This window comes from Chrysemys picta, chromosome 9 (assembly GCF_011386835.1).
Source record: "Chrysemys picta bellii isolate R12L10 chromosome 9, ASM1138683v2, whole genome shotgun sequence".
Classification (NCBI taxonomy): Eukaryota; Metazoa; Chordata; order Testudines; family Emydidae; genus Chrysemys; species Chrysemys picta.
This window is the reverse complement of record NC_088799.1, coordinates 51,082,852-51,225,298: the sequence shown is the minus strand read 5'-3', so window position 1 is coordinate 51,225,298 and position 142,447 is coordinate 51,082,852. Positions and strand designations below refer to the sequence as shown.

At 49.9% G+C, this 142,447-nt stretch overlaps 3 protein-coding genes across 17 annotated transcripts; 1 reads left to right on the top strand and 2 right to left on the bottom strand.

Moving 5' to 3' along the window:
* Nucleotides 1-40,115: 40,115 nt before the first annotated feature.
* On the bottom strand, nt 40,116-77,706 carry TBCCD1 (TBCC domain containing 1). Of its 14 annotated transcripts, none has more exons than XM_042853439.2 (9): nt 77,325-77,706; nt 76,238-76,628; nt 73,938-74,093; nt 71,811-72,177; nt 70,411-70,597; nt 70,071-70,252; nt 69,755-69,876; nt 44,793-45,035; nt 40,116-40,455 (listed from the first exon to the last, which is right to left on the bottom strand). In XM_042853439.2, exons 2-9 carry the CDS (start codon nt 76,571-76,573, stop codon nt 40,183-40,185), a joined length of 1,866 nt encoding a protein of 621 aa, XP_042709373.1. In that variant the 5' UTR covers nt 76,574-76,628; nt 77,325-77,706; the 3' UTR covers nt 40,116-40,182. The 14 variants fall into 14 exon arrangements, with proteins under 14 accessions (XP_042709373.1, XP_065412285.1, XP_065412286.1 ...); XM_065556213.1 differs by having other exon boundaries at nt 77,455-77,706; XM_065556214.1 differs by having other exon boundaries at nt 77,472-77,706.
* A 266-nt stretch (nt 77,707-77,972) lies between these two features.
* DNAJB11 (DnaJ heat shock protein family (Hsp40) member B11) lies at nt 77,973-101,786 on the top strand. The gene is made up of 10 exons (XM_005303663.5): nt 77,973-78,284; nt 79,498-79,654; nt 85,932-86,029; nt 87,396-87,528; nt 90,172-90,314; nt 90,904-90,986; nt 92,849-92,906; nt 94,487-94,598; nt 94,996-95,155; nt 101,407-101,786. Exons 1-10 carry the CDS (start codon nt 78,217-78,219, stop codon nt 101,469-101,471), a joined length of 1,077 nt encoding a protein of 358 aa, XP_005303720.1. The 5' UTR covers nt 77,973-78,216; the 3' UTR covers nt 101,472-101,786.
* Nucleotides 97,738-116,193, bottom strand: PROCR (protein C receptor). Of its 2 annotated transcripts, XM_005303664.4 has the most exons (5): nt 115,972-116,193; nt 115,167-115,418; nt 114,202-114,441; nt 112,312-112,593; nt 97,738-112,016 (listed from the first exon to the last, which is right to left on the bottom strand). In XM_005303664.4, exons 2-5 carry the CDS (start codon nt 115,219-115,221, stop codon nt 111,856-111,858), a joined length of 738 nt encoding a protein of 245 aa, XP_005303721.2. In that variant the 5' UTR covers nt 115,222-115,418; nt 115,972-116,193; the 3' UTR covers nt 97,738-111,855. The 2 variants fall into 2 exon arrangements, with proteins under 2 accessions (XP_005303721.2, XP_042709378.2); XM_042853444.2 differs by lacking the exon at nt 115,972-116,193 and having other exon boundaries at nt 115,167-115,444.
* Between the last annotated feature and the right edge of the window lie 26,254 nt (nt 116,194-142,447).

Below are 142,447 nucleotides of genomic sequence, written 5' to 3'. Positions count from 1 at the left end.
GGGGGCGGGTCCTGAGAATCGATGGCTAGGAAAGGTGCAGTGAAAGACACACAGACAGCCAGAAATTAACTGCCAGCTGAACGCACTGGGAATCCTGCACACTGGCCCCTGGCATTTGCAGTAAGCATGGCTGGGTGGGGGCAGTTAAGGGGGCATTCCAGCCTCTGCGTACACATCGGGGCTGCACTGCTAGCTGTGTGCTTTGCGAGACGGGTAAATTGGTGTGTCAGTTTGTTAGCGTGTTTTGACTTACTTCGCCATCCAGCTGCTCAGTTGCACTGTGTCCAGCCCTCCCTCTGCTTGCAACAGGTGGGTCTGGACACATTACTTATCTCCACAAGCATGTTCCTATGCTAAGGGTCACCACACCGCATGCCCTGCCAGTACCAATGTACACCAACCCACCTTCTTCCCAGCCAAACTCCTGGTTCGTGGAAATCCATCTGGCTTTGAGACATGTTGATTTTAAGCTACAGCTAGCAGAAAGGAGCAAGAGAGAACTCCTGGGAAGTCTCCAACAGGAAGCAGCTAGTATTTGGTGTTTCCAGTAGAAAATAAAGGTGCAGTTTGTCTCTAGGGAAGGTGCGCAGAGATATGGAGTGTCGGGAGCTGGCTGTAGGAAAGAGTAAAGAAGAGGATTAGAGCCCAGAGATAGCAGGGTGGTAATGTTGACGGGGGTGGCTCTTACAGGGATGCCCTCTGGGCCCAGATCCCCAGCTGCTGGAAATCTGGAGATCCATGAACTTCAGCAGAGATGGTCTCTGTGGTTTCAGTGCAGAACTGCTGATCTCTGCCAACTGGAACTGGGCCCAGGGCTGGAGGTAAGGGTGGGGGTCCAAGTCTGGCTCTGAGAACTGGCTGTGGGGACTTTGGATAGGACTTTTCCTGATGTTAGTCAGCATTAAATGGGAGCACCCATCCCCTGTACCCCCATGTATGCATCCCTGCTCTTCCTCTGCAGTCTGTCTACACCTCCCTCATACTCCCCATGTGCCACCCCTGAGCCTCCTCCATACTCCATACACGCCCTTCCATACTCTGGACTCCATCCTGGTCACCACCACCTTGTCCCAGTCAGTGCTTACCCTCTGTGCCACGTCCACTCCTCTCCATCCCCTGGTTGTCGTTTCTAAGGAGGTAGCAGTGTTTGATAGGAGAGCAACGGGCCAGGGGACTATGGAATAAAGGAGCCAGCATGGGCAACAGGGCTGAGGAGTACAAGGGTCAGGACACCACAGAGATCTGGTCTCTAGAGAACCTGCTACGCCCACGAGGCAGGATATCAAAGGCCTAGGAGGCAGGTGGACTCATTGTAGGTCCTTAAATGTCCCACTAGCCCTCTGACCCCGCCCCCCCACCACTCGCCTCCTTCCCATTCAACATGTAAAGCCAGATACATCTCCTTACACTGGCTGAGAATGGATCTCCTTTAACTTCAGTGGGGTCAGGCTCATCTATCTCTATGTATACTTATTAGATACTACCACTTTTACACATATTCAGTGAATGGATTCTACAACTTAATGGATTCTAAAACGACAGCATCAACTCAGGAAAGAGACCTGAGCTCCTCGGTGAAAACTTCTGTGTAATGCAACAAACAAAGAAAGGAGGCTGCATAAAGCATGGGCTAGACAATAGCCCTGACATTATAGAAATAAATGGTACTCCCTTGCCTGGAATTCTAGTTGCCTCCCTTTCCAAATGGGTCTAGCAGAAAGAGTAGAGGTCCTGAAACAGTCCAATAAAATGATCCAAGGCATGGGAAGACCCCCTTCCAGAAGGAGAGATGAAGATTAGGACCCTTCAGTTTATACAGGAGATGTATAAAATAAAGAATGGTGTAGAGAACATAACTGTTTACCTTTCTCAGAAAACCAAAAGGAGACAATCAATGAAACTGAAAGGTGATGCCATTGAAACTGATAGAAGGAAATAGTTCTTCCACAATGCTTAGCTAGCCAGAGGAACTCATTGCCACATGATATTACTGCCACCAAGAGCTTGTTTGGATTTGACATTTATATAGATCACTGACCATTACATTAGATGAGATAAAACATTTATAAAGGATGTAAACCTTCATGCTTCAGGGCATAAGTCAACTAACAACTGCCTGGGCTTAGGAGAAACCTTCCCCACCAGGTGGGTTATTCTAGCATTGTCCTCTACTGAGTTTCTTTCATCTCCTTCGGATGCATCCACTATTAGCCACTGTCTGAGCTACGTTACTGCACTAGAGGGACCTCAAGGCTAACCCTGTCTGCAATCCCTGTGCATTTCCTGATGGAAAAATCACACAAATTGCTGTAATGAACAACTCTGTTAGTGAAATGATGTTCCAAGAGAAAGAATGGAAAAATAACAACAATTAAAAGGATATTTTGGTATAGATTCCATAGGAAATAGTGTTCTTAAAAAACAACAGAGATGATTGTAATGATATAAAGTGTGCCCACCCCCCAAAAAAATGGAAAAAGTACACACACATCTAATTGCAGAAAAAGCTGTATTTATTTTCCCCTCTGCTGCTTGGACTTGGAGAAGGATCTGTGGGAATATCTAAGGCCTTGTCTTCTCTGGGGCTTTCAGACACTGATGCTCTGCCACTGGTGTGGCTAAACCAGCGCTACCACCTAGTATAGACAGGAAAAGGTACCAGTAGCACTTAGCCTTACTTGACCCCAAGCCATATTGCATAAGTGCTAATCATAGCTCATGTCAGATTTACCTGTCTACTCTGGGGGTGTCCCCAGGCACAGGTAGTCCAAAGACTGGCTGCCAGCGGCTGCACCAGAGCATCTCTCCCGTGTAAAGCTGCTAGGTATGACTCAGGTGTGGAGAACCAGGTAGGTGGAGAGGGTGACCCAGGCGACCGAATGCTCTATGGAGATCTGCCACATGAGTCAGGAATTCAATTGCCAGATGTCAATGCAACATCTCACTACCACCTACCTGCCAAACTTCACTGGAAACCCACACTACAGTTGGTCCTCATGCCCACCCTGGCACTATCTCCACCAGCATGCCCAGGCTTTGCCAATCCAGGCAAGAGGAGGGCTTTAAATCTAAGTGATTCAATATTATTCAAACTAATGTTCACACAAATTTAATTATTGCCCATAATTTAGCTTTACTGTTCTCCTAACATATGACCTGTTCTGGCTGCATCTTTGCCGGGGGAGGAGAAGGGCAGCAGTGCCACCAAGTGGAGCCCTGCTGAATAACACGATGACATACAACTACAGCCCGTCAGAATGCAAAAGCAGCCAAAAAATGGCTTTTCTGTAGAGCTGCAACAAAACCAAAGTGCCTGGCTGGTCCTTCCTTCTGACTTTCCCTCACTGCTTCCTGGTTCACCCCAGACTGATTTATTACAGGATAGTTTCCCAAGTTGCTCCATCACCTCTTCTTTTGGTAATTGCCTGATAACACCTCAGTGTTACTCCTTGTAAAGGTTGACTCTGGAGAAATATATCTCTATCATCTTCTAGGCTGGTGAGCAATTCCATGGCCCAGAGCTCACCATGGAAAAGCAGGCAGGCTGTGGGAACCTGAGGAGATGAATTTAAAAGAAAATGGTGATTCACAGATCCTGCCGTGGAAATCTTCAAAAGCCAAAGGCCTTTTCAATTATTTTAAGCCATTCAGAATTCTATGCAAAGATAGAATAAGAGCTTGCCTGGAATTTATTTGGATTCCTGGACTGAAATTCAATCACTGATCAGTGTTGAATTGTTTGATTAAAATCCCATCAAACTCCCCCCTCCCCACCGTAAATAATTGTCCCTCTGAGCTCACCATGTTCCCTGTTCTTTAATTGGTCTCCTAAGTCACATGGTTTCATTTCTGATTGATCACCCACCCCTTATAAAAAGGAGTTATGCCTGAACAAAATTCATTGGGGCTTTGAGTCTCCTGGGAGGAGGCCAGTGTTCCCTCTATTTTTTTACATCCATGTGCGGAATGAATTTTGTTATGTGCACCAATATGGAGGTGATGTGTGGTGGGGGTGGGGCCAAGGGGTTCGGAGTGTGGGAGGGGGCTCAGGCTGGAGCAGAGGGTTGGGGTGCAGGGGAGTGAGGGCTCCAGCTAGAGGTGAAGGCTCTGGAATGGGGCTAGGGATGAGGTGTTCAGGGTGTGGCAGTGGGCTCAGGGCTGGGGCTGAGGGTTGGAGTGCTGGAGGTGCAAGCTTTGGGGTGGGGTTGGGGATAAGGGGTTTGGGGATGCAATCTGTCCCAGGGCTGTTGAGGGGAGAGAGGACTCCTCCCAGCCCTCTCTCACCGCAGGAGCTCGGGGCAGGGGGAGAGGCGCCTCTCCCCAGCTGCAGCAGTTCCAGCAGCCCTGGGCCAGGCCGAGGGAGGAGCTCCTCTCTCCCAGCCGCAGCAAGTCCAGGGCAGGTCCATGTTGGGGCCTGGAGAGGGGTGCCTCTTCCCCAGCTGTGGTAAGTCCAAGTGGATCAGGTCCGCACTGGGGCCAATGGGGAGGAGTGCCTCTCCCTTGGCCATGACAAATCTGCCTGGGGCTGGCGGGGAGGGGCACCTCTCCCTCAGCCATGGCACATCCGTGCTGGGGGAGAGGCATCGCTCCCCGCTGCAGCCCTAAGCCCCTGCATGGGGCTTAATAGGCAGCTTTACGGCCATGTGGCCACACAGCTTACAGGGAACCTGGGTGGGGACTCAGATCTGTAGCCATTGCTCACAGACTTACATTGGGCTACAAGGAAACCCCAGAAGCTGCAAGTCTCAGAAAACCCCAAGACTCATCCAACCAATTGCAGATTAACCACAGATCACACAGAAATCTTCATCTGAGTCCTGACTGGAGGGGGCCAGGTGTCCATAAGAACCTGGACCCACAGATTCAATGGTGGATAGAACAGCAATTGGAGGAGGAGGAGGACCAGGAGAGGCAGGAATAGCAATTGAAATAGGAGTTGGTGCCCAGCCAACCTAGCTGCCCACTGAGTCTCATCTTTGAATGGAGCATACTACTGTGCTAGGCTTTATGAAGCGGGCTGAGCCAGTGTGGCATAGGGCTACTCACAAACCCTAGTCGAATGTGGTGGCAAATGTGATAAAAGGTAGCGGGACATGTGAAATGCAGTCACTACGAGCAGTTTCAACCACCCAAGCTGGGTCTTCCTTTGCAAGCTTTTCTTAAAAATAACAGTCGTGAAAGAATGAATGGAACAGAAACACACATCCAGCTCACTTGCCACTTCCCCAATTCACTGCCAGGCGAGGAGAGAGACTCTTCCTTCACTGCTGCACAAAAGGACAGCAAGCAAAGAGTAACCACCTGCGGAACAGCCCACTTTCTGCTAGAGAAGGTAGAAAGGTTTGCTGTGGTGTATTGAAAACTGTTTTGTCACTTTAAACTTCAGGTAGCCTTCCTGGTTCTGTCTGCAGGCTGAGCACTTTGTAGGGAAGTGTGCAATAACTAGGGTTGCCAAGCCTCCAGGATTGTCCTGGAGTCTCCAGGAATGAAAGATTAATCATTAATTAAAGATTGTGTCATGTAATGAAACCTCCAGGAGTACGTCCAAGCAAAATGGGCAAAACTTGTAATAAGGGCCTGCCAGCAGTCTGCAGAGAGCCAGCCTACAGTCAGGTGGAGTGAGTGGTACCTCTGCCTTAGGGAGCAGCTTGCTTTGTCTCCCTCAGTTTGTGGGTTCTTATGTGTTATCATTCTGAATTCTAGAAATGAGAGTAGTGTTACAGTGCAACCTTTTAGCTAGAATATTTGTGTTTTTATCTATCTCCCCTGTGTGTACTCCCGGAAACATAACATTTACCAAAGCACAATCTTAAACCCTCTTCACCCTAATGCTCCCCCTAATGTAGCTACTTCAGCAATTCTGGGCAAGCAGCAACATTCTTGAAGGGACAGTTGGATTTTGCCTGCTGTCCCCTGCTTGCATACATCACCCTTTACACCCTATTCCTGTCTTAGCTCTTTCTCTGAGTAGAAACGGTTCAAGCAAGATATGTGTTTTAATACAGTTATATGTAAATGAGTACATCTAGGAAAAAAATTATTTACAGGATGGGGGACTATCTTGGGAAGCAGTGACTCTGACAAAGATTTGGAGGTTGTGGTGGATTGTGACAGGGTGGCACTCACCTTAAGTGCCTCCTAGCAGCTGGGTGCAGTATTGCAATCTTTTTCCTGCTCCTGGCACCTCCTGTAGGTTGCCAGACTCACTAGGCAAGCCTTCACTAGCTCAGCCCTCCAGCCGGGTCACACAGTGAATATGGACCCCTACCACAGTAACAAAGAGATCATCAAACTGCCCTCACCAGCGTCTTCAGCCCCAGCTCTGGGTCCTTTAAATCCAGCCCTTCTCTTGGACTTCTAAAGGAGCCTTGTTGCCTTCTCAGGACTAAGGACACTGCACTGCATCTTCTCCCCTTAGCTCAGGATTAGAGCTCTCAGAGCCTCTCTCCGAGGGCCAGTAAACCCAGCCAAGCCTCCTTCCTTACCCCTCTGATCCCAGCCAGAGACTGACCTGCTCAGCCCCTGCAGCTCCTTTTATCTGAGCCTGCTGGGCTCTGATTGGCTGATTCCACAAGAGCTCTCTAGGCAGGCCTGGAGGACCCACCTCTTCTGCTCCTCTCCCGGGGTAAGTTTAGTAGGACCGCAGGCCCTCCAGCAATGGGGCCATGAAGGGCCAGGTGAATCCTGTCACATGGATAATCAGCTGAACATGATCGCCCAGTGTGGCATTGTGGGCAAAAGGCTAATGCAATCCTGGGATGAATAAACAGGGGAAACTCGAGTAGGAGCAGAGAAGTTAGTGTACTTCTGCATTTGGCACTGGGGTGACCACTGCTGGAATCCTGTGTCCAGTTCTAGTGTCCACAGTTCAAGAAGGATGTTGATAAATTGGAAAGGGGTTCAGAGAAGAGCCACGAGAATGATTAAAGGAATAGAAAACCTGCCTGACAGCGATAGACTCAAGGAGTTCAGTCTATTTAGGGTTCCCCTATGTCCACGTTTTCCCAGACAGTGCCTCTTTTTTGATCCTCTGCCCTCTGTCCAGGCAGATTTTCAAATAACAGGCAACGTCCGGGATTTTTGTGGAGCAGAAATTGCAGCTCAGAAAGAGCCCCAATTAGCCCACTTCCCAACTGGTCCCTTCCCTGCAGCCACAGCTGCTGGATCCCACCCACCCAAGCCCCTGCTCCCAGCCCTGGGGAGGGGGAGAGGCCAGCAGGGAGGTGCTGCATCCTATGTCCGCACCAGCCACACTGACAGGGAGCAATATTGCCCCCCACCTCGAGAGTGAGGCCGCAGGTACCCCTGCCAGGACCCCCAAATACTCCCACCAGCAGAGATGACCCCAGCCTGCCAATAGTGGGGGAACAGAGTGAGGGCAATCGGCTTCAGAGGTATTACTGAGCATTCTCAGTCCGTGTGCATGGCCTTTGCATTCCTAGCTCAGCGCCCCTCAGCACCGGAGCTGTGTGGCGTGGCTCTAGGCAGGGACCGAGGCCATACATCCAGCTCTGACTCTCCATTCCTTTCTGACTGTGGGCTTTCAGAGGGGCCACGCTGGAGTCTGTGTTTCGGCTGGAGAATTCACCCCCTCCCCCATTGCTCACCGCCTACAGAGGTGGGGCAGGATGCTTCCAGCCACTTGCCCTCCTCTCATCTCCCAAGGCCTGCACCTGCCTCCTCAGCACCAAGAATCGTGCTCTGACATCGTATGTGTAGGGGTCGATCCTCTCTTTGCAGGCTCCCGGCTCTACAGCAGCAGACCAAGGGGGTTGCTTGAGCTCTTCTCTGGCCATTTAGAGGGAAAGGAAATGACACCGGCCTTTGAGGCAAAGACCAGCATTAACCCCGTGATGGCACAAGGCCTGGGGTGGTGACTCAAGATCCATGGACTGTGTGCACAGGGTATTTCCTTCCTTGTTCTTTTGCTGTTGGCTGTTTTGTCCCATTCATCTCCTGGGATAACACCTCATCTGTTCCAGGACCCACAGAAGCCAGGGGCACGCTGGCCTTGGGGCGTGATGGTAATTTGGCATGTGATATGATTACTAATGCTAACAAGTGCTTGCATTGGCCGCACTAGTATGAGTGTCTTCTAAAGTTTGAGGCCCAGATTTTTAAAGGTACTTAGGTGTTGCCTAACTCAGTGCCTAGCTGATTTAGGAGCCTAAATCGCCTTTTCAAAATGGATTTAGGCACTTGGGAGACAATGGGACTTAGCCTAAGTGCCTAAATCCCTTTTGAAAATGAAACTTAGGCAGCAGCGTCTTAATACCTTTAAAAATCTGGGGCTGAGGTACTAGTTCATGGGGACTGACACATTGCTTTTTAGGGGTCCCAAGAAGCAGTCAGCTTGTTGGTTTTAGCATAGGGTTGCCAGGTGTCTGGTTTTCAACCGGAAAGTCTGGTCAAAAGGGGACCTGTGCAGTGTCCAGTCAGATGTACTGACCGGACACCAAATGTCCAGTTACCGTGGGTGAGGGTAGGGGGAGGTGCCAGGTCATCAACCCATGCCACAGCCCCTGCTCAGCTGGGGCCACCTCCTATCTGCATCTCCTGGACAGGCAGGCAGCAGGCTCCACATCAGGGGGTGCAGCTCCCATCCCAGGCCTGGAGCAGAGGGAGCCCAGCTGGGGCAGGGAGGGAGGTGGAGAGGATCAAGTGATGAAGAAGGGGGAGAGGAGAGAGCAAGCAATGGGGGAGGGGTGGAGAGGAGCAAGTGAGGGGTGGGGCTTTGGGGGAAGAGATGCAGCAGAGGGTGGGGCCTCAGGGGAACAGGCAGGGCAGGATCCCCTGGGAGGTGAATATGAGGGGGAAAGGAGTCCAGGATCGCTGGCTGTATTTTAAAGAAGTTTTATTGACGGTGCAGGAACAAACCATCCTGATGTGCAGAAAAAATAGCAAATATGGCAGGTGACCAGCTAGGCTTAACAGAGAAATCTTCGGTGAGCTTACAAGAAGTGGAAACTTGGACAGATGACTAGGAAGGAGTATAAAAAATATTGCTCAAGCATGCAGGGGTGTAATCAGAAAGGCCAAAGAACAATTGGAGTTGCAGCTAGCAAGGGATGTGACGGGTAACAAGAAGTATTTCTACGGGTATGTTAACAACAAGAAGACAGTCAGGGAAAGTGTGGGACCCTTACTGAATGGGGGAGACAACCTAGTGACAGATGATGTGGAAAAAGCTGAAGTACTCAATGCTTTTTTTGCCTCAGTCTTCACAGACAAGGTCAGCTCCCAGACTGCTGCATTGGGGAGCACAGTATGGGGAGGAGGTGAGCAGCCCTCAGTGGTGAAAGAACAGATAAGGACTATTTAGAAAATCTGGACATGCACAAGTCATGGGTCTGGATCTAATGCATTCGAGGGCGCTGAGGGAGTTGGCTGATGTGACTGTAGAGCCATTGGCCATTATCTTTGAAAACTTGTGGCAATCGGGGGAGGTCCCAGACGATTGGAAAAAGGCAAATAGAGTGCCCATCTTTAAAAAAAGGAAGAAGGAGAATGCAGGGAACTAAAGACCGGTCAACCTCACCTCAGTCCCCTGAAAAATCATGGAGCAGGTCTTCAAGGAATCCATTTTGAAGCACTTGGAGAAGAGGAAGGTGATCAGGAACAGTCAACATGGATTCACCAAGAGCAAATCATGCCTGACCAATCTATATTACCTTCTCTGATGAGATAACTGGCTTTGTGGATATGGGGAAAGCAGTGGTCTTTAGCAAAGCTTTTGATACAGTCTCCCACAGTATTCTTGCCAGCAAGTTAAAGAAGTATGGATTGGATGAATGGACTATCAGGGGTCAGCAACCTTTCAGAAGTGGTGTGCCAAGTCTTCATTTATTCACTCTAATTTAAGGTTTTGCATGCCAGTAATACATTTTAACATTTTTAGAAGGTCTCTTTCTATAAGTCTATAATATATAACTAAACTATTGTTGTATGTAAAGTAAATAAGGCTTTTAAAATGTTTAAGAAGCTTAATTTAAAATTAAATTAAAATGCAGAGCCCCTCAGACCCATGGCCAGGATCCGGGCAGAGTGAGTGCCACTGAAAATCAGCTTGTGTGCCATCTTTGGCACGTGTGCCATAGGTTGCCTACCCCTGGACTGTAAGATGGATAGAAAGCTGGCTAGGTCATTGGGCTCAACGGGTAGTGATCAACGGCTCGATGTCTAGTTGGCAGCAGGTATCAAGCGGAGTGCCCAAGGCTTGGTCCTGGGGCCAGTTTTGTTCAACATCTTAATTTATGATCTGGATGATGGGATGGATTGCACCCTTAGCAAGTTCGCAGATGACACTAAGCTGAGGAGAGAGAGAGATAGGGTGGAAGGTAGAGATAGGGTCCAGAGTGACCTAGACAAATTGGAGGATTGGGCCAAAAGAAATCTGATGAGGTTCAACATGAACAAGTGCCGAGTCCTGCACTTAGGACGGAAGACTCCCATGCACCGCTACAGGCTGGGGACCGACTAGCTAAGCGGCAGTCCTGCAGAAAAGCACCTGGGGATTACAGTGGATGAGAATCTGGATCTGAGTCAACAGTGTGCCCTTGTTGCCAAGAAGGCTAACGTTATATTGGGCTGCATTAGTAGGAGCATTGCTAGCAGATTGAGGGAAGTGATTATTCCCCTCTATTCATCACTGGTGAGGCCATATCTGGAGTATTGCGTCCAGTTTTGGGCCCCCCACTACAGAAAGGATGTGGACAAATTGGAGAGAGTCCAGCGGAGGGCAACGAAAATGATCAGGAAGCTGGTGCATATGACTTATGAGGAGAGGCTGAGGGAACTGGGCTTATTTAGTCTGCAGAAGAGAAGAGTGAGGGGGGATTTGATAGCAGCCTTCCACTACCTGAAGGGGGGTTCCAAAGAGGATGGAGCTAGACTGTTCTCAGTGGTGGCAGATGACAGAACAAGGAGCAATGGTCTCAAGTTGCAGTGGGGAAGGTCTAGATTGGATATTAGGAAACACTATTTCACTAGGAGAGTGGTGAAGCACTGGAATGGGTTACCTAGGGAGGTGGTGGAATCTCCATCCTTAGCGGTTTTTAAGGCCCGGCTTGACAAAGCCCTGGCTGGGATGATTAGCCTGGGTTGGTCCTGCTTTGAGCAGGGGGTTGGACTAGATGACCTCCTGAGGTCCCTTCCAACCCTGATATTCTATGATTCTATGAAGAGGCAGAACAGGGGCAGGGCTTTGGGGGAAGAGGCAGAGCAGGGGGAGCTTCCAGCGCTCCTGCTATAGTGTCTGGTTTTCAGAAATTAGAAAGTTGGCAACCCTCTTTTAGCGTAATGCTCTGGCTTTCTCTGTCAGAAGTACCCAGGCAACTGTTGTGAATGTTTCAGTCCTGTGAAGGGGCCGTAACTTTCACTGCAGTACCCCAAAGGTTCCTTAGGATTTGCCCTGGCTGTAGGAAAGAGACTCTGACTTCAGGCCATCAAACTGTGAGATGTGAAGCATCTCCCTCTCTCTCTCTCTCTCTCCTGGCTGGGACTTTGTCACTTCTTAGACAGAAAGCATTGACTCAGCAATGACATGGTACCGTAAGTGCCCTTTTAGCTCTTGTATACATCTAAATACATACATGGTGTAAATCTCAAGGTAATGCCGGGCACTCACAACAGCAGCCTCCCCCAGACACCTCAGCCCCAAACTGGTGCCCAACTGACTGGTCACCAGGGTCTCCCCCACCCAATAACTGCCACTCTCTTTGCCAGCTGAGTGGCTTGGTGCTGCAGTGGCAGGGTGAGGTCCCTGCAGAGGTAGAGAAGCATCTCCTTTCTGCTTCTGGACTGAACAATTGACGTCAAGCTCTCACCAAGTGCGGTTCATCAGCGGATCTCACCATGCTTTGCAAAGGAGGGCAACACTGTTAGTCTCAGTTCACACGTGCACAGAAAGAGACGTGACTTGCCCAAGGTGACCCAGTAGCCTGGAGAATGATTCGGTCCCACCACCGTGGGATCACAGGTCTGGGCCCAATGCAGCTCTCCACCTAGTGAGCCAGGTGCCGAAGTACAGCATGGATCTGGCACTCCTGGGGCTGCAAAGGCATTTGACCATTGTGACAAGAAACCTCTCTGCTCTCAGTCTCTGGCTCCTCATTGGCTCTGCCAAAATACCCTCCTCTGCTCCCTGCATTAGCATCAGATGCAACTGCTTTTCCAAAGCACCAGCAGTAACCGTGCCAACAGAACGAGAGTTGAACAGTCCCCCTGGCCTCCATGTTGAGCAAAGGACTGAGAAATGATGCCCCATCCCACCCAGGGTTTTATGGGAATTTTGACCTCTTCTCCCAAAAGCCCCCCGGGCTCCCAGAAGGCCTTTTGAAATGTTCCCAAGACGTGGCTTCAGGGAGGAGTGCCACGTACCATGGGCTAATTACTTAGAGGGTAGTGAAATGGCAGCTGTGCCATACAGCACAAGTGTGGCCCTGGGACAAAAGTGCCTGGCTAGTAGTGATGCACTGCACCTTCGGCACTCCCATGAGGTCCACTACCAGCATCTCAGAGCCCTCATGTAGACAAGGCAGAGCATTATCGTAGGGGTTATAGAGAGCTGTGCTCCTCTATGGTGTAGATAGCATTGATGGTTGGAGGTTTGGAAGTAAGGCTGTTTGTTTGGGTTGGTTGGTTGTCATTATGTAATGCAATCTGCCTCCTTTGGACTTTCAAAATATCAGGAATATCAAATCTGGTCTCCTTGGGTTTTGCTGGAAGGCTTGTTGGAGGCCTCAGATAAGATCTAGACAGGCCCGTCACTGCTGCATTGAAAGTACTGAATGTTTAACAAAGACTTCCTTTCTCCCATGTATTTATTAAGCATTGGAGTTAAATAGTGTAGCATTGGCGAATCCGAGTGGGGGAAGTGATACAATATTGTCCTCAATCCAAACAGCTTTTAATCCAATCTGCAAAGCTGCCAAGCTTTGCATCATTTCTGGTACTGTCTGCTTAACAACACAGGCCACAGTTCTCCCGGGCTCTGCACTGGCTTCCACTGAAAAGAGAGTCATAGTCAAGGTCTCATTCTCCATGGGACTGGCCCAAGCTGCTGGAGAGATCATCCCCTCCCGCTCCAGCAGCTAGGACCTTCCACACTGAGGCTACACAGGAACAATTAACCTGTTGGCCAGCAGGGGGAGATTCTTGCACATTGGAGACAGAACTTTATCAGCCACTTGGCATTCCCACCAAAGTGTAGGTGGATTTCATAGCAAAGCACTGAACTTCCCCTGACAAAGGCAGGGGGCAGAGAGAGACTCTGTCAGTTTGTCCGTCCCACCATTTTGCCATTTTGTTGCCCAGTCACCCAGTTTTGTGAGATCCTTTTGTAGTTCTTCGCAGTCTGCGTGGGACTTAACTACCTTGAGTAGTTTTGTATCATCTGCAAATTTTGCCATCTCACTGTTTACCCCTTTTTCCAGATTGTTTATGACTATGTTAAACTATCTATGACTATGTTGTACTGGGCCCAGTACAGATCCCTGGGGGACACCACTATTTACCTCTCTCCATTCTGAAAACTGACTATTTATTCCTACTTAGGGTGACCAGATGTCTTGATTTTATAGGGACAGTCCCGATTTTTGGGTCTTTTTCTTATATAGGATCCTATTACCCCCCCTCCCCCACCCCCGTCCCGATTTTTCACACTTACTGTCTGGTCATCCTATTCCTACCCTTTGTTTCCTCTCTTTTAACCGGTTACCAATCCATGAGAGGACCTTCCCTCTTATCCCATGACTGCTTATTTTGCTTAAGAGCCTTTAGTGAAGGACCTTGTCAAAGGCTTTCTGAAAATCTAAATACGCTATATCCACTGGATCTCCTTTGTCCGCATGCTTGTTGACACCCTCAAAGAATTCTACTAGATTGGTGAGGCATAATTTCCCTTTACAAAAACCACGTTAAGTATTTCCCAACAAATTATGTTCATCTATGTGTCTGACAATTTTGTTCTTTATGATAGTTTCAACCAATTTGCCCGGTCCTGAAGTGAGGCTTACTGGCCTATAGTTGCCAGGGTCATCTCTGGAGCCCTTTTTAAAAATTGGCGTCACATTAGCTATGTGGTACAGAAGCTGATTTAAATGATTTAAATGATAGGTTACAGATGATAGTTAGTAGTCCTGCAATTTCACATTTGAGTTCCTTCAGAGCTCACACACACACACGGAGGTACATCTGCCAGAGGAGAATAATAAAGATACATTTGCCTTCAGTGCCCTCTGCTGAGAACTTTAAAAGTATGGGGTGATTATTCTAGAGCTCTTCTAGAGGACAAGCAAGGGGACTTTTTGCATGAGTTTGGAGGATAGGATTAAAATTCAATATGATCTGGACAAACTGGAGAAATGGTCTGAAGTAAATAGGATGAAATTCAATAAGGACAAATGCAAAGTAATCTACTTAGGATGGAACAATCAGTTGCACACATACAAAATGGGAAATGACTGCCTAGGAAGGAGTATGTCAGAAAGGGATCTGGGGGTCATAGTGGACCACAAACTAAATATGAGTCAACAGTGTAACATTGCTGGAAAAAAAGCAAACATCATTCTGGACTGTTGTAAGCAAGACATGAGAAGTAATTCTTCTGCTCTACTCCGTGTTGATTAGGCCTCAACTGTGTCGAGTACTGGGCACCACATTTCAGGAAAGATGTGGACAAATTGGATTAAGTCCAGAGAAGAGCAACAAAAATGATGAAAGGTCTAGAAAAACATGACCTATGAGGGAAGATTGAAAAAATTGGGTTTGTTTAGTCTGGGAAAGAGAAATCTGAGAGGGGACATGATAACAGTTGTCAAGTACTTAAAAGGTTGTTACATGGTTGTAATCTTTGGCCAAGGACCCTGGATACCAGCTAGAGGAGTTCAGTTAAATTATCTCTTCTTCTTCTCCTCTTTCTTCTCCTAAACTGTAGCACCAAAACAAAACAAAAACAAATAAACCCATAATCAAAGACTATTTGCCCAGCATCCCATTCCCTGATTCCCTTCAAATGTAGTAGAAAAATTCTACTCTGACCCCATGCCTGGCCTCCAAGTTTTGAGACTGCTCTGAATCCCATTACTACCAGAACAGGGCACTTAATGTCAGCACTATAGTTCTTTCCAAACAAGTGTCACTCTTGTTCCAAGGGTTTGGGAGTGTAGCAAAGTGGGCTGGGATCAAACTGAGTGCTGGAAGCTACTGGGTCTACACAGCCACAAAGACTGGAGCGGAACACAGTCCCCAGTAGGGTGTGTGGGTAGCCCATCTGTTCACACTGGCTCTAGCAGAACTTTGTGGGTGGTTGTGTATGATAACTGATGTTTAGGAATCAGGGGCTGTTTGACAGAATACTAGGGGACTGATCTAGAAGAAAGAAGAGTATCATTTTGCAATCAATGGTTGTTAGGGTTGCCAACTTTCTAACTGCACAAAACTGAACACCCTTGCCCTACCCCTGTGCCCCCCTTCCCCAAGGCCCTGCCCTCCTCCGAGGCCCCGCCCCCAGCTCACTCCATCCCACCTCCCTCTGTTGCTTGCTCTCCACCACCCTCACTCATTTTCACTGGCTGGGGCCAGGGATGAGGGGTTTGGGATGCAGGAGGGGGCTCCGGGCTGAGGTAGGGGATTGGGATGTGGAAGGGGGTTAAGGCTCTGGGTTGGAGGTGCGGGCTCTGGGGTGGGGCCAGGGATGAGGGGGATCTGGGCTGGAGCAAGGGGTTGGGGTGCAGGGGGGGTGAGGGCTCCAGCTGTGGGTGTGGGCTCTGGGGTGGGGCCAGGGATGAGGGATTTGGGGCACAGGAGGGAGCTCCAAGCTGGGGATGAGGGGTTTGGAGTACAGGACAGGGTTCCAAGCTGGGGCAGAGGGTTGGGGTGCAGGAGGAGATGTGGGGTGCGGGATCTGGGAGGGAATTTGGGTGTGGTAGGGGGCTCAGGGCTGGGGATTGGGGCACTGCAGAGGGTGGGGGTGAAGGCTTCAGGCAGCACTCACCTTGGTCAGCTCCCTGGAAGAGGCAACATGTCCCTCGGCTCCTAGGTGGAGGCGTGGCCAGGTGGCTCTGCACATTGACTCCACCCGCAGGTGTCGCCCCCATGGCTCCCATTGGCCATGATTCCTGGCCAATGGAAGCTGTGGAGCCAGCACTCGGGGCGGGGCAGGGACAGCACACGGAGCCCCTGTGGCCAATCCTCTGCCTAGAAGCCAAGGGACATGTTGCCACTTCCGGGGAACTGTGCAGAGCCGGATAGGGAGCCTGCCAGCCCAGCGCCAACCAGACTTTTAATGGCCTGATCAGCGGTGCTGACTGGAGCCACCAGAGTCCTTTTTCTACCGGGCGTTCCACTCAAAAATCAGGCACCGGCAAGCCTAATGGTTGTATCAGTAATGGGGATGAGAAACAGCTTTTTTTGAACTGTGCTGTGAGTGTGCTATAGAAGAAAGTATAATCCCGGAAATTATGAATTCTCCAGGCACCTGTTAGCCCTAATTATTAAGTTCTTGAATATTTCCAGATCTTTAGCTTGTGCTTGGCCCTGGCACCCTCCTTGCACTGAGGCCATGGGACAAATACTTGGATTCTCTCACCCTCCCCATGATGATCTGAGGAGCCCTGCTGGAGCTGGGGGCTCCCTTCACATTAGAAGATGGGTGGGGGCATGGAATAGGACAGTTACCTGTTCCGTAACTGGCGTTCTTTGAGATGTGTTGCTCAGGTGTTTAAACTAGAGGTGTGCGTGCTCGCCACGTGCACCGGTGCCGGAAGTTTTTCCCTTAGCAGTATCCGTAGTGGGGGAGCCCTGCTGCAACCCCTGGAGTGGTGCCTGTATATCGCGCCATAAAAGGGGCTGCGTGCTCCCCCCACCCTCAGTTCCTTCTTGCCAGACAACTCCGACAGAGGGGAAGGAGGGCGGGATGTGGAATACACCTGAGCAACACATCTCAAAGAACGCCAGTTATGGAACAGGTAACTGTCCTTTCTTCTTCGAGTGATTGCTCATGTGTATTCCACTAGAGGTGACTCCAAGCTACACCTGATGGAGGTGGGTAGGAGTTTTAAGGGTTACCCGGGCAGAGTACCGCCCTACCAAACCCTGCGTCATCCCGTGTTTGGGAGACGATCGCATAGGGCGATGAGAAGGTGTGGACAGAGCATATGTCCTGAATAGGGACGTGAGCCACATAGGCAGCCGACGAGGCCTGAGCTCTCGTCGAATGAGCCTTCACTATAGGAGGCGGGGGAACCCCTGCCAGGTTGTAACAAGTGCGTATGCACGAGGTGATCCAGCGGGAGATCTGCTGGGTGGAAACCGGTCGCCCCCTCCTGCGCTCAGCCGATGCAATAAACAGCTGGGGGAATTTCCTAAATGGCCTGGTTCTGTCTAGGTAAAACGCCAGATCTAACATGTGCAGGCATCGTTCCTTGTTGGAGGAATGAAGCTTAGGACAGAGGACCGGGAGGAAAATGTCCTGATCTAAGACAACCTTCAGCAGAAAAGCCGGGTGTGGGCAGAGCTGGACCTTATCCCTATGAAAGACCGTGTATGGGGGCTCGGAGGTCAGGGCCCTGAGCTCCGAGACCCGGCGGGCTGAGGTGATGGCCACCAGGAACGCCACTTTCCATGACAAGTGGGACCAAGAACACATGGCCAAGGGCTCGAAGGGGGGCCCTGTGAGGTGGGAGAGCACAAGGTTCAGGTCCCAGAGCGGGCCCAGGGGTCTAGCATACGGGAAGGTCCGATCCAGCCCTTTTAGGAACCGGGCCATCATGAGGTGTGAAAACACCGAGTGGCCCTGCACCAGGGGGTGGAAGGCCGAGATGGCCGCCAGGTGCACCCTGACTGAGGAGGGCGCCAGTCCTTGGGTCCTAAGGGACAGGAGGTAATCAAGGATGAGTTGGAGAGGAGCGGAGGAGGGGGAAGCACCCTTCTCCGTCGGCCACCTGGAGAACCGATACCATTTTGCCAAGTAGGTTCAACGTGTGGACGGTTTCCTGCTTTCTAGGAGGACCTGTCGAACACCCTCCGAACACCTCCCCTCCTCCTCATTCAACCATGGAGCAGCCACGCTGTCAGGTGTGCCGTGGCCAGGTTGGGATGGGGTAGGCGTCCTCCCTCCTGGGAGAGGAGGTCCGGTCGAAGTGGCAGCCTGTACAGGGGGGCCACTGAAAGCTGCAGGAGGGTCCCGTACCAATGCTGACAGGCCCAATCCGGGGCTATGAGGATAATACGTGCCCCGTCCACCTTCACCTTCTGTAGGACCTGCCTATCAGAGGAAAGAGTGGGAAGGTGTAGAACAGGTGGCCTGACCATGGAATCAGAAATGCATCCAATATCGCCCCGTCGCCCTCCCTCGCCCTGGAGCAGAATCGTGGGCAGAGGCGATTCTGAGCGGTGTGCCCAGCGTAGGAAGAGCCGTCTGGCTACCTCCCTGTATGGAGACCATTTGTGTTGTTGGGAGAAAAACCTGCTCAGGTGGTTCGTGAGCATATTGCGCTTGCCAGGCAGGTGAAAGGCTCTCAGGAGGATATCTTGGGCTATACAGAACTCCCACAGGAGTTAGGCTTCCTGGCACAAGGCCGCTGAACATGTGCCCCCTTGCCTGTTGATGTAATACATTGAGGTCGTATTGTCCGTGAGGACTCTGACCACCTTCCCTCCCAAGTGCTGGCGGAAGGCCACACACGCCAGGCATACCGCCCTGAGTTCCCTGATATTTATGTGCAGGATAGTTCTGAGGGCGACCATTTGCCCTGGGTCCTGAAGTTCCCCACATGGGCTCCCCATCCCAGGTCTGAAGTGTCCGATACCAGATCTAGTGAGGGAGGGGGCTTCCGGAAGGGGATACCCCGCAGCATGTTGCTCGGGAGGGACCACCATTGCAGGTCGGCCACCACATTGGGTGGCAGCGTGATGACCTTGTCCAGGCCGTCCCTGGGAGGCCAGCCAGAGTTGGAGGGGCCTCATCCTGAGCCTGGCGTTTCACACCACGAAAGTGCATGCTGCCATATGGCCTAGGATTTGAAGGCACATTCGTGCCGTCGTCAGCGGGAAGGCTGTGACCGAGGCGATGAGACCTTTGAGCGTCTCGAACCTGTCCCAGGGAAGGGAGACCGTGGCCACCAGTGTGTCTAACTGCACCCCTATGAAATGTATGCGCTGAACCGGGACTAACGTTGATTTCTCCTTGTTTACCACTAGGCCTAGACTCGTGCAGGTGTCTAGCAGGAATTCCATCTGCGCCTGCACCTGGGACCAAGACTTGCCCTTGAGCAGCCAGTTGTCCAGAAAAGGGAAGATCTGCAGCCCGTTCCTCTTGAGGTGGGCTGCGACCACCGCCATGCATTTGGTGAAAACCCTGGGGGCCGTAGAAAGACCAAAGGGGAGGATCGTGAACTGGTAGTGGTCTGTCCCCACCAGGAAGCGAAGAAAGCGCCTGTGGCCCTTGAAAATATGGATATGGAAATAGGCATCCTGGAGGTCCAGGGCTGCAAACCAATCTCCCGGGTCCAGGGTCGAGACAATAGAGGTCAGGGACACTATACGGAATTTGCAGCGAACCAGAAACTGGTTGAGATTCCGCAGGTCGAGGATGGGCCTGAGCCCACCTTTGGTCTTCGGGATCAGGAAGTACCGGGAATAGAACCCTTTGCCTTGGAATTCCTGAGGTACCCTCTCCACCGCACCTAGGGTGAGGAGGCATGTCACCTCCTGGTTTAGGAGGAGGGCGTGCTCCGGGTCCCCTGGGACATCCCGGGACGGAGGGTGGTGCGGTGGGGGTGAAACGAACTGCAGCCTGTACCCCTCGGAGACGGTACTGAGGACCCACCTGTCCGACATTATACGGGACCAATGTACTCGGAAGGCTGATAAACAGTTGCCAAAAACCAACTTTATTAACTGGGGGAGGGGGTTCCCTGGCAACAGGCCGGGTGACCCCACAAATAGTCAAAAACGCCTCTTGCCCTGCCTCTTGCCCTTCAGGGGTCCGGGTCGTGGGGCCGAGCGGGATTGACATTGTGATCTGCGCCTCTGGTCCCTAGGCCTTTTCGGCGGGGGCTTGTACCTGCCCCGTGCAGGGCGAACCAAGGGCTGTGGTCTGGGCTTGTCCTTAGCCGGCAGGACATACAGACCAAGTGTCTGCAGGGTGGTGCGGGAGTCCTACATCCCGTACAGACGGGTGTCTGTCTGGTCTGCAAATAATGTTTTGCCATCGAATGGCAGGTCCTGCATTAGAGACTGGGACTCTACCGACAGCCCCGACAGGGAAAGCCACGACGCCTGCCTCATGGAGATAGCCGTGGCCATCAAACAAGCCGCCATGTCAGCTGCGTCCGAGGCAGCCTGGAGAGCTGCTTTCGCTACTGCTGCACCCTCGTCAAGCAGCGCCCTAAACTCCTTCCTGTCCTGCTCTTGCAGGGATGGCTCGAACTTTGGCAAAGAGCCCCACAAGTTAAAGTCAAACCTTCTCAGGAGTGCTTGGTGGTTTGCCACCCTGAGCTGGAAACTGGCAGAGGAATAAACCTTTTTTCCAAAAGTGTCCAGTCTCCTGGCCTTCTTGTCCTTAGGGGTTGGGGCGGGCTGACCGTGCCGTTCCCGGTGGTTAACTGACTCTACCACCACCAAGTTCGGGGTAGGGTGAGTATAAAGGTACTCGTGCCCCTTTGTTGGCACGAAGTACTTCCTTTCCGCCTTTTTAGAGATGGGCAGTAGTGAGGACGGGGTTTGCCATAGACCAGTTGAGATGTTGGCCACCCCTTGGTGAAGCGGCAGTGCCACCTGGCCCGGTGCCAAGGAGGAGAGGACGTTAAACAGATTGTCCGATGGCTCCTCCATCTCCTCCGCCTGCAGCTGGAGATTGTCAGCTACACGCCGGAGGCGCTCCTGATGCGCCTTGAAATCCTCCTGAGGAGGGGGCGGTGCCGCTATGGACTCATCCGGTGCCGACCGGACGACCGGGAAGGCCAGAGCATCGGGCGGTGCCAGCAGGTCACACTCCGCGTCCGGGTCCGGGTGCGGTGCCGGTGGTGCGGCATCCGAGGACTGTTGTCAGTGCCAAGGCGGGGAAGCCAAGGGCACTTGGGATGCCCCAGCTACGGAGTGGGGCCTCGTCGGAGCGGATGCCTGGGGCCACGGTGCCCACTGGCACCACTGTCCTTGCCATGGCACCCCTTGCCACTGAGCTGCCTGGGGTCCTACCAGGGTTATCTGCTCCTGGGGAATGGTGCGGCCCGGGGAAGGATGGCTGGGGGCCGAGGCAGAGGTGGCCGAGGAGCGCACGGTGCCGTAGGAACGGCTTGACCGGTGCCGTCCAAGTCGGGTCCTGCCCTGGGATTTCGACCTCGACGACGATGAAAAGTAGACGTCGGAGGTCGTATCCCCGGAGTCCCGTCGGTGACTCTGGGCATGACACCGCGGTGCCTGTAACTGCCGGGATGCACTCCGAGCATGGCGCACATTGTGATATGACCATCGGTGCAGGCGACGTCGAGACCTGCTATCACTAGATGCAGAGCATTGACACTTTCCGTCCCGGCGCCTGCGGCCTCTATGAGTCAAGGAAGACTCAGGAGACTCGCTCCCAGGTGACCCGACAACGGAGTGGATGTCTGTCAGAGGCTGCGGGAGGGCCTGGCGGATTGAATGGAGGCATCGATAACCAACCTGTCCAGTGAGGGCTGGTGAGCGCCCAACGGCGGCTTCCCTTGGGACCGGGGCCCCAGTTCTGGCGGCCCGCTCGGTATAGGCATGGCAAGGACGTCACATGCTGCCTGGGCTGCCGCCGGCGTGGAAGGAACCCTTATCAGCGAGGATATACGCGCGGACGGGGCCGGACTATTCCGCTCCGCACGAATTGGAGGTCTGGGCCCTGAGGGGGATCGCGGCCTGGCCAACTCAGGTCCAGCCTCACCCCTGTCCTTAACTCGACGTCGCTGGGACTTGCCCTGCTTCTTGGCCGGGGAGTGGTGCCGGCTGGTGGATGGGGCATCGCTCTGCACCGAGAACGTGGTGCCCGGCACCACGTCGGGTCGGCGCGCCGGTGCCGGGGCCAATGTTGACTCCATAAGTAGGGCCCAGAGTCGGATCTCACGTTTGCGTTTAGTCCGGGGTTTAAAGGACTTGCTGATTTTACACCGCTCACTTATGTAAGCCTCACCCAGACAGCGAAGACACTTGGAGGGTGGATCGCTTCTGGGCATGGAATTGCGACAGGAGTTGCATGACTTGAAGCCTGGGGCTCGGAGCATGCCCCAGGCCAGGCTACTGACTACAGAACTAGTAACGATCGAGGTACTACCAAGGATAGAAGCTACAGCAATTGCTGAAGCAGAAGTTCCAACTACCTTCACTGGCGGCAAGAAGGAACTGAGGGTGTGGGGAGCACGCAGCCTCCTTGATGGCGCGATATACAGGCGCCACTCCAGGGGTCGCAGCAGGGCTCCCCCACTACAGGTACTGCTAAGGGAAAAACTTCTGGCACCGGTGCACGTGGCAAGCACGCACACCTCTAGTGGAATACACCTGAGCAATAACTCGAAGAACCTGAAATGCTCAGCACTAGCAAAGCCCAGGAAATATGCACACTACTATCCCAAATCTTTAACCAATCCCGCCCTAATCTACCTCTCTGCCCGATCTCTCCACATCTGTTCAGACTCGCATCTGGCAAGCACCCGCTTTCTAGGACATTTTCTCTGGCTTTTCAGTCACCTGCCTCACAACTTTCCAGTCTGTCCAAAATGCAGCCCACATGGAAAAACTTACCTTCCGTGCCTGCTACTCTGACCACATCACAACCCTTTCCAAGTCCCTTCACTAACTCTGGATCCGAATCTGCATTGACTACACAGCAGAGAAAACCCCCATGGCAGGCCCGTGCCAACAGACTCGGGCTCGCAGGGCTCGGGCTGAAGGGTTGTTTCACTGCTGTGTAGACTTCCGGGTTCGGGGTGGAGCCCGGGCTCTGGGACCCTAGGGGGAGCTGTGGCAAGCAGCCAGGGAGCTTGCTATCTGCCTTAATCTCTCTAATTAGAGTCAGTTCTCAAGGCAGTGTGTGAGTGGAGATGTCAGGGACAGAGGCTTACCTGCATGCTGCTTGTGACCACCTCTGTTCAAGGACTGGTGTGTACAGTGACAAATATACAAGTTGCACAAAGTAAATACCCAGATTCCACATCAATGATTTCTTCTCCAACGAGACACCGACCAGCAAGGCCCCGACATCTGCAACTGCCCGGTAGAGGGAGACAATAGAACAACAACAAACCTGACTATGCTATTGCTAACAGCATGCAACCCGAAAGGGTGAGGAGAAGGGAAAATGGGCTGAGAAAGGCCTCTGCTTGCTGGTGTCACAAAGGAACTGAGCGGTCCTGTCCAGCCAGGGGAAAGTTGGGGACAGACCCCAAAAAGAGAGAGTTCTGTACCTCATCCCCCTAACCAAGCCTTAGCTGTGGAAATATTCCCCCTCGCTGGAGATTTCAGAGGAGTCTAATTAATAGGGCAACCAATTCCAGGGGTCAGAGAGCTGTCCAGGGAGCAGACAATCCAGCCACTTACCCCCATGAGCATGCCCATGTTCTGGCACTGTTGGCCATGTGCTCACCTGTACCACGCAGTTTAGGCCAGGCGTTCAGACCATTCTCACGAGCACTATGCTACTGACCGGTGCCATCTGGTAGCTGCCCCATTGGTGCAGGCAGGCAGCTAGGACCTGATAGCTGTTTAAAGGTTCTTAAGGAAAAAGAAATTGTGAATGTCCCACTGGGGCCACGAAGCAATATCTAACAATCCAGGCAGAAACCCAGAGCTATGATGCTCTGGCTCAGAGATAACCATGCCCCTTGCTGAGCTGCCACCAGCCATGAGAAGTAACAAATTGACAACATTCAGAGGAATATTCTTCATTTCCAACCGTATCACTCATACCCTCTGGCATAAAGCGCCTGCTGTCTTATTAACGTCTTTTACAGTTTTTTAGTGCTGAATCCAAGGTGAGACAGGGGAGGGGGAAGAAGAGTGAGTGGAGACCAGTTTCTTTTAGGAACTGGGAGAACACAATGGCAGCAATATATTGTAGTCTCAGAAACAGGATTTCTTTGTTTCATTATTTTTATTTTACGCAGGTAATCACAAGCGCTGATCATACCTATTTACCATCCCACTCCCTCCTGCATGGGCCCCACATAATACAGGAAAACCCATTTACAAATTCTAACAAAAATAGGCTGGGACAATGTTTGGGATCCACTTTTGGCCCCGATCCTACAAGCTGTTCTGCATAGGCAGAACCCTGTGGTGGCACGGAGGCCCCTGGATGTCAGTGAGGCTCTGCATGGTACAGGGTTCTGCTCACAGGGAGTAGCTTGTAGGATCGGGGCCTGACTTACCATGAGTCCAACTGCACAGGGCTTAGAAGGAGCCATAAAAACCACTACAGCTGACGTCCAAGAGCGCTTATATGCATAACAACGCCACAGTATAAATGGGAATAGCAGGACGTTACGTGGGTCCCATCAGGAAGCTGGGACTCTCCCCAGCCCAGCGCCATGCAGCTGACATTTCTAAACCTGACAGGGCGCCAGTGAGATTCATAGGTGTTAAGGCTAGAACCACTCCCGTGGCCTAGTTTGACCTCCTGCCGACCACAAATCTGTCCCTGGTCCAGGACTGAATATTGCCCATGCTGGGACTCAGAGCAATGTGTGGTTTATAGGGAAATTCCAGATTTGGGAGCAAAAAGGAACTGTTTTGTAAGATTACTTTGTTTAAACGGCAGCTCTTTGTGGCTGTTGAGATGTTTAGTAGGTGATCCGTAGTCCCGGTGGAGGCAGATTAGCGGGCAGGGCAGATGAGGTGGCCAGAAGTCCAAATGTTCATTTATCCCACGGTGCTGCAGTTTGACACATGAATGCCACTCTGTATTTATAACTACAAGAAGGGGAGGTGCGGGACAAGCTCTTTGTCCTGAGTCTGGGATTAGCCATGTTCTCAGTTATGCTAATTGTCCCAAATGAGAATCCATCACACTTCTACTCTAGTCTCCCAACACCCTATATGCTGTATGTACTGCCTGTGGTGCACAAAAAAATTCACAGGGTTTCAGAGTTTTTAAAAGTGTTATTAAGACTATTTTTTGTGTCCCACCACCTGTATGTCAGGCTTCTTTCGTTACAATGAGTCCAACTGCACAGGGCTCAGATGGAGCCATAACAATGTCTGAGAATGATATAAAATAGCTTTTCTCTGTTCTGAAAATGTCACAATTCTAAGGGCTGCTGTCTCCAACCTTTCAGAGCTAGAATCAATGCTATGTGTTCCAGGGGGAGATGGGAATCTGCTCTTTATGGCAGTATAAATTTCACACACACACTACTTTGGCCTAAGATTTAGGACAGGCAATAGTCAGTCCTGGAGCAGTGACAGGTTTCAAGGCTGGGATCTCACAATCAGGACTAGAAATGGGAGCTGGGAAGGCAGGAGCCCCCTGCATCCCTTTTAATGGTAAAAACATGTTTGTAGCCCTACTCAATTAAAAGACGTCACAGTGTTCTTAGGACCATAGGATTGCCATAATGGACCAGACCTGAGGTTTATCTAACCCAGTCTCCCATCTCTGAGAGTGGGCCAGGACCAGATGGTCCGAGGAAGGTGTAGGAACCCTGCGATGGCAGAAGTCTGCCTCCCACATTAGGTCCCATCCTGATCTCGAATAGCCAGAGATTGGCTTAAGCCATGAAGCCGAGGGTTAGGCATAGAACAGCTTGTGTACACAACAGCTATGTCAGGCCATTTGCAATGTAATTATAGTTGGTCCTTTTGGAGAACAGAGCAGTTAGACTCCAGGTATTAAGGTAATCTGACCTTACAAATGAAGAGATGAGAAGTATCAGTATGCTATCCCATGTGAAGGTCATAAGGGCCCATTATGACCATCCAGCCTCACTTCCTGCATAGCACACGCAGAGAACTTCACCCAGAGGAGGCTGCAATGGTGGGAGTTAATTCTTCTTTGCCATGTAAGTGAAGCAGTTTTAGAAAGAGGGCCAGTCTCAATTTAAGAATCCCCGTCATGTCAAACATACTGTAAAATGCCTGGCCTGGACAGAATGGCAGGGTGATGGGGTGGGGTGGGAAGGTTTTACTAACACTTATTTCACAAGATTTGATTGTGTGACTTTTGTCACTCGTACAGAGGTATTGCAATTAATCCTGATATGCCATGAAAACCTTCCCCGCCGCCCAGGGTATGGCATATTAGCGGCAGACAGACATGTTCTTGACAAGTCTGGTATTGTTCTCCTAAATATCAGAGGGCCAGGTTCAGGTTGTGCTTTGTTGTGTGCTGCTGAGAAATTGAAGGTGTGCATTGTGCTGAATTGTCCAGTGGACTGACTACCTTTGCTTTCATAAAGGTTAGGCAGCTATCAAAATAACCAAATTAGTCACTGACCGGGGCACACCTACACTGCAATGTAAGCCCAGGGTTTGAACTCAGGTTCAAGCCTAACCTACGTTCCATCTACACACAAATCACTCTAACACAGGGCTTGGACCCAGGGTCCCAGGACCCCACAAAGGTCTGAGCCTGAGTCAAGTCAGGACCCAGGGTTCAAGGCCTATTGCTTTGCAGTGTAGACGCAGCCCCACTGGACTCATGCTCTGGGAGTCCACCAAAAGTATCCCACAATCCAACTTTCTTTGTCCGCTGGACAGTCCAGTTTGGTGGTTAGTCAAGCTTTCCCACACTGCACCATGAACAAAGGGCTAGAGTGGCCACTTTTTGGGAGGGCAGTAGGAAATCTGGGATATGGGTAGTTGGACTCGAGCCCACATAATGCAGTGTAGACGCTGGAGCCCCAGGTTGGGACCCAGGGTTCAACAATTCCTACTCAGCTGAGTGATGGAAACAAAGTCTACTCTCACTTCTCAAAGTTCTTTGCCCTCCAAGGGGATATTGAGTGACAACCCACTCAGCTAATGGCACGCAAGATCAAACCATCAGAACAATTTTCACTGGCTGATCAGTGATCTTGAAAACAAGATGTTGTTTCCTAGCAACTCCTGAGATCAACTTAACCCTTTATTGATGTGATGGTGTAGCTGAAGATCATCAGCATTCTAGTGTGAATTTTAGCTGTGGTAATGTGCACACTGCACGTACACACACACACGCTGCATGGAGACTCCATGAAACAGCTTGGTTTGTTCTAGTATCTGGCTATTGCTCATATGTATAGCCCGGAGGGTGGGGGGGACATTCCAGCTGTGTTCCAAGGGGAGAAGAATTGATGCCTGTGGCTGACATATACATGACCTAAGCCAATGAGAATTATCATTTAAGAACACACAGGAACAATAACAATTTAGACCAAACAGAGGCAGCAAAGATGTGTTATGATTTCTGCCAGGCTATCAGAATGTCTCACATGCCCAGTGGATTAAGGATGATGGAAGAGAGAAATGCCTCATGCCAATTAATTCCGGAAGTGTAATTAACATGTGGGCCAGTTCTGGATGATCCCAAGCTGTTAATGAACCATGGCACCACTTTAATTTCTGCAATGCCCCACCATCTTATTATTAAAGCCAAGAGTGGGTTCTGTCAAAAATATCCCTTAAAGGGAAAAAAGGAAAGAGAGAGAGAAACAGGGAAGGATTCATCTCAATGAAATATGCTAGATTAGAGTTTGCAGGATAAAGAAAGTAGGAGAGGGGAGAGGGTATGAAATATGAAATGTATATATATGTGTGTGAGTGTGAGCATGCATATATATATATATTCTCTTTTGAAATGACCTCCTTATGCCCCATCCATCAGCCTGGGGTTGGCTTATTCTAACTAGCAGATTCCTTTCTTCTGTATAACAGGCCCATCAGACACAATCTGCATGCCAATTATTGGAACAGACCCCCTGATACTGAAAAATGGAAATTAGCTGTCAAGTGAAGGCATCAGCAGCCCAGGTTTGGATTGCCTGCTCGCTTTCTTTCCCTCGGTCTGTGGCTCATATACATATGCACTCTGTTCTGTGGGCAGCCTTGACAAGGGAGCCCCCTGTGGAAAAAGTAATCTAAAATAAAATAATAACAAAAAAACCCTGAGCACATTTTATTGTTCTTGGTATGAGTTGCCAACATTTGGGGCACAATGCAAAATTCACCAGAGGGCAAGAGACGTTCAGGGGAGGAGGGGAGGAAAGGCATTCTGATAATTGCATTTTGGTGGTGGGCAGACCAAGCGCTCCAATAAAAGGACATGCAAAGGAAATGTTAACGTAAGGGCAAATGGATCAGGCAAGCAAATGGTTTGCACACTGGAATCAGAGTCACCACATTCCCACTCAGCCATGCGAGAATCTCAGATCGTTCGGTGTGCATGGCGGGGAGCAGCTCTTGGGTGTTACAGGGGTGGCTTGTTACAGGCTGGCACTAGCCTGTTGGAACAGATTGCCATGGTCCTGGCTGCTCTGCCCCAATCAGCAGAACCATAGAGTGGCTCAAGCTGACTTGTTCGCAGTGTAGAGCAACGCCCTTGGAACGTTCTCTCTCCTGAGCGTGGGGTTCCGTCTAGGGGCATTTAACATCCACATCTCTGCTCCCAGACTCTCGGAAGGGCTCCCAAACATGGAGAAAAGATGAGACATCCCCCTAGATTTGTATCAAGCCCTTCCCCCTCCCCTGCCTCCAGTTGCAGCAATCCTCCAGCACAAGAAGGCTGCCAACAGCTACTGTGTTGATTCCTATCTTGGCCAGAAGGGGGTGCTCCTTCAAGTGATTGGGCGTCCACCCCCCACTGGCAGAGAAGGGGTTAATAGAGCCCTAGGGAGTCTGTGCAGAAAGCAGCCAATAGGAGAGGGGCTGTGAGGAGCAGCCAATCAGGACCCAGCAGGCCCATATAAAAAGAGCTGCAGGGCCAGAAGCAGTCAGTCACTGTCTGGAGATCAAGAAGTGAGGACTGTGTCTTCAGTAGGCCGAGAGACCTGCAGCATCTTGGACAGAGCTATTGCAGGCAGAGACCAGGGGAGTGAGAGGAGTTCCTGGCTGGCTGTTGGGAACGGGTAGTTGCAGGCCCTGAGGAAGGGTGAAGAAGGTGCTGGAGCCATGGGAAAGTGGCCCAGGAAGACATAGCAATGGTCAGAGGAATTTGAGGTGAAGCAGAAGGCTGCAATCCTCAGGGTCCCTGGGCAGGGACCTGGAGTATTGGATGGGCCTGGATCCCCACACACTCACCACTGGGCAAGTGGCAAGATAACTGATTACAGTCACCACTGGGAAGCGGCAGGACTACCCCCGGAAGTGGGGACACGGACAGTGACATGGTTCCTGAGGCTGCGAGAGGGGCTGCAGGTGGATGGCAGAGATGCAGTGATGGTGTGCAAGCTGTGGACAGGGGGTGTCGGCCTCTAGCTAATCCCCAGAATGAGCAGGAAGAGGTGCCAGTCCGGCAGTGAGAGACACGACTGTGACACTTCCCCTGCACAACCCCCACAGCACTCCTTACTGTCCTGAGAGCAGCACAGTAGCACACTTACAATGGCATCGTGGGGCCAGGCCCACACTCAGAAGGGGCCCTGGCGCCTGGATCCTGGCCCTGCCCCTGCTCGGCCTCTTCCCACTGAGGCCCTGCCTGTCACTCACTACTCTCTGCTCCCTCCTTGCCTTGCACGCTGCTCACGACTCTCTGCCCTCTTCCTCCCCACCCACCTGCGGCTTGCTCCTCTCTGCCCCCTCCCAATCCATGCAAACTGCAGGCAGGGCCTTAGGGGGAAGAGGCTGAGCGGGGGCAGGGTCTCGGGGTGGAGCCGTGGGCGGGGCCACAGTCCATGCACCAGGGCAAGGTTAATCTGGCCCAGGAGAAGAAGTCGGGCAAACAACCAAAACTTAGACTCAGACACATGAGAACACATTGGTCTGTCCCTCTTGTGCTCTGAGCAAGGTCACAGTGAAGGAGCAGGGAAGTCAAACAGAATCCCCCCCATCCCCACTGGAGGAGCTGGAGTCTATCATTGATCAACCTGATAAACCAAATTCCAGCTTGGATTTGCACCGATTTTTAATGCTGTAAATCCATGGCTCTTTTATGATGTCTTAAACATATTGTGTTAGTGTCAGGTAGGACAATGAGCTGCCATCATCATATCAACCAATGGGACAGATGCCCGCATCTGGAATACTGTGATCAGCTCTTCTCAAAAAGGATATGACACAAAAGGGGGTGAAAAGACAGGAGCCAAAACTGAGAGCTCTGGAATAATTCCCATATGAAGAAAGTAGGAAGATTGGGACTGGCTAATTTAGAGAGGAGAATATGGCCTTGTGCTCCAGGCAACTGCTACCGCTGAGGGGAGGGACACCCTCAATCTCTCCTGTTGGTGCTCATCCACTTTGGATAGATAATTACATCTTGGAGAAAGAAGTTGACCCCGGTTCTCTCCCATCTCAGCTGAGTGCCCTGAAAGTTGCTCTCTCTCTCTCTCGGGCCCAGTCTCCCTCTGGCCCAATGTATAGCAGCAGTTGTGCAGGATGTGCGCTGGGCGAGGGGAGGGGTCATCCTGAGCTTACAGGAAACGGACTTTGGCTGGCTAACAAAGTTTGGCCTCAGTGAAGGAAAAGGGCTTTGACTTGGGGTCAAGGAGCTGCTTCTTGCTTCCCCAACTGAAAATCCTGCACTATGCATGATATGAAGATCTCTACGGTGAAGTTCAACTGGACGAGAGCTGCCGTCATACAGGCCTAGTGGGGCTGGCAGGATGGAGCAGACCTGGCCGCTGCGATACTGAGCCAGCTTTCCAGTGCTTTGGACTGCTGAATGCAGACCTGAAATCCCTGAACTGGCCCAACCAGCTGCACCTCAGAATAGACCCTAGCGGAGCCATTCTGTCAGGACCAGGGCAGACCCAAGATGCCTCTTGCCTACCTGGGCAGACTGACTGTGTCAGTGGTTGGGGATTTTGATTGGGGTGGGGGGAAGTTTGTGATGAGACAGCATTCTGGACAGTTTGCCACCTGTCTCAAATGCTATGACCAAACCCCTCCTGGAGGGATCTGGGTTGCTCAATTTCATACCTATATATAAAGGGTTTCCCCCACAGTTCTTTGGAGTGTTCACCTTTGTCCCTAAACAAAGAATATTCCGGTGCCCCATGTGCCCAAAGGACTTTGAATGCTTGCAAGGTGTGTGGGGGAGGGAACTGCCGGCAGAGGTAACCAGGAAAGTTGTATTTTTATTCCGCAAAGCCAGTGTGAGATTGGGGCTGTCAAGTGATTTAAAAAATTAATTGCGATTAATCGCACTGTTAAACAATAATAGAATACCATTTATTTAGATAATTTTGGATGTTTTCTACATTTTCAAATATACTGATTTCAATTACACAGAATACAAAGTGTACAGTGCTCACTTTATTTTTGATTACAAGGAAAAAAAACAAGAAATAGTATTTTTCAATTTACCTCATACAAGTACTGTAGTGCAATCTCTGTCATGACAGTTGAACTTACAAATGAAGAATTATGTACAGAAAAATAACTGTATTCAAAAATAAAACAATGCAAAACTTTAGAACCTACAAGTCCACTCAGTCCTACTTTTTGTTCAGCCAATCGCTAAGACAAACAAGTTTGATTACAATTTGCAAGAGATAATGCTGCCCACTTCTTGTTTACAATGTCACCTGAAAGTGAGAACAGCCATTCATATGGCACTGTTGTAGCCGGCATCACAAGATATTTATGTGCCACATGCACTAAAGATTTGTATGTCCCTGCATGCTTTAACCATCATTCGAAAGGAGATGTGTCCATGCTCATGGGGGAGGGATAGCTCAGTGGTTTGAGCATTGGCCTGCTAACACCAGGGTTGTGAGTTCAATCCTTGAGGGGGCCACTTAGGGATCTGGGGCAAAATCAGTACTTGGTCCTGCTAGTGAAGGCAGGGGGCTGGACTCAATGACCTTGCAAGGTCCCTTCCAGTTCTAGAAGATAGGAGAGTTTTTTCTTTTTTTTTTTTTATAATGGGTTCTGATCGATAACCATCCAAAGCAGTGTGGACCAACGCATGTTCATTTTCATCATCTGTGTCAGTCAGATGCCACCAGCAGAAGGTTGATTTTGGCGGTTCGGTTTCTGTAGTTTCCATATCAGAGTGTTGTTCTTTTAAGACTTCTGAAAGCATGCTCCACACCTCGTCCCTCTCAGATTTTGGAAGGCACTTCAGATTCTTAAACCTTGGGTCAAGTGCTGTAGCTATCTTTAGAAATCTCACATTGGTGTTAAGTTTTCTTAAAACAAACATGTGCTGGGTCATCATCCAAGACTGCTATAACATGAAATATATGGCAGAATGCAGGTAAAACACAGTAGGAGACATACAATTCTCCCCCAAGGAGTTTAATCACAAATTTAATTAATGCATTAAATAACGAGCATCATCAGCATGGAAGTATGTCCTCTGGAATGGTGGCTGAAGTGTGAAGGGGCATACAAATGTTTAGCATATCTGGCATGTAAAGACCTTGTAATGCTGGCTACAAAAGCACCATGCTAACATTTGTTCTTGTTTTCAGGTGACATTGTAATCAAGAAGCAGGCAGCATTATCTCCCGTAAATGTAAACAAACTTGTTTGTCTGAGCAATTGGCTGAACAAGAAGTAGGACTGAGTGGAGTTGTAGGCTCTAAAGTTTTACTACTGTTTTGTTTTTGAGTGCAGTTATGTAACAAAAAAAATCTACATTTGTAAGTTGCACTTTCATGATAAAGAGATTGCACTACAGTACTTGTATGAGGTGAATTGAAAAATACTATTTCTTTTGTTTGCCATTTTTACAGTGCAAATATTTGTAATCAAAAACAACAATATAAAGTGAGCGTTGTCTACTTTGTATACTGTGTTGTAATTGAAATCACTATATTTGAAAATGGAGAAAAACATCCAAAAATAATTAATACATTTCAGTTGGTATTCTATTGTTTAACAGTGCGATTAAAACTGCGATTAACCATGATGAATTTTTTTAAATCACGATTATTTTTTTTAGTTCATTGCATGAGTTAACTGCGATTAATTGACAGGCCTACGTGAGATGTTTTATTTATTTTTCAGGAATGTCCCCTACACATTTCAAACCGTCCCTTGTGGCTGGCCTTAGTACCTGGCAGAAGAATTACACTCAAATCCACCCAGCCACCACTCTCAGCTCTCCTGGTTCCCAGTTCTCTATCTGTGAAATGGGCTTAAGCGTGCTACTTTGCACTTGTTCATTTGTACATGCTCCAATGCTCTACAGAGGAGAGAATGGCTGGCTGGCCTCTTTTCAGACACAGGGTGACTGAGGCCCAGGAAGAATAAGCCACTTGCACAGAGCTAAGTGTGACACTCCCATGTATAGGGCTGCCAACCCCCAGGATTGCAATGGAGTCTCCAGGAATTAAGATGTTGTCATGTGACTAAGCCTCCAGGAATATGTCCAACCAAAACTGGCAACCTTATCAATTTGCCCTGCACAGCATTCAGCACCATCACCATGAACACTAGTCAGAGATGCTAAAAAAAAATAAAAATAAAACCACACCAAATATGGGACAGATCTGAGAGCTGATCACAGGTCTGTAGATTAAACAGCCAGTGCTTAATCTACTAGATAACACTGTCTCTAAGCCAGTTCATTGAACTTTTCTTTAGTTGCTCCATATGAAAAATGTGCCTAATAATGCTCTGTTACTGATTATGGTCACTGGATTAGGCCTGCTGTTTTAAACAGGGAGGAGGATTGAAATTTTGTTTTCCTTTTCAATTTTGAAATGGGACATTTCAAATCAAAATGTTGACCAGCTCAGCAACCGGTGGAAAAATGAAAGGGGAGGGGGAAATCTGTGCAAACTTTGCCAAAGTCTTTTTTCTTTTTTTCCAATTTCAAAATTTCAGTGCAGCTTTCTGATTCCAAAATCTTTTGCCGAGCTCTATTTGAATGGTGCCCCCCAAGCATGGTAGGCGATTGACAAATCTAAAAAGATAGGTCTTTCCCTCAGGAATCAAAGGTGGGAAAGGAGAGGACACACCACTTTTAAAAATATATATTTCTGTTGATTTGCAAACTCAAAAGGTCTCTGCCTGTGGTGCACATGTTAGTCTCCTGAGGATTGAAATGCTTTAGTCAAAGTAGGTGTGTGTGGCCATCCCTCCCTGTCAGTCTCTAAGGGAGGCCACACCTCTTCGCTGTCACACACTCAGAACGGTAATCTGTAAAAGGGGAAAACTAGCTGTTTTTAGAGCTCAGGGCCAAGCATTAATCTGCCATCGGGGCCCAGGCCTTCAGGCAGGGTAGAGTACCAGAGAAGTCTGAGGCTCCTGCCCTCAGGCAGGGCAGAGCAGTGACTGGTCTAGCAACCTAGTTCTGGTAGAAGGTAGACTAACACAGGCCTCCTGGCCTATGGTGGGGAGGTAAAGGTTAGGGGGACCCGGGCCCACCTGACTCCACCGGGTCCCAGCCAAAGGCAGAAAGTTCCACCACTGGGTCAGCAGGGAATCCAGCCACAACATGCTGACCTGTGTTCAGGCAGCAACACAGCCAGACTAGAGTCAGCCATCCCTGAGCTACTTCCTCCCCTCCCCTCAGGGTGTACCTGAGTCCCAGGGTCATCCTCCATCTCCTTGGGGTACATCACCATTGGCAATCCCAGCAGCTCCTCAGCATCAGGCATGTCTGGCAGCTCTAGTAAGTCCTCAGGACAGCAGAGGTCTTCTGCAGGCTCCTGCTCCAGCAGCAGGTTGGAAGCATCTGTCTCCCTCAGCAGCTCCAGCTCAACTGAGTTGCAGGGACCACCTTTTGTATTTCCTGTTCCTGTCCTGCCCCTCTGCATTCGGAGGGGCGGACAAGGCCTTACAGGTTCCACCCATCAGGGGGCGTCCGGCCGTTCCTAGCTCTCAATCTCCAAGGGAGGCCACACCTTCTTGCCACAATCGAACTCAATCATTGGGCTCAACCCAGGGGTGTTTGGGGTGGAATGCAATGGCCTGTGATGTGAAGGAGGTCAGACTAGATCAAGGGTGGGCAAACTTTTTGGCCCTAGGGCCACATCTGGGTGGGGAAATTGCATGCAGGGCTACGAATGTAGGGCTGGGCAGGAGGTTGGGGTGCAGGAGGAAGTGTGGGGTGTGGGAGGGGGTATGGTGTGCAGGAAGGGGCTCAGGGCAAGGGTTGGGGTGCAGGGTGTATGAGGGGGCTCAGGGCAGGGAGCTGGGGTGCAGAAGGAGTGCAGGGTGCAGCAGGGGGCTCAGGGCAGGGGGTTGGGGGCTCAGGGCAGAGGGTTGAGATGCAGGAGGGGTGCAGAGGGCTCAAGGCAGCAGGTTGAATGTGGGGTGCAGGAGGTGTTCGGGGTGCAGGCTCCTGCCCAGTGCCACTTACCTTGAGCGCCTCCGGGGTGGCAGCGGTGCACAGCAGGGCTAAGACAGGCTCCCTCCCTGCCTTGGCCCCACGCCGCTCCTGGAAGCAGCCGGCACCATGTCCCTGCAGCCCCTGGGAGAGTGGGGGCAAAGGGCTCCACGCGCTGCCCTTGCCTGTGGTTACCTCCCCCAAAGCTCCCATTGGCCAATGGGAGCTGCGGAGGGCAGTGCCTGCGGGCGAGGGCAGCGCATGGAGCCCTCTGCCTCCCCCAGGGGCCGCAGGGACATGGTGCTGGCCGCTTCTGGGAGTGGCGAGGGCCAGGGCAGGCAGGGAGCCTGCCTTAGCTGCGCTGCGCCATGGGGCTGGTAATCCCGCAGGCCGGATCCAAAGCCCTGACAGGCTGGATCCAGCCCGTGGGCCATAGTTTGCCCACCCCTGGACTAGATGATCTAATCATCCCTAAAATATCCTCAAATCTGCCTCAGTGGTTGCTGTTGTACCAGGGTGAGGGGCATCAGGTTGTGGGAACACACAGTGGGGGGGAGCCCCAACAAAGGTATTGAAAGCTGCCATCTGTGTGCACAGGAAGTGAGCTGCACTATGTGTGTGTTGAGGAGACAGCATATGTACAGGCCGGACCCTGCTGAGTGCATGGGAAGGGGATCACACTGTGTGCATGGCAGGGCATCCTGTGCCTAGAGGCGAGTGTGCATGGAATGGACAGCACAGTGCTCCACTGCAGGGCCACGCTGCCTTTCTGGACCCACAAGCCCATCTTGTCCTGGGGTGTTGGTGAAGAGGAATGTGTGCTCCACCCCATGCACACAATGGTCCCCTTTCTGCACAAGGCAGAGCTCCACCACCACCTGCAAAGAGCCATGAGAGTGGCTGGGCAGAGAAGCCAAGGGACCAGGGCTGCTCTAGCTGCGTTTCTTGTCCTGTGAGAGAGATTACCAGCCCCAAGGGAAGTATGCGCACTGCCTATGCCATAGCAGTGACCCAGGGAGGCCTGTGGGCAGGCAGTGGTGACAGAGGAGGGTGAGAGCAAAGGAGTACAGGATAGGAAGAGAATGAAAGGGGAGAGAAGAGGGGGGTTGATGGGGAAGAGTGGACTGAAGGGCCGATGGCATGGAAGGAGGAGACAACACAGGGGGAGAAGGGGACAGAGAAATGGAGAGAGGAGGAGAAATGAGACTGAATAGGAACACACTGGAAAAGCCGAGTGCAAAGGAGGAAAGCAGCAAAGGACTGTGCCAGAGGGACGGGGAATGTGTCACCCTTCCCTGGGAGCAACCCGCAGGAATTGTCCATGCAGCTGGTGAGGAGCAGCCCACAGAGCTCAGCAACCACTGGGCTCCCTCTGCATCCAGCACTCTGGGTTAAGGCTAAAGGCAGTGGACTGCGTGGCTTGGGCCTAGCTGGGCAGGGTGTGTGAGCCGAAGGAAGCCCTGTACACTCCTGCTCCAGGACAGGGAGGAGGGGTTTCTTTGGCTCCCTTGCTGTTCAGGTGGGGGAAGAGGCTGTAGCTGCTTTGGGCAGCCGATTACTTTTCCAGCTGCAGCAGCTTCTCCCCACAGCCGCCTCTCTAAACACATTGTGCCCACGGCCGGGGCCATGCCACAGGCCTCCTTCCTCAGTTAAACTTGCCCACCAGGCCCTTCCCCTTACATCCAGCCCCTTACAACCAGGGCATGCAGCCTCCCGCCCCTCCCCTCCCCCCCCCCTTCCCTGTCTGTGCTGCAGCAGAGCCCCTCTCCTCTGGAGCAGGACCCTTTCCCACACGCCCCACCCCCAATTACTAATGTACTCACAGGGGGCCATATCCCTGCAGCGCCTGACAAGCATCACTTAACCTGCCTCACTGCCATGTAATAACCTCATCTATCAACCTGGACGAGACTGCAGGGCCATTGCAGGGAGGGGCTCTCTTTAAGCAGCAAATGTCATTATCCAAAGTCCCTGGTCCCCTTGCTTGATATGCAAAAAACTCGCTGGCTCCCCAGAGTCCCGTGCAGAGAAAATGCCCCGCAAAATGGACATTTGTCATGTTCTGCACGCTGATGCATTGCCCAGGAAATGGGAATGATTACACCAGCGGTGGTGGGCCCAGCAGAGCCAGCCTGACACCTGGTGGCACAGCGAGAAAACACACCTCTTCAGGAGAGAGGCCCAGACCAGGAACCACGGAAAGCTTGACCCTCTGGCTGGGGAAAACCTGCTGCATCTGACAATTGTCCCTCGGGGGCTATTGGGTTTATTTACCTTCCAAGGAACAGTTCACTCTTCCCCCGTGGAGGCATTCATTGGGGTCGGCCTTACCTGCACGGCTGCTCTAGGCCGAGAATATTTCTATGCCACCCCCAAAGGGTGGAAAGGCAAAATGCTGACAAGCGAATGCGAGTGTCGCCGGCAACTCTGGCTGCACAGGCTGCAATGTAAGTACATGGCCCCAGGCCTACAGAGGTGGAGGGCATGTGCTCAACTTTAAGGACGCGAGCAGGCCCATTTGGTCCGGGCACCCCTGGAGATCAGAGATAGGCGCTCCAGCCGTCGGCAGAGGCAGGGCCTAATGCTTATTGGGGGCGAGACTCTCTCAGTGCGTGTACGTGCAGCGCCCAGCACGATGGGGCCCTGATTTCGTTTGGGGCCTTTTGACACCATTGGAACACGGACCATTAACCATGAGCCATACGAATGATTTCCCACCACAGGCTCTGCATGGGCAGGACCTTGCTTCCACCTGAGCTATGTCCTTTTCCTGCCATCCCCCCATTTCTTCCTTCCTTCCTCTTCCCAGATTGTTCGTTTCTCTCTCCCGTGTGCTCTCTCGCCTTTATCTCCCTTTTCTTCCTCTCCCCCCAGCCCCTGTGCCTGTTTCCCCAATCCCACCTCTGTCTGGCTCTCCCTGGAGCCTGTCTCTCAGCTGAGTCTCCCTTCCTCCCGCCCTGGTGAGCAACAGCCACGTCTGCACGGAGCTGGGGGTGTTCTGAAAAGCAGGCACAAGGCGTCTCTTGGTCACAAAGAGGCTGAGCTACCAAAACTCCCTGGCTGCCCCTGCAGAAAGTGGGGCGGCAGTTCTCTATCCCTTATTGGGATCCTTCCCCTCTTGCTCTCCCTTTCTCGGGTTCACCTTGACTTCCCTCTCCTAGTTCCTCCACACTTCTCTGTCCCCTGCGGGCAGCTCTCTGCTTTAGCATGGCTGGCGCTGTAGTGAGGTTCCAATCACAGCAGGTACCTGCTGGCGGGACGGGTGCACAGCGCTGGGGGAGGCTGGCACGACAGGCACAAGGCCCCACATGCTATCACCTTTGGTAGGTGGCCAGTCACCACTCTTTGGAAGCAGGGCAGGTGACTGAGGCCAGGAACTGAATACACAGGCCCCCAAAGGCCACCCCAAGGTGCATGGCCATGGAGAATCCGTCCTGGGGCACTGGGGGCCAGGGCTCCCAGCAGGGCTAGCCAGGCAGGGGCTGGGAAAGGCAGGGACTGGCACAGGGCAGGGAGGGGAGCACTGGTGCCATGGGGAGAGGAGGGGCTGGCACAGGGCAGGGAGGGGAGCACTGGTGCCATGGGGAGGGGAGGGGCTGGCACAGAGCAGGGAGGGGAGCACTGGTGCCATGGGGAGGGGAGGGGCTGGCACAGGGCATAGGGTTGCCAACTTTCTAATTGCACAAAACCGAACACCCTTGCCCCGCCCCCTGCCCTGCCCCTTCTCTGAGGCCCCACTCCTACCCACTTCAGCCCCTTCCCTCCGTCGCTTGCTCTCCCCCCCCCCCAATCACTTTCACTGGGCTGGGGCAGGGGGTGGGGGTGCAGGCTCTGGGATGGGACCAGGGATAAGAGATTTGGGGTGCAGGAGGGGGCTCCAGGCTGGGGCCAAGGGGGTTGGAGTGCAGGAGAGGGAGTCAGGGGGTTGGGGTGCAGGAGGGGGGTCAGGGCTGGGGCAGGGAGTTGGGGTGCAGGAGGGGGCTTGATGTGCAGGCTCTGGGAGTGGGGGCAAGGTGCAGGCTCCAGAAGGGAGTTTGGGTGCGACCTGGGGCAGGGGGTTGGGTTGCAGGTGGAGGTGCAGGGTCTGGGAGGGAGTTAGAGTGCAGGAGAGGGTTCCAATCTGAGGCAAGGAGGTTGGGGTGCAGGCTCTGGCAAGGCGGCACTTACCTCAGGCGGCTCCCGGTTGGCAGTGCAGCGGGGCTAAGGCAGGCTACCTGCCTGCCCTAGCCCTACACTGCTCCCAGAAGCGTCCAGCATATCTGGCTCCTAGGCAGAGGCGCAGCCAGTCGGCCCTGTGCAGCTGCAATTCCCGGACAATGGGAGCTATGGAGCTGGCGCTTGAGGCAGGGGCAGCACACTGAGCTTCCCTGGCTGTGCCTCTGCCTAGGGGTCCTAGGGACATGCCGGCTGCTTCCAGGAGCTGCATGAAGCCAGGGCAGGCAGGGAGCCTGCCTTAGCCCCGCTGCATCAGCGACCGGACTTTTAACAGTCTGGTCAGCAGTGCTGACTGGAGCTGCCAGGGTCCCTTTTAGACCGGGCATTCCGTTCGAAAGCCGGACATGTGGCAACCCTAACAGGGTGAGGAGGGGAGCACTGGTGCCAGGGGAAGGGCTGGCACAGGGCAGGGAGGGGTGAATGGTAGCAAAGGTCTAGCCCCTAGCATGAGTGAGGGGTGGCTGCGGGGTGCAGCCAGCCAGGGCCCGACCACCAGAGCAGAAATAAGCAGGACAGGCAACATTGCATCAGCCACTTGCTTTATTCACAGACTCCACGCGGTTTCCCTGGCAAAGGGGGAGCTGCCCCACCCCTCACTCTACAATGCAGCGGAAGGACTGGACAGTGGGGGACACAGCCCCCCAATCAACGGGCTTACGGTACTCCCCCTTCTCCAAGAGGTACTGCCTGCCACGGAAGTTGGGGTGCTCATAGAATACCCAGGCCCCCTCCAGCACTTTGCAGGCATGGATTTCCCGGATGTGGAACTCGTCCATGACCGAAGGGCAGTCCTCCGTAGATTCGTACATCTGGCCACCAAAGTCCCCCTTCTCAAAGATCTGAATGCGGTGCTGGTCTCCACTGGACTGGAACAGGAGACAGAGAATCACATGTTGCTGGGCACAGCAGCACAGTTCTGGCTCATTCTCTCACTATACACAGGGAACATAGGAACTTCCGGGTTGGATCAGACCTGAGTCCAGCTCATCCAGGATCCTGCCTCTGGCAATTGCCAGACGCTCCAGAGGAAGGTAAAGGACCCCACAACAGGCAGATGTATGGTAATCTACCTCCCCAGGTTTCATCCTAACCCCTGGTAGCTAGGGATTGATTTTCACGTGGAGCAGGAGGTTCTGTTTCCCTCCCAGAACTCCGAGTAGCATCAGCTGTTATGCCACAAAACCCCTCGCTCATTGCACTCCTGTGCAAGCCCCTTCATGTCCCAGTGGCTTTGGATGGAGGCTGCAGGAGGCCGCTGGCCATGGAGACCTGGGTTTGCATAGGACTGTGCTGTTTCTGAGCATCACAGGTGGACAATTAAAGGGGCCTCATTACTCTTGAGAGGCAAGAAACCTCCCCTTTCCCCCACCCCCAACCCTGGGGAATGCACTGATGATGGGAACATAGTGACTAGGAGAGGTGGCGGGGAAGAGGTAGCTCCCAGGCGTATAAAAGGACAGGCCTGACCAAAACAATCGGCTGGCTTTCCAGTTCACCTGGGTTAGTTTGTTGCACCTCAAGGTGCCCTTAGGCTCCCCCAGCCCGTCTGGATTTTTTTTTTTTTGCTGTACCAGTATTGGCTCCTCCACTGCCCAGAGGCTTTAACACTTGAGCACACCCTGCAGGCTCAGAGGTCTGATTCTCCCCTGCTTTACACCTCATGTAGTCACTGGCCCATCTCCAGATGCTGCCATCCTGCTATGCCAGCGTTAGGATCCCTGGGTGGAAAAGACGGATGAGCGGCCAGGTAGGGCAAACCCAGGCTCAAGAGGGGAGAGGCCAGGGCACTGCTGGTGACGGATAAGAGATGCACTGTGGCTGGCTGCACTTCAGTGTTTTAAACTGATTCCCATTGCTTTAACCCTTCGGTTGCTGCAGGTTTCAGAACTGGAGCCGCAGTGTGCCCCAGAGCAGTAAGGGGTCAATGAGATGGTGACAGCCTGTACTCACATTTCACATGTGCAAGACATTATATCTGCTGAGATTTCAAGCACTGAATAGCCATAAGCGCTGCAAGGGTGTTAATCTGCAGCTTCCTGTGCAGCCTGGCCCACCTCATCCCTACCTCCCTGGTCTGTTACCACCACCAGCTCCAAGCTGAATGCCACCGTTTCCCTTCCTCAGGGCAGCTTGTTCCTCTTGCCCTCCCCACCAGAAAGGAAAGCTTCACTGCTGCCTTGGATGAGCTGGAGGCCCATGCCCACGGGGGAAGGTTCCCACAGCTCACGTTCATCTAATGACCCGCTAGCTGAGTGCCCCCAGCCGTTGGCTCTTTCAAGCACTGAGCACAGCTGAAGGCAGTCACATACCACTACGAGGCCTTGGCATTGGTGAAGGCAGCACGGGAGGCAAAAGACTCTAAACCAGGCACCAGCTGACTGGGCTAATAGTCAAAATTACAAGTTAAATACTTCCACCCACTGTTTCATTATAGAATATCAGCAGGGCTCCACCACTGTTAAAGCAAGCGGAAGGGGCAGCTCTTTGAGACCAGTGGAAGGGGAGGTGGTGTCCTCTGGGGCCCACCCGCTGTTCCAGAGGAAAGTCCTGCTGTTCCAGAGCCCCCTATGGGAACGTATGCTCTGGCTGGAGGATGCTGGAGCAGCTGCTCATGCCTCAGGCCTGCCTCTGGAATATGGAGGCCTGCAGGATTTAATGCGTTGGATTTCCCTCCTCTGGCAGGGGTAATGCTCTGGGCACTAGCTGGCTGGACACTGGTTTATCACCTCTTAGTTTACACTCCTTGGTTGCCACAGGCATCACTGTTAAGCACATTGATTGCCTCCAGCATTACACTGAGACTTGCCCTCCTCCCCTCCTTCCACGTGCCCTGCATTTTTAGGGATGTTCTTTATTCCATACTTAATAGTTCATGGGCAGCTGCACTACAGCGCTACAAAAGCATTTGATCAGATAAAAACATTTCCAACCAACACATGAAGGACGATGCACAGGGTGCTGTATACCATCAGTGAAACTCTGCTGAGCTGCGGCCCTTTCAAAATCAGCTTTGGCCTGTACTTTTGATGCACCTGGCTTTTATTCCCTGCCAGCGGAGAGGGTCACATGAATGCCAGCAGCGGATGAAAGCTTCCCTGCTCTTCACAGCCTAGTCATGGCAACGGGTTCCTCACGCTGGCAGGCTGAGCACAAGCAGCAAAGCCTTCCTTTGAAAGAAGGGCAAAGAAAGCCAGCCAAGCACTGTGTTCTCCTTTGATAGCTACGGGAACTCCCAGCGTAGACTAAGGAAGGGGGATGCCCTGGGAAAACTGCCTGCACTTCGCTCAGGGTCCCATTTCCCTGTACTCAGGGATACACGCCTTGGTTACCCTGTCACACCCTGCCAGCCTCAACGCCAGGCTGCCCTACATTCCCTTCCTCTAAACTTTTGGAAGGAAACCAGCCTTCCCATCCACCTTATGCATCAGCTGTTTCTTTCACACCACTATTGAGCATTCGCTGCCCCTTGCTCACTCAGCAGGTTGCCCATGGCGTGAGCTGGTTGCCAGCACAAGCTGCAGGACAGAGCTCAGATCCACTCCTGTGTAAGAGCAGGTCAGCATGGATTCCTCAGTGAAGCAGGTACACAGCCAGTCTTTCCAAAGGCCAGGCCCTGCACTCTGCGAGTGCTGGCAGGAGCTACTGAAATGCTTGAACGGAGCGATTTGCGACCATGGCAGAATGAGAAACCTTATATCCAATGTTCCTGCACTTGGAGCAGGTGCCTGAGGTGATACGGGGCTTAAAATTCCCCTTTTGTGCTCTCTAGTCTTGGGCAGTTGAGGGATCTATCTGGCTCAGGGCTGCTCCCCCTTACGCTGCTCCCCGTACTCTACTAATGATCCTGAGAAACAAGAACAGCCCTCCATGAGTTGGGGTTGTTCTCACCCACTTCGCTGCCAGCATGTGGCAAAGAGGACTCTGCCCTCTACTAAAAGTCTTGTATCAAAACGCCATTGGCTTTACTTAACATCCTCACTGTCCTTCCCAGCCCCTGCTGCAGACAGCGAGCTCCTTCCACGCAGGCCGCACACGTACAGTGAAGCAGCTGGAAGTTTGACTGACAAAGGGATGGAGCCTGTGGCCAGTTGAGTTAATGGGAAAAGCAGGCAGCACGCTGTCTCGCATCGCCAACCATCCCTGGGATTCCAAGTAAGAGGGGGCAAGTGGTTTTGTTTTTAATTAACTTTAACTAGGCAAATGGGGTGTGGGATTTGTGCACAGGCAGACACCTGCAAGTCCTCACCAGCGGAGTGCTCCTAGGGGAACCATCCCCCTACCTACACCCCATGTCTGGGGGTTGGGGGCTGAGCTACTGCCTGGCAGCCATCTCCTCTCTCTAGTGCCAGTTGCACTGAAACTGAATGACCGGGAGATCGGTTCTAGCAGGAAGCAGAGTGGGAAATAAGCTACAGAGGTTCAGACAAACCCAGGCTGGCACAGGCCGTGCAGGGAAGATTCTCCAAAGCAACTGAATGGGGAGTACAAATCCCAGGGATGGAAATTCCCAGGGGGCTTGTGCCCCTAACTGACATAGGTGCTTAGGGAATGTCACCATGTGTACACACCAGCTGCTGCAAACTGCGTCTGCCAGGAAGAGGAGCAAGGAAAGTAGATGAGCAAACTAAGGAAAACAGGGTACAGAGTAACCACCTCCCCTGTATAAATTCCAAACCCCAGCTTCCTAGAAGCAAACTGCAGCAATGTTATTTCCAAACAAAACTACACTGACACCCCAATTGTGAGAGGTACCCACTGAAACTTACCTACAACCTGCCCAAAGCAAACTGCTTTTCGCACTGAAATCAGTGGGGGAGTTTCTCTTTATCTGTTGACATCACATTTCTTTGCACCACTTCAGCGGGTCATGGGGAAGCTCAGAGCATTTCCCTCTGTTGTGGGTTAGACTGAGCTGCAGCAGCGTTTCAATAGAACTACAGCTGCGTTCTACATGAAAACACTGAAGCTTTCCTGGGAAGATTTTCTTACTCTCTCTGCCTTCCCAGGGTTGTGGTTTGTTCACTTGCCCCTTAGATTGCAACCTTCTGATGATGCAGAAATTGTCCCATGTGACCTGTTGGGATTCTCTTAACCTCGTTCTCAAGTATATCTGGGAATATCCCATCTGTTGTGTTATGGAGGAGAAGCAGCAACATGTGTGCTTTGGGGGAGACTGGGGAAAGGAAGGGAAAGTCAGACTTACTAAGTGAATGGCTTTGCATGAGCTGAGGCGGTCATTAAGGCCCATCCAGCGCTGGTACTCGGGGTACTCGCCGTGGGTCAGAACGTACATGTTCCCTGCAAAGTTAGGCCGCTCATAGACAACCCAGGCACCCCCCTCCACTCGGATGGAGTTGCAGCGGCTTAGGTAGGTGTGAAAATCAGGGCAGTCACTGTCACACTCATAGCGACGGCCCTGGAAATGCTTGTCTTCGTAGAAAGTGATCTGAAACACAAGCAAAGCAGAGAGAGGGGAGGTTCCTTCTTCCAAACAGATGGTGACGGCTCAGTCGATGACTCTTGGGCAAAAGCAGCGAAGAGTCAGGCTGAGGGGGTGAGAACTGCAAGTGCTGTCACTGAAGTAAGCATGCGTTAGTTAAAACCGTACCATTTGAGTAAGGCTGACTCCTTAGCTACTGCCTTTAACATAAAGGCACATCATTAACCGTGAGCAGTTAAAGGGACTGCCCTGGGAAGAAATGACAAAACCTAATATTATTAGAATGGTCTGAATGACATTCAAAGAAAAATGCAATAAAAAAAAATTGGGGTGGGGGAGAGGGTTGCTTTGGTTTAAATTACTTGCAGTGGGCCCAATCCTGTGAAGCCTCATACTCACCAATAGTCCCTAGAAGAGCGAGTAGCCTGAGGGAAAGCCAGTTTTGTAACAAGAACGGCAGGGTTGGCACCGCTGTTTGCAACCCAAACACCACAGTTCTGTTCTAATTTTGAAGAATGAAACTGTCTGTTTTCATTGGCCACGCTAAGGGAAATGCAAAAAGTAAACAAACCATCGAGAGGGAAAAGGCTAGTTTGGTTCACATCTCTTGTCATTTTAATTATTTCAGGGATGGTTTGTAACAGAGGTAAAGACATTTAGGCTCCAGTCCTCCAAATACTGTGTGAGAGAGCTACTCGCGTGCTTTAAAATGAAGCATGTGAATGTTTGCATGATCGGGCCTTATCTATTAACTGCATGATTTTCCCTTTCATAGTTCTCGGAGTCTCTATGTATAACATACATCAGCCTGTTTCCACTTCCTAAGCTATGATGCCTTAACATGACCATTTTGTTTTACCACTGAAAAAAAGTTTCAAAAGTGAAATTTGTAAAATACATTTGATTTCCCTCCCCCATCCTCAATTTGCTTTAACCAAGCAAATCAAAGTTTTGTAGTCACAGAGAACAATTCGCTGCTCCTATTTTCAGGCTGCTTCCTGTCCCCCTTCAAACATGACCACAAAGAGAACGGAGAACCCCTGAAGTTTATGTCCACAGAGCAAAGAATGGACTAACAATAAAGATCAGTATGTCTAGCCTTAGTGAGAAGAGCTCATGGGAATGTGTAAGGAACACACTCCTCCCCACCAGCCCTCCACTAAGCTCCTTTCACACACACAGACTTCACTGCAGGTGGGCACAGAACCTTAGTTCAAGTGAGATGGCTCAGCTCTAACCTACAGGGAAGTGACAGGTGAATTCTGGATTGCAGTTCTAAACTCCCGGCCCATCTCTGCAATGGCCTGACAACACACACAGTGCTTGGAGCTCAGCAGCCTGAAATAGCCGTCACATGTGACATTCCAACCCCTCAGTCAAACAATCAACCTCCTAGTATAACTCTACCCTGTTAACTGCCAGAACGCCAAGGTAGGGGCTCCACAGCGCATAATGCATTTGGGGTAATAGGTGCTTGTGTGGGCCCCATTACCATAGCATCTGAGCTCCTTACAATCAGTAACAACAGCCCATGAGGCAGGGCAGTGCTGGCGTCACTATTATACAGGTGCCAAGCTGAGGCAGAGAGAGGCTAAGTGACTTGCCCAAGGTCACACAGCAAGTCTGTGGCACAGCAAGTCTCCCGAGTCCTAGGCTAGTGCCCTAACCACTGACCATCCTGCCTCTCGGAGGACACTGGAGCCTCCTGCTCCCCACAATTTAAGTTATATCAGCAACAAGAAAAGAAGTTAGTGAAGCAGCGAGTGAACCTTTGTCCTTGATCTTTAGTCAGTTCTGTCCTCCAGCAGGCTCAGCTCCAACACCACCAGCTGTCGGACAAAGCACCTTTCCCCCTGCTTAGAAGATCTTAGGTCCCAGTAGTGAAGTAAGTTCTACATGAGCAGACCCTTGTGCCCACCTGATACTGGGGCAGGTCCCTGCCTGCCTGCAGCGCCCTGTTCTCATGCTGCGATGGGACTCGGAGACAGGAGCGGATGACAAGAATATTTTGCACGGCATGCCTGTGCAGTGTCATTGTGCCCATTTTACATACGGGCACACAGAGCAATGAAGGGTCACTCCAGTGTGTCCCCCAGTGGGAGTAGGAAGTTCAGAATTTGGCTGTATCTGCCCAGGGCCACTCAGCGAAGCAGCACCCGACTGGGAACCAGCACCTAGGCTCTCAGTCTCATGCACTTTGATCCATAGGCAGACTATAGGGTTGTGAGCTACATCCCTGTCTGCTTTAAACCTGCTAGGAGTCCAAAGTGTAGGGCCTGCTCCCACCTCCACTGAAGTCAGTGGGAAAGCTGCTCTCAACACCCCTGGGTACAGCACTGGAGTCTGAGGGTATGTCTACCCGGCGTTTTGGAGCACCAGACTTGGGCTTGCGGGGCTCATGTTGGTGCTCTAGAAATAGTGGTGTAGACAGCACTTTGAAGCCGCAGCTTGGGCTCTGAAGGCTAGGGAAGGGTGTGGGCTTCAGAGCCCTAGCTCCAGCCCAAGCAGCACCTTCAAAGCGCTGTCTGCACAGGTATTTTTAGAGTGCTGGCACAAGCCCTGCTAGCCCAAGTCTGTCACCCCAGGCTGGGAGGCTCACTCCAAAACGCTGGGGTAAACATGTCCTGAAGCAGCTCAGGTGTCTGGGCAGTGCCCTCTTTGGCAGTATGATACACTTCACACAACTGGTCTCCCCCCACCTGTGATCAGAGAGTCAGGCATCAGCATCCCAGCAGTCACGCTGTACTTTCTCCTCGACAGCCTAACTATGGAGCATACACTGGTGCTGGCTGCTAGCTTTGGAACTCAGATGCTTTGCAGACAGACTGCGCATCTTCCCGCAAGCTTGCCACGCTCTCCATGGCACAGCAGTCCTCCCCAGTAAGACACCGAGGAGAGAAAGAGGCACTAGGCACATTTGAAAGTCTCCCCAACAGCCACAGCATTCGCCTCCCACCTCCGCTTTCCTGATGTACTGTAGCAGAAAGAGAAATATCCAGTATGAAGAAAAAGGGAGGAGAGACCATGTTTGTCACTCACAATACAGCCCTGTATTTTAAATAGTCATTTTATCTGCCTGAGCGAGCTTTCAGTTTGAAAAGCTCCTGTCCCCAGTGGAAAAGCCACGTACATTTTTGAAACACTTGCTTTTTATTCACTGATCTTCTTTCAGAGAAATAGACTCTACTACCACTGTGCTAAATTCTGCTCCATTACCCTAAGCTCTTTCTGCACTTCTGCCATGTTTGTAAACAAGAGCAGCTTCCTAAGTTGCATCTCTTCCCCTCGGAAAGATACACACACACACACTTACCCTGGTTCCTGTTTTGGACATTTTCCGTTCTAGGCACTACACCCTAGCTGCTGCAGGAATTCCAGGAGCACCTGCAAAGACCCAGAAGCTGGGGGCCCCTTTTTATAAGGCTCCTTTTGTACCAGACATTCGCTTTGTCATGAGAATGGGATCCAAGAATTGAGTCAGTGATTCTAGGGCTAGGGATTGTTTCTAGAAAAGCAAACAGGATTAGGGAATAAAGGGAGGCTTCGCTATGCTCTTTATTTTTTTGCTGTTGCATCATCAGAGCTGAATGGTCTGCTGAGTCAGAACACCAAAACATTCCAACTAAGAAGCCCCCTGCCTGGGGGGATGACACAGTTTGGTTGCTCTCTCTGCTTTGAACATGCTAAAAAAGATTGATCACTGACTAGAATCCAAGAATCTTAGGCCCTACACCCCTCTGTAAAAAGGGACCAAGCCTTGTGAGAGGACATTTTCCAACTGTTGCAAGGTGCTGTGGTGACAGGTTTCATAAACACATGCTCAGCAGAGGGTGGGAAGAGAGCTGGAGAGAATGGCCTCTGCTTAGAGGAATGTTTGTGCAGCAGTGATAACACTGAACAGGGCAATGTAGCCTAGTGGATAGTGCATTGGACTGGGACTCAGTAGACCTGCATTCTATACCTGGCTCTGCCAGTAGTCTGCTGGGTGACCTTGGGCCAGTCACTTCTCTGTGCCTCAGTTTCTCCATCTATAAAATGGGGATCGCAATATTAACCTATGTAGAGTGCTTTGAGATCTAGGGATCTCTAGATAAGACCTAGTTATTTCTATAGCACCCTCCATCTGAGGGGCTCAAACTGCTGTTAAGAACATTAACAGACATACCCAGGGGAGGGATTTTTATCCCCATTTTACGATGAGGAACGTGAAGCACAGAGGGATTAAGTAAGGTGTCCACGGTCCCACAGGAAGTCCATGTCAGAGTCAGGGACAGAACTAAGATCACCTGTGATTTAACCACAAGACCATCTTTCTTAGGAACACCCTTATACTGACTCGATGCACTGGGCTAGGTAAATACTTAACACAATCAAAGCAGGGCACAAAACAAGGAACACAGGGGTGTAGATGTCCGTGCCCCAGAAGTCACTCTGTTATAAACACCTCTCCAGCTATTGCCGGCACCACTCCAAAGGCTTAGAGAGACAAAGACAGCAGATGAATTTGGCAAGCAGCGCCTGAACCACTCAGCTGTTATTTCAAGTCTGTCAGAACGGATCCATTTCATCCCAATGATTCCGCATGCTTCTGTCTACACCAGCACACCTTTAAACCCTGCCAACTCCAGAGGCACCCTGAGGCCAATAGGTTGATCTAGATATCTGCCCAATGGCATCCCATTCTCCTTCCTGCCTAATCCTTTAAGTATCAGGGTCTGTGGTTTACACACACTGGTTTTCTGCTAGATGTGAGGCCACTCACCACCATTAATCCAAGAGCTGTTTATGAAGATCTCAGCATCCAGCCTAGGACCCAGCTCCCACTGAAGGGTGCTACAGTGGCTCGGTATATTAATCCCAGAACTGGATTCCCTTTTGCTATCCCACATCCCCATTTAAATGCTGGGTAGGTGCACATCAGAGCCAACACCTCCATTTGTTCCCTGGGCCTAGGACAGACAGCCACTTGTGGAGGTCCAGGGGGGGCAGGGAATGGGGGAAGAGGAGTTTGCATGAGTAAGTTGTCCTGTGGGGGGTAAAATTGTGACATTGCAAAGCTATGAGGGTGTGTTGCCAAATTAGATTTTTATCATCATCCTGCAAATGTGTAAGACAGATTCATCATCATCCACTGTGGATTGGGTAGTAACCCGAGGGTGTAGCTGGGTTTGTCCCACACCTTTAAGAGCCACGTCCAAGTCTTATCTTCACTTGTTACTCAGGCAAAACAAACACCCACTGTAACTTCAAAGTTACAAAAAGAGGAATAAACCTCCCTCTTAGCATAGGGAACATTCACAAGCTAAAACAAAAGAATCTAATGCATTTCCTTGCTATTATTTACAATTTCTGTAATTTTTAGATGCATCAGTTCAGGATCTTTTTAGGAGCTGGGTTACCTGCTTGGTCTCTCTCTTTGTCCTAAGAGGGAACCAACAAAGAGAACAAACCCAACCTCCCCAGATTTGAAAGTATCTTCTTTCCCCATTGGTCCTTCTGGTCAGGTGCCAACTAGATTAATTGAACTGATTAACCCCTTACAGGGAGTGATTCTGTACCTCTGGCCAGGAGGGATTTCTGTTACTGCATACATAAAGGTTATTACCCTTCCCTTTATATTTATGACACCCACTGATGGCTAGGAGAGTTTTGGCTGAACACCAGAAGACTAGGGGTACATCTACACTACAGGGGGGAGTCGATTTAAGATACGCAAATTCAGCTACGTGAATAGCGTAGCTGAATTCGACGTATCGCAGCCGACTTACCCCGCTGTGAGGACGGCGGCAAAATCGACTTCTGCGGCTTTCTGTCGACGGCGCTTACTCCCACCTCCGCTGGTGGAGTAAGAGCGTCGATTCGGGGACGGGACGCGACAATCGATCCCCGAGAGGTCGATTTCTACCCGCCGATTCAGGCGGGTAGTGTAGACCTAGCCTAGATCACCCGCTGCTGTCAATCAGATGTCACTCCTCCACTGAAGTGAATGGAGCTATACCAATTTGCACTAGCTGAGCATGTGGGCCCACTGTCTCTCCTCAGATCATACCTCAACCCCCTTCTCCCTCCCACTTACTGGCTCCAGGAGCCTGCTGGAAATGCTGACTCATGCATGCATAGGTCCAGAAGATGTTGAGACTAGAGCATCTGATCCCGTTATTTTCCTTGTGCTCCACACGTTTGGTTTCTCTGTTTCACATTTGCCAGTTGGGTGGTTCAAATAAACATCTCACTATGTTGTATGTAATCAACCACGCAGCAGCTTGCCTCGTTTGCCTCACTAATTGTGAACTGGTCAATCAGATGTACCCCACGAGCCCCGCTCATGCCCTGGGTCAGCTGGCTCGAACTTGAGGAGCTAAAAATTGCTGCGGACATTCAAGCTCAAGCTGGAGCCCAGGTTTTGGGACCCTCCACCCTTGCAGGGTCCCAGAGCTCAGGCTTCAGCCCAAGCCCAAATGCCAAGCTGACTCAGGCCAGCTGTGGTTAGTTTTTATCTCAATGTGGACATACGCTTGGAGACTGGTTGTCTTGAGAGCAGATATTGAAGGTGAGACCCACTCCCGTTGATTTTCAACTGTGGGAAGCTGAAATATTGATGACAGGAAACACTGCTCAGATCAAACTACTGTTGTGACAGGGATGCCACAGCTGATACTAACTCACTGACCTCCAGGACTGAGAAGTCTCACCCACTGTTGCTAAGGGAAGTAATGTTCCCCCCACATGGAATATGACCACATTTACATGTCAGAGCACCGCAGGAGCTAGAACCGTAGGTGGCTGGTGAAAATATTCTTTGTGGTGGGAAGAAATGAGTCAAAACAGTCAGACACTGCTCTCCAGTGCACGTGTGCGGGTTGCTCTCTCCATCCCAGCCTGTGTGCAGGGGAGGGCTGGGGGGGGGGGGGGGAGGGGGGCGGGCAATAGGAGAGTGAGCCCACCTCACCCACACAGGGCTGAGCCTAACTCTCCACTCTGGCCTGTTGACTCTCAGAATTCAGAGATTTAGTGTGGCCGGCTCTTCTAAATGTGAGGGGGATGAGTGAGGAGCTGTAACAGGAGATGGTTTTGTGAGGCTTGGGTTTATTTGGGGCAGGAGGACGACATTGGGTGAGGGGTTATTTGGGAGCTGGATGGCGATGTCTGGCTCCTTTCTCTGCAGCCCACTCCCTCCCCATGTGGCACCAACCCCAGAGCCAGATCTGCTCCCAAGCAACAGCAGAGAAGGCCTTGCCCCCACCACACCAGCACGGGGCATGGCTGCACTCAGGAGGGACTCCGCACCATGCGGGGGCCTGGCACACCCCTCTTGCTGCCGCCTCTGGCGACTCTCCCTGCTTGTCCTGCTACTTGGCAGCCAGGCAGGTCTGTGCCAAGCCAGCCTTGGAACTGCCAGAGGCAGAGCTTCACCCACTGAGCTGGGCTAAGGTTGCTCAGATCTGGGGGGCTGAGCCCCCCAGTCCTTGGCCACCTCATTACTGAGAATTTTTTTCCTAGGAAACATGCTTGACTTGGCTTAAAATTCCATTTATTGACATTTCACAGAAGCAAGGAAGAGGCAAAGACCTAGGCAATTTCATGAAACTTCATCCTTTAAGTGCTAACGCCATCTCCACATAGAAAAATACCTGAAGTTCATTTTACACACTGGAGAGAGGGGGGAAAAAATAAATCAAACATTTTCTTTTCATTTATGAAAGGGAGCAACAAGCTCTTCCCCAGACAGGTACACAACAGCCCCATGACCCTGCAGCTAGTGTCACACCAGCGTGACTGCCTTCGCAGGATACGTACATGTCCAGAATTTTAACTAAGCACCCACCCTGCCTAAGAGGCCCACAGCAAGGCGCAGGCTTGTCTTTGCAACACCTTTCCTTACCACGTAATCCCTCATCTGGTTTCCACCTGAAGCCAGCTGGAGAGTTGATGTACCCCAAGTCCTGGAAAGGAGCAAGGTGATGCAGTGATGTCTTGAACAGGACAAAAAAAAAAAAAAAAAAGAGTCCAGCTCATGCTGATGCCGAGGTCCAGATATCCTAATTAATTTGCAACACCGCAGGAGTGTCTAACCAGCATGACCCCAAAGTATTCACTGGAAACCACCGTCAGTTTGTCACCATCCATCTTCACAACGCTGTAACAAAACACAACTTCACTCCAACCATGCAATCACCAACAATTCAGTGACTTCCCCTCCCCAGGCCAACAGCTTGCTGGAGAAAAACCCAGAGCATGATCAGTTTGAGTTAGCAAACTATTCCTCACCCTTTGAAATGTGTGGTGATTGTACCCATACCAGGGGCAAGTGTCTGGCTCCTTGTGCACCACCACTAGAAAATTCAAAAGATTATATGGGAAAGAATTCTTTGAGGCATCAAGGAAGTGGCCACTGAGGGCTTGTCTATAGAGGGATTAATCCGCAGAATTAACGCACAATACACCTCTACCCTGATATAATGCGTCCTTGGGAGCCAAAAAAAAAAAAAAAAAAATCTTACCATGTTATAGGTGAAACCACGTTATATCGAACTTGCTTTGATCTGCTGGAGTGCACAGCCCCCCCCCCAGCACTGCTTTACCGCGTTATATCCAAATTAGTGTTATATCGGGGTAGAGGTGTATTAACTGAATAATTAACCCAAGCTGCACCAATAGTGTACACAGGCTGGCTGTGCCTTCTTTCAGTTTGCATCTCTGTGTCCACGCGGCAGGGGCTTGCTGTGCACTAAGTGCATGGCATTCTCGGAGGGTATCCCATGGTCCTTTGCTTCAATGCTACACAGTGTGCATGATGGGGTGGTTCTCGCTGCATGCGGTGGGATGCAATGAAGAAGCCAGTGGAATTCCGGGACTTGGAGTAAATTCAAAAACATCCCATGCTTCAGCTCTCTCCAGCCCATCATTCCTCTCTTTCTGGAGAGGCAAGTGCCGTTTGCAAATTGCTGTCAGCCAGCATGGACCCAGCAATGCTCCATACCACTATGCTGGCAACTGCACCTAGATAGAGACTGTTTGGGATGTAGTTCAGCTCTCGAAGCTGAGCGACTTGGCTCTATCTTTGGAGTTCGCCCACCGCATTACCAAGCAGATATGGCGACTCCAGCAGCAGCTCCTTCAGCAGCAGGTTGGGCAGTGGTGGAGGAACGATAAGGATGAGGAAGACAAGGACGACACAGAGCAACTGCTACTACCGGAGCTGTTCCTGAAGCAGGGTCACACTGTGCAACACCTTTTAAGGGCTTGGGAAACACCCCAGTGGGGATTGGTGGGAAAAGATTGTTCCATAGACCTGGGACGACCAGCAGTGATGAGAGAATTTCAGGATGGCAAGCCCCAGAGCGGCAGTGGCAGCATACCAAACATGCGGTGCCCAAACCCAGAAAGACGCTGGTCGCCAATGCCACATGTTAGCTGGTCACCTCCTAATGCTACTGGTTCATAACCAGCCAATTCGTAATATTCAGGAGAAAGTTGATGGCTTTGCACGTGTGGGGTTCCCAAATAGCATTGGGGCAACTGATGGGACCCACATGCCAACTGCTTGTCCCCCGCACCATGGCTCAGAGTGTATAAGAGGGATATTTCTCCATGGTGTTCCAAGGGCTGGTTGACCACCGTGGCAAGTTCACAAACATAGGGTGGTCTGGAAAGACCCACAATGCTAGGCTCTTTCAACACTCAGCTCTAATTATCTGAATAAATAAAGGAGAATTTGCCCCCAGCATCGTTCTGGACATTAATGATGTGGCAATTGCTCCAGTTATCAAGCGAGACTGCTGCTGCTGCCCTGGTTCATGATCCCATCGCCTCAGTAGTTGCAGAATGACAGCAGAGTGTGCATTTGGCCATCTGCAAGGAAGGTGGTACTGTTTGTGGAATAGGTTAGAAGCTGGAGAAAAAAACCCCCATGCTGCAGGTTATATTTTGCACAATATTTGAGATAGTAAGTGAGAAAGCCTTTCCGATGGGTGGGAGGCTGTGGTGCAGAGACTTGCTCAGGGGTTTGAGCAGCCAGCAAAATGTCCAATGGAAACAGCCAGTGCAGTATTGTCAGGGATGTCTATGGCTCCTGGAGTTTCAGGCCTGAAAATGCGCAGCTATACATCCAGCTGTTATCCCAACTGGGAATGGATTGTGAGCTGTGCAGTCTCTTTGATAGGTGGTAGATGTAGCAATCCTTATTTTATCTTGTCTGTGCCTTTACCCTTTTGTAAAAACCTCTGACTTAGTCAAAATGAATGGACTGCCTGTATAAAGTGCATCGCTGACTCTTTCTGAATAGATTTTTAAACCAGCAGAAATGAAGCTTTAATTAAACAATGAAGCAAAGCTTTAAAGTGACAGTGCAGTGGACGGCAGACTACAAGGGGTGAGTACACGCCTCGTTGTTGCCTCTTGTTCTTGGGGCGTCTGGTATTGAGTGGCAGGGCTCGAAGTTATCAGGTGCACTGGATGGCTCAAAAGCGCTGCTTTCCCAGGTACAATTGCTCTCGCTGCCCTGAGCTTGGGCCAGGGAATGGCCTCTGAGAGCATGACTGCAGGGGTACAGCGGGGAACATATGCTGGTGTTCCCAGTACCCTGTGTTGTCCAGGGGCTGCAGAAAAAACAGTTACTCACCTCTCGTAACTGTTGTTCTTCGAGATGCGTTGCTCATATCCATTCCAATTAGGTGTGCACGCACCATGTGCGGTCATTGGAAAGTTTTTCCCCTAGCAGCACCGTCGGGTCGGCTGTGGAGCCCCCTGGAGTGGTGCCTTCATGGAGCTCAATATATGACCCTGCCGATGCCTCCTCAGTTCCTTCTTGCCGGTTACTCTGGCAGAGGGGAAGGCCGGCGGGTTTGGAATGGATATGAGCAACACATTTCGAACAACAATTATGAGAGGTGAGTAACCGATTTTTCTTCTTCAAGTGATTGCTCATATCGATTCCAATTAGGTGACTGCCAAACCTTACCTAGGCGGTGGGGTCAGAGTTAAGGAATGCTGATTGGAGCACCGCTCTGCTGAACGCCGCATTGTCTCTGGCGTACTGGACGATGGCGTAGTGAAAGGTGAAGGTATGCACCGAGAACCAAGTCGCTGCCCTGCAGATTTCTTGGATCAGGACCCGGGCCAGGAATGCTGCTGACCAGGCCTGGGCCTTAGTGGAGTACGCCGTGAGAGCCGGGATCGGCACTCTGGCCAGTTCATAGCACGTGCGGATGCAGGACGTGATCCAGGAGGATATTCTTTGAGATGAGACCGGGAGGCCTTTCATCCGGTCCGCCACCGCTATGAACTGGTTTTCCAGTTTTCCATTTTCTGAACAACTTAGTGCGCTTGATGTAGAAAGCTAGTGCTCTTCGAATACCACGGGAGTGCAGCCGCTGCTCGCGGTTACTGGCATGAGGCTTAGGGTAAAAGACAGGCAGGAAAATGTCCTGGTTGGTGTGGAAGTGCAACACCACCTTGGGGAGAAAGGCCAGGTGTGACCTGAGTTGCACCTTATCCCTGTGGAAAACTGTGTAAGGTGGTTCAGAGGTGAGGGCCTTTAGAGCTCAGACACCCTCCTCGCAGAAGTAATGGCAACCAGAAAAGCTACCTTCCATGATACAGGAGGGAGCAGGTCGCCAGTGGTTCGAATGGAGGCCCCATGAGCCTGAAGAGGACCAGGTTAAGGTCCCACGCAGGGACAGACTGCCTGATCTGGGGATGTAGGCAGTCCAGACCTTTGAGGAAGCGACCAACCATAGGATTGGTGAAGACGTATCAACCAGATGCTCCAAGGTGGAAGGCCGAGATAACAGCGAGGTGTACCCTTATGGAGGGCACTACCAGGCCTTGCTGTTTCAGGTGTAGGAGGTACTCCAAGATGAGAGGTACCAGCGCCTCTAGACGGGGTGTATGACACTGGTCACACCAGCACAAGAACCTCTTCCACTTCGCCAGACACGTGGCTCTAGTGGAAGGCTTTCTGCGGCCGAGGAGGCCCTTCCTTACTTGTTCTGAGTACAGAAGTTCCATGGGGTTCAGCCATGAAGCTTCCAAGTCGTGAGGTAGAGGGACCGTAGGTCAGGGTGACAGAGGCGACTGTAGCCCTGAGTGAGTAAGTCGGGGAGGAGAGGTAACGTGACCAGTGCGTCCACTGACTGCTCCAGTAGAGTAGTGCACTAGTGTTGTCGAGGCCACGCTGGAGCTATTAGAATTACCTCTGTCCCCTCCCTGCAGACCTTGAGCAGGACCTTGTGCATGAGAGGGAACAGGGGAAAGGCACAGAGCAGGTGACGTCTCCAGGGTAGCAGGAATATGTCCGTGAGGGAGCCTGGGCTGTGACCCTGGAAGGAGCAGAAGGGTAGGCACTTCCTGTTGCGTCGAGTGGCAAACAAGTTGATCTGGGAAACCTGCACCTTTGGAAAATGAGGTGTATGACATCCGGTCGGAGAGACCACTCATGGGCGCGGAAGGACCTATTGAGGCGGTCCGCCAGCGTGTTCTGAACTCCTAGTTAAAAGGATGCTTCCAGGTGAATGGAGTGGGCTATGCAGAACTCCCACAGCCGAAGGGCCTCCTGGCATAGGGGAGAGGAACAGGCTTCCCCTTGCTTGTTGATGTAAAACATGGTGGTGGTGTTCTCTGTTAGAACTGCTACGCACTGGCCTTGTAGTCGGGCCCGAAAGGCCTGGCAGGCTAGGCACACCGCTCTCAGTTCCTTGATCTTGCTATGTAGGGACAGCTTGTCCTGGGACCACAGGCCCTGTGTCTGAAGATCTCCCAGATGCGCATCCCATCCCAGAGCTGACGTTTCTGTGACCAGGGACAAGGAAGGTTGAGGGATGTGGAAGGGGACTCCTTCGCACACAGCTTGAGGATTGAGCCACCAGTGGAGGGATATAAGGACCTCCCTGGCATCGTGACCACTGAATTCAAGCTGTTGCATCCCAGGCAGTAGGCCGAAGCGAGCCATGCCTGCAAAAGTCTGAGCCGGATCACGCAAGTACAAGCAGCCATGTGGCTAAGGAGACTCAGGCACCCCCTTGCTGTTGTGGTTGGGAATTGCTGGAGGCTTTGAATTATGTCCGTGATGGCTTGGAATCAGGTCTCCAGCAGAAGGGCTCGCGCATGAACTGAGTAACATTGCCCCAATGAATTCTATTCTCTGGGTCGGTTCCAAGGTCGACTTCCCCATGTTGAGGAGAAGATCCAGTTGCTCAAACGTGTACCTGACCAAACGGATTTGGGACTGCAACTGTCCCTTGGTGTGGCCCCTGAGCAGCCATTCGTCGAGGTAGGGGTATACCTGCACCTGCTGTCGACAGAGGAAAGCAGCCACGACCAGCATGCACTTGGTGAACACTTGGGGGACTGTTGAGAGGCCTAATGGTAGGGCAGGCAGTGAATTAGTAATACTTGTGGTTGACCACGAAGCGTAGGATGTGCCGATGTGCGGGACGAACCGCTATATGGAAATACGCATCCTTCATCTCAAGGGCTGGAGAGCAGTGCCACGACCTGGAGCAGTGCCCCGATCTGGAGCTGCGCGGGGTCACTAAGCGGCATTGGGACCAGAACCTGCTGCGTAATGGGGAGCGACACGAGGACTGACGTCGCGAGCAGGAGCGCTGGCGCAATCTAGAGCAGCACCGGGACTTTATCAGCTGTGCCGAGGGCTGGAGCATAGCTGGTTTGCCTCGAAACGGTGCCATACGATGTGGTACTGGAGGCTTGGTGCAAGGAGTGAGTGACCTGGGCACTGTCATGGCAGTGAGGTCCCTCACGGTCTCAAAGGTGTCCAGGGTGGATAGTAGCTCCACCTCCTTGATGACCTGGGCCAGGGAGTCCAACGGCACCAGACTCAACGGTCCCCTTGCGGGAGGAAAGTCGACGGTGCCATCTCTACATACTTCGGCATTGGGTGCTTCTCTTGAGGATGCACCCCATTGGCCGGCCCCATTGGCGGACCTCTGGAACAGAGAGCTGCTCCTCTCTTGCTTCTGGTGCCGCTTCTGCACTGGGGAATGGGAGCAGTGCTGGGTCAATCCCACCGGTTTCGGAGCCAGGGAGCGGCGGTGCTGCAGGTCTCTGGCAGAGTCCATCCAGGGTGCTGCTTCCACCACTGCCGCCGGGGCGCTATGCACCATATGAACTCAGCGCCAGGTCCCGCCGCGCTGGCAGAGGCTGAGGTCTAAGCGCCGCCTCCATAAGGAGCTGCTTGAGGCGAAAGTCTCGCTCCTTTTTGGTTCTGAGGCAAAACCCCTTGCAAATCCTGCACCAACTGGCTTGGTGAGCCTCCCCCAGACACTTTAGACAAGCGTTGTGGGGGTCACCCATTGGCATGGGCTTGCTACAGGACTTGAACCCCTGGGACTTGGGCATGTAAGCCCTCCCAAGAAAAAGTGGTCAGGACAGAGGATAAACGCCCCCATTCCAACTGCTAACTACTAATACTAACTAACAATTAAACTAACTAATACATATAGAGAACAAACAAAACAAGCAAAGGTAGGAAAACGTGGTAGAACTTGCTGAGCAAGATGCCACAGTTCCAACAACCATCACTGGCCGTAAGAAAGAACTGAGGAGGTGCCGGGTCAGCAGGGTCATATATTGAGCGCCATGAAGGCATCGCTCCAGGGGGCTCCACAGCCGACCCGATGGGTCCTCCTAAGAGAAAAACTTTCCGACAATTGCACACACCTAATTGGAATCAATATGAGCAATCACTCGAAGAAGAACATGGCTGGGTCCTGGCTGAGGGCACTGGATTGTCTGTATGCCCATTTGCAGCATGCGTTGCAGCAGAGCATTCTGAGCTTGTACAACCTCCTTGAGTCACCTACGCATGTGTCTTTCTTCCTCCACAGTGCCTTTTGCCATGGCAACGCTGTCCCTAGCCACTGTGACACTGTTTCTAGCCACTTCAACTCTCTTGTTCAATAGCTCCCTGTCTTCCTCCATCTCTGACCTCAAATACAACTACCAGCTCTTCACCCGTTTCTTTTTATTTGGGGGGAGGGGGTCTACAATGAAAGCTGGGTATTTCATCCCAAATTCTCTGTTTATTCCCTTATCCCCTCAGCCATGGATAAAGCCCCTGTCCTTGAAGGTCTGGCCACTGCAGGTGCCATTGCTGAGGGAGTAGGGAAAATAACCTAGCCAAGCAGATGTTAGTGGTATTCCAGACAGGCTAGGATATCCTTTTTAATGTGTCTCTCATTCCCACCCCACCACCCCCGAGATTCTTGGCTCTTAGTGTGCCCACACAGCCAGTAGGCGGTGTGTGCTCAGGAGGGCTAGATTGGCTTGAGTTGCAGTGGGCCTCGGAGGCTGGGGGTGGGATTGGAAATTATATTCCCGCTCTGGCTTTGCAATTTGGCTGTGCCTTGGAGTTGTTTCTATGGTGTCAGAGGAGTTAGTGGGGAGCATATGGAATGAGCGGGATAGTAATCCGTGTCCTGACTCTCAGTGAAGTTACATTGAGGCAGGTGACTAGGCGACAGAGAATGGCCTTATTAACCATGGCAAAGGGCAGACCAGTGAAATACACGGTGAAGAACTTCACCAAGCCGGTCCCCCAGAAGTGTGGCAGGAGTGGAGGGCATGCCAGAGCAATGACTGTGCACCTATCCCCACTCCTACAGATGGTGGGTGGGGGCAGAGGGGGAAAAAGAAAAAAGAAAAAAAAAAAAAAAACCAAGCAATTTCTCTGCTTCTACTTTATCTCCCCTGCAGACATGCTGAAAAGTGCAGAGAAAAAGAGATCAGGTTCTGCACTGACTGTCCGAAGCACGAACTGCTCCAACCCTCTCTCTATGCAAGTCCGTGGAAAGACATTAAAAGCTGTATGCTATCCATAAGGTTGATCTCTTTCTGTGTATGAATGCATGTTTATACCTCAGCAGGGAGCTGTAGGCTTAGTGCTTTACAGGCATGCAATGCCCATGTCATCTGAGACTACTAACCAAACCACTTTTCCCAGAGCCACTGTCCCAAATGGCTCAAAGTTGCACAACTGAGTGTTTTCATTATTCAAATATGCTGCGGGAGGGGAGCGAGGGAATGAGAGACGGAGTTGCAGGGGTCGGCAACCTTTCAGAAGTGGTGTGCCGAGTTTTCATTTATTCACTCTAATTTAAGGTTTTGCATGCCAGTAATACATTTTAACATTTTTAGAAGGTCTTTTTCTGTAAGTCTATATATACTATTGTTGTATGTAAAGTAAATAAGATTTTTAAAATGTTTAAGAAGCTTCATTTAAAATTAAATTAAAATGCAGAGCCCCCCGGACTGGTGGCCAGGACCCGGGCAGTGTGAGTGCCACTGAAAATCAGCTCACGTGCTGCCTTCAGCATGTGTGCCATAGGTTGCTTACCCCTGGAGTAGAGATTGCAGCTGTGCCATGCTGCCAGCCACTATTTTGAGCAGATGGACAGGGGTTTTGGAGGCAAAGGGGGAGCTCGCATTTGCCAGACAGGACAGATGCAGAAAAGAGAAAAGAAAATAAGGTAGATGGATACATGTCTTCCGTGGCATATGCTTGTAAAGAGTTGATGGTCGAGGTTTTCGCCTGAGACAGAAGCCAATTGCTCGGCTGGAGTAGACACCATTTTGAAAATGTGGGCTAATAAAGGGAGGCAGGTGCTGGAGACTCGGAAAGGCTCCCCGCTCTCACCCGCCAAAAAACGGCTGTAGCCATGGGGCACTTGGCTCAGAAGCTAGCACAGTGGTGTCATATAACAAATTAAAATTTTATTAAGATGATGTTAAAAAAAAAAAAATTGTGAACAGAGTTTGAGCATAGAAGTTTCTGGTTATCAGGGAATAACATACAGATTATCGAGGGTGCAAAGTTTGTCTTAAGATCAGGTGGCATGAGGAATCCATAATCTGCAATATCCCCAATTGGGGGTAAAAGGTTGATGGGTCAAAGTACAGACATTGAGATATGAGGGTATGAAGTTCATAGAGTGGTTGTGTTCAGGTGTGGAGTATAATGAGTGGATATGATGATGAGGATGGATTGACTCTCATTTGGTGAGATTTAAATGTTTAGGGAGTTTATGGTTCCAGTTCATATGATCCATTGGAGAAGGTCACTTGGTCCCTTTCTCGTAGTGGGAGAACGATGTCACTCTGGCTCACGCCTCCTGGTACTGTTGGTGGCCGGTGATGTGCTCGATGTAGATGTCCCTGGACCATCGGATGGCGTCTGAGACCATGAGGCGCCGCATGAGACGTGCGTAGCGTCGACCGATCCCACAGGTCCGCAGCACACGCTCGTTGCAGGGGTCCCAGGCGCCCAGGGCTCCGACAATCAGGGCGTCCATCTGCACCTCATAGCCCTTCGCTCTCAGGGTGTCAGCCAGGGGGGCGTACTTTTCCAGCTTACGAGCTCGGGCTTCACAAAATGCTGGAGTCCTGTTCTCAAAGGAGACCGTGACGTCGACGAGGATGATCTTTTTCTGGGCCTCGTCGGTGACGACCATGTCAGGTCGTAGCTGGCTGTCGGTACCGGGGATGGTGCAGTTCACAGAGATCTCCCCCAGGCGTGGCACGATGGCTTTCACCAGGCGGTTCTGGATGGCTTTGTGGCGCAGCTGCCAGGCTCTGGAGTGGGGTTTGCAGCTGCACAGGACGTGGGGCAGGGTTTCGTTGGGGTAGCCACACTTCCTGCAACGTTGTCTCGGTTCCCGTGGCGGACGGCTCCATTGAGCGGGACGCAGTTAAGCTGGGCACGGTGGATGAACCGCCAGCCGGCGAAACAGGTGAAGCCGCCCCCAGCGAGGAACTGGTTGCTGGCATCCCACTTGCTGGTCAACTCAAAGGCTTTACCCTGGTCCGGTTTACGCTTCAGGGTTTCCACGTACAGCGAGCGGATGGTGGCCTTCAGAGTCCTCTCCAGCAAGCCCCTGGCCATCGGGGTGATGATGGTGTTGTCGTCCAACCTGATCTGCGGCACCCGGACTCCCAGCTCCTGGCACTCCTCGCACCACTCCCAGCGGCAGCTGATGTGCTTCCCCAGGCGACGCGTGGCGTTGCGAGTGCGGGACCACAGTGAAGCGATGTCGCGCCCGTCCCATCCGAATTCCCCATCCAGGGAGCCACTCAGGAAGGTGGCGATGTCTTGGTTTGAGGGGGCTCTGCCAATCCGCTTCTCTGTCGCATCACACAGGGCGTTCGCTGCAATGTTCCTCACCGTGGCGTCGGGACATGTCAGCAGGCATGGGTAATCACCGCGACGTCGCACAGGTCACCCATGTGGGGGACATTGGCACCGCCGTGCCTGTGGGCGATGTAGATCAGCTAGTTGCTGGCTCTCTGGGGAAGGAACAACCCACTTCTTCACCAGCTTCCGGATGATCTTGTCTGCCTTGTTGAGGGGCACCTTCGCCATGGCGGATCCTCTTAGGGCGAACGAGATGCGTGGGATCAGGAAGGTGTTCAGGGCGTTTATCTTCTGCCACGGTGCCAGCAGGGAGGCATCAATCGTGGCGGCATCCTGCAAGATCTCCTGGATGGTGTCCTTGGGTGTCTGCCGGACATGGAACCCTGTTGGCGTGCCCAGGTGCTGGTGTGCCTGCCCCTCTGCCAGGGGGATGACGGGCTCACCCTGGATCTGGAACCCCGTTGTCTGCACCGAGTCCCTTTTGCTGCCGTCAATGTGCAGAGTTGCGCACTTCTTCGCATTGAAGCGGAGCCCCATCCAGTCAGTAGCTCAGCTGGTGGCATTTAGCATACCTTGGAGGCTCTCTGGGTTGTCCGCGGTCAGGACCAGATCGTCCGCGTAGGCCAGAATGCTGAGTTTCTTGCCATGCAGGTCGAAGCCGGTCGGGCCACTGGAGATGGCTCGGATGAGCGGTTCCATGGCCAGGTTGAAGTTGATGGGGCTAAGGGGGCATCCTTGTTTCACGCCGCGGCGGATGGGGATGGCGTCTGTCTCTCCGTCCGTGGCGTGGATGGTGGTGGTGCAGTCCTTGTAGAGGTACCGGAGGATCTGGATGAAGGTTTCTGGCATCCCGAACTCTCCCAGGGTGGCAAAGATGTGATGGTGGGGTATGGACCCAAAGGCGTTGGTCAGGTCAAGCCATGCTACTGCGCACTGCCTCTTGGACCTCCTGGATGGCTGTCTGGAGGAGGAAGTTGTGCTCGTAGCATCCCTCGCAGGACATGAAACCCTTCTGCACTGCGCTGACGGCGCCTCCGCACACTGACCAGTCTGTGATCCTTGCCGCGAGGCAGCTGGCATACAGCTTGTAGATGGTGGAGCAGAGGGAGATGGGCCTCCAGTTGCCGGGGTCGTCTCGATCGCCTTTTTTGTGGATGAGCATGGTCATGGACTTTTTCCAGGAGTGGGGAACGCGATGGAACTGCTTGCATTTGTTGAAGATGGCAGCGAGCACCAAGCAGCCGGGGTCTCGCTTCTTCAGCAGGAGGTAGCGGATGCCATCTTTTCCAGGGGCGGTGTTTTTGGTCCTCGACAGCCTCGCCTGCACCTCCTGCGGGGAAAAAAATCTCACTCCAAGTCCTCCGTGAGGTCGATCCGGGGTAGCGGGGAAAGGCACTCTGGGCATTGCAAGTTGGTCTGGGCCTCGTGATCGAGCACATCCTTGAAGTAGTAGAGCCTCTTGGGCTGGATGGCACAGTAGGAGGATGTCCCGTCGAGGATCTCCCTCATGGCTTTCGTCCGGTTCATCCTGTATAGTTTCTGAATACGGGATGCAGCCGCTGGATCGTATCAGCGGCTGACGTCCCCTCTCCTGCCTTCTCTGGCGGTGTTATAAAGATAAATCCTATATGAAGGGCATGTAATCTGCCCCAGTCTCAGCCTGGTTTCTGGCTCACCCACATAGCCAGAATCAAGGTCCTGATTCCTGATGAGATCCTGACTTTCTGGGGAGAGCCCCTCACTGCCCTCCTCATGTTCCTCCTCTGATGACTCTTGCCACTTGTCTGCAGTCTACAGGGGGAGTATCAGGGTCCACAAGCTCCTCAGGCTTGGTAACGATGTAATTGATCAAAAGCCCATCCAGCTCCTCAAGAAATAGATAGGATACAATTCCACTGCTGGACCTTTTCCTGGCACTCCTGGCTTTAATCTAAGTCCTCCTGAACTGTTTGCTCTTTATCCCACACTGGTTAGCATCCTGGTTGTGGCCCCTTATGGACCACTACTTAGCAACGTCCAAAAAGAGATCCTTCATCTGGTGGCTGGCCACAAGAACTTGCTGCACTGACCCCCAGGTGGCGATGAGATCTGGGGCACAGCAAGACTCCAAGTGGGTGCTCAAGGCATGTTGTAAAGGCTGCTGGAGCGTGAAGGAATGCCAATATATTTGAATCCAGGAGCAAATGGGCAAACTCTGTTCCCATGACAATTTTTAAACAGGGGAAGGAACATCCAGTCAACTTGATCCCAGAGTAGTGGAAGGCACACAGATAAACAGACAGATCAATAATGGACACATGCACAGCAACGTGGGATACCAGCTGAATAACTGCCCAAGTACTGCATGGCAGCACTGTGTCCACACAGTCAACTGCACTAACACAATTTGCATCGAACATAATACAATTTGAAAAAGGATTCCAGAGTTTGCGGTATAACTGCGCTCTAATGAATTGCATCGTGATTGCACAGGCATTTTCACACTAGTCTGACTCGAGCTACTGTGGATTAAACCCCCATGTAGACAAGCCCTCAGGTACATGCTGAGCAGCAGGAGATGAGGGCAAGTAAGGGCATCAACTAGACTGTTCTAACTGATTTGGTTTCAGACTATACCTGAAGCATACATCTCGTCTACGCAGACACATGCAGGCTGGTTTGTCAGAGACAGATACTATATATAGACCAGAGGCGTAAGTGAAGCACTTCAACCTCATTTCAAAATTATGATTTCAGTTTCTGATGGAAGAGATCCATATAGAGCTCTTCAGCCAGAAAGGCCATGGGGATGGAAGGAAGAATTGGAGTGCACAAGGGAGTAGATAGAAGCTCAGAGGAGGTTTTGGCTCCAAACTGAAAACCAAAGCCAGATCTGAAGCTGTTGGGAGGAGGCCCACGGAAACAATTTCACACTCATTGTTTCCATCTGGATACCATGTGCACACAAATGTATGTAAAGTAGTATGACAATTTCTCTATCATGTAGCAGGAGACAAACTGTCCCAGTACTCACCCTTCCTTTCCTTCTGTTAAAGAAGAGCATCCTATCCTGCTGCTTGCTTGGAGCCTGCTGCAGGAGGCACAAGGCTATCCAGCTGCTGACGATGTCCTGTGTGAATTAGCCATTCATAGAATTTGTTCTCCACCAGCACCTGGAACTGCTTCCTCTGATCCCTGAAACCCACCAGGACATCAGCAACATAGCAAGTGAAATAGTCTTGTAAGCATTCACACCACACTTCCAAACATCTCTCTTTGGCTACTCAAATTAGTAGCCTTTTCCATCCTCACTGAAAATAAGCAACAGATCTACACTTACCATGCCTAACAAAGCCATTGGATTTGCTTCCCATATTGCCCACGTGGGAAAGATTGAATTCACCTAATCAAAACTATTCGTTAGAATACCCCTGAAAGAGAGACTGCTGGTGTTGAAATAAGCCATGCAGACTTCCCCACACTGCTGTTACTGTACCTCTGCCCTGTAGGATTTCTGCCCTAGGATTCTCAGAGCACAGGCAGACAATTATACATACCTAAGGCTACGAGTCTGTCACGGAGGTCAGGGATTTGGTGATTTTGTGGGACCTCTGTGACTTCAGCCCCGGGCGGAGGAGCTCTGGTTTCCATGATTTATTGTTCATTGCCCACGTCCTGTGACTTTTACTAAAAAAACCTACATCACATAAAACTTAAGTCTATACATATCTGCCATTTGTAACCCAGGCAAAATTTAAATAGTCATCTCCAGAGGAGAGAGTGACACATTAACCCCATGCTACTTACCCAACCCCTCACGTCAATGGTATTAAATCACTCACGTCTGAAGTGCTGCCTTTACTCAACAAGACATATACACACATGGGCATTGGAGGAGTCAGGATTCAAGATAGACAAATGTAATCCAGTGCAATAGAAATTCTGAATCAGAAAACTGTCAGATACAAAGGCCATTTTCCAATCTATTCAAGTCTTGAAATCTGCACTGAGTGCAAAGAGCACCTTGATCAAATGTAGTATTCATGACAAGGGACTCTTCAGGCTCTAAACAAAAGGTGGTGGTCTGGAAGGACTTGACAAATCACAGACCAATGATACTACTCTGTCTCATTGGAACCCTGGCTTCATCTAACTAAACTGAGGACTGAGACCATCCAAAATTAAACAATTCAGAGAAGCTTTGGACTCTCTCCATGACTTGACTTACTGACCCCCAAATATAGAAGCCACAGGCTGAGCCCAGAACAGGGAAACAAAAAACAGCTGAAACACAAGCTATTGTTGCTTCCTTCTATTCTAGCCTTTAAAATTGAAGACCAGAGTTCTACCCCTATTGTGGGTTTGTAAAGGAGGTTATAAGAACATAAGAATGGACATACCAGGTCAGACCAAAGGTCCATCTAGCCCAGTATCCTGTCTTCTGACAGTGGCCTAAAGCCAGGTGGCCCCAGAGGGTATGAACAGAACAGGTAATCATCAAGTGATCAATCCAGTCGTCCATTCCCCGTTTCTGGCAAACAGAGGCTAGGGACACCATCCCTGCCTAACCTCCATGAATTTATCTAGTTCTTTTTTGAACTCTGCTAGTCTTGACCTTCACAGCATCCTTTGGCAAGGAGTTCCACAGGTTGACCGTGCGCTGTGTGAAGAAATACTTCAGTTTTTTTTAAACCTGCGGCCTATTAATTTCATTTGGTGGCCCCTAGTTCTTGTATTATGAGAAGGAGTAAATAACACTTCCTTATTTACTTTCTCCATACCGGTCATGATTTTATAGACCTCTATCATATCCCCCCCTTAGTCGTCTCTTTTCCAAGCTGAAAAATCCCAGTCTTTTTAATCTCTCCTCATACGGCAGCCGTTCCATACCCCTAATAATTTTTGTTGCACTTTTCTGAACCTTTTCCAATTCCAATATATCTTTTTTGAGATGGGGCAACCACATCTGCATGCACTATTCAAGATGTGGGCGTACCGTGGGTTTATATAGAGGGAATATGATATTTTCTGTCTTATTATCTATCCCTTTCTTAATGATTCCCAACATTCGGTTTGCTTTTTTGACTGCCGATGCATATTGAGTGGATGTTTTCTGAGAACTATCCACAATGACTCCAAGATCTCTTTCTTGAGTGGTACCAGCTAATTTAGACCCTCATCATTTTATTTGTATAGTTGGGATTATGTTTTCCAATGTGCATTACTTTGCATTTATCAACACTGGGAGACAGTTTGTTTGCATCAAAATGATACCAAGAGTAAAATCCTGAAGACAGGACCAGCTAAATTCAGAACTCTCAATATCTGGAGTCCTGCACTCCTATCCAGTCAGTTTGGCATCAAAAGAACATGTTTTAATTTATTCAAAACTTAACAGGCTAGGTGCTGAAAAAGCAGTAAGTTGGTAAAAGTGTAGATTAGTATAGTATGCAAGATCAGCTACAAAAGTAAAGTAAGGCCTAGTTAGTAGACTGGAGACTTGACTGCATTAATATGTTTTACTTACAGCACTACAAGCTTCTCATTTTGTGTTTGAGGAGTTAATACACACAGGGTGAACCCCATAGTATGCGTGTTCTTTCATTTCATAAAATCTTTGCACAATTTTTCCTGTATTTTGTGAGCTTATCACACACACATACACACACCAGATTTCCTTCAAACAGAATAAGGTGGCAGGAGTTTTCAATACAAAAGCAGGATACCAAACGCTGCCAGCTCCTCACGCCCCCAATGTACTCATGCATAAAACACAGACTAGATCAGTGGTCACCAACCGGTCTATCACGATTGACTGCTCGATCCTGGAGACTCTCCCAGTCGATCGCTAAAAACCTGGCGGTGCAATGGGACGGCTGCTAAGGCAGGCTCCCTGCCTGCCCCGGCCGCATGCCGCTCCTACCTGCAAGCACCACCCCCACAACTCCCATTGGCCGGTAACGGGGCACTGCGGCCAATGGGAGCTGCAAAGGCGGTGCCTTCAGAGAGGGGCAGCGCGTGGCGCCACATCCCCTCCCCCAGGGGCCACAGGGGCATGTTGGCCCCTTCCGGGAGCAGCATGGGACCAGGGCAGACAGGGAGCCTGCCTTAGCCCCGCTGCGCCCCAGACCGGGAGCTGCCCAAGGTAAGCGCTGCCCAGCGGAAGCCCACACTCCTACCCCCCTCCCAGAGCCAGCACCCCATGCCCCTTCCTGCACCCAAAACCCCCAGCCCTGAGCCCCCTTCCTGAGCCAGCACCCCACACTCCCTCCTGCACCCCAACACTCTGCCCCAGCCTGGAGCCCCTTCCTGCACCCAAACTTCCTCCCAGAGCTTGCACCCCTCACTTCCTCCCAATCCCCAAACTCCTACCCCAACCTGATGAAAGTGAGTGAGGGTGGGGGAGTGCAAGCGACGTGGGTGGGGGTGGAGTGAGCGGGGCAGGGCAGATCCTGGGTTGCTCTTAATTTCAAAAAGTGATCTTGGGTATAAAAAGGTTGGAGACCACTGGACTAGATAAACAGACCTCATGCAAGGGCCTGTATGGACAAGTTGAGTTTCAGAGCATTAAATATATGGAGGAAGCCAAATTACTCACTTGGTTAGTCCTGCCTCCTTCACAGTTTTTTGCCAAACCTGTATCTTCTGCTCTCGTTGACTCAGTGCCTTCTGGTATGCATGTGGCAGCCCCCCAGGTGTTTCTGTCGTGTCTCCTTCCATCTCAAAAGGAATAACAAAGGTATAAAACTCACTGGGGGGTAAGAGTTGGAAGACCCTGGCATCGCTGTTCTCTTTGCACACCAGCATTGGACTGTCCCAGTAGTTAGGCACTGTAGCCAGGCCCATCCGGGCCATGTGGTCCTCAAGCATTGGGTAATGGGTGTGATAAGGGGCAAAAGTTACTGCGTGGTTACCCAAGAGAATGAGAGGGTGTGTAGGTGTGAGAATGTTGAAGGTGCAGCCTGTTGTAGAAGAGATAGACAGACGGTGGCAGATGCCAATGACTTTGACATTATCACAGCTGTGGAGGTGAATGGCTGTCTGCACAGGGCCCAGGACAAAAGTGCTATTCCTGCACTTCTCAATGGTCACAGATCTGAAAGAGAGAAAGATCGCAAGTAAGCCAGAATGCCCAAGAACAGGACAAAGCCACACACTGTTAAAATGGGGTTGCCATGTCTAATGGGAACCAGGAAATACCTATGCAACCCACCCAAAGACATTTCACTGCATCCCAGGAGAACATAAACTCACCGTAAAGGGGAGAGCAGATATATGAAGGACTCATTGCAGCGATGAATCTTCACATGAGCACCCACCAGGGTATCCGAGCTCTTGGCCAGCGTCTGTTTGTAGACTTGGCTCATCACCACCATGCGGTGAACCTCAGGAACCATATGGGCATTGCAGGCAATCTTTGCTCTCTTGGTTGTTCCTTCAACTGCAAGGCAAAAGTTACATACATTAGCAGAAAAAAAGTCTGAACGTATTTCCTAAGCAGGCGGACCATGACATCACATTTCACCAGGCAGCCACAGAGTAAATATCCCATCAAAAAAAGTCACCCTGATGCTTGGGATTTAGATCCCAACTCTCTTTGGGAAATTCCTCCTAAACATAAGGGCTCTTTCTGCCAAACTGAGAATTACAGCAGTCTGCAGATTTTCACCACTGTGCTGATGGAATAGGAGCATGTCTGGTCCAATGTATTCTTACCAAGTGGTGTGCTCCCTGTAGGCATACAGCCCTCAGGGCACTTGTTACCATAGGATGTTGTTCCATTCTGTCTGATGGAATGGATTAAGACTAGTTTTCTCTCCCTCTGAAAACCTATAATCGTATGTTAAATGAGATCAGGAGTCTTCATTCTGATGCCCACAGACAGAAGATCAAATATAGCTTGGGTACGTCAACATGTGCTGCAGTCACACCTCCCAGCTGCAGTGTAATACTTCCACAGACTGCCCTCTACAACTTTGGGCAAGTCACTTAATCTACACTGTGCCTCAATTCCCATTTGTCAAATGGGAGTAAGAATCCTGACCCACCGCAGAGGAGTGTTTGAAGGTAAATCCATTAATGTTTGTGAGGCACTCAAATACAACAGTGACTGAGGCCATGAAAGTACCTGAACAGCTAGAGGACCACCCCACTTAGGAACAGAAGAGTAGTAACTTTAGTCGGGACTGAATTATATTGACAGAGCCATATGGAGCAGCTTATACAGCAATTCCACCTAACCCTGGGTTTAACTTGTGCAATCAGTCATTTGCTTTCTTGGGCATTAACGTTCACTATGCAGTAGAATGCACCTTGCAAACAAATATGTATCTTTAAGAACAAGAAAGCCTGCTAGCAACAGCCAATATACACCACACAATATCTGGATATCAACTTGAAGCAGGGAGGGGGACACATGCAAGCTAGAGAACAGAGAGGGAATAATAAGTGTTAAATAGGAGCGTTTGGAAACAGGAGGTGAAGGCATTTTATATGACCAGCTCTTTAGCTATGAACTCCCCCTTCTCTCCTGTAAACAAGAAGACAGGCAGGAGAGCACCAATGCCCACAAACCAGACTCCTGATAAACAGGAACAGAAGAGAGTGGAAAGTTGATCCTAAAACTAAAGAGCAAAGCCAAGGCTTTCAAATACCTTGCTGTGCCCACGCAAGTTTCTTCCCAGACTTGAGGCAGGCAGATGTCCCAAACGGGCTCCCAGTCAGGCAGGCCCTTAGCCAGACCTCTAGCTTGGGGAAAGAGAAGGCTTTGGTAATCTTCGAGTAGCCGTTCTTCACATGCAAGGGCTGCCAGAGAGCAAGCTCATGAAGAGGATGGACAGTCCTGGTTTTGTTCACAGTCCCCTCAATGAGAAAGCTGAGAGCTCGAACAGCTTCAGGGGAGACCAGGCTACCGTGAGTGGAATGGGAAGAGGCCGTGAGCTGGTCCGGGTCCAATAGCAGTTCCAGCAGATCCAACAGGTGGTTCTGCACAAACGCTTGGTGGGTGTAATCATTCCAGTTCTTAGAAATCAAAACAAAAACAAACAGAGGAGCTCTTACTGGGCTGAGACACTTTCTCAATGCAGTATCCATTGCATCCTGCTCAGATCCCACCCACAGCAGCTCTAAATGGAGAAATCAGCAGAAGTAGAATACAGACTCCTTCCCACGAACCATTGATTCTGCAGGCCTTCTCTTACCCCCACAACAGACTCCCCCAGCAAATAAAGGACACTGGATCCATTAGCCATCTTCAGAGTGGAAGAGGTTCAATAGTTCTACTTGCCGTGGCCATGACCAACCAGTCATTATATTAGCTAGAATGAGAGAAGGAAATGGATTCCCACTCCACTCTTCATGAAAAGGTTCAGCACACAGGTGCTTGGAAACTAGGGTGGGAATGAACTGTAACGAACACCTGACAGTCTAAGCCTCCATGAAGGCAATTATGGTTCCTATTGAACCTGGATGCTTAGAATAGATGCAATCAAGTACTAACTCAGGAGGAGTTGTGGGAAAAACCTCAGATAATCCATTATGAGGAAAAATCCCATTAAACATTCATCTCAAAGGATCATTATAGTTCAAGTGCTGAAGATCTCCATAGCAAGGGAAGACCAAAATATGAGACAGCCGATGATGAAAACTCCAACAGACATCAGCTTATGCTGGACAGGCCTCACTGGACCACACCAAGGAGTTACACTCACCTGGAGTGCCCATTCCAGATACCTAGAAAATTAGCATCAAGCAGGGGCATTTCCTCAATAGTTCACAAAAGGATAAGCACAATGAATATAATCCCCCAACCTGTGGGGGAATGAAGCTTCTGAAATAGATATGGCAGATCCATTATCTATTCATGAAGCTTCACAAGATGGGCCAGTCTAGTTTTGAACTTGAACTGCAGTTAACAAAAATCATCCACTATAGAATGATGCTGAATGCCCTGAACAGTATGTGTAAAGAGGACCATTCAGCACAAAGCCCTGGATAAGCACTTTCCCCCTCTTGTCTATTATAAGTCTTTGTGTTTAAAGTCCACTAACCCCTATTTTTAGTTTCAGATGCTCTTGAGTTGCAATTCAACAGTTCTTGTTCCACGTGACACTACAACATGTATGGTATTGATGTCACACCCCTGACAAAAATCCTGCTGACACTAGCAACTGGCCTTTTTTCAAGGTGTGGGTCAGCTAAGAGTCTCTATTGTGCTGCCCTCAGTTTGTAATTCACTTTCAAATATGGTAGTGCAGCAGGATTGGCTTACCTGGCTAACTTCAGATACTTCTGAATGTGAGATACAAGACATAACCGCCTACATTTGATTATATTTGACTAATCTATTTCTCACAGCTTTGTGCAACTTATTCAGACATTGCTCTAAGAATGGCTACCCTAGAAGCCTGAACATGTAATTATAGAGGAGCAGCCTCTGAAATAAATGAACATTTTCTGCTTGTTACACTCCTCTATTTTAAAGGGCAAAGATTTGGGCGGGGAAATTTAAAAAACCTATCACAGATTGAGACTGGATGTGAAAGTTCAGTCTGCTGCAAGTTTTTATGGGCAAGTTAGATTTTTGAAAATTAATGTTAGAGTAACCATCTCATTTATTATTTAGCTCAATTGATTAAGTGCACCCCTAGGTGCATACACAAGCCTTGGGCAGGAGTTCACTTCCCCACAAAGCAGATCTGCTCCCCACCCCACTTTAAGGTGAAGGTTTTGCAGCCCCTCCCTCACAGTAACCTCTGTGGGGACAGGGTTACAAACAATACCTTATTTTGACAGGTGGATTTTCCAGTCAGGTTGTCAGACTGAGATTTGTCCCTGGGACTTGGCCACTCTTCTCCAATCAGAGATGTCCGCAAGGAAATCTTGTTTAGCTGCTGAATGTACAAGAACAGCAGGAACTGCAAAGTGTCTACTGACAGCTGGCCAAGAGGGGAACACAATGTTAACACATACCAGAACATGACTAATGCATGCAATAATTCAACCAAAGAGCCTACTATTTTATAACATAGATAACAGGGTAGCTAAAATATCACAACTGATTGTGGCTCCCCTACACAAATAGGTGTGTGGTGTTACTATCCGCTATTAAACAAGCCTCAAGAAAGCTCTAGCTCACACACACACACACACACACACACACTAGGTTTATGGGCTTGACAGGTGCTTGCTTGGTTTCTATGGGGTTTCTGTTTCTTTAACTCTACACCCCTCCTTTACAAGCCTCACTGGTAGCCATGTTACACCATGCAAAAAGCTCCGCCTCTCTCACTGTCTACATCACAATATTTGCCACTGCATATGTCACTGGTAACCTTGGGAAGACACTTGTTCTCAAACCTTTTTTCCACTTGCCCATAATTTCCTAAAAATACTTCTCCTTGGGCTCAATATGCACAGTTTGGGACACCATCAAACAAAAGCACTAGGCCCTCCAATGAAAAATGGCCATTATCAAGTGTCAAATTAAAAAAAAAAAACAATTAAGTGTAGTCTTTAATGAGTGTGTTAGAATGGTTTTCAAATGGATATAGTTTTTCACGCTCTAGCTCAAATGGCTGACCTGTGTTCAAATCGTGCCCCCTAAATGCTGTACATTTCAAAGATCAGTGTGCAAAAAAGTGGTTATAAACAAACCTGTTTTGCAATCTTGACTACTGCAAGCGCTACCAAAGCCCCACTAGATAATAGCACATAGACTTTGTGAATGAACACAAGACCCAAAGGACCAGTGCAAATGACTAATGGACAGCTACTCCTGGCTTAGGGAGCTTGCTGTTTAAGCTCAATTGATTTCAGGACAATCACATGGATCTTTTATATGTGCACTCCTTAGCATGCCTTTTTGCACCACACACGAGTTTATCAGAGAACAGCATTACAACTTCAGAAGACCACTGGCTTTTCCAGTACAGACCAAAGGAAGTGAGGTCAGGTTCCTTCCACAAGAATAAGCCTTGATCCAGACCCTTCCACAAAGGCCACAATCAACAAATGCTGAAAGTGTTAAAAGTTTATCAAAAAGGTGTGGAAAGAGTTCTTTAACAGTGACATGCAAAGGAAAAATATTGGACTTGAGACAGAGGACAAAAGTTTTCTTCTGCTTTCTGCCATGCCCCATTACAAATTCAGGTCCTGTCTAGCCTTACAATAACTAGAGAATAAGCAAAATGACATTACAAAAGGCAAGAAAAAGAGGAGTGGATTTTTAAATCAGACTGTTTAAATCTCATTTCTTGTAAGACCAACTAACACGTTAAAGGATTACTTTTCTGAATAGTCCCACCCTTTGTGGGAGAACATACATTCTGAGACCTTTCTTCCCCCGCCCCCCACCCCTTCTCCCTACAAGTCAGTCAGCAAAACAAGGGGAAACAATAGCTGACAATCCTGATAAAGTGAAACAAACAGAGGGGGAAAAAATGTAGATGTTCAAATCTATTTTATACATCATAAAGCAGAAGAAAAGGAATAGACTAATTGAAATTGTTTGCAGGTCACCTTTACAGAAGTCTCCTTTGTGCACATCTTCCTATATTGTGTAGAAAAAATAGTAGTGTGTTAGGAATAAACCACACTTGGGATTTCTCTGCTTTTAAGGGTTTAAGCAAGACCCTGTTATTTTTTATGTCAAATGTTTTACTCTAGAAAGGTGTCTGTCAGTTATATCAACCATATGCAATCTTGCTGAACAACATTTGTTCTGTAATGCTATCTTGTCTTTTAAAGTGGAAAAGTAGCAATGTGGCTCTGAAGAGCAGATCTGGTTGCTGGTATTTACTCCAGTCAAACAGAAAACAACTAACAACTTGAATGGTAGCGTGATCTGCATTCACAGGCACAGTTAGCAGAATGATTAGGGCTTCACTGCCATGAAGAGTGTGAGAAAAAGGCTGTTGGAGATGTGATTGTACAACCCTTCAGATCAAAAGGCTGGATGTGATCCCAAATGACTGTGCATGAGTAGCAAAAGGCCCTAACCATACAACCTTGATTGGCATAACCCATGCTCCAGTGCCTAAAACAGTTCACCAGAGAAAGATTACAACATTATATTTCATGCCTTATTCCTCTGCTTCTCTAGTTCCTCTTCTGACGTGCAGCTGGACACCACCTCTGCCCATTCCAGACGTTCCTCTGGAGTCCGTTCCACTAGACTGTCAAATATCTCAAAGTAGAGCCAGGCCAAATCCTTGGCTAACTGCAGTTTCCCACAGGCAATGTGTCGCCACATAGGCCAGAAAAGGCGTGGATAACAGCCCTCGCTGGCCCGCGTCCGGACATACGTGGACATCTTCCGGAGATAGTGCATGCTGAACTTGGATGGAGGGGGGATCTGCAAAGCCCCCACTATGAAGGGTTCTGTTTTCACCCAGAGGTGCACCATGGACTGATCCATTTTAACCAGCTCTGGGAACTCCACAACTAGGAGTGGAACCGCCTTCCCTGCAGATCTGACAAACAAAACAAAACACCAGACATTGATCCAAAAAACACTCAGCACGTTTGCGCCAAGGCCAGAGTGAGCAATTTGGGACAAGGGCTAGCATTTTGTACCGAGTTTGTACAACACCTAGCACAGGGGGGCCGGGCCAGCCTTGGGCGTCACAGGCCCGACCAGGCCACAAACGACCAACAACGGAATCGTGCTTGGAAAGCCTCTGCTACGGGGGCAACCCGACATAACGTGTGTTTATAACCCACTCCCACAGACCCGGGAACTACGGCCTGTTGGGGACAGCCATGAGCGCTACAAAGGAAGGCCAGGCCACCCCCCACCAGCCCCCGCACCCAGGGGCGGGTCTGAGGCGAGAATGATTCCCCTTCTCCCCCCTCACAGTTAAGCCGGCCCGGATGGGAAGGCTCCCCACACCGCGCGGGCAGGGAGCCCCAGGAGGGGCTGCATTGGGGGGGGGGGCAGGCCGGGCAAGCTCCAGGGCAGAGACCAGACCCCTATATATATATATATACATATACATATACACACACACACACACACACACACACACACGGCGGAGCCCGACCGCCGCATCCCGAGCCTGCGCTCACCGCGCCTGCCCTTAGGCAGGGCCAGGGAGCTCCGCTCCGCGTAGCGTTTGAATCCCCGCTCCCTCCCCATCCGCACGTAGCAACCACGCATGCGCACTGACCCGCGGCTGCTGGCTGACCAGCGTGACGTTGCCTAGCTAGACCCCACCAACACTATCGAGCCAATGGCTAGACGTGCCCCGCCCAGGCCCTTTCCGGACCACCGGCAGGACAGGCTCCGGCCCACGATACCCGTAAGGCCCACGTGCCTCTGTTCTTCCTCGTGGGCTGGCAGCTGTTGCAGGCAAGGGAACGCCTCAGTGCCCCGGTACGACAAACGTCTGTCCGAGCTGCAGCCAGCCTGGCCTCTCGCGCTGCTCCGCCCCCTAATTTACATATTACCGTTTTCAGTCATTGGTATGATCCTACCAACGCCGGGGGGGTTGGGGGTGAAGAGGGCGGGAACACAGGGGCCCTGGGACATAGCAGCGCCTGCGCTTTCTGTCACAGTAACGAGATTCTGATTGGTGTGTTTGACTAGCGTGGAGGCGGGGCGTATGTCCGCCTCGTGATTGGCCGAGAGGCACGAGCAGCTTGTGATTGGCTACCTTCCAGACCGGCAATCTCTGAGAGGTCCCTTTTAGTTGGTTTCTGATAGTGATGTCACTGTCCTTCCAGGCATTCTGATTGGACACTGGGGTAGGTGATGCAGATAGCAGCGATTGGTAAGGCGGCTCACTGCTGATGTAGAGGGATGTGATTGGCCAGTCCGGCCGGGCGGTTGGTGAAGTGTGCGACCGTGATTGGTGAGGTGTCACTGGGGTCGCGTGCTGTGCCACAGTCTGATTGGCCCGCTCTCTTCGCCGGGCTCTGTTTCATATCTATGGTTACCGGTGACTGAGTCTCTGCCGCTGCAGGACCCGGCCGAAGACCCCCCACCCCCTCCCGCCAGGCGAAGTGAGCCGTGTCCCGGCCCTGTGCAGGCGCGGCGGGGAGTGAGGCCTCGCCGCCGTCATGGCCCCTCGCTCTCTCGGCCGTCTCTGCCTGCTGCTGCTCTACCTCCTCGGGGAGGCCAGCGCCGGGTGAGTGCGGCCGCGGTGGGCGGGGATTCCGGGGGAGCGGGGCCTGTGGAGGCCTAGGTCCGTTCCTCGTGAGGGGGCGCGATCCCTCAGGCCGACTCCAAGCCCCTGCCTCCGGCCCTTCAGGCAGCGACCAACCCCCACCCATCGTGGGCCTCCCCGGTCTCCGCCCACGCCATTCCCCTCCTCCGCTCACACTTACCCCGCCCACCCCAAGCAGCGACCAACCTCCGCCCAGTCCCCCCCTCAGCCCCCGTCTATTCCGGGCCCCATTCCCCATATCCGGCCTCCGGCCATTCCCGCCCCACACACAGCCCCCGTCTATTCCACCCCCCCGCCCATCCCCCCATACAGCCTCCGATTATCCCGGCCCTCATTCCCTACACTCGGCCCCTGCCCACCCACCCCCAACACAGCCTCCGACAATGCCATACCCGGCCCCTGGCCATCCCTCCCCAGCTTAGCCCCTGATTATCCCAGCCCCTGGCCATCCCCCACACTCAGCCCGCGACTATCCCGGGCCCCATTCCCTACACCTGATGCCTGCCCACCCCCCCAACATAGTCTCTAACTATCCTGGCCCCCCAACCCTCACACACAGCCCCTGACTATCCTGGACCTCATCCCCCCCTACACACACACACACACACACACACACACAGCCTCCAACTAGCCCAACCCCCCCATCCCCCACACCTAGCCCCTTCCCAGACCCCAACTATTGTGGCCCCCGTGCTCCCACACCTGGTCCCCCGTCCATTTTCTACACATAGCCCCTGACAATCCCAGCCCCCCGCTCCCACACCTGACCCCTGCCCATCCCCCATACACAGCCCCCAACTATCCTGGTCCTCCCATCTTCCAAACTTGGCCCATGCCCATCCCCCACACACAGCCTCTGACTATCCCGTTTCTCACACACACACACCCCTGCGCACACAGCCCGCAGTCAGTGTCACCATCACCCCACACATACACATTGTCTTGAGCTAGTCACTGAATGTCTCTGTGCTTCAATTCCTCCTGTGTAAAAGGGTGTTAATAGCACTTATTGAAACTCTCAGGTGTGCAAGGAGGATGCATTCATTATTGTTTGAATTGTTTGGATGCTGCAGTGGTGGTGGTATCATATGAGTGATAGATGTGCTGCACATGTGGAATAGTTCTATGTGGCAGAGGCCACAACTAGATGCTTATTTTGCTCTGTATTTCTTAGGAGGGATTTCTATAAGATTCTGGGGGTGTCCCGCAGTGCATCAGTAAAAGACATTAAAAAGGCCTATCGGAAACTGGCTTTGCAGCTTCATCCGGACCGAAACCCTGACGATCCGAGAGCACAAGAAAAGTTCCAGGATCTGGGTGCCGCCTATGAGGTCAGTGAGTTAATCAGGTATCTGCTCCCAGTACTAACACAAACATGGTTTTCCTGTATTGTTGGCATCTCTGCTCATCTCATCATTTCGGTGAGGGTTGAACAAGTTCTCTTTCCCAGTGACGTCCTTGGAGCTGGCATTAATCAGGAGGAGTCAGCAATGATTACATTGCACTGTTGGTAATGAATTGCTGCAACAAAAGTGAAAAATCAGACAGGTTTATTGACCACAAACTGCAGTGGAGGTGATAGCGAAAAATCATAAAGAGTCTGGTGTGTGTTAACCTGATTGCTGTCACTCTAAGGTTTCTAGCAGTGGTCACAGGCCAATTTTTGGATTCCAATTTTCTAATTTTCAGAGTTAAGTTATCCTCTCTTGCATGTTGTAGGAAAGAGGGAATGTTTCCTTTGATGGAGTTTGCAGATTCCTATATAGGGATCTGAACATCTTGTTTCATTTTGCAGGAGATATTGCAGTAGTTGGCTTTCTGGGACGAAAGGCAGCTTGATTGCTGTGGATGCTCAGGATGTATGAGGACAGCGGTGGCTAAATTTTCTTCTTTGGAAAACAATAGCTTATTCTTTCAAAGCACCAAAACTTTGGTGTAAAGTTCTCTCGCTGGGGAAGGGAAGCTAGTGCATGATTAATAAAATGGACCTCTCGATGCATTTTTTTTTGGAATCTTCAGACAGGATATGCTATTCTGGGATTTCATAGTTGTACCTGAAATAGATCATTTAAAATTACACCTTTACCCCGATATAACACTGTCCTTGGGAGCCAAAAAATCTCACCGAGTTATAGGTGAAACCGCGTTATATCAAACTTGCTTTGATCCACCGGAGTGCATAGCCCTGCCCCCCTGGAGCGCTGCTTTACCGCATTATATCCGAATTTGTTATATCGGGTCGCATTATATCGGTAGAGGTGTATTTGTAGTTCCTTGGCCCTCTCCCATCCCTAGCATTTGTTCCTAGGCTAGTAGGATATAGGTTTGAAATTTGATACCTGGTTGTCCTTAAGTCTGGAGCTGAAGCATACTTCTAAGTCTTCAGACCTGCCAGTGTGTAATGGAAATTGTCAGAATATGTGACAAATGACCAAACCCTGTGATACCTGGCTTTTGTTATCTGTTGCTTATGGCACAATGTTTTCAGTCTTAAACTGGTTTAAGGGTGTTCTCACTATGTGAGTTAATTGACTTAAGAAATTTAAAGAGAACATTAAGAGATTATTTGATTGTCGTGTGTATATATATAAATACCTACGTGGGGAGAAGATCTGTTTCACTAATCTGGGAGACAAAGGTATTGACAAAATCCCTTGGCTGAAAACTAAAATTAGATTAACTCGGGTTAGATATAGAATCAAACTAATAGGGAAGGCAAGATGTTTAAATGGTTAATTATCAACAAATATGGTGCTTTCTCACTTAAAGCCTTTACTTTGACTGAATGGCTTTCTAAAAATATGCTCCACTTCAGCCACAAAATATGGGCTTGATTCAGGCTTAATTACTGGCTGAAATTCTGTGCCCTGTGCTACACAGGAGGTCAGACTAGATGATTGTAATGGTCCCTTCTGGCTTTCACATCTATTAAACCCATTTTGCAATCTGTATTTAATTCACGGAGTGAGAGAACATCCTTAAAAATTATTGTCTGGCACTTATGGTGCGACAACACAGGTAGTCCTCTTTTTGGCTGTTGGTGGCCCAGGAGAAGGGAATGAAGTGGTGGTGGTGGGGGGGGGGGGGGGGGCTGCCCAGGCCACTGAAGAGTTTAGTGAAGGGCTAGCTGCCTGGGTTTTTTGTGGAATGCCAGGGAGAAGGAGAGGTGGACCCTACCATCCCAAATTCACTTCATGCAACTCTCACATTCGTACTACCCTCTATGTTTAATATTGGACACACCTCAAATTAATGCAGGCTGGACCCTCATATCTTAGGTCACTATCCAGCTGCTGTCCTTCCTCTTCCTCCTGTGCTCTTGTGGTTGGTGCTGTTTCTCTGTCCCTTTCCATTCAAGCCTCAAGGGAGCAGAGAGTGGTCCCTGAGGAGGAACTGACAGTAATTTTCAGGTAGAGCAGGAGTGAGCAGCTGTCCTGGGCCAGCAGATTATTTAGGTGTAAGAATCTATTTATTTGGGGTATGTATGTCTGGAGTAGATACTGTGCTGGAGAACAGATACGGATCACACTTATGCTTCTGCAGTGGTGGCCCTAATGCTGTGCAACTGACTAAGATCTGCAATTGTAGCCATTGCACATCTGTTGCTTTCCTCACTGTAGAAGCACTGTTGCACAAGTACATAGTTGTGAGTGCATGAAAGGAGATGATGTAACTTTTGGTCAGATAATACAGGGAAGTTTTCTACTGGTCCTGCTGAGTTTGGACCTCTTTTTAAAGCAAACTATTTACTCACTTTGAATGGAAATCCTTAAATTATCCTGGGAAGGGGGGGGGGGGGGGTTTTCTGTCTCTCTTGCAAACAGGAAGTAGTGAAATTCAGCACTTCTTCTATGTGAAAAATATTTACCTGTTTTCTTTCCAACATAAAGTTCCAGATCTCTGAAAACCTATGCACATGCTTAGCTTTACATTCCTGACTAGTCCAATTTAAAATCAATGGGACGACTAGCATATGTAAGGCTTTGCAGGATGTGGGTCCTGACACTTTTGAAGCCACTTTGTACTGTTAATTTTACTGTTTTCCCTCTTTCTGTGCATCTCTGACACAATAGCTTTAAAAAAATGGGAAAAGTGTGATTGTAAAATCACAAAAATCAGCAGGGAGACTCGGGCACATGTAGTCTTTGAAACATTAAACTCATTAATTTATTTTTTAAGTTGACTAGATTTCAAGTTAACCATATCTCTTTAAGGTACCATGGTGACACAACTAAACCCATTAAGGGAACATAAAAATTCAGGTTCTATCACCAGTATTGACTCTTACATGTCCATTGTGTTCTTAAATATTTTTGCAGCACTAAAATTAGAAAATGTTGTATGTGCAATGCAGCAGATTTAATGTTGCTGTTGGGCTCTTAGTTCTTGCACTTCCTGACTGTGCAATCTTAGTATTGCATCAATGCAGTGTTTCTTGTGGGTGTTTCCAAAAGGTGATGTGGGGACATCTGAATGGTATACACAATTTACAAACTCACTCACATCGGACCTTGTTGTAAGTGCCTTCAACCAAGCAGTGTATACTTGTTAGCTGTCCATGTATGCACAGCCCATCTTCCCTCACTGTACATGTAGAATAAGGACCATTTGAAAATCTACTATTTAATTAAAATGAAATCACACAAAGCAGTAGCCCTCATTGAGAAGTATGGCCTTGCCATGTTTCATATACCAGCCATTTTTCGTATAGCGATGTCTTAAAAAAATAAAATTGTAGGAAAGGTATGGTTCTTGCCTCCTCCCCTTAATTTAAAACAGCTTAACCAGTAGTGTTCCAACTTTACAAACTACTTCAGCTCTGGGCAGACCAAGCATGGAACACTCCAGTCTGTAAGGTTTCTATTTTGGAAAGTATCAGAGGGGTAGCCATATTAGTCTGTATCCACAAAAACGATCCCTCCCTCTCACAGACCTTGGGAGGCAGGCCCAGTCCTCGCTTACAGACAGCCCCACAACCTGAAGCAAATACTCACCAGCAACTACACACCACACAACAGAAACACTAACCCAGGAACCAATCCCTGTAACAAACCCCGTTGCCTACTCTGTCCCCATATCTACTCTAGCGACACCATCAGAGGACCCAACCACATAAGCCACACCATCAGGGGCTCATTCAGCAGGGGCACATCTACTAATGTGATATATGCCATCATGTGCTAGCAATGCCATGTACACTGGCCAAACCGGACAATCTCTACTGTGATAGACCCAGGCCAGTTGAGTATAGCAGAAGGCAGATATACTGGCCACTGGATTAACAGTTTTCTGTTCCCTGACTGACCAGGCTAATGAGAACATCTGACTCCAATTAACCTGCAAAGAGTCAGTTGAGGCCATTAAGCTAATGTGACCACCTGACTCTAATTAAGGCCCCGCTGATACTATAAAAAGGGCTCACTCCAGTCAGGCAGAGGAGAGCCAGGGAGCCAGAGGAGAGGAAGTGCGGCTAAAGGACTGGTTAATGAAGACACCCTCAAGTTATTGATAAGGGAGCCCTAAGGTAAGGGTGAAGAAGGGAGAAGCAGGAGAGCTGTGGGGAAGTGGCCCAGGGAAATGTAGCAACTCTGGCAGTGAAAGGTTGGCTGCCAACAGCTGCTACCATTAGGGTCCCTGGGCCAGAACCCGGAGTAGAGGGCGGGCCCGGGTTCCCCCCAACCCACACTACAGGAACACCTCCTGGGAGGGGAAGTCAGGCCCCTGTCAGCACAGGAGGTTAAACTGTTCTAAAACAAGCCCTAGGGACAACAGAGACTGTGGGAATTCTCTCACCAACCTCCTTGCTGGCTTATGATGAAAAGGGCTCAGTAGACTGTAACCCTGGCCACAGAGAGCCACTGAGGCTAGCATATACCGCCTAGAAGTGCAGGACCCATGGGGATAAGGTCAGAGCTCTGCCACAGTACGTAAAAGAATAAATGGACGCAAATCCGACATCAGGAACGGTAACATACAAAAGCCAGTAGGAGAACACTTCAATCTCCCTGGACATTCAATAACAGATTTAAACTTCATCCTTCAACAAAAAAACTTCAGAAACAGACTTCAAAGAGAAACTGTGGAGCTACAATTCATTTGCAAACTTAACACCATTAATTTGGGCTTGAATAGGGACTGGGAGTGGCTGGCTCACTACAAAAACTATAAGAAGAACAGGAGTACTTGTGGCACCTTAGAGACTAACAAATTTATTAGAGCATAAGCTTTCGTGGACTACAGCCCACTTCTTCGGATGCATATCAAAAACATACAAAACAATTTTCCTTCTCTTGGTATTGACACCTCATCAATTATTGGGAGTGGACCAGATCCAGCCTGACTGAATTGGCCTTATCAACACTGGTTCTCCACTTGTACACTCCCTTCTCTTCATGTGCCGGTATATTTATGCCTGTATCTGTAATTTTCACTCCATGCATCTGAAGAAGTGGGTTTTTTACCCACGAAAGCTTAGGCCCAGATAAATTTGTTAGTCTTTAAGGTGCCACTGGACTCCTCATTATTTTGGAAAGTTATGAACGTGCTCCAACAGGTGTAGTAAAGATTTATTTGTTTAACAGCCCAACTATAGCTATTGTTGCTGGTAATTGTCCTAATACCAAGATAAATTAGCAATCAAAAGCTACATTTAGTGGCAGTTAAGGTTGCATCAGGGTGTATGCTACCCCCTTGAAACCTGAAAAGCATGGAAATATGAAGTTAAGAGGAAATACTTGTGCCTTCCTTTTCAACTTTATATTGAGTATAACACTGTCAATAACACACTCCAGTACTCCATAACACTGTCAATAACCCACTCCAGTACTCAGCTTTTGCTTCCATCTCCAACAGATACCCAAAAGCTGTATGTATCCCAGCTTCATCAAAGCCCCCCTCTGATGCAAAACTTTAACAGCCACCTCACATGCTTTTGGATCAACAGATTAGTACATCTGATTGTCACACATTCCATGAATTTGGGAAGTTATTCCACCTTAACACGGCTGAGGTTGCTGCTCTCATACTCTCTCTTCCTTCCCCTCCCTCGCCCCATGTTGTCCCGGAAGTGAGTGCCAATGTTTGTGCCGCAGCAGATTTATCATCCTATTTGGTGGCTTCACTGGTGCTCAAACTTGAGATTTTGGCTAAAGATTATAAAATGTTCTCTAGACAAATGCTCCTTCTGTATGACTGATATTGGAGCAGGAGGAGCAGCAGTGTAGTTTACAAAGAAGGGTGACACACTTCTGTGAAAGACTGCCAAAAGGGCTGTATTTTTCGACTCTTATTGTTCTATCAATTCGTTTTCCATTGGACCACCATGAAAAATTTGAAATAGTGTTGAATTATATTGTGTCTTGGCTTTGCTGTTTCAATTAGATGAATACAAAATAAAGGTTTATAGCTCTCTTGTTAAGCTGAAAACTTTTGACTTAATGGTAATTATGGAGTCATGACCAGCACCATCATAATAGTCTTCTCTCGATGCCGCCATTGTCTCTTGTTCCTCATTTAGGAATAACGGCAGGGTTAATTTCAAAATGTGTCTAAATAACCTAGTTCACTTACGCACTAGTGTTTATTGTCCCACATCCTCTGTCCTTCCAGGTGCTCTCAGACGAGGAGAAGAGAAAACAGTACGATACATATGGCGAGGAGGGATTGAAGGATGGTCACCAGGGTTCCCATGGAGACATCTTCTCGCAGTAAGCTTTCATCTAGGCAAACTATTCTGCAGGCAGGAAAGACTAATTTTGTCCATAATATAAAGACACCAATACTACTTCACGGACTCCAGCACCGACCAAATGCTTTGTTAGTAGTAGCCTCAATCTCCTCATTTTTTCCTGGTCAAAGATAAATGAATCAGCACTGTGTATCCAACACTCCTATCCTAGCTGCTGCTTTCACGTACATGCCACCCCTTCTTCCACTGAGTAATGGGCATGAAGACCATGTTTGTTCTCTCTCCCCCACAAACCAGCATTGTTCACTTGGCAGATTTGCTAGTGTGAGTGATGTATAATAGATTGTAATTGCATTAAATATGCAGAATCTTTCTTGCATCCTCTGGGATGTGCCTGGTGTTTATTACACTGCCACAGATGATGGTTTAGGGGTTGTTGTGGGGTTTTTTTTTAAGGAAAACCGTACAGCATCTTTCCCCGTTTTTTACTGGTTTAAATACAGCAAAATCTGACCTCTTCATTCACTAGCACTTCAAACAGCACCTCTTGCTTCAGGGTAAACCTGGGGATTATTCATTTATGATAGAGATATCTTTGCTACAGTTGTCCTTTAGGGTGTCAGTATCTGCTGGTGTGGTCTGCTTGGAGGATGAGAGCAGCCCCTATTGACTAGTTTGACTGAATAAAAAGAAAGGCCATGCTTGGTTACTGTCTCTTCCTCCACTAAACACTCTGTCTGCTAGGGCTGGATTCCCCTGAAGCCAGTTAATGCATTCTTGAAGAAGACCCCTCAGTGTCCACCCTCAAATAATGTCCTTGTCTGAACATTGGTACTGCACAGAAGGATATCCCAGTGGTTAGGGGTTTAGCCTAGGATTTAGGAGACCTGGGTTCAATTTCCTATTTCACCACAGGCTTCCTTTGTGAGGATGCAAGTCACTTAATCTCTCAGGGCTTCAGTCCCCATCTGTAAATGAGATTAATAGCACTTCCTGCTTCACAGGAGATAAATATGTTAGACTGTGAAGAACTGAGATACTACGGTTATCGGGGTCATATAAGCACCTCAGATGTGGTCCCAAAAATGTATTCCTAGCTGTGATGACTTTAAATAAGGAAATCTCTCCCAAAATAACTGATTTCTCTTTGTTTTTTGAAAGCATGCAACTTGTATTTGAAGGAATATCAGCTAAGAATAGGCATTTGGTTTGACAATGTTCAATTTGCTGTACAGTACATCTTATATGGTGGTGAGAAGAGGCTTCAAGGAAGCCTATTGCTGCATTCGATCTCCGTGTTCTAACAGAGATTTTGTTTATGAAGCCACATAGCTGGAGTGAACTTAAACTTCTTCCTGAACTAATGAACGTCCATTACTCTGTAGCTTCTTTGGGGACTTTGGTTTCATGTTTGGAGGAAGTCCTCGTCAGCAAGACAGGAATATTCCACGAGGAAGTGACATCATTGTGGACCTGGAAGTTACACTGGAGGAAGTGTATTCAGGAAACTTTGTGGAAGTAAGTATAACAGTCTATTTCTAGGAGCCTCCCCGTTGAACCCTTGAGCTTGCTGATGACTGCTGACCTAACTGTTGGTGAATAGTGCATTCTTAGAAAGAAATGGAAATGGGTTACTTCCTAACAGTGTGTCTGAGGAGGGGTGAGGTACAAAACAGACATGGGTGAGAGGCAATGCTGGAATTTCTTATGCTCTACATCAGGGGTCTCAAACAAGCGGGGCTTTTGCGTGTGGCCCACAAAGCTCCCTGTGCGCCCCCCCACCCCTCTGCCTACCCGCGGGATTGCCCCCTGTGGCATTGCCAGCCCCGTGCCGTTCTCTGAAGCAGCTGGCAGTACACCCCTTCGGGCCGGGGGAGGAGGGGGAAGGAGGCAGAGGGCTCCTGCTTTGCCTCCTTCCAGGCACCTCTCCCCGCATTTCCCATTGGCCGGGAACAGGGAACCGCGGCCAATGGGAGCTTCGTGGGAGGTACCTAGAGGAGCGGCAAGAGCAGCGCACGCACAGAACCCTCAGACCCCCCTCTCCCCCAGGGGCTGCAGGGACATGGTTCCAGCTGCTTCCTGGAACGGAGTGGCACGGGGCCAGGGCAGGCAGGCAGGGAGCCTGCCCTGGCCCCGGTGCATGCCGCTGCCACCCCGGAGCCACTCTAGGTAAGCGGCGCCAGGCTGGAGCTCACACCCTGAACCCCTCCTGCACTCCAACCCCCTGCCTTGAGCCCCCTGCCACATCCCACACCCCTCCTGCACCCCAACCCCCTGCCACATCCCACACCCCTCCTGCACTCCCTGCCCTGAGTCACGTGCCGCACCCCTCACTCTCTTGCACCCCACCCACCAACTCCCTGCCCTGAGCCCCCTGCTGCACCCTGCACACCACCAGCACCTCAACTTCCTGCCCTGAGCCCCCACCACACCTTGCACCTTTTCTGCACCCCCTGGGGGCAGCGTTGGGGTGGGGACTTCGGGGAAGGGGTTGGAATGGGGCAGGGAAGGGGTGGGAAGAGGTGGGGCATGAGCGGGGCCTAATGGAAGGGGTGGAGTGGGGGCGGGGCCAGAGGCAGCGAGGGGGGGTGTCAGTGATGCGGCTCTCGGTTCAATGCACTAGTCCTCATGTGGCCCTCATGGTCATTTGAGTTTGAGACCCCTGCTCTACATCCTCCTGTTGCTGCCAAGTACCTGGTACGGTTCTGGGAACCAAAAGCACTGTGGAGAAAAGGATGTTCCCAAATAGGTCACTTTGAAACCCAATGGAAAGCTGCAGCAAAGAGATGAAACATTAAACAAGATGTAAGCTTATTTAGTCTCTTGAAGTCAGGTCCTCTCATATCAAACCCTGCCACTTTCAGCAAAGTAGTTGCCACCATATTAATCTAACTTAATTTTTACATGGCCAAGCATCTCTGTCACAACAGACGTCTAACACTCTGTGTTTAGCAAATATACGGTGCTTTCATTTAACTAGTTATGTCTCTGATACTGGTAATCCCCAGTACTGAATTAAATGCAAAAAAGCTGTATTAATCGAGCATTATAGTTGAGGGTTCAAGTGTGTAAATCAGGCAACTGAAAATTATGGTTCCCAAAGCAATTAACCATTAACTTAAAGGGTATGTGTGTCTATACTGCAGTCAGGTATGATTGCAGCACATGTAGATGTACCCAAGCTAGTCATTGAAGTATGCCTTGGGTGGGCATGGCTATCTTCACTGCTAATGTTACTCGAGCTACCTTTGATCTACCTAGATTACACATGCTGTGATCACACCTTCCAGCTGCAGTGTAGATATACCCAGTGTGTGTGAACAGCAATATACAATATTATATATGCACTGTATACCTTAATATACAAATTGTGGTAGATTTAGGAACTATAACTTTAATTTCCTGAATCTCTACATTGTATTAACAGTTTTCATGTTTCATTTCCTCGGGTTCTTCAGTATAAAACATTATTTGATTTCCCATCCAAATAATATGGAAATGGACACACATGCACATCAGAAGTATTTGCATGTGGATATAGAAATCCTGCTAGACCTTGAACCCAGTAAAAAACAGGTATAAAGACATGTTTTGAAATAAAGCCAGGAGCTTAGCACTATGGCATACCCCTCTTAAAAAGAAGAATCATCCTGTACTGCACTTGCACAGCTTGCAGTCTTCAAGTGTTGATTTCAATGACAAGTGCCTCAGCCAGATTTAAATCTTTAAAATAAGCTTGTTCAGAGATGTGAAAGGAGGGGGGGTGTTCTAAAAGTATCTTTAGAGAAAAAACTCTTTCCTAGTCACTGTAAAAGGAATGGAATTTTAGCCAGCTTCCCAAAATAATTCATCAAAGGCATCAGATGTTTCAGCCTAATGTTACCTTTTTTATTTAGAAAGGTGGATAAGCATTCGGAAGCAGGCTTAAAAGGAACATGACTATAACAGTGACACAGTGGGTTCTCAGGTAATGAACTGAAGACTGTATTTAGGAAGGCATTTCCAAGATCAAAGGCAATTATTGTTTTGGGTGCAGCACAGATATCTTGGAGCTTGTTGTCTAGAATATGTTTCTTGAAGAAACCCTTCTGTTTGCAAAGCCTCGAGATCATTATACAGTGTGACTGGTTGATATGAAACTGCTGGATGTGTTTCTTGCAGGTTGTTAGGAACAAGCCAGTAGCCAGGCAGGCTCCTGGCAAACGGAAATGCAACTGCCGGCAGGAGATGAGGACCACCCAGCTGGGCCCTGGGCGTTTCCAGATGACTCAAGAAGTTGTCTGTGATGAGTGTCCCAATGTCAAGTGAGTGTTGTGTTTCTGCCTTGTACTGCGATATGGATAGCTAATCACAACTGGCCACTAGATGGGGGAAGGACATGCATGTGTGACCAGTATGACCCATGTAGCGGGGTGGCTTATTGGGAAAGAGCAGCTGGTTTTATCATATACTTTGCAGTTGTGGCAGAAATGAGAAGCTGGATTAGGTGAAAGGTTTTTTAATGTGCATTTTTAGCTCCACTCTCCTTGACTTTACACCCATCTAAAGAGGTGATTCTGCACTGCTATGAAAGGGGCTAAAGTAAAACAGGAGTACAGTTCCCCATTGGGATATGTGAAGGTGGGGACTGCTGCAGTGGTGTACATGGGATCTTGGGATGGTTTCAGTAGCTTAGCTCTTTGCTGTCTATAATGGTTGACCAGTGGAGACAGAGCAAGAGACACCTTTTGACCTCCACTCTGGGTAGTGTGCAGTAAATGATACAAGCAGCAGGAGAAAAGCAGCAGTCCACTGTGGGAGTAGCCTGTGCTAGTCCAATAAAATGAGTAAAACCTGCCTTCTTGCTGAGCAAGGCATCCACTCTTCTACTTTTGTTTCTCTTTATCTCCCCAGGCTTGTGAATGAAGAGCGAACACTAGAGGTAGAGATAGAGCCAGGCGTGAGGGATGGCATGGAGTACCCCTTCATCGGGGAAGGTATGGCACTACCACCATAAAGATCAGCTTTGGTAACACTAGAATGACTATGATGAGGGCAGCATTAAGGAATCTCAGTGCTTGCTGTGGGACATTGTTTTGAACTTGCCCCTTTTTAAACAGTTGGTTTGTCCTATGCATTCTCTCAATCTAGAGACTGCATCCTACAGTCAATTTTAGTAATGCCCTGCTTAAAGAGTTCAGCCCCCTTGCTTTTATATTAGACATCTGGCAACAGAAAGGGAAAGCATTCCTATCAGAAAGAGGACCTATGACATATGTCTGCCATAATGTACAGCTCTATTTCAAGTGTGTATGTAAGTCCCCTGGCCCAAGCATGCAGAGTCTTTCTCCATTATCACTTGTTCAGATCTGACAGAGTGAAAGCAGGAAGCCGAAAGGGAAAACAGAGCAGAATGCTAAATCCTAAATCACTGTACCCTATGCCTGAGCTCACCCTTGACGTTCCATGGGGGCTGAAAGGTACGTGCTTCGGAAACAGACCCAGTTTCTGCCTTGAACCTGCTTTGTCAGCAAGTCTCCATTATGGAAACATTCTTCTTCTAGCCATTTAACAGAATTAACTAGTATCATGACTTCATGTCCCAATAAACCCTTGGTTGCCTTTAGTCATCAATGTGAGTTGTAGTGCTCCACAGTATCTCAACTATAGCTGTGTAGGTTTTGGATAATCCACATTGTCACAGTTCATGGCAGCGGCTCCTGTGTTCCTCCAGTGTGGTCCCTCAACAGCACCCGCTTAGAGGTTTCCAGCTTCTCAAAAGTCATCTCTCTAGGGCAGAGGCCCGCATCTCACTCCCTCCTAACGGAGGGATCTTCAAGGCTGCACAGTTCCCAGTCTACACTGTGATGTCCATAGCAAGCCAGACTGCCCAAAAGACCAGCGTCTGCGCTTTGCTTTCTCTCCAGAGGTTATGACTAGTCTGTTCCCCACAGTAATGAGCTAGCACACAGCAATTTCTAAGCAAGCACATTTATTGTTAAGGTGAAAGTATTACAGAGAAAACATTAAAACAATAAAAGAACCTACCCAGATGCTAAAAAGCTTACCAGGAGTCACCCCAGTTCCAGCCTCTGGCTCTGGTAGGTGTCAGTCCTTTAATACCCACAACTGGGTTTTCTCTGCGGTTACAAGTTCATAACTCTCAGATTCAGAACCAGAACCCAGGCTGAGTAGTTCAGCTGTTTTTGTACAGTTCAGGCCTTAGATCTCATCTCTGGGAACAGGTAATCGGCAGACAATGACCTGCTCCTCAGGGCATAGCTTCAGAAGGCTGGGTTTTCACATAATCAGAGGGGAGGAATTTGCATCAACCTCTCCCTAGGTATTCCCCAGGAAATCCACTTAACATTTATTGTCCCTCCATATCCGTTCATCTGGCACATTTTGATGGTCTCACATCTGTCTGCTCTCTCCCCCATCCCCCCCATCCACAGAGGTTACATATAATTGCAGCTGACAACCACAATAATACATAAATCATTCATTTAATACAATGGACCTCAAAGATATTTAAATTTTATTCAATAAAGTGTCCCAAGGATGTGACCGGATGTTGCCATATCGGTCGCACACACAGTCTGTAGGTGAGTCTTCTGCACTAATTTCATGCTCCAATGTTCATTGACACATGACTCCAAAAGCCTGGGGTCTTCCATCTAAGAAGTTGCATGTAGGTAGGGAGTCCGTCGTAAAAATGGCATGGATTTTTTTCAGCTTAGAAGAAGAATACAAGACCAAGTGAGCTGAGTCTCTCTGATGTCAGACAAGCTGGCTAATTGCTGGTGAAGCACCAATTGATGACTTAGTGTAACACACCATTTCTAACCTACTTCCACAGGTGAACCCCATGTAGACGGGGAGCCAGGTGACTTACGCTTCCGAATAAAAGTTCTCAAGTAAGTAACCTGCCTGGCTAACCCACGTCTCTCCTGGCTACTAGACAGAAAACTTATCAGTGTCTTTTGTATCAATTTTGCAGTTCAAATGGCACCTCTGTTACCCATCAGCAGCATCAGGCGAGAGAGCCAATCCTCTAATGGTTTTGATAGAGAGCTGGAGGCAGGACTCGGCAAAGCAGAGTGTCATATGTTAAGGGAGTTGGAATATTTTGAGATTATTGCCAGCTGTTCAGAGGATGCTTCCCTTTTGCTTTGTTTGGCCCAAAATCTAAGATTAGATGGTAGCTGCTGGATGAATCACATGGTACTTTGGCACTCCTCTCCACCTCTTGCCCTGTGAATGGAAAGATTCTTAGTAATACACATCACTAGAACAGGAAAAAGGAAGCTGCTGAATGAGTCATGTGGGACTGTTTGACACAGCTCTTGTGTCCCAGGTCCCTCTTTGTGCCAACTGTCAAAGGTCACGGTGCATAAGGGTTACAGGGATCCCCTCATCTGTGATCTACATATTCGTTCACTAGAGAATGTAATGGAAGGTCTCTAATGAAAGCCAGTGTCGCACTGGTCATTATAACCATTGTGAGATGTATGTATGACAAATATGTGAGAAGTTAGGTATGTATAAGACAGTGCGGAGTGCAATCCAGACCAGTGAGGGGTTGTCACCACTTGCCCTGCAACCCTGGCTGCCTTACAGTGCTTTACCACTGTAGCTCCCAGCCTGGGATGCTGACAAGCAGCTACCTGCATGCAGGTCGCACCCTGAGTTTCTATGTGCTAGACAGCCCTGGGTCAGCAGCTCTGACCCCAGCAGCCTGTCTACAGCCCCACTGTGCCTTCCACCAGCCTTGGTTACACTTGCTTTCTCTGTTGTATGTTACATGGAGCTGTGTTCTAAGGTGTAAGTAGTAAGCAACAGTGAACTGTTCCTTTGGGATCAGCAGGCCTGGTAATTCTATGAGTGTCCAATGGATATGGGGCTGGACACTGCAGAGGGACACTTGGAGTATGCGGGGGCTGGAGTATGCCTATCACACCTCTCCACTCCTTTCAGTTCAGAGGGCAAGATTCTTCGTAATGCATTTCCCCTAGCGCAGGAAAAGGAAGCTGAATCAGACTTATAAATGTCTTCTCCATTCTTCTGAGATTTATGTGAATTCTCCAAGCCTTTTCATAAATGGAGGGAGGCAAGTAACCTAGAGGTCCCGAATAATTGATTTTTCAGTTCTGTGCCTGAATGGAAATATTAAAAAAACAAAATCGGTTCCTTTTGAACTGATTCTGAATCTTTCTCACCAAAATGAAAAATTGAGAAGGTTTGTTCAGGTTGAAATGAAACATTTCAAATGTCAAATTGAAACAACATCTTTGACATTTTTATTCTCAGTTCTTTTTCAGCCAAAGCCATTTGTTGAATTCAACCTGAACTCATTCATTGTTTCAGTGCCATGAAAAATGCATATTTCTGTGACTTTACTATTTCCCAAAACAATTTTGCTCAACTCTAGTACTGACTTTTGCAGAAGAGGTTGGGAGAGAGGTCAATGGTTCAAGTTCCTCTGCTCTGTTCACAGGCACCCAGTCTTCGAAAGAAGAGGAGATGATTTGTATACAAACATCACTATCTCGCTGGTCGAGGCACTGATAGGCTTTGAAATTGATATTGCCCATTTAGATGGGCACAAGGTGAGGCAAGAGTTTATTTTCATGTTCTCTACAAGCAAAATTATTTCAGTAATGATTTCTCTGTGCCCCCCAGGGACTTGTCCACTCCTGGTTGCAGCTGTTGGCCGTAAACAATCTTGTCTCATCCAGAGATTAAAAAAAGACCCATTTTGACTATCTGGAGTCTGCTCCAGAAGCTACAAGTGAGGACACTGCCCCTGATTAGCCTCCAGGCTAGAGGGCACGTGCTGGCATATGTTATCCTAAGCTCTGTGTCAGTGCTCTTACATGTCCTGGCACTGAATATTACTGGCTTTGTGGCAGATTCAGTATTGAGCATGCCTTTCTAGTATTGCCGTAAAGGAAATTTAGGATAATAGGATACTAACACTGTTCTCAAATTTCCCTTGCTTTGTAGGTTCATGTTGCCCGGGATAAAATCACAAAACCTGGGGCCAAACTGTGGAAAAAAGGAGAAGGTCTTCCAAACTTCGATAACAACAACATCAAAGGCTCACTAATCATTACTTTTGATGTGGACTTCCCCAAAGAGCAGCTGACAGACGAACAGCGGGAAGGTTTGTGCTTTAAAAACCTACCACAACATCTCACAATTTTCTGAACAATGCTAGAGCTTTGTCATGTGATTTTAAGATAACCGCCTGCAGGGATCAGGAAGGAATTCTCTCCCCCACCGCTGCATACAGCATAATATAATTGGCTAGGTGTACTGTGGGCAATTTCTTCTTTCCTCTGAATCATCTGGTTTCAGTTGCTGTACTTGGAAGGCTACCAGATTAGATTAGATGAACCACTGGTCTGATATTTGTATAACATTGACAAATCTGGAGCTGCTTCAAAGCTCCCATCCAAGGGACTGATTGCACCCTTGTTGGAGATGGGTTAGAACTGGACTTAGCCCTGCTCAGACTTAACAGCACAGTTTCCCAGCATCTGCCTCCACTTCTCTTTGGAGTTGGGTATTGCTCTGATGTTAAGGTGGAAGCTACTCTGCTGCATCAGGAAATAGATGCTTTCTCCTCACCTCTCCTTACCCTAAGCACATAGGCCAAGCCTACACAGGAATGCTCAGGAAAGTTAAGGAAAATCCGCTAACACTATGAAATCGACGTGCATAAATTACACTGCTCTACAGCCAAAATGCTTCTGAAATAAATGTAGTCAAACTTTACTAATTCTGGGTCACTGAGAACGAAAATGATGCTTAAAATTGTTGATTGGCTCTAGTTTTCAAGATATGCTATTGGGTCAGTATATACGACCCTTGACTTGGGAATGGCGGAGGATAAGTGAGTTATAAAGGGAAGGGATCTCAATTTAAACCAGAAAAGACTAAAATACATCTTTGACTGGTTCTATGACTAAATCTATGACTGGGTTTGGACAGTACTTGCTTTTTAGGCAAAACAATGAATGATGCAATCTGAAGCTGGTATTGCATCATACATGATATGAATTGCATCATGTTATTCCTAGAAGTCATGGATGATGCAATCATAACGAAGCTTACATCACTCTGCTGAACAAATTGCCCTATATCAGCTCTGGAAATCATATAGTGTCGTGCTCTCTTATTTGTCAGTGTTTGATTTTGCAAAGGGACACATTTCTGTTTAGCCAAAGTGAGCAGAGATGACTCGTACTTGTGTGAACAGTGCAGATAACTTCTGCTATGTTTGTGGTGAAGTGACTTTTGCATCACAAAAGCGCAGTATAACCACTATGGTTAAGAAAGCCTATCACCTTTATTTTGGCTGCAAAATTGGAGATCAGGACAAGAGGTGGGCCCCACACATATGCTGCAACACTTGTGCAACAAATCTTCGCCAGTGGTTGAACAGGAAAAGGAAATCTATGCCTTTTGCAGTGCCAATGATTTGGAGAAAGCCAACAGATCACACCAGCAATTGTTACTTCTGCATGGTGCCTCCAGTTGGGAAAGGTGTGTCAAAGAAGAAAAAATGGACTGTGCATTATCCAAACATTCCATCAGCTTTACGCCCAGTACCCCACGGAGAAGGACTGCTGGTTCCTGAGGCACCAGAATCATTCTGACTTGAGTCAGACGAGGAAGAGGATGAAACTTCTGGTCCTGAACCATCAGTGTCACAGGACCCACCTTTTCTCCCATCCTCCTCCTCTGAACCACCCCTCATAACACAAGGTGAACTGAATGACCTTGTCAGGGATTTGGAACTACCCAAGAGTAAGGCAGAGCTATTGGGCTCCAGATTACAGCAGTGGAATTTCCTGGCAGATGATGTTGGGCTTTCCATGTTCCGTGACCGTCAAAAGGATCTTGTCCCATTCTTCTTCATGGAAGGTGATCTTGTAGCCTGCAACAACATCAATGGTGTGATGGCAGCCCTCAACATTGTTCATAATCCAGATGAGTGGAGACTGTTCATTGATTCATCGAAGACGAGTCTTAAAGCTGTTTTACTGCATAATGGCAATGTTTTGCCATCAATTCCAGTTGGTCATGCAGTCCATATGAAGGAAACCTATGACAATGTGAAACAACTTTTGAGGTGCATAAACTATGACCAACATCAGTGGCAGCTTTGTGGCGATTTGAAGGTTGTTGCTCTCTTGCTTGGTCTGCAGACTGGATACACAAAGTTCTGCTGTTTTCTCTGCGAATGGGATAGTCGTGCAAGAGATTCCCACTACATCAAGAAAGATTGGCCACTCCGACAGTCATTGGAGCCTGGGAGGAAAAGTGTTCAGCATCCACCACTTGTTGAATCAAGGAAGATTTTGTTACCACCCTTACACATCAAGCTGGGTCTGATGAAGAACTTTGTCAAGGCCATTGACAAAACACAAGCAGCTTTCAAGTACCTCCGTGGAAAATTTCCAAGGTTAAGTGAAGCTAAGATAAAGGAAGGTGTCTTTGTTGGTCCTCAGATTCGTGAACTTCTTCGAGATGATGCATTTGACCATGCACTGCGTGGCAAGGAAAAGACGGCATGGAAAGCCTTCCAGTTAGTGGGAATAAATGTTCTCGGAAACAACAAGGCAGACAACTACAGGTTGTTGGTGGAAAACCTCCTCAAGGCATACAAAAGCCTTGGTTGCAACATGTCACTAAAGATACATTTTTTGAACTTTCATCTAGATTTTTTTTTCCCACCGAACTGCGGAGCAGTGAGCGACGAGCACAGCGAGCGATTTCACCAGGACATTGCAACAATGGAGAAACGCTATCAGGGCAAATGGAGCCCATCAATGCTTGCAGACTATTGCTGGACAGTGACAAGAGATGCTCCGTTTAATGAATACAAGAGACAAGCCAAGAAGTGCCGAGTAGACACTGAATAGGACTAAACTATGTACATAATAGTTTTTTGCCTTTTGTTTCATAATTTTTATTTATATAACCCTTTTGCTGATTTTTAAAGTGTTACATAAACAGGACAGGTGAAATATTATCATGTAAAGCAACCATAAACACATGAAAAGACCTAGGTTTACAATTTTGATTAAAACTCGATCTACATAATATACATAAACAGAAAATGTAAAAACTTAAATATCTTAGAAACAGTAGCCAATCAGTTGTTTTAATTGTCATATTTGAATTCAGCACATCAAAATACATAATAAATAGCACATTTTATCTCTGAAGCAGACGACTTCTCAAAAATTGTAGACCAGTGTTCTAGCCCATTAACCCCCACCACGTGATGCTCACACAGGAGTAAAGTGGACTTAGTTTGCTGCAACTTAATCCTCTTTAGAGGGTGAATGTCTGAGCTAAATTGAGGGTGGTGACTGGCAAGTCAGGTAGCGCTCATAAAGTTGGGGGCAGGACAGAGAAGCATCATCTTTAGCCCCCACTTCTTCACAGCTTCTGAACCACTGCTAGAAGGACCTCCCTACCACCCCCTCCCCCGGCACCTGTGGTAGGCGTTGCTCCTGTACTCCAGGCAGCAGCAAACAGGATCTCCTCTTCCACATATCTCTCTAGCCGGGATGATGGAAACCACGTTCTGCCACTAACGGGAAGAAATTGGATCCTGGCACAGTTGCGTATGGATGCTCAAGGAGAGACTCTTTCTTCTCCCACTTCCAAAGCAGCATAGAGGGAAGCATCTGGACTACCTTTGGGCTTGCTCAAGGCCACCATACACATTTTCTGAAGATACTGTCTGCCAGGAATCTCCCTCCTGGGTATCTGCCTCCTAGTGTGAGAATGGCAGAACTGAATCTTCCAGAGTTTGTAGAGTGGAAGCCAGCCCCTTAGTGGTGTCATGTGCCACCATCAGAGTGTAGAAATGCTGCCTTCAGAATATTCCAGTTGCTTCCTTCTTGACTAGTCCGTGGGGGAGCTCCTGACAGCTGCTGCACCAGCATCCTTTCAGTCCTGATTTTAAAAGTGTGAGGTCTCTGCCTCATGCTCTCCATCACTTTTTTGGGTGTGTGCTGCAGCTTTGGCTCTCTGTCCAGGTGTCTTGCTGTTTTCCCCAGGAGCCTTGTCTCCAGTGCGTTGTTGCTTGCTCTGATCTGTGCTGGGCTTTCAGGGCCCCTCTTTCTCTTTGGCGTATATGTCAGAGGAGGAAGAAAGGCTGCTGTCAGTGTAGCAAAGCGATGTCCCTGACCAGGATTTGGGTCACAATGCGCAGGGACATGAAGAATGCTTGCAAATGTCACTCCACACTAAAAAAGCATGGGGATGGGAATTCAATCCAACCCCTCCTGGAGAGAGAGATTCTGTTGGTTTGGCACAAGGGTGGTGCAAAATGCCCTGCAGAATAAATCCTGAGTCAATGAAGACTGGGTGCTGAGACTTGGTACTAGTGCACACTACGGCCTGCAACGGAGTCTTGTAGGGCAGTTCTCATCTAGAATGCATGGTACATCTCCCCCAAAGCAGAGATCCTCCAAGTGTCAGCCCCATCTCACATATAGCACTTGAAGGCAGTGGCATTGCATTCCAGCCCATCTAAGGAGGTGGAGCCTTCACTAAAGAGACGAAGGCAGGAGAGGCCATTACGTCTCCATCAAGAGCCCTGGATTTCCCTCTCCTGTATTAGTGCACTGGAAGCAGGGGGGGTGATGGTGCTTTTTGGTTACCAGTTGTCCTTGCCAACCTTGCCTGGACACTGTCCTATGCAAGGCTGCCACAGAGCACTCAGTGGCACTTCTCCTGTCCTCCAGTAAGGGTGGCTGACTGTGCAGGCTGGATCTCTCTGCTCATAGGAACTCTAGGATACTTCCCTACCACCACAGGGTCTGATTTGTTGGAGGGAACAGCACTACCAATGTTGTGTCTTTTGGGCTGGTGTCAGTGCTGCATGGTTGAGCAAGATATGTGGCGGTAGTTGTAGCGTAACTGCACTGGCTGGGGCTTCGTGTTCTCAGATGACTGACGATGGACACCACTCTGGAGAATGTCAGAAGATCAACCCATGTCTCCCCTGGGCTACTGTAGTCATTCGGGGATCGACGACATAAATTGACTGTTTGAATGGCAGCTGTGCTGCCTAAATATTCAAGAAATACTTAGTCCTGTACTTTTCTGTTTATCTAGCGAGGGAAAAAATTCCTTCCTTTTCTCATTCTTGGTCACTGGCCCTGCTGTTTGTAATGTTAAGTGCACTTTCATTTGAGGCGTCTCATGAGCTTCTTTTGCTCCAGCAGTGAGAATCCTGCCAGAGGGTCTCTCTAAAGATGGGAAAACGTTCTGCTTCTCTGATGTCCCTTTGACCAGATTCTCTGCCACCTCCCGGCCAGAGATTACTTTCTAGAGAGTTCCTATGCTTACACCTGAGCTCTATACTTATATTGCTTCTCTTTGAATTGGTTTTATTACTATTTTGGAGCTTTAATTCCCGTGCAGTTGAAGGAGCAGGCTGGACTGTTCAGAGGGGAGCAAGCAACGTGGAGCACTACACAAGGTTAAAAGTCTAAGTGAAGTAGCATTTCCACTGCTGTCATACCAGGAAGCTGAGCTTCAGACCAGCAGAACTGTACACACTCTTTCCTGTCTCTCCTGCTCCCACCCATGTCTTGCAGCCTAGGCCACTAAGTGGAGGAGATGTGGGTGGGTCTGTCTTTCCCTTAATACAGTGACCCAAGTAGGTGCGATATGGTGTTGCGAGTGCTAACCAGGGCATCTGACACCCCATGCCAGCCAATCAGATCCCTGCCCTCACTTTCAGACAAGACGTGGATATAGACAGGACATCAGAATACAACTTCAAAATAATCCATTGAAATAGTCTTAAACATGGCTTTACTAAGTGTGGTATCAATATTAACACATAAAGAAAACACCCAGTAAAATGCTAGACTAAGTGGATTGTTCCAGCAACACAGAAGGCCAGAGAATGTATCCTGGGCTCAACTTTTCTCCCAGGCCAGTAGGATCTCAGGGTGGTGTGTTAAGTAGTATGTGTAGGAGAATCTTGAGCATCTCCTCTAGCTGCCTCTTTTTTGTCTCCACCCCACTCCCATCTGCTGCCTTGCTTAGTTTGTAGCAGAGGTGACTGTCTCATTGGGTCCCAGCCCTTTTGTGTTTCAGTCTATCCTGTGTTGTGGGAGGATGTGTAAGAAGGCTTTAATATAACAGCATTATCCACTTAGCGCCACCTCTCCTTGTGAGAGTGCAGGATTAGCTGAAATGGACTTGTACAGCCCTTCTGTTTAACTGTCCAGTGAGATAGTTGGACTGCCAGATGTTTGTATTCCATTGCTCAGATGTGCCAGCTGGGGTGCCCAAGTGGTTTCTGTGTCAAGTCAGATATGTAAATATTGTGGGGGTCTTTCACGCTGTGTGATAACTGTTCCTTTTCTCTTGTAGGTCTCAAACAGCTGTTGAAACAAGGATCTGTGCAGAAGGTGTACAATGGACTGCAGGGATACTAACACAACAAATTGGACTTGATTGCAAATGAAAAGTGAAATCAGTGATATTTATCTGCAGTCTTCTTCTGCCCATTGTAGAACGAAAAGGAGGGAGGGTGGAGCAATGGTTCAAGCAGATTTTTGCAAATGGTGAAGGTGGTCAGATGGCTTAAGGAAAATATTTCCTTTTTCAGGGCATAACTGGTGCTGCCTATAGAGTTCCCGGTAGTGGAGCAGTGAGCAAAGCCCCTGAGCAAAGAAAATGGGGGCAGGGGAGTGTTAAACTCGGTGCAAATTGGAAATTCTGGTTTTTAAATATATTTTGATGTTACTTTTCTTGACCCTCTCAATGTATTTTCCTCGTTTCTCTTTGTGTGTCTCTCACATTGATCTTCCCCTAACATTTCCTCTCATTCTCAGCCCCTCCCCACAGAGTCTAATGGGCCGTATTCTTTCAGAACACACAACTCCACTGAAAGAGGTCAGTTTCTATTAGAAGTGAACTGAGTGAGGGTCTTGGGAGTGGCTATGGAGCCATCGGATGGAGTTATGGAGGTGGTGAAGATGGCCTCTTCTGACTTTCTTAATGCCAAAAATAGTCTTTTGCCCGCAACATTCACACAAAGTTTCAAGCCAGAACTGAGTCTGGTCTTTGAAAATATCAGCTATCACCTTGCCCTTTCTTCACTTTATAGAGCTCTAAAAAAAATAACCCGTCTCTTCCTGTGACTGGTCTAGAACGCTGTTAGGAATTCTTCCCACTCCCCCATCTCTTTGCACACACAGGCTTGGTTGGAATAGTTCGGTATCCCCTGCACTTAGTCCTCCAAGAGAACAGGAGCAGCGGGGAGCACTGTAATGAAACTGCTCAAAGTTTAATGGCAATTGACTGGCTATGCATCTAAGTAGAACTGGCTCTATTGTAGCTGCAAGCACTTGGTCTCTAAAGAAGGCTCTGTCCTAATGAAAATAGGTGTGTGACCTACAAGCTGTGCTACATCTGACAGCTAATACAGGCTATAGCTCTGCACCTCTCTTCGCTGGAGAGGAGGGCTGTGCTGCTCGGCTGGGATAGGTTTCTCAGGCCCTTTCTGGTGTCCTCCGTGAGGCTGCCCATGGGGGTGTGCCATTGTGCGTTCCAGCACACTGGGAAGCCATAGCTGAAAAAGCCTTGAAGCACATCCAGCTGGAGAAACTGGCTGTGTGCTACTTCATTCCATGCAGGTAAAGGGTGAGAAATGGCAACCAGCTATTCCCACCTGTGGGCAACTGCCCCCTCCTTTCCTCTGCTCTGCTGGGGCTAGTGCTGACCCTTACTTTGGGAGCATGGCAGAGACTGAGCAGCAGAGCAGAACGTACATGCACACTTTTGCAGTGCTGCTTTCCTCTCCCCTGAAAAGCCAACACTCTCCACCCCTCTCTGCACTGTAGCCCTGTGTGTGAGACTTTGGGAGCTTCTTGCTAGAGGCAGAAGAGTTGGGAGAATTCAAGTTTAGTTTTCTTAAATATATCCTGAGTAGTACAAACATAAAGCACTTGGGGGAGCTCAGTGCCCCTCTCCTCTGTCCTGCTCCTTTCCGGTCCTCTCTGTGGTGTTAGACAACAGCAGAATGAAATGCTGTTTCTCCCACCTGCTGCTCTGGGATCTGTTGCAACTAGGTTTTTCCTTGCCATCTTCCAATCATAGAGGCACCTCTGTTTTTGCTCTCTGTAGTGCAGCATTTCTCAAATGTGGCCACCAGGGGCTTTTTGTGTGGCCACAACAACCTTCTGGGCAGTGATGGGGAAGAAAGGGGGGCAAAGTATCCAGCTCTCCCCCTCCCTCCCTGTTGCTCCTGGATGCGCTGCCCTGCAGTGCCTCTAGAGACAGGTGGAGCACAATGTTGCAGGACCAAGGTGAGCTCTCCGTCTACATTGGGGGCGAGGCTCAGGCTTCAGCCCAGCGGGACTTTGGGAGCCAGGCTGTGGGACTTCAGGCACCCCCTGGCTCTGTCCATTGGTCCCAGGCTCCTGCCGCTATGTGACGGGAGCCAGCCCTGGGTGCTGACCCCTGCTGCCGGCTGAGCAGCAGTGGGCTCCCAACACCAGGCTTCAGCTGCGCAGCCCCTGGCTCTGACCACACAGCAGCATGTGCTGGCTCCCGGCTCCAGCTGTGCAGGCTCCCCACGCACCCCATCGCCCTGGGCCCCCACTGCCTTCTCTTCCTCCCCTCCCCCCACCCCCTTTTCAGGGCTTAATTTGTCCTGGGGCTTGCTGAGAAAAGTGATATTAACAAACATACAAGTATCACTTTTCCCAGCAGACTTACTAGCTAGGTGGGAGGCTGTGATACGTGATTAGTATTAGTATCTCGTATCACAGCCTCCCAGCTAGCTACTAAATGTGCTATGAAAAGTGATATTAACGAACATACACCTGTCACTTTTCACAGCATTATTTTTATTATTGAATCTGCAAAAAAGACAAACCTATGTAAATAATTACAATGATGTGGATGTGTATATGAGCATATTTATCTGGTTTTCCTAAACTTAATGAAGTATTTTAGGAAAGTGTCAGTGTGGCCACCTGCAAAAGTTGGTGGCCACACACTGAGGGCAAGTGCACAGTATAGTGACAGATGGTGGAGCTATGCAGAGATCTGCCAACCTCACTAATTCCCCTGCGTGACCCCTCCACTGGAAGTGGCAGGCAGTTCCACTGGGCCTCTCCACACTCTGTTTCCAGGCAGGCACTTCTCCATTGTGTGCACTGATTGTTTTCTTCTCAGTGCCCCCTGGCAGGGCCAGGGCTTCTGAGCTGCTGCAGGCTCCTGCACATGGCCTAGCTGCATAATGCCAGCACCAGTACCGGCAGCCTGGACCTGTTGGGCAGAAATTCAGCAGCAGAAGTTTTGGAAGCAGGAAGCCAGAGCTCCTTGGCTGGGTTTTCCCTGTTCTGAGTGGGGGGAAATACGGCATCCAGGAGTCTCTCTGAAAGACTGTTAAGTCAGAGAGGCAGGAAGAATTCAAGGTGCAGGACCCCAACCACTGCCCCCTTTCAAACTTCTATGGTAATCAGGGTTTGGGCATTTTGTTGGTTGGCCCAAATTGTTCCAGGAAGGTCCTTAGCCAGGCCTGGTAGTGGGTGTTATCCTGAACTCCAGCTCCCTTGACAGCAGCTCTGAAACCAAAGAGGAGTAAATAAAACCCCAAGCCTTCCAAGCCATCTTTTAAAAAAAAAAAAAAAAATCCACATCAGACAATGGGCTCTCAACATGATCTGAGTTAATCTTCCCACAAATTTAAGTCCCCCTCTTTCATCTATCCTGGTGCCCCTCATTCCACTGGACTCAGGCAGTGCAAACCTCATTTCGCCAGAAACGGTTACCCCTTTTCCTGGGGGATGGGGATGGTTGTTCATTCAAGACTGGTTTTGCCCACACTCAGGGACAGTATGTTAGACCCATTTCTGACAGATTTCACATCGGGATTTTTCACTGTCCTACAGGGAAGCCTGTTTCCATGTGCACTTTATCTCTGCCACCAATGCTACCCACCCGCTGCAACATTGTGTTCCAGGGCACTCAATATTGCTGGAATGTTTTGCCTATGGGGTATTGCAATGCACCCACAATATTCCATGCTGCTGGGAGGAGTATGTTGGGAAAAGGAGGATTGTTGCAAAGGGGAAAGAGAGTTCAGTAGGTGGATGAGATCTTGATAGTAAGTGAAACTGAAGAAGAGCATGAAGGGTTAGTGCAGTAGTTACTGGGTTGCTGCCAAGCACACACCTTGAAACCTAACCCTTCTAAAGCCCAGGTCAAACAGAGAAGTGCAGTATCTGGGAAATAGACTCAGGGAGATCAGTAGATAAGGAGAGAGTGAAGTGTAACCTTCCACTACCAGTGGATACTAAATACTTGCAGTCCTGTTGGGGGCTGAGACTTTATGGTGGGATATGCAGAAAAAGCAGGACCCTTGTATGAGGTGCTTAAAAGGCTGCAATGGATCTGGACAGAAGAAACAACTAGTTCATGGGAAAGCTTGAAAAGGGTTAATGGAAGCATCTGCTTTGGCTGCCCCCAACAAAGACTTGTTGCGTACTATAGCAGAGCACTGACAGTTCCAGAAAGCTAACTGGGAATCTGTGAGCAAACTGCTCTTGCTGCTTACTGGACACGACAGAAAGCCCAGGGAACTATCGGAGCAAGTAAAGTAATTGTTAAAAGCCGCCATGCTCTGGGAAAACTACTAAGTCAGGAAAATTTATTAAAAGGGCATGTGAGTGGATAAGGCTGTACAATTGGTCTTTGCTCTCATGACCGAAAATGTCCAATTGCTCACCCTGAAAGAACCTGAAATATCTGTATGGTTCTTTCAGAGCCCCAGGAGGAATCTAAAGCACACGCTGTCTTTACGACAACTCCTGTTGATCAGGTAAATGGGAAAACAATCTGTCTTGTGCATGTAGCTTATATTATAAAGAAGGAAAGTGAATTACAGGATCAGGAGACAGGCAAATACGTAAATCCTTTCAATATAAGCTAGAGAAGGGAGGGACACAGTCCACAGATGTCAGCAGTTGTAGAAGTGTTGGAGAGAATGAAAAACAAACTGAAATAATTATTGGAACTGATTCAGATTAGATTATGTTTATAAAGGTGCCACCATTTATCTTCCATGGTGGAAAACTATGACTTTTACAGGAATTGATGGATCTTAAATTAAACATACGATCCTTTGGCAATGAATGGAAGAATTGGCAGCCAATTTTAATAAGTTCAGACTGGTTAAAATAAAATCACATAAAGGAAAAGGTCCATTACAATGGGGGAATGAACAGGCAGATAAGCTTGCAAAGAAGCAGCAATCACTGGTACAATATTGGAAGCTGTGCCAGTGGCAATAACCACCCAGGCACAAGCAAAACAAGAACAAAAAAATGATGAAAACAACCAGGAAGGATTGCTATTATTACAGGACATTCAGGCAAAAGTTGAGTTGGTACAGCAATGGATTGTAGAATGCCCCTCAAAGTGGCAGGGCATTCTATGGAAAAAAGAACAAAGCTTAATTATGTCAAAACCAAACAATTAATGGGTTTTAGCAATCTTAGCAAATGCAACACCTCCCTTTGGGATGGATACATGGTTCTGTTGTGGGGGGACAGCTGAAATTCGAAGAGGCATTGGAGAAACTTAAAAAGATGAGCTGGTGGCCTGGAATGAAAGAGGATTTGAATGTCCATATTCATAGTTATTTAACATGTGCAAAACAAGACCTTGCTAGAAGGAAAAGGCGAGGAGAATTAATGCATCAGGCTTTAAAGGGTCCCTTACAGCGCTTGCAGGTGGGTTTTGTGGGACCCTTGCCCACCACACCTAGGAAGAATAGATTTATGTTTGTAATTGTAGGTAGCTTCAGGAAATGGGTGGAAAGAGAGTAGTCTGGTAGCTGCAAAAGTGTTGTTAATAGAAATCTTTCCTAAATGGAGTTTACCACACTGTATTGACTCTGATAATGGGCCAGCTTTCATCAGACAAATGTACCAAAGTGTGGGTACATGGGCTGGTATTCCCCTACCGTTACACATCCCCTTCCACCCTCAAGCTGGAGGGCAGATGGAAAGCATGAACAAGTCCCATAAAATTGAATTATCCAAACTGTGCAATGAATTGGGAACAAACTGGGACATGGTGCTTCTATTGTATTTTAAATCTTGGCCGGAACATTTACATTTCCCAAAGGAGTCACTCCTCTCTCCTTTAGAATCACAGTTAAAGTAACAGTGAAATCCTTGCTGATCTTAAACGCAAAAAAGAAGCTTACAAGAAGTGCAAGATTGGACAAATGACCAGGGAGGAGTATAAAAATATTGCTCAGACATGCAGGAGTGAAATCAGGAAGGCCAAATCACACTTGGGGTACGTCTATACTTACCTCCGGGTCTGGCGGTAAGCAATCTATCTCCTGGGATCGATCCCAGAAGTGCTCGCCGTCGACGCCGGTACTTCTGCTCCGCGAGAGGAGTACGCGGAGTCGACGGGGGAGCCTGCCTGCCGCGTGTGGACCCGCGGTAAGTTCGAACTATGATAGTTCGACTTAGCTGAAGTTGCGTATCTTAGTTCAAAGTGGGGGGTTAGTGTGGACCAGCCCTTGGAGTTACAGCTAGCAAGAGATATTAAGAGTAACAAGAAGGGTTTCTTCAGGGATGTTAGCAACAAGAAGAAAGTCAAGGAAAGTGGGGGCCCCTTACTGAATGAGGGAGGCAACCTAGTGATAGAGGATGTGGAAAAAGCTAATGTACTCAATGCTTTTTTTGCATCTGTCTTCACAAACAAGGTCAGCTCCCAGACTGCTGCACTGGGCAGCACAGCAAGGGGAGGAGGTGACCAGCCCTCTGTGGAGAAAGAAGTGATTCGGGACTATTTAGAAAAACTGGACGAGCACAAGTCCATGGGGCCAGATGCGCTGCATCCGAGGGTGCTAAAGGAGTTGGCGGATGTGATTGCAGAGCCATTGGCCATTATCTTTGAAAACTCATGGCGACCGGGGCAGGTCCCGGATGACTGAAAAAAGGCTAATGTAGTGCCCATCTTTAAAAAAGGGAAGAAGGAGGTTCTGGGGGACTACAAGCTAGTCAGCCTCACCTCAGTCCCTGGAAAAATCATGAAGCAGGTCCTCAAGGAATCAATTCTGAAGCACTTAGAGGAGAGGAAAGTGATCAGGAACAGTCAGCATGGATTCACCAAGGGCAAGTCATGCCTGACTAACCTAATTGCCTTCTATGAGGAGATAACTGGCTCTGTGGATGAGGGGAAAGCAGTGGATGTGTTATTCCTTGACTTTAGCAAAGCTTTTGATACAGTCTCCCACAGTATTCTTGCCAGCAAGTTAAAGAAGTATGGCTGGATGAATGGACTATAAGGTGGATAGAAAGCTGGCTAGATCGTCGGGCTCAACAGGTAGTGATCAATGGCTCCATGTCTAGTTGGCAGCCGGTTTCAAGTGGAGTGCCCCAAGGGTCGGTCCTGGGGCCAGTTTTGTTCAATATCTTCATTAATGATCTGGAGGATGGCGTGGACTGCACTCTCAGCAAGTTTGCAGATGACACTAAACTGGGAGGAGTGGTAGATACGCTGGAGGGTAGGGATGGGATACAGAGGGACCTAGACAAATTAGAGTATTGGGCCAAAAGAAACCTGATGAAGTTCAACAAGGACAAGTGCAGAGTCCTTTGAAAACTCATGGAAGCAGTTCTGCAGAAAAGGACCTAGGGGTTACAGTGGACGAGAAGCTGGATATGAGTCGACAGTGTGCCCTCGTTGCCAAGAAGGCTAACGGCATTTTGGGCTATATAAGTAGGGGCACTGCTAGCAGATCGAGGGACGTGATTATTCCCCTCTATTCGACGTTGGTGAGGCCTCATCTGGAGTACTGTGTCCAGTTTTGGGCCCCACACTACAAGAAGGATGTGGAAAAATTGGAAAGAGTCCAGCGGAGGGCAACAAAAATGATTAGGGAGCTGGAGCACATGACATATGAGGAGAGGCTGAGGGAACTGGGATTGTTTAGTCTGCAGAAGAGAAGAATGGGGGGATTTTGTAGTTGCTTTCAACTACCTGAAAGGGGGTTCCAAAGAGGATGGATCTAGACTGTTCTCAGTGGTAGCAGATGACAGAACAAGGAGTAATGGTCTCAAGTTGCAGTGGGGGAGGTTTAGGTTGGATATTAGGAAATACTTTTTCACAAGGAGGGTGGTGAAGCACTGGAATGGGTTACCTAGGGAGGTGGTGGAATCTCCTTCCTTAGAGGTTTTTAAGGTCAGGCTTGACAAAGCCCTGGCTGGGATGATTTAGTTGGGGATTGGTCCTGCTTTGAGCAGGGGCTTGGACTAGATGACTTTCTGAGGTCCCTTCCAACCCTCATATTCTATGATTCTATGATTCTAACTGCAGTGTAACAAACATACAACCCCCGTGTTGCCCAGTCTTATGGTTTCATTGGTAGCCTTGCAAGACCTGGTGTTTTTCCTAACTCCCCTCTTCACCCCTGGAATCCAGAGGTTGTGTGAGAGCCCAGTTTTCATTTGAAAAAAGGAAGGTTCAAGATCACATGGTTGCAGGGACCCACTTGAAAACATGACCACACATGCACCTCTTAGAGAAATGAGACGAATCCAGCATTTATTAGAGTTTTTTGCAGCCTGACTCGTGCTTTTTAGGGTTCCTAATTTTGGTTGGACATAGGGTGACCAGATCACCCAAGTCAAATATCGGGACGCGGGGGGGCGGAGGCGTGTGGCGGGAGGGGGCAGGGCAACAAAAAAAAACCACACACACACACCCCTTTCTCCACAAGCGCTGGAGGGAGGCCCGGGAGATGCAGGGGAAGCATGGGGCCGGGGTGAGTGAGAGTCTGGCCTGGCCCCGAGTGCAAGTAGGACTCAGTCGGGCGGTAGGGAGAGTAGGGGGGTGGCCCACGGGGCCAGGCGGTGGCTGTTCTCCCCTCCTCCCACCCCCGGGCAGCAGGACTCGGGAGCAGCTGCTGCTGCAGCTCCCACTGCCGTGGAGGGAGGAAGCGGCCGATGGCGAAGCTCGGCGGCTGCAGCTCTGGCGCCCGGGCCCGAACCCCCCGAGCCCAGGCCTGCTGCGGGGACCTAGCAGCGCGCATGCTGTGCCCAGCAGCGTCTGGGCTGCTGCCCAGCTGGTGCAATCCCGCGGCGGCCCCCGAGTGGGGGCAGCAGGCCCCAGCCCCCCCGTCCTGCTCGGGTCCCGCAGGGGAACTGGACTGCCAATGCCTCCGGCCCGGGACCACCGCGGGATTGCGCCAGCTGGGCAGCCCCCCTACTCTCCCTACCACCCTGCCTGCACTCGGGGCCAGGCCGGACTCTCACTCACCCCGGCCCCGCGCTTCCCCTGTGTCTCCCGGGCCTCCCTCCACAAGCGCTGGAGGGAGGAGGAATGGCGAGCCTGGGGAAGAGGCGGGGATTCGGGGAGGGAGCCAATGGGGGAAGCAGGGGGCGGAGTCGGGGCAGGGGCGAGGGGGCGCGAGCACTTCCGGGCTCCGGAGTATTTGCTTGTTTGTCCCGTATCCCGACCTAACATTGGTCGGGACACGGGACAAACAAGGAAATATCGGGAAAGTCCCGATTAAATCGGGATGTCTGGTCACCCTAGTTGGATGTATTCCTGGAGGTTTCTTCACATGACGTAATCTTTAATTAGATTCATCTTTCATTCCTGGAGACTCCAGGCCAATCGTGAAGGGTTGGCAACCCTGTTTTTTGACCCCTGGGGATGTGGAATCCTGCATGTCTTCATCCAGCAGGTTCACTGAGCTGCATGGCCTCAACGTGGTTCCTCCAAACAATTGAATCCTCTCTTTGTATGGCAGAACCGCTCTCTGGTTGGCAAGGGGGCAGGTGGGCTCCTGAGCTGATTTATGGCCATCCCCAGGCGGTGCGAAGAAATTGTTAGCTGTTCACACAGCCCCCTTCGGATGCACAGCACCAGATTTAGACTAATAGATCACAGACTGAACCATCCCTGACCAGGCTGAGCGCCAACAGTGCCAGGGCCCAGGCACACCGGCACCCAGATGGCCACGCCCAGCGCCACTGCTTGCAACCACCACCCCCGTGCCCTCGCCCAGTCAAAGGAAAAGCACTGGGAGCGTCTGTGAGGCCTTGCCTATGAGTCGGGCATGGCTCTCCCCAGCCACCAAAGGGGAGGGGCTGGTTGATGTTCCAGCTGCCCCCCTCCTCACCCAGCGCTAGTGCCTGAGCTTGCCCCTCCTGGCTGGGTGATGCCAGGTTTGCCCCTGGGAGTGTGTTGGCTTCCTCTCTGGCATGGTCAGACCTGCTCCTTCTCAGCTCAGCCTTAACTGGCCTGGGTGCTGAGATGCCCCCATGCCATGCCACCCTCCCCATTTCTGGCCCAGAATGGGCAGCTTCCCTGCCCCCCACCAGAAATCTATGTCAATGTAACAGCCCTCACCCCAGACCATGCAAAGGTTGTGGCCGCGTCTCCAACCACATCTCCTGACCCAGAAGGACTGAAGCCCTCGCTGGGAACATTCCAAACCAGGGCTGGGCAAAGCCCCCCAAGGATGGACAAAGGGCTAATCCTGCCGTGGCCCTAGGAGGGCTACTTGGTATCTGAGTCACTGCTCAGGGCCCTGAGTTCCCCTGTAGGGACAGGCGGGGAATGGGAGAGGGCAGCCAGACGGCAACTGGCGGGGGCTAGGGGTGGCTACAAGAACAGGGTGTGGTAGGAGCTGTGGACGGATGCTGCCCCATGTCTGGCACATAGCTGAGGAGCTGGTACTTTAGGGGCAGTGATCCACACGCAGAGCTGATCAGCCGTGGGGACTGAGCAGCGTTCCCCTCCCCTTGCCGGGGGCGGCAGCTGCCGAGCCCCCCGTCACACTGCACAGTGAAGGCTGGCTGGGGCATGACCTCCTCCGGTACCACTACTCCGCCCTCCCGTGCAGAAGAAGACTCCGACGGCCAAGGCTGCCAGGGCGATGGCTCCCAAGGTGATGCCCAGAGCCAGAAGGGTGTGCGAGCGCCTGTGCTGTCGTTCTGCAAGACAAGAGGAACGGGCTCAGAGCCGGGCTTCGCTCTCAGGGGCCATGCGCAGTGGGTGCCGGGTCTGGTGCATGGGACTGATCCAGGTTCCATTCCCATGTTCCCTCCATTTTCCCTGGGCTGGGGGCCCGAAGGGAGCCACTGCCAGTGTCGTAGGGGGTTTGTATTCCTGCTGCTGGGCAGAGGGTCCTGGTGCCAGCATGGGCTGGCGCAGGGATTGCTGGGCTACAGTGCCCTCCCTACACAGCACCCCTGGGAAACCCATGCCCGATGGTCCCCCCTCACTTACTGATCCTGGCGCCATTCATCTTGCTGTGCCGCCTCACGAACTCCACACACGTCGTCTCCAGGAAGGACTGCAGCTCGGAGGTGGTCTCTGAGTACCGGCTCACCTGGGCATGAGTGAATGTGGCCAGCTCGTCCTCCTTCTTGTTTCCCGGTAGCACCCAGCTGGCATTGGCCGCCCGGAAGCTCAGGAAGTCATCTCCATTGAATGCCACCTCGTAGAAGCTGTGAGAGGCGCCATCAGGGGAGAGCTGGCAGCCCAGCTTGCAGCGCAAGTGCAGGGGGTCTGTGAGGGGGCAGAGCCGGAGGGGTCAGGCTGGCATGGCCCAGACACAGGGGTCAGGAGGGCACATGGAAGGAGGGGTCATGGGGGAGCACCCCAACCCTTCCTTGTTTTGCCAGAGCAACCCTCGGGCAGATGGGGGGCAGTCAGCAGCACCCTCCTCACTGCTATGTGCTCCCTGGGCTCAGCCCCATCTCCCCATCTCCTCACTTCTTTCCCCCGATCCCACCCCCACTCCCTTTGCGCTCCCCAGATCTGTCCCTCACTCAATCTCCTTTACCCTTTTTCTCTCCCTTGGCCTGATCCCTCTACCCTCCTCCTTCCCTTCTCATTCCCCACTGCCATCCCCACGCCCCCATACCTACTCTCTCTGCTTCCCTACCCCAGCCGGTGCCACACACTGCCAGGTAACTGATGTGTCTGTTCCCCTTTCATGGTACTCTCAGAGTTCCCGGGAAAGCTAGGTGGCAGCTGCCATTTTGTTCGCCGAGTGGGCGCAGTCTGGAGCCAGGAGACACACACAGCGCTCGCTCACAGAGACTTGACTCTGGGCCACCTGGCTGTTTCCTTTTGGCTAAGATCTAAGTCACTGCTGTTGATAGGCTATGGCAGCCCCTGGGGGGCTGAGCAGGGAATAGGGCCAAGCTGAAAATTGTGACAAAAAATCTGGTTCAATCTGAACTAGGGTTACCGTACATCCGGATTTTCCCGGACATGTCCGGCTTTTTGGGCCTCAAATCCCCGTCCGGGGGGGAAATCCCAAAAAGCCGAACATGTCCAGGAAAACAGGGAGGGGCCGGCGCCGCTGGGTGCTGGGCCGGGGATCAGGCGGGGGCCGGCAGTGCTGGGCCGGGGGTGCTGGCCCGGGGGCCGGGGCTGGGCCGGGGGCTGGCGGTGCTGGCCTGGGGGTGCTCGACCGGGGGCTGGCCCGGGGCCAGCACCCCAGGGCCCGAGCCGAGCCAGGCTGGAGACGCTGGGGCTGGGGCCGGGGCCAGCCGCCAGAGGGAGCCGCTCGGTTGGGGGGGCGCAGACTGGGCCGCGCCTCCTCCCCCACACCCACCCCCAGCTTACCTGCTGCCTGCTTCAGGCTTCCCGCGAATCAAATGTTCGCGGGAAGCAGGGGAAGGGGTGGAGTTGGGGCGTGGGCAGGGCTGGGGGCAGGGCCGGGGCCCTGTGGAGTGTCCTCCTTTTGGACACTCAAAATATGGTAACCCTAATCTGAACCAAAACCAATTTGCTTGTGGAATCAAACAATGCAGGGGAAAAGATTGTTTCAAAAGGGATTGAGTTGGCTCGAAACCAATGCATTTTTCAACCAAAACAATTAGTTGAAAAGCATTTGCCTAGCAATCCTGGTAAAGCATAACACCCTCGCCCCCGCTGCACCTCCCTGCCCTCACGTTACACACAGCACCCGGGGGGTGGGGGCAGCGCAGCACCCTGCCTGGCTGGCCCATCTATGGGTGGCAAACACCATGCATGCCCCCCTGTGCCATCCAGCTGATGCAAACTCTGTTTTTTCCACTTTGCTGCCACCCCCCAAGCCATGTCACCAGCGCCAGGTGTCAGAGGGGCCCATGTCCCCAGCGCCGCTCCCGCTCCGGTACTCACACTGCACCTGCCTCTCCTTGGTGATCACCTGCACGAAGGCATGGAAGGTCTTTAAGTAAGTCTGCAGGCTGCGCTCCATCTCCTGCCACTGTGCCGGGGGCTCCAGCGGGAGCAGCTGGCTGGCATTGAAGCCCTGCAGGCTGTGGGCCAGTACACCGTTCAGAGTGGCATTCCCCCAAAATTCAATGGTGCTGTTGTTCGGGAGGTGGGAGAGCTGAATCATGGTGAAGGTGTGCAGGGCTGGGAGGGACAGACACCCAGAGAATCAGAGAGTCGGAGGGCACTGGGCCAACCACATCCCCTGGACAGCTGACTTTGGGCTTCCTGCCACACAAAGCCCTCCCTTCCAGAGGGCATTCCTCCATCACTGCAGCAAGCCCCCAGCCTCACCTGCTGGCCCACTGGCCAGCTGCTCGGGCTTGCCCGCACTCAGCCATGCATGGGAAAGAAAAGCCCACAGGTAATTCCTGCAAGAGGGCTCAGCAGATGCTGGGATTTCCCTGCCATGCTTCACTCATTGCGGGGTTTCCCTGCCCACCTCCCCCCTCAGGGGATCCTGTTCTCCCTCTCCCCCCCTACCCCAGCACTGCCAGTCTCTCAGACATGCTAGCACCGCTGGTATCTCCTTGCGAAGCCGTTTCAGACTGGCCGGCACCAGCCTTTCCGGTGGTGCTTCAAGTGCAGGAAAAGCATTTAAGCTGGGAAGGGACCTGCCACTTCCCCATGTCACAGAGGTTGGAGGGAGATGGGGGCTGTTACAGTCTCTGCAGGGGGAACCCTGGCCTGAGACCCCATCCCATCCCTCGGCCACACCACTGGAAATCACACTCTCTCTCTCAGCTGGGCTGATCAGAGCGAGGGGTTGTCTCCATGGCTAAGCCCTCAGAGCCGCTCGGGACCCGGTGGCTCTGCAGCTCCCGCAAGGTGTAAGAGCCCTGCCTAGGGGTGCTGGGGACCCCTCTTACCTGCCCCATCTCCCTGGTGGCAGAGAGTACCGACAAGGAGCAGAAGTAGCAGCATTCCCGCAGGCTGGCTGGGGGGCCCAGTCACGGCTCTGTTCTAGCCTGGTGCCCTTGATGGAGGAGTTGCGGGGTCCTGGAGCCTGGCAGAGCAATGGCAGGGGCCCCGTGCCCTACGCCTCTGTGCCAAGCTGTGCAAGGGATGTGAATGCAGCGGCAGTGCTGTGGAGCAATCAGGGCTGTGGGAGGGAGCTGGGGCTAGCAGGGAGGAAGAGGGCGGGAATGTTAGTCCAGCTCTGTTATTGCAGCTCTGTTCCATTTCTGCAGCTGCTGACACGCCTTCTCTGCCAGCCCAGGGCCTGGCTCCCCTCTGCTGTCCCTGCAATGTGGCTGGGCTGGACCCTGGAGCTCACATACCCAGGGCTGATGCAAAAGGGGAGGAAGTATTCCGGGGCCCTGAGCTCTGGAGACCCCCCGGAACATATATAATGAGTGAAATGGGGCCCCAGCAAACATGATGTACCAGCTCCCACCCAGCACCTTCTCCTGCAGGGGGGAGTGTTTGTTAACCCCAGCTGCCAGGCCAAGCTCTGATAGGCTGAAGAGTGGGCTGGGAGTCAGGACCCCTGGATTCCACTCCCAGGCTCACATTGGGGTGATTGACAGAGGCAGGACTCCTGGGTTCAGCTCCAAGATGTGATGGGGAGTGTGGACTAATGAGTTAGAGCAGGGGGACTGGCAGGCAGGACTCCTGGGTTCTATGCCCACCATGGCTGCTGACTCCTTGTGTGATCTTGGGCAAGTCACTCACCTCTGTGCTTCAGTTTCCCTCTTTGTAGACTGGCTATGGACCCTCCAAGGGGATGTGAGGCACCGGGGTGGGCACGTGGGCTGGCTATGAACTGCACAGTGATCCCTGGATGGCCTTCTCCAGAGAGGACGGAGAAGTCTGCTCCGTGCTTGAATCCTGGCCATGCTCTGGCTCTGTGCGGAGCACCACGGAGCTGGCTGGCTCAGGAGCCATCCCCAGGAGCAGTCCAGCCCCGCCCTGCCTGTGTCAGGCTGTGTCAGCACAGCTGCTCAGCTCCCTGCAGGCCCCCCATCTCCTTTCTGGCCTGGGCCGGGCATTACATTGTTAACTCTGTGTTACAGTGTCCCCTCTGGCACTGAAGGGACAACACAGCCCCTCCTGCAAGGGCAGGACATGCAGATGTGATCCTGTTCCCAAGGAGGGGGCTGGGGCTGCAGACCCCCGCCCTGGGCACATACAGTTATCCACACACAGGGGGTGACCAGACAAACCGAGGCGCCGCAAGCCGGGTCATTTATGCTGAGCCCTGGGAGAGGACACCAGCTCCCCCTGGCCTGGGACAATCGGGATCTTCCCCACATGGTCATTCTTCCCCCCCCACGCCTCCCCAGGGGGAGCTGAGGCTGCCATGCAGGAGGCTGTGGAAGCCATTCTCAGCTGCTGGCCACAGGGCTTTAACCCCTACTGCTCCACAGCCCAGGCCTGCTCCTCTCCAAGGGGCCCCGTCACTCCCAGTGGGCTACAAGAAGGGGAGCAATTGGTGAGGACTGGGCTCTGCCCTGGGCTCGCCTCTCTCCCTGGTGATCCTGCTGCTGGCTGGCCCGTTACCCTCTGCTGTGCGGTGGGCAGTGCCTCCTCAGAGCTCTGCCCAGATGTGCCATTGCAGCTGGGCCTGCAGCATGACTGGTTTTCTGGCCTCGCTCTCCCTGGCTCCCACTCAGCTGTGACCTCCATGGGGATCCCCCTGCCCACCCCACCATTCCAGCAGCCCCTTGCCTGGGACTAGACCTCCCAGCACTGGTGGGTCAGAGGGAGCCAGCGTCAGCTTTCAGTTACAAAAGCTAAGTTTCTAGCCCTCTGTCATAAACATACAGCTAAGGGTAGTTCAGATATACTTAAGAAGATGGAATTTCCCTGACTGGTTTCTTGGCTGGCTCCAAGAGACCCAGGCCAAAACCTTCCCCCACAGATTTGAAAGTATCTTCTCCCCTTATTGGTCCTTTTGGTCAGGTGTCACCCAGGTTATCTGAGCTTCTTAACCCTTTACAGGTAAAAGAGGAATTAACCCTTTACAGGGTAAAGAGGGATTTTATGCTACCCTTAGCTGTATGTTTATGACACCCTCATAGTTAGGAGAAGAGCCTGAGCATGTGACCCGCCCACCCCTCGAGACTCAGCAGCCAGAAGGCAAAAGGAAAGGACACTGTTTATTATTTTGAAGCCAGTCTCATGACTTTGAAGCCTGATTTGTGCTTTGGGAACACCTGGGATTAGCAATAGAGCTGTCTCCACGGCTGGGGAATGGGGGATTCTGGGGCAGGTTCTACTACCTCTGCGAGGGGGCTTCAAGCTCGCCAGGGAGCTGGGGGGCTGTGATGTTCCCCTCTGGTGTTATCTGGATGGGTGATCTGCTAGGTCACTCCAATCCTTGACTCTGGGAGCCAGCCTTACCCTGCTCTGCTGTGAGAACCCCCACTCCTGGGCTGTTCACACACAGCCTCTGGCACATAAGCTGCTCCCAGCTACTTGCAAGCGAATGACACTAGCCAATATCTCTGGTCCCAGACACAACCCTAAGAACCTCCGTCTTGCAGTGTCCAGTTATGCCCACTGGATGCTGCAAGCTTATATGAGTTTGTCAATTTAACAAAGAAATTGATGTGTACCAGGCTTGTTATCCCAAGGGGAATCTCTGACACGCTTCAAACCAAACACACTGCTTCAGGTAGAATAAACAAACACATTTATTAACTATGAAAGATAGATTTTAAGTGGTTATAAGTCAAAGCATAACAAGTCGGATTTGGTCAAATGAAATAAAAGCAAAACTCATTCTAAACTGATCTTAACACCTTCAGTGCCCTTACAAACTTAGATGCGTCTCACCATAGGCTGGCTGGCTGCGCTTCAGCCAGTCTCTCCCCTTTGATCAGCACTTCAGTCGCTTGGTGTGGTGTCTGTAGATGTAGGTGGAAGAGAAAGCATGGCAAACATCTCTCCCTTTTATCATGGCCTTTCTTCCCTCTTGGCTTTGCCCCCTCACCCTTCAGAATCAGGTGAGCATTATCTCATTGCAGTTCCAAACTGACCAAAGAAAGGGGGCCAGCTCCCTCTTTTGTTGCTGCCTAGGCCAGTGTCCTTTGTTCCTGTGAGGCTGGGCTGGGTTTGTCCCATACCTGCCCCAATGAGGTGTGAACTGCCTCTCTGTTCTTGGAGAGTATTTGCCTGGGCTTACTTTAAGCCATGAGGATACATTTTCAGCCTCATAACTATATACATGAAATTATAACCTATAACATTATTGTAACAATTACTATAACATCACTATAACAGCAGTGCTCAGTACATCACGAACCTTCCAAAGACACCTGACATGACAAACTTTGCATTGGATACCCACAATCATTTTACAGGGATGAACATGGGGGCTGCGTGTTCCCCCGAGGTACAGAGTGTCACAGGGGCAGAACGGATGTGGGTGCAGAATTGACGGGGAACTGGGGGCCGGACAGATGTGGGAGAAGAACTGATGGGGAGCTGGGGTAGAACAGATGTGGGAGCAGAACTCACGGGGAGCTGTGGGGCAAGACTGATGTGGGTGCAGAACGGACAGGGAGCTGGGGGGCAGGACAGATGTGGGTGCAGAACTGATGGGGAACTGGGGGGCAGAACGGATGTGGATGCAGAACTGACAGGGACCGGGGGGGAGGGGGTAGAACAGCTGCGCTCTCTCTTTCATATCTGTAGAAAATGGCAGTCACCCCCACTTTTTTTAGACCAGGTCCAGCCCCTGTGGCAGTGCTGAGCCCCAGTGGGAAGAGCTGTATGAAGGAATCCTGGCAAAGCAAAGCAAAGCAGCCAAAGGGAACCCCTAACAGACAGACATGTAGGGGCAGTATGACACCCCAAACATTCAAAACCAGGAGACCCCAGGCTGTTCCAGCCACTAAAGCAGAGGTGGACAAACTACGGCCCATGGGCCATGTCCAGTCCGTCAGACCTTTTAATCTGGCCCTTGAGCTCCCCCTGGGAAGCAGGTTCGGGGGCTTTCTGCGTGGCTCCCGGAAGCAGCGGCATGTACTCCCTCTGGCTCCTACAGGTAGGGGCAGCAAGGGGGCTCTGCATGCTGCCCTAGCCCCAAACGCCGCCCCCCACAGCTCCCACTGACCAGGAACCATGGCCAATGGGAGCTGCAGGGGTGGCGCCCAGGGCCGTCCTTAGGCATATGCAACATACACAACTGCATAGGGCACCATGGAATTTGGGGCACCAAATTGCCGCAAATTTCATGGTGCCCTAGGCAGCTGCATGCTGCATACATGGTAGCACCAGCACCGGCGACCAGCCCTATCCCTCAGCCGGCCCCCCCTGCAAGGGGCAGGGCCGTCCCTGGGGGGGACCTGGGCAACTCCATCTGCCCTGCCTCTTACCCTTCCCCCTCTGCTCCACCCCAGCCTGCCCCCATTCCACCTCTTCCCCTGATCCCGCACTCACCTGCAGCTGCGGGAAGCAGAGCAGCCCGGCCCCAGCCTGCTCTACTCCGCCAGCTCCCAGCTGTGGCACTCCGCTTCCTGCCACTGGTGAGTGCAGGGAAAGGATTGGCCCCCGCACTGACCGGTGGCGGGAAGCAGAGAGATGCGGCCTCAGCCCGCTCCGCCCCCAATTTCGTGAGCATTCATGGCCCACAATACAATTTCCATTCCCAGATGTGGCCCTGGGCCAAAAGATTTGCCCACCCCTGCACTAAAGGGTGAACAGGGAGCCATGCTGCCTTTTCAGCTGGGGCTGAGTGGTAGCCCTGCAGCAGCTGGGGAGATAGGTCAGCAGGGCAGGGCTGCTGCAGAGCCAGGGAGAGCAGGGGCCTTCAGCAATGGGCCGGCAGGGAGGATCACACAGGGTGAGTCTGGGAAGCAGAGAGGCATTGTGGGAAGCAGGGTGGTATTGGGATTGGCTGCTTTCAGCTGTTCACACAGGGCCCCTAGATCAGAGCCCAGAGGAGGGGGCAGGCCTGGGGTCCCTTTCCAGCCCCAGCCCAGGGGGTAGGAGAGCCTGCAGAGCAAAGGGGTCCAAATCCCAAGAGGTCAGAGACTGCTGACCCTGTCCTAGGGTTACCAGCTAGGGTGACCAGATGTCCCGATTTTAGGGTCTTTTTCTTATATAGGCTCCTGCTCCTATTACCCCTCCCCCGCGCCGTCCTTTCACATTTGCTGTCTGGTCACGCTATTACCAGCCCACTGGACTTTTTACTGCCCCAAGTGGGGAGAGACTATTAGCGATCTGGCTGGAGTCATAGTGAGGAACTGCCAGGCATGGGGCTAAACTGTGATTGGCTGAGCAAAGGGGAAACTGAGGCAGACTCAGCACTACATGTGCTTGACTGCGGGGCAGGGGCAGGTGAAAGCAGATGTATCCCCTCCCCCATTCAGCTCTCCAGCCCCCTGTTTGAAGGCAGAAGTTGGAATATGCCCATCCTCAGGTTGGACACCTTCCGCTGTTGTTTCATCTGCCACGATGAGGGGGTTGCCTCATTGAGGGTTCCTGGGCCAGCATCCGAGGTTGGCACAAAGCCCCCAACCTACCCATCACAGACGCTTGGCAGTTGGATAAGGCCTGGCCAATGCCAAGGCACTCCTTGGCTCGCCCCATCAGACACGGTGTAACCATGTCTTAGTGGGTCATAACTGAGAATTCCAAATTTGAGACAAACTGCTGAGAAATGGGGCAAACACAACCCAAAATTGGTGGTTATTCTTTTATAAGATATACCAAACCAACCACAAAAATAAACTCCTGTTTCACCACACTGGCTAACAAGAAAACATAAAGGCAGTTTCCTTAGGCATTTCAATTCTTATATCACCACCAAAAACACTGGAGTCAGAGATGAGTTGTTCTTTACAACCCATCTCATCAAATAATAGGTTCTTCTGATCCCAAAGGACCAGCCACACACCCAGGTCAATTTAAAAGTTAGATCTTACCCAAAAATCACACTGATGCCAATCCTTTAGTATCTAAAATCTAAAGGTTTATTTATAGAAAAAGAAAAAGAAAGAAAGAAAGAAAGAAAGAAAGAAAGAAAGAAAGAAAGAAAGAAAAAGGTGAGAGTTAAAATTGGTTAAAGGAATCAATTACATCCAGTAATGGCAAAGTTCTTGGTTCAGGCTTGTAGCAGTGATGGTATAAGCTGCTGGCTTAAGTCAAGTCTCTGGAGTACATCCACAGCTTGGAAGGGTCATTCAGTCCTTTGTTTGTAGCGAAGTTCCTCTAGAGGTAAGAAGCAGGATTGAAGACAAAATGGAGAGGTTGCAGCTGCCTTTTATAGTCTCTTGCCATGCGTCCTATGTCTCCTTTGTTTTAAACACAAGCTGCCCAGCACATGGATTGGAAGCCTTAGGCCTTGGCTACACTTGCGAGTTACAGTGCTGTAACTCACTCCCCGTCCACACTGGCAAGGCATTTGCAGCGCTGTATCTCCGTGGTTGCAGCGCTGCATGTACTCCACCTCCCCAAGAGGAATAGCGAGTAATGTGCTGCCGCTGCAGCGCTGCAGCGCCAGTGTGGCCGCCCAATGCGCTGTGAATGGCCTCCAGAATTATTCGGCCGTATCCCACAATGCCTGTTCTAGCCACTCTGGTCATCAGTTCAAACTCTACTGCCCTGGCCTCAGGTAACCAACCATGTGACTCACCCTTTACATTCCCCGGGAATTTTAAAAATCCCCTTCCTGTTTGCTCAGCCCCGGCGTGGCGTGGAGTGCAGTGCTATCAGCGAATCTTTCCAGGTGACCATGCCTCCACGCACCAAGCAAGCCCCAGCATGGAGCAATGGCGAGTTGCTGGACCTCATCAGTGTTTCGGGGGAGGAAGCCGTACAGTCCCAGCTGCGCTCCAGCCGTAGGAATTACGATACCTTCGGGAAGGTATCAAAGGACATGATGGAAAGGGGCCATGACCGGGACGCCCTGCAGTGCAGGATTAAAGTGAAGGAGCTGCGGAATGCCTACTGCAAAGCCCGCGACACAAACGGCCGCTCGGGTGCTCCCCCCGCGACCTGATTCTACAAAGAGCTGGATGCGATACTTGGGGTTAACCCCACCTCCACTCCGAGCATCACCATGGACACTTCAGAGCCGGTGTGGGGGCGGGGAGGAGGAGGAGGAGGAAAACAGGAGTGAGGGTGGTGGGCTGGATGGAGACACCCCAGAATCCCTGGAGCCATGCAGCCAGGAGCTCTTCTCGAGCCAAGAGGAAGGTAGCCAGTCGCAGTGGCCGGTACTTGTGGAGGACAAACAGAAGAGCAGGTTCCCGGTAAGCGGGTTTTTTTTCAGGAAGGAATTTTTTCGGTGTGGGCTCTTTGGGAGAGGAGGGTTAGGCATGCATGCCTAGATGCGGAATAGTGCATTGATGTGGTTTATCACATCGCGGTAATCGGCCTCGGTAATCTCCTCGAATGTCTCATCCAGAACGTGTGCAATGCGCTTGCGCAGGTTTATCGGGAGAGCCACCGTGGTCCTTGTCCCAGCCAGGCTAACGTGTCCGCGCCACTGTGCCGCGAGGGGCGGGGGGACCATTGCTGCACACAGGCAAGCTGCATATGGGCCAGGGTGGAAGCCGCATTGCAGTAGAAGACCCTCCCTTGCTTCCCAGGTCACCCTCAGCAGCGAGATATTGTCCAGGACGAAGTCCTGTGGAAAATGTTGGGACAGTGTTCAGTGTAGGTGCCTCCTGAAGCTGTTGGCTCTCCCCAAGGCACAGAAACCCAAAGGACAGTGCGGCCCTGAAACAATCAGTCCCCCTTACTCACCATTTTGAGGCTCCCGTGGGATATGTGTGCTCTGTTTTGGATGGGAAAATTATGCAATTGTGTAGACCCTTTGTGTTTTCTACTCCTTAAGTGCGGGGGGAATCATTACTCTGTCTGGTATAAACAATGCTGCCTCTGTTAAATGTTGCATTTTGCCTATACAGCTGCATCAACCTTGAGACCTCAGCCGTCCCTCTTATCGCCTGCTCAGAGACTGCAAAGACTCAGGAAGAGACCACGAAAAAGCAAAGAAGACATGCTGCAAGAAGTGATGCGGCAATCTATTAAAGAGAATGAGAAAGCACAGAACTGGAGGGAGAGAGAAAACAGGATCCGGTAGGAAAATGCAGCGCACCGGCGGAAAAGCACCACGCACCGGCAGCAAAGCACTGATCGGCTCATAAGCATCCTGGAGCGCCAAGCAGACGCTATCCAGGAGCTGATAGCCATGCAGAAAAAGGAGCAGTACCGCAAACGCCACCCCCCCCCCACAGCCCTTGTCCCAAAACTCTTTCCGTTGTGCCCCACTGTCACCTCCAACCCACTTTCCCTAACTTCCGTGTTCTTCACACCACCCGCTGCCTCCAACACCGTATCTTCACCACCCAGCCCTGAAAACCACAACCCTTACCCTCTGCACTCAACCCCCATCACCATGCAGTATAGCTATCCTGAAGTGCAGCACTCACTGCACAGCACACCAGACAGGACATACGCGAATCTGTGATTGTACCGTTCCCCACTCCACCCCTTTGTTTCTTTTCAATAAATATTTTTTTTTCTTTTCAATAAATGGATTTTTTGGCTTTGAAAACATTCTTTATTATTGCATAAAGTAAAAGACTCCTTAGCCCAGGAAATAAACAGGCACTACAAGTTTGCTTGTCTGCTTAGCAAACACTGATTCCTAAAGATTGGAACTACTGCACTTCACTCCCTTGCAGGGCACCAGATATCACTGCTGGTTTTCAGCCTCAAATTGCTCCCTCAAGGCATCCCTAATCCTTGCAGCTCCGCGCTGGACCCCTGTAATAGCCCTGCTCTGGCTGTGCAAATTCAGCCTCCAGGTGTTGAACCTCAGAGGTCCATGGCAGAGCATCATTCACGACATCAAAGCACCCATCAGCCCTTAACACTCCCACCTCAGACTTTAATCCGGGCCTGCGAGGGCATGTGTGCAGCTGCTCCCTGACAACCTGCCCCCTTGGGTCTGCCATCTCGGCAGCCAGCACCAGCCTGGGCATCGGACCCACTCCAGTCCAGGTGAATCCTTGTTAATAACTGCTTATGCCCTGGCTTCCCACTGGGCTTTAACCCAAGGGGGCTCCCTGCAGGGTTGGGACCTGGGTGCTTCTACCCCCTCACTCACACACACACACACACACACACACACACACACACACACACACTCCAGCATGGGACAATCTATACAACTGCCTCCCCCACTCCCGCAACAGCAGCTGCAGCCCCTTGAAAGGCATGTCTCCTGCATCAAGGCACTGTGGGCCTTTTGCCGTGAGTTCTTTCTGTTGGTCTCATGCTGCATCTTTAATAATCATCTTTGGCCTGGCGATTAGGTAAAATAATAATCCCCAACCTCAAATAATGAACTTCCAGGCCTGCTTCTACTGTGTGGAGGTTCGGTCAGGCCTCCTGGCTGCTGTCACTGCTAGTCGCAGATGTGGCCTTTCACCCCACTTTAGAAACAGGAACAGCTCCAACGGGATGGAGCAAGCCCTGTGCCCTCCATCCATCCCCGCCTTCGGGCCCAAGGTTGTGACTGCCGGTGACAGACTGCACAGCTCAGCTGCGTACTGCATGGTCCTTTGGCGTACTGCCCCGCCTAAAGGGAGACTCAGCCGGTCACTGGCCCAGAAGCCTGTTACCTGCAAAACTGTAGACCCAGGACTGAAACTGCCCTGCCTTCCCAGACCCAGCCAAGAGATTTGTGGACCCCGCACTGCTCTGCTCGAAGCGTGGCTAGTTTCATCTGGGTGTTCGGCTCTGACGCTAGCTGAGTTTCACCTGGCTTTGGATTCAGTCACGAAAGCTCTGCACCGCTCCAACTGAAATTGCCAGAGGCATCTAGCTGTGCAGCAGCACGTAATCAATCCCCTAGAATCGAGGCAGGGCACTGAACCTAATGCACCTGCTCCAGATGTGCTCCCGCCTCAGGCATCCCGACCAACTGCCCTCCCAGCATGTTTTAGTCAAATGATGGAAAAACTGGTGATGGTGAGATTAGCAGCACACGTAATGAGAAATCGGAGCAAAGTGGGTTCAGAAGAGATAGGAGCACGACTGACCACATTGTGCAGATAGAGACAGGAGCACAGAAAGCTGGAGAAGCAAAGAATACCTGATAGTAAGCTTTCTGCACTTTGAAAAAACCTACGATATGTTTTAGAGAGAGGGACTTTTATATAGAGTGGTGTCCGTAGTGTAGGAGAAAGAGGAAATTAAAGACTTAGAGATGGCTTATGTTTGGCTAAGGAAATCTCTGTGTTGTAAGGCAGGGCCCTGACTAGCAAGTAGAAGGAAAGCCTAGAAAATAGTAAGTTATGTGTCAGAAGGAAGTAAGCAGGGAGAACACTGGTTCAAAGGAGAAGAAATGAAATAAGAGACGGTTTCTAAAAAGAAGGTGTCTGACCGATAGGGGTGGTTGCAGATGGTTTTAAAAAAGACAAAAAGACTCTGTCTTAAAAAGCACCAACGGGGCCCTTCCCACCTCACTAGCAGCGTTCTCTCCAAAACCAGGGCCTGCGTGATCCCAGGGGCTAGAGAAAAGCTGTTGGTCAGCAGGAAGAGACAGGGAGGAAAGGCCTTCTTGGGCAGAAAGGAGGCTGTAAATCTGCTCTGGATTAAGCCTGGAAATAAGGGTGAACTGTCTCAAGTTGGTTTTTAGCTGAAGTCAGTAATTGGCAACGACATCACTTGTTTGGCAGGAGCGGCGGAAGCCAGTAGCGTAGCTAGCGGGGTGCAGGGGAAGCAGCCGCTTCCCCCACCTTTCCAAAAGCGGCCGGAGGAGTGGGGGGGGCACAGGCTGGCAGCCCACTGCGCAGCCGGCAGCCATGGGGGACGGCGGGCATGGCCGGAGGAGCGGGGCGGGGCGCAGCATGCGGCCCGCAGCGCGGCCAGCAGCCGCAGCCGGAGGAGTGGGGGGGGGGGAACGCGGTATGCGGCCCGCAGCACAGCCAGCAGCCGCGGCCGGAGGAGTGAGGGGGGGCAACGGGGGTGACACGGCAGGGCCAGAGGAGCCATGGGGGGGAGGGGCAGGGCGGCCGGAGGAGGAGCCAAGGGGGGCGTGGCCAGAGGAGGAGCCAAGGGGGGGTGCCTTTTTTATGTTTGCGCCCCCTCCTCTTAGAAGCTGGCTATGCCACTGGCGGAAGCGCCCTAAAAGTGGGGGGGACACCAGCACTGGAACCATCGTCCTGCCTCCCCACAGCACCCCTTCCCCCAAGGCCCCACCCTCATGCTGCCCCTTCTCTTCTCCCCGGCCCTCACACTGCCCCATCCCCCGAACCTCTGCCCATGCACTGCCCATTCCCCCTGAGGCCCACCCTCGCTTGCTCCTCTCTGCCCCTTCCCCCCCATTGTTTGCCTTGTCAGCTGGTAAAAAGTGAGAGGGAATAGCCCTCTGTGACAATGCGGTTCCGGCGGAACCCAACTGAGAGTGCCAACTCAGGACAAATTGCTCAAATAGGGCAGTTACAGCCCAAGGCTGGGGGTTTTTCCACCTCTAAGGCAAACCAAACCAGCCAGACTAAGAGGACTTCAGTCTCACCCCACTGGCTAACCGCAAGTCTCACAAGCAATCTCCTTAGACACTCCAGTTTCCCAGTATTACCACCAGTACCACTCGTTATGGGGACAAATGGTTATGAAAACCAATACCCCAGTAAAAGAAAAAGGTTCTCCTGATCCCAAAGGACCAAGCCCCAGACCCAGGTCAATATACAAATCAGATCTTACCCACAAATCACGCTGTTGCCAATCCTTTAGAATCTAAAATCTAAAGGTTTATTCATAAAAGGAAAAAGATAGAGATGAGAGTTAGAATTGGTTAAATGGAATCAATTACATACAGTAATGGCAAAGTTCTTGGTTCAGGCTTGCAGCAGCGATGGAATAAACTGCAGATTCAAATCAAGTCTCTGGAATACATCCCCCGCTGGGATGGGTCCTCAGTCCTTTGTTCAAAGCTTCAGCTTGTAGCAAAGTTCCTCCAGAGGTATGAAGCAGGATTGAAGACAAGATGGAGATGAGGCATCAGCCTTATATAGTCTTTTCCAGGTGTAAGAACACCTCTTTGTTCTTACTGTGGAAAGTTACAGCAACATGGAGTCTGGAGTCACATGGGCCAGTCCCTGCATACTTTGCTGAGTTACAAGGCGTATCTGCCTTCTCTCAATGGGTCCATTGTATAGCTGATGGTCCTTAATGGGCCATCAAGCAGGCTAGGCAGAGCTAACACCAGTTTGTCTGGGATGTCACCCAGCAGCATAGCATAAGTTTGAAATACAGACAGTATAGAGCCAATATTCATAACTTCAACTACAAAAGTGATACACACATATAGACAGCATAATCATAACCAGTAAACCATAACCTTGTCTTAGACACCCCATTTGACCCCCTTTATACAAGATTTGCGTGCCACTACAGGACCTTGGTTGCAACAATGATCTATATGGTCCCAGATTATATCAATAACGTCACACCCCCAACGCAAAATTGATGCAGGAAGGGATGACACAAACATCACTGACTGCATCCCAAGAGCTCCCCATCCTTGGGTTTATCTCACTATGGCTTAGCTGGCTAAAGAACAACCGAAATGGTTTATCAAAATTGTGTTCAACAACATGATTGAACCTCTTTACAAACAAGGTAAAACTTGGTTAGAACAATAGTGGATTGGATCTGCTCTTGCAGCATGGTTCCTGTATGTCTCATGTGACCTTGCCAAGAGCTAAAGAAAACAGCTACTTTATCCATACAAGCTCGGGCAAATGTTTGGAACCCAATTAACATCAAATAAATGCAGATATTAATGATGTTCATAGTACAGGAATCTTGGCATTTAGCCATGAAGGCAATATGGTAGTGTGCCTTAGTTTCCCTTCTCATACAGTACATTAGGTCTGGAATGTCTTTTCTCCTGTGAAAAGTTCCAATACTGTTTACAGGCATCAACTATGAAACATTAGTATAGCAAGGCCTTTTAACATAAAGTGTGTTCTCATGTATTCCTTTTAACATGTTCAAGGGATTTTCCAACAGATTAGGAACATTGTACATTCTTACAGTTCTTGGTAATAGCAACACATCAGTTACAAAATTACCATTAGCATTAACAACAAATCCATTGCAAGTGTCCATCTACAATCATGGTTGTCATGCCACACCTTTGGCTCAATACCATTGGAGTTTGGGCATTTTAGGGTTAACCTGTGGCTTTCCTTTGCAAAATTCAGTTTTCTCTTTCCTCCTTGTCCTGCAGGATCACACCCTGATTTTTCTTGCTTAACAGAATCTACTGGCTGATGGGGTGGGCTCTCTGTGCTAACAGCTATTAGCAAGTCCTTCCCCTCCCAGCCAGACAAGTAATTTGCATTACCACAGACAGAAGCCAGTCCACCAGTTTTCATATCCTTAACTGTTATCATTTCCAAGGCTGGACTCTGTCTTAAAGAGATACCACACAAATCCAAAGAGTCTGAGGGTGAGAGTTTGCTTGCTCTCCCCTGCATCCTCAAGCATTTAGCCATAAAACTGTTCTGCTTTGAAACACCAGTAACCAATTCTGTCCTCAGACCCTGAAGCACAGACTGCTCACTTAAAGAATTAGAATGGAGACATTCCTGTTCCAACACCATTGTCTTCCCAACAAGCTGGCCACACACAGCCACTCGGTTATAGGGCTGCTCAACTTTCTTAACAGCTCTTACTCCATCTGAGACCTTCTCAAAGCTACCCACACTGGATCTTTCGAAAGGAAAGTCAGTGGATCCATTCACAACAGAAAATTTCTGGCTGTTAGGAACTGAAACTTCCTTGATTAAATCACTCTCACACCCTTCAATTGCAGGGAACTGCTTGCACCGAGTACCATGAGGATTCCTTTCTCCAGGAGCTTTTCTAAGCAGCAATTCACCCCTCACAGAAATTCTGCCCTTACCCTCTTCACCTAGGGCTTGCTCTAAAGGCACACTTTCCTGAGCAACAACAGACTCTGTCTGGGTCTTACTTACATTCAGGATCACCTTTGGCCCATCAGGCAGATCTCTACACAATCCCCTTTCAGGCGAACCCATAGACTTCCTAGATAAAAGGTTAGAAATACTTCCCTTCTCTTTGCCACACACAAGCTTAGGAATTTTTTCCTTTTTGCTACAAGTTGTTAAACTGTCGGTAGGTAACACAACCAAATCACCTGCATGCTCTCCATGTGCCCCGGCTAGGGTATTACCCTGATTAGACCGTGTTGCTACACCCTTTACCAACCACACACTAGCAATAGGCAAAATACAAGCACCAGAATTGTCTGGTCTCTGGGATTTTGCTAAGACACTAACTGTATGCAACTTAGTTACAGTGCCATTCTCCCCAGCAGACACAGACTTAGGACCATTCCCTTCCTGGGCTTTAGTTGAATTCAGAACCAACTTTGAGACAACTGCACTATTCTCAACCATCACAGGCTGAAAGGCACCTTCTGTCTGCTCCACAGACAAAGAAGAGCTGGAGACACCTTTTTTACCAGACAAATAGCTCGGGATTTCATTTCCCTTGTCCCAGCACACAGGGCTGTTCACAGACAACTGCTTGGAGACTGAGGTAGCTTCCTCCATAGGCAAGTCAATACCCCTGACAGACACAGGCACATTTCCTTCACTGTCACTATTCTCCACACAGGAAACAGGTAAGCTATAGGGACATTCATCTTCCCCTCTCCCTGCCTTCCCAAACTGCTGACTAGACAAAGCCATCAGCTCACAAGGCCGCCTTGGCTCCTCCAAACTTTTCCTGCCTTCCTCTCCTTTGTCCCAGCACACAGGGCTGATTACAGACAAAGACTGGGAGAGTGGGGCAGCTTCCTTACCAGGCACCTTGCCACTCCCAGCAGATAAACTGCTCTTTTTACTACACTGAGCCACTGCCAGCAAATCACAGTTACCCTTTTCAGATTCACTTTTACAAGCTGTACTAGCCACCAAAGCATCACCCATCAAAAATCCACCCTTTCCTTCCTCAGTTAGGGTTTCCACCTGACCATCCTCTTTAGTCTGCTCCAGAGAAACATTTTCCTGCCCAATAAGATTTTGCTGCTCTTGATTCAACTCCAGATTCACTTCTGAGACACTAGACCGACATTCAGAAACTTCATTTACCGACAAATAGCTCTTCTCAGACAAACCTTTGGAGCAACCCTCCCCAGGCAAATCATTGCCCACAATAGACACAGGTTTAAGATCATTCCTGTCCTGTGACTGACCACCTGGACTGAACAAAGCTTTAACATTTTCCCCAATCAAAAGATCCTTAGGCAATAACTTCCTTACACCAGCTATAACCTCATGCTTAGCACCATTCCATTCAAGGTGGATTCTGGCTAAAGGCACACGGACAGTAAACTCATAGAGGACTACAACATTCACACTCTGATTTGGTAAATAATCTTCCTCTTTGACAAGATCTGCTTTAACAAGAGTGATGTTAGAAGCCATAATTTGCCCTACACAGCTTTTACCATTGACTTTTACATTCTCTGTGAATCTTTCATTACCACTCCCATACAGAGCATTGGCACCAGTTATGGAGTCACCCTTTACTGAACACACAGTAAAAGCATTTACATAAAAGGTGGCAGAATTGGGGTACATTTGGTTACACCCAGACAACTGCTCAGAGTTATACAACATACCAACATTGTTATAAACTGGACTTTCAAGAGGATACAATTTCTGCTTTTCTTCCCTTGCTTTTCTGACTTGGAGCTGAAATCTTTGCACTTTTGCCTCAGCTTCTAGTTCTTGCAATCGAATTTCTGCCAGTCTTTGTTCATGTTCAAGTTGAAGTTTACTTGCTGCCTTTTGCTTTTCAATTGCTTCTGCCTTCTGATCACTGGCCATTAACAGATCTCTCAGTTCTTGATTTGTAGCTTTCTTTCTAAAGCTTATCCCCTTTTCTGAACACAAATCTTTCAGGGCTTTTTTGTCAAGGCCCTCATATGCTCTTTGCTCACCCATTGCAACTGCTCTTTAACCAACCAAACTCTCAATCCCAAAATTCAAATTTGGATAACGTGGGGTTCTGATCCAAAGCTTAATTGACCCGGTTCTGTGGATCCAAGCACGACTACGCCACTGTGACAATGCGGTTCTGGCGGAACCCAACTGAGAGTGCCAACTCAGGACAAATTGCTCAAATAGGGCAGTTACAGCCCAAGGCTGGGGGTTTTCCACCTCTAAGGCAAACCAAACCAGCCAGACTAAGAGGACTTCAGTCTCACCCCACTGGCTAACCGCAAGTCTCACAAGCAATCTCCTTAGACACTCCAGTTTCCCAGTATTACCACCAGTACCACTCGTTATGGGGACAAATGGTTATGAAAACCAATACCCCAGTAAAAGAAAAAGGTTCTCCTGATCCCAAAGGACCAAGCCCCAGACCCAGGTCAATATACAAATCAGATCTTACCCACAAATCACGCTGTTGCCAATCCTTTAGAATCTAAAATCTAAAGGTTTATTCATAAAAGGAAAAAGATAGAGATGAGAGTTAGAATTGGTTAAATGGAATCAATTACATACAGTAATGGCAAAGTTCTTGGTTCAGGCTTGCAGCAGCGATGGAATAAACTGCAGGTTCAAATCAAGTCTCTGGAATACATCCCCCGCTGGGATGGGTCCTCAGTCCTTTGTTCAAAGCTTCAGCTTGTAGCAAAGTTCCTCCAGAGGTATGAAGCAGGATTGAAGACAAGATGGAGATGAGGCATCAGCCTTATATAGTCTTTTCCAGGTGTAAGAACACCTCTTTGTTCTTACTGTGGAAAGTTACAGCAACATGGAGTCTGGAGTCACATGGGCCAGTCCCTGCATACTTTGCTGAGTTACAAGGCGTATCTGCCTTCTCTCAATGGGTCCATTGTATAGCTGATGGTCCTTAATGGGCCATCAAGCAGGCTAGGCAGAGCTAACACCAGTTTGTCTGGGATGTCACCCAGCAGCATAGCATAAGTTTGAAATACAGACAGTATAGAGCCAATATTCATAACTTCAACTACAAAAGTGATACACACATATAGACAGCATAATCATAACCAGTAAACCATAACCTTGTCTTAGACACCCCATTTGACCCCCTTTATACAAGATTTGCGTGCCACTACAGGACCTTGGTTGCAACAATGATCTATATGGTCCCAGATTATATCAATAACGTCACACCCTCCCACTTTTAAAAGTAATGGAGCCATGGCCTCCTGGCGCCCTCTGTTCTGGTGCCCCTGTTGTTTGTTAAAGGGTCTACAAAGTAAACTCTTAAGGGCTCACTGCTAAGCCTTGCCTGAGACTAGGACACTCTGGGTTTAGCCCATTTGTAAGTATCTTAATGAAATGCTTATCAATGTTTTGTTCCTGTTTGGATGTAGTAAATTACTTATTAGTTCAGCTTTTTAAGCATGTTTAGAGTAATTGTATAAACCATTTGGCCTTTGGATTTAATAAAGGGATTTCTGGTTAAATTGGTGCCATGGTAAAACCCTGCATAAGTAATAATCATTCCAACATGTGAGTTTTGTACAAAGAATGTACAGATGGAGAAGGGATTTCCTAAGCAAAAGAGTTATAAAAGGCCAGGTGGGGAAAACCTTTTGCACCCTCTATTCTGTGACCAATGGAACTCCGCAGGGGGGTATAATTAGCCCCACCTTTTTTGTCATCATAATAAATGACCTTCCAAAGGAGACACGTACAGGAATAGGCATCTCATGATTCACTGATGACTGTGCCATATGGATGAAATGCAGAAACCTTCAAAGTGGCATCAAAAGCAACAAGGATGCATTTCAGAGTACAGAACGGGGAAACAGGTGGGGCTTCAAGTTCTCCATTGACAAAACTAAGGGAAAGATCTTCACAACACAGATGATTCAAAAGAGGTAAAATCTATCCATCTATCTATCTACCATACATACATATATGACCAGCAGATAAGTATAGCAAAAAAAGGACAAATTCTTAGATGAGATATTTGATAACAAGCTCACATGGAGGGAGCTTACTGAAAATATTATAGATAAGTGCAAAGGAAGAATCAAGTTACGTAAAAGTATCTCTGGAACCTCCTGGGGCGTGGATAAGAAAAGGGTGATAATGCTATACAGAGCACTAACCCAACCTATAATTGAGTATGGCTGCTAGGCCTGTAGGTCAGCATGGAAAACAAACCTGAGAAAACTAGACTGTATCCAAGCACAGGCATTGTGTACAGCCTTCATTACTATGCCTCTGTGTGTACTGCAGATAGCAGCTAGAGAACTGTCTATCGCTCTTAGAATGAAGCTCCTAGAGTTCCCCTTTCGGCCCAGTGTACTAGGGAATATTGAAGATAACCCTAAGCTAATATACACCAACTGATGGGAATTAAGCGGAGACCGGGCAGGACAAAAACTCAACATTCCTCATGTAAGCAGGGTAAAGAAGTGGATAAATCTCAATGAAAAGAAAGACTTAAAAGAAGCCAAAATCTACAGCTGTGGGAAAATACTCGTTCACTAGAACCCCTCCCTGCCTCACCTCCCCGCCACCCTGCTCCAGAGAGAGACATGAAATTATATAATCAAATAAACAAAAGAAGAATGATAAATATACACAATATAAAAAACCAATATATCTGTGATAAATTGGGATGCTATTGCCAGCAGTATACTGGTGGCTCCAAAGAGGAAAGAACAGGCAGAGTGGGAACAGCTTTCCGAGTGCTCACATTCAGGCACTAACTAACTTTATGTCTGTCGTTATGACTGAGCGTACAGGAATATTGCTGGCACTAACTTGGGCCTTAGATGTGCAGCCAGCTGCCCTGGCCATCCTGTCCAATTCCTTATCAGGGCGGCAGGCACCATACAATGGCAAGTCTGACAGCAGAAATGATACACATAATGAAATATTACTGCTAACAACCAATTGGCCCAGTTGGCTGGCATGTGACCATAGTAATAACACGGATCCCAGAGCATGTAGAGATAGCTGGCAACAAATTGGCAGACTAAGAGGCAAAAAATGCCATTAAGCACGTACGGTATAAGTTGACCTAGAGATCCCCTTAAGCAAACTGGAATTGAAAGACTTAATCAAAAATGAGCTAAGGAAGATATGGGAAGAATGTGGGCACATGAAACGAAGGGAAAAAAATTCTGTGAAGCACGCCCAAGGGTTGAAAATATTGATATGAGCCAAGGCCCGGAGGGGAAGAGGGAAGTGACTCTGTTCAGAATTTTAACAGGTAAATGTGAATTTAATAATAATCTATTGCTAATAAACAAAAATAAGGATTGGCTATGCAAAACATGTATGGTCCAGGAAACAATAGATCATCTTTTGTGGAATTGTAAAGCCTGTCCCAGTGAAAGGAGATATTTTTATATAGAAAACGCAGAAGCCTTGGAGTAAGAAAAATGTCTTTGCTGCACCTGTCCAGAATACATTAAAACCTGCCAAGAGTGACCACTCATTGGAGTTAGCAAAAGTGGTCACTTGTAAGAGATGGTCTCTCTTCAAAGGTTTGCTGCCTTCAGAGCTGGGCAGCCGGAGAGCGGAATCTGCTAGCTGGGTGCCCAGTTCTGAAGGCAGTGCCACGGCCAGCTGCAGCAGAGAAGTAAGGGTGGAAATGCCATACCATGCCACTAGGGTGACCAGATAGAAAGTGTGAAACATCGGGATGGGGTGGGGGGTAATAGGCATCTACATAAGAAAAAGCCCTGAATATCGGGACTCTCCCTATAAAATCAGGACATCTGGTCACCCTACATGCCACCCTTACTTATGCGCTGCTGCCGGCAGCAGCACTGTCTTTAGAGCTGGGCACCCAGCAAGCAGCTGCTGCTTTCCAAGCATCCATCTCTGAAGGCAGAGCAGAGAACGGCAGCTGCTGGACAAGCATCTGGCTCTGAAGGGAGTAAGAAAATATGGTCACTGGTCGCAGATGAGAGGCAGTTGCTCTTCAGAGTTTCTTCACAGTCAAATGTTAGAGGAAAAGGTTCCGTGGCCTCTGCAAGTAGTCACGCCTGACAATGGTCTCTTTTCAGAGGTGGTCGCTAAGGCAGGTTTTACTGTACAAGGAAAATGAGCCCCAATTTAAAAAAGCTATTCTGCAGTTCTTTAAGAATACTGGTAAAGGTGAGGGAATGTAAGTCATAACTACAGAGTCCAGTGAATGTTGGCCAGAGACTCAGGAAGTGAGTAACTGCACCACAAACCCAAGAAGAAGATGTTGATGATGATGAAGGGGGCTGCAGGAAGAGAGGTAGCAGGGAGTGGAGGGCTGGGTGGGGAGCAGGAAGTCTCCTGCATGGGGAGGAAGAAGCCTGCAAGACACAGGATTGGAGCAAACTCCTGTGGCTGACCCTGACACTAGGTCAGGAACCAGACCTACTCTGGGGAGGAGCCCTGGCAGATGTTGTTTGTCACAAAAATCCCAGAAAGAGGCTGGGGAGAGGCCTGAAGAAAGGCTAATGGTAGGAGGGAGTCCAGGAAAATAGCTGCAAGGTGTCTTATGGAGCAGACCTTGGCTGCTTGTCCTAGGGTCCCTGGACTGGAACCTGGTGTAGTGGGAAGGCCTGGGTTTCCCTACCAGCCACTGGGAAGGTGGAGTGAAGCCTCGTGATATAAAGGGATCTGGATATTTGAAAGCCATGCCACAAGAAACACAGGGCCCAGAGGTGGGGCTGAAGACCTGTTGTTTGTTAGACTCTGTTCCCCTGGAAGGGGAGGCACTAAAACGTGACTTGGCTGGAGGGCTGAATTGTGAGAAGAGGTGGACTAACATGGGGCCAGAGCGACCAGCAGGGGGCACTAGAAAAGAAATAGCTACTATATCACACATAGCTACCGTGGGGTGCACCAGTCAACCCTCCTCCAGAGATGGTGTACTTAGGTCCCAGTCTGAGAGTGGAAGAATTGCAAAATTCCACTCTCAGACAGGTAAAGGGTGTGCACAGAGACCCGGAAGGGGACAGACCTTATGAATAGCTTTTGTGCAACATCAAAGGACAAAGACTTTGTCGATTGCCCACCCCACTCACATGAAGAGGAGATGGGTTCTGACGCTTGTTCTGTCAGTTTGAACTCTGGGGGAAGGGAATAAAAATGCCTGACCAGAAGAAACTTTATTCTTGTGCTTCTTGAACTCTGAGGGGCAAGGGTCTCTAAGTATAAGCTAGGAATTTTGAGCTGTTTACCTTGGGTTAGCCCTAAAGGACATATAAAGCATGTGCATTATAGCAGCTGCTATCATCTTTCGGGACCTGAGACTGTATCTCATTTCTGTGTGGATCTTCACCTGCTTTAACCTTGTAAATAACTCTCAATTCTTTTCCTAGTTAATGAATCTTTAGTTAGTTTATTATAGGATTGGCTACAAGCGTTTAGTTTGGTAAGAGATCTAGGGTGCAATTGACTTGCTGGGGTAAGTGACTGGCCCTTTCGGACTGGGAGTAACTTGAATATTGTTCTGATGGTGTAAGAGACCATCTATCACAAAGGCAGGCTTGCCTGGGGGGCAAGATAAATCGGAGTGTCCAGGGGACTGTCTGTGACTCCGTGTTAAAGCTGTTATAGTGCTTGAGTTCACTCTTGTTACTGGGTTGGTGAAATCTAACTCTAGAACACACCACCAGTTCAGGGTTCGTGCCCTGCTTTCTGACAATCTGCCCTGGGTGTGGCACTCAGGGTCGTGAGCCACTCCAGATGGCGGGACAGTGTTCAACAGCTGTTTTAAAACAGATCATCGATTGTAATTCAACATTTAAACTGACCCCTCGCAGGGGCCTGTCAATGGGAAGAGGAGAATTTTCCCCAGACACTGACATTCATCAGATGGATTGTTGGTAAACTCGGATGCTTTGAGAAAAGTGTGTTCAGCTGGATCAGAGAGAGGGATGCATCAGTTTCAGGGCGTGCCTGCCCTCCTGCTTCACCCATGTCCCAAGTCCCCTGCTGGGAAGGAAGAGCATGGATCTTTAGGGCATGGAAGGTGGCAGCAGAGTGGGGAGACAGCAGAAAAGGGAGGAAGGGGGGACAGCAGGGAGAAGAGCAGTAAGGGCCAGAGCAGTGAAGAAAGGGTGATGGGTTAGCAGTGGAGTGGGGGAGTTTCACTCTTTCTACAGACCTTAAAAGTTTTATTGGCCTCCCTGTGAGCCTTTGGAAGCTCACTGGGACTCCCACAGCAAGCCTTGGGTGTTTCTGGGGGCCCCCTGCTCGCTCCTCACACCACAGTGTCACAGCAGGGTACTTCACAACCCCTTGCCGCTAGAAGCTGATCCCCATAAGTCTAGACAGTCCTATTGTGCTTTGGTGCATGGCTGATGATCCAATGAGCTCATGCAGGAGGAACAAGTGACCGCAGGCTGGTGGGGTAGAGGGGTTGGCCTCATCCTGAAGAGCATCCGCCAGCTCTGTACCACAAAGGCCCCTTGACAATGGATCCCCTGCTCTTTGCAAACAACGCTCGTCTCAGACCTGACAAACTCGCTATGTCAAATCCATTGCATACAGGGAATGGCCCAGCAAGGGTAACAGCTCAGGTCTCTACTGAACACTTGCAGCTTGTGGATGTTCATAATCTCGGTGTGATGTGTGTATGGGTGATATTTAAGGTCTTTTAAGCAATAATGTAACTATATTGAAAATGATGCCCCGATGGTCTTAAGGTTAAAAGGAGACACCAGGCAGTAATATTACTCGGTGACAGCCTATTTATGCGGAGGGCGTGGCCACCCCTCCCTGGTCAGCCAGCACTGTAATGCCAGGCTCAGTTGTCTGGCAATGCTCCACCCCAGAACCATAAATGGAAAATCATCTGAGGCCTTGGCTACACTTGCGGATTCACGCTGATTACACTGGCGCTTTACAGCGCTGCACTCGCTGCGCTCGGGGGGGGGGGGGGGTTCACATCCCTGAGCGCAGCAAGTGCAGCGCTGTGAATTGCCAGTGTAGCCAAGGCCAAAGACAACTGCAAACAATCAAAACCCGTGGAGGTCAATGTAACCCTTCTGCCCATCTGAGTTGACAGCAACAACGGCCGGGTTCAGTATCTAGGGGTTCCGTTTCAATAACACAATGCAAAACCGGCCCGAGCCCCCACCCAGTGACCTGGGACAATTACATACCACCCTCTGGGCACCTCTAAGAGGCAATACTTCCCCTCTCGCAAGCACGGAGTCTGAGTATAGCAGAAAATGTTTAATAACATGAGGTAAACGACATCGGCATTAAATTGGAAAAACACCACAAACAGGATTCATACTACAAACCATGAGCAAAAGACCGACCCCAGCAAATTGAGCCATGTCCTTTCCCTTTGGTTCTTGAATCCAGCAACCCAAGAATCCCCCAAAGTCCCAAAAGTCCAACAACCCAAAACTCTCTGCCCCTGGTCAGTGCAGCCCCAGAGTTCAAAAGTTTATCTGCAGGGTTTTACACCCCCAGCCTGGGTGGAAAGGGGGGGGACACGCAGGGTGTTAAGGGGCACCTTACATGGTCCGAGGCCGACTTCCCGCCTCTCCGTGGGGTTCCGCTGCAGCCTTCACCACGAGCTGCACCACTCCACCAGCTGTCCCGTGAGCCGCTCCTGCCACCCCACGAACTGCTCTGCTCTACCAGCCGCTCTGCTCCTCCAGTCGTCCCCGCAAACTGCTCAGCTCCACTCCGCTCCGCTCACCGTTCTGTGGGCCGCTCCGCAAACTACTCCACTCTGCCAGCAGCTTAGCAATATAGCTTCAAGCTCCCCCACTGGTTGACACAGCACTCAGTGATCTCAGCTCTTAGTAACTTTAGCTCTTCAGGGATTTCAGCTTGTACTAGGGGAGCCCCAGTGGTGGTACACCATTGGCCCAAAGTGAATTCCACATAGCAACCTGTAACTAAAACAACAAGGAGTCTGGTAGCACCTTAAAGACTAACAGATTTATTTGGGCATAAGCTTTCATGGGTAAAAACCTCACTTCTTCAGATGGATAGGGACAAATAAATCTGTTAGTCTTTAAGGTGCCACCAGACTCCTTGTTGTTTTTGTAGATACAGACTAACACAGCTACCCCCTGATACTTAACAATCTGTAACTAGACTCTCAATAGAATCAAAATTAGCTCTGCTATTCAACAGTGAAGAGAGAAGATCATACAATTGGTGTTTCAGGCCCTCAAATAGGTTCCATACTACCAAGCACAAATACCTGTCCCCATTTTCTCTTAATTCCCTGGGTTTTGGAACCCATGTCCCTTGTCTAGTGAGTGCTACTTAGGTGATGGTGAGACCCTCTGTCATAAAACAGTTTCATTGTCCTTGATTCACATAATCAGGATAACAACACTTTATTCCTCCTGCCCCAATAACAGAGAAACTGGGGCGGCAGGCAGGGCCAAGGGAGAGACCCGGCCCAAAAATTGCTGAAGCCCCGCGGGCCATATTGGGGAGGTGTGACGATGCGGTTCTGGCGGAACCCAATTGAGAGTGCCAACTCAGGACAAATTGCTCAAACAGGGCAGTTACAGCCCAAGGCTGGGGTTTTTCCACCTCTAAGGCAAACCAAACCAGCCAGACTAAGAGGACTTCGGTCTCACCCCACTGGCTAACCGCAAGTCTCACAAGCAATTTCCTTAGACACTCCAGTTTTCCAGTATCACCACCAGTACCACTCATTATGGGGACAAATGGTTATGAAAACCAATACCCAAGTAAAGAAAAAAGATTCTCCTGATCCCAAAGGACCAAGCCCCAGACCCAGGTCAATATACAAATCAGATCTTACCCACAAATCACGCTGTTGCCAATCCTTTAGAATCTAAAATCTAAAGGTTTATTGATAAAAGAAAAAAGATAGAGATGAGAGTTAGAATTGGTTACATGGAATCAATTTCATATAGTAATGGCAAAGTTCTTGGTTCAGGCTTGCAGCAGTGATAGAATAAACTGCAGGTTCAAATCAAGTCTCTGGAATACATCCCCCGCTGGGATGGGTCATTCAGTCCTTTGTTCAAAGCTTCGGCTTGTAGCAAAGTCCTTCCAGAGGTAAGAAGCAGGATTGAAGACAAAATGGAGATGAGGCATCAGCCTTATATAGTCTTTTCCAGGTGTAAGAACACCTCTTTGTTCTTACTGTGGAAAATTACAGCAAAATGGAGCCTGGAGTCACATGGGCCAGTCCCTGCATACTTTGCTGAGTCTGAAGGCATATTTGCCTTCTCTCAAGGGGTCCATTGTATAGCTGATGGTCCTTAATGGGCCATCAAGCAGGCTAGTCAGAGCTAATCCCAGCTTGTCTGGGATGTCACCCAGAAGCATAGCATAAGTTTGCCATACAGACAGTATAGAGCCAATATTCATAACTTCAACTACAAAACTGATACACACATATAGACAGCATAATCATAACCAGTAAACCATAACCTTGTCTTAAACACCCCATTTGACCCCCTTTATACAAGATTTGGGTGCCACTACAGGACCTTGGTTGCAACAATGATCTATATGGTCCCAGTTTATGTCAATAACGTCACACCCCCAACGCAAAATTGATGCAGGAAGGGATGACACCAACATCACTGACTGCATCCCAAGAGCTCCTCATCCTTGGGTCTGTCTCACTACAGCTAGTATTGGGTTAGAAGCCATACCAGTGTATAACAGAAATGGTTTATCAAAGTCATGTTCAACAACATGATTGAACCTCTTTCCAAACTCAAGGTAAGACTTAGTTAGAACAATAGTGGATTGGATCTGCTCTTGCAGCATGGTTCCTGTATGTCTCATGTGATCTTGCCAAGAGCTAAAGAAAACAGCTACTTTATCCATACAAGCTCGGGCAAATGTTTGGAACCCAATTAACATCAAATAAATGCAGATATTAATGTTCTTCATAGTACAGGAATCTTGGCATTTAGCCATGACAGCAATAGGGTAGTGTGCCTCAGTCTTCCTTTTCATACAGCACATTCGGTCTGGAATGTCTTTTCCCCTGTGAAAAGTTCCAATATTGTTTACAGGCATTAACTGTGAGACATCAGTGTAACAAGGCCTTTTAACATAACGTGTGTTCTCATGTATTCCTTTTAACATGTTCAAGGGATTCTCCAAAAGATTAGGCACATTGTACATTTTTACAGTTTGTGGCAATAGCAACACATTCGTTACAAAATTTACCATTAGCAATAACAAGAAGTTCATTGCAAGTGTCCATCTACAATCATGTTTGTCATGCCCCACCTTTGGCTCAATACCATTGGAGTTTGGGCATTTTAGGGTTAACCTGTGGCTTCCCTTTGCAAAATTCAGTTTTCTCTTTCCTCCTCGTCCTGCAGGATCAAACCCTGATTTCTCTTGCTTAACAGAATTCACTGGTTGATGGGGTGGGCTCTCTGTGCTAACAGCTATTAGCAAGTCCTTCCTCTCCCAGCCAGGCAAGTAATTTGCACTACCCCATACCAGAGCCAGTCCACCAGTTTTCATATTCGTAACTGCTATCATTTCCAAGGCTGGACTCTGTCTTAAAGAGATACCACACAAATCTAAAGAGTCTGAGGGTGAGAGTTTGCTTGCTCTCCCCCGCATCCTCAAGCATTTAGCCATAAAACTGCTCTGCTCTGACACATCAGTAACCAAATCTGTCCTCAAACCCTGAAGCACAAACTGCTCATTCAAAGAATCAGAATGGAGACATTCCTGTTCCAACACCATTGTCTCCCCAACAAGTCGGCCTCACACAGCCACTTGGTTATAGGGCTGCCTCAATGCCTTAACAACTTTTACTTCCTCTGAGACCTTCTCAAAGCTACCCACACTGGATCTTTTAAAAGGAAAGTCAGTGGATCCATTCACAACAGACAATTTTTGGCTGCTAGGAACTGAAACTTCCTGGATTAAATCACTCTCACACCCTTCAGTTGCAGGGAACTGCTTGCACAGATTACCATGAGGATTCCTTTCCCTAGGAGCTTTTCTAAGCAGCAATTCACCCCTCACAGAAATTCTGCCCTTACCCTCTTCACCTAGGGCTTGCTCTAAAGGAACACTTTCCTGAGCAACAACAGACTCTGTCTGGGTCTTACTTACATTCAGGATCACCTTTGGCCCATCAGGCAGATTTCTACACAATCCCCTTTCAGGCAAACCCATAGACTCACTAGATGAACGGTCAGAAGCATTCTCCTTTCCTTTGCCACACACAA

Coding starts and splice junctions, on each gene's coding strand:
- PROCR (XM_005303664.4), bottom strand. CDS start 115,221: ATGCTGCTACTTCTGCTCCTTGTCGGTACTCTCTGCCACCAGGGAGAT. Junction 112,594..114,201: donor CAAGGAGAGGCAGGTGCAGT/GTGAGTACCGGA, acceptor GCCCCCTCACAG/ACCCCCTGCACTTGCGCTGC. Junction 112,017..112,311: donor GATGAATGGCGCCAGGATCA/GTAAGTGAGGGG, acceptor CTTGTCTTGCAG/AACGACAGCACAGGCGCTCG.
- TBCCD1 (XM_042853439.2), bottom strand. CDS start 76,573: ATGGATCAGTCCATGGTGCACCTCTGGGTGAAAACAGAACCCTTCATA. Junction 70,598..71,810: donor ACTTGCGTGGGCACAGCAAG/GTATTTGAAAGC, acceptor TTTGCCTTGCAG/TTGAAGGAACAACCAAGAGA. Junction 40,456..44,792: donor CATGCAAAGCCATTCACTTA/GTAAGTCTGACT, acceptor CTCCTGTTCCAG/TCCAGTGGAGACCAGCACCG.
- DNAJB11 (XM_005303663.5), top strand. CDS start 78,217: ATGGCCCCTCGCTCTCTCGGCCGTCTCTGCCTGCTGCTGCTCTACCTC. Junction 86,030..87,395: donor CATGGAGACATCTTCTCGCA/GTAAGCTTTCAT, acceptor ATTACTCTGTAG/CTTCTTTGGGGACTTTGGTT. Junction 87,529..90,171: donor ATTCAGGAAACTTTGTGGAA/GTAAGTATAACA, acceptor TGTTTCTTGCAG/GTTGTTAGGAACAAGCCAGT.